The sequence below is a fragment of the Mus musculus genome, chromosome 10 (genome assembly GCF_000001635.26).
Source record: "Mus musculus strain C57BL/6J chromosome 10, GRCm38.p6 C57BL/6J".
In the NCBI taxonomy this organism is placed as follows: Eukaryota; Metazoa; Chordata; class Mammalia; order Rodentia; family Muridae; genus Mus; species Mus musculus.
In genome coordinates, this window is record NC_000076.6 from 61,601,904 (window position 1) to 61,711,347 (window position 109,444).

General features: G+C 46.6%; 4 protein-coding genes and 1 long non-coding RNA gene across 16 annotated transcripts in view; 4 read left to right on the plus strand and 1 right to left on the minus strand.

Annotated features, from left to right (window-relative positions):
* Npffr1 (neuropeptide FF receptor 1) overlaps positions 1–27,561 on the plus strand; it is a 34,170-nt gene extending 6,609 nt beyond the window's left edge. Inside the window, exons 1-4 of one of the 2 annotated variants that reach the window (XM_011243444.3) lie at positions 12,053–12,367; positions 15,025–15,274; positions 21,389–21,488; positions 23,606–27,561. In XM_011243444.3, the coding sequence (XP_011241746.1) occupies positions 21,418–21,488; positions 23,606–24,482 (948 nt within the window). In that variant the 5' untranslated portion in view covers positions 12,053–12,367; positions 15,025–15,274; positions 21,389–21,417 and the 3' untranslated portion in view covers positions 24,483–27,561. Of the gene's footprint in view, positions 1–12,052; positions 12,368–15,024; positions 15,275–21,388; positions 21,489–23,605 lie in introns of those variants that run through there. The other variant, NM_001177511.2, reaches the window with a different exon arrangement.
* Positions 27,562–46,717: 19,156 nt separating this feature from the next.
* On the plus strand, positions 46,718–72,262 carry Ppa1 (pyrophosphatase (inorganic) 1). The gene is made up of 11 exons (NM_026438.4): positions 46,718–46,888; positions 49,657–49,715; positions 57,546–57,599; positions 59,009–59,128; positions 61,787–61,873; positions 63,437–63,563; positions 65,008–65,135; positions 65,682–65,767; positions 68,515–68,584; positions 70,488–70,530; positions 71,916–72,262. The coding sequence occupies exons 1-11, from the start codon at positions 46,825–46,827 to the stop codon at positions 71,945–71,947; spliced, it is 870 nt and encodes a 289-aa protein (NP_080714.2). The 5' UTR covers positions 46,718–46,824; the 3' UTR covers positions 71,948–72,262.
* Positions 72,263–72,623: 361 nt separating this feature from the next.
* Positions 72,624–78,387, minus strand: 1700022H01Rik (RIKEN cDNA 1700022H01 gene). The gene is made up of 2 exons (NR_126477.1): positions 78,236–78,387; positions 72,624–73,155 (listed from the first exon to the last, which is right to left on the minus strand). It is a non-coding gene; the product is annotated as an RIKEN cDNA 1700022H01 gene (long non-coding RNA).
* On the plus strand, positions 78,382–91,394 carry Sar1a (secretion associated Ras related GTPase 1A). Of its 6 annotated transcripts, XM_030244964.1 has the most exons (9): positions 78,388–78,510; positions 80,196–80,245; positions 82,158–82,284; positions 82,977–83,050; positions 83,163–83,282; positions 83,651–83,716; positions 84,472–84,575; positions 87,871–88,002; positions 89,382–91,394. In XM_030244964.1, exons 4-9 carry the CDS (start codon positions 82,993–82,995, stop codon positions 89,496–89,498), a joined length of 597 nt encoding a protein of 198 aa, XP_030100824.1. In that variant the 5' UTR covers positions 78,388–78,510; positions 80,196–80,245; positions 82,158–82,284; positions 82,977–82,992; the 3' UTR covers positions 89,499–91,394. The 6 variants fall into 6 exon arrangements, with proteins under 6 accessions (NP_001345417.1, NP_001345416.1, NP_033146.1 ...); NM_001358488.1 differs by lacking the exon at positions 82,158–82,284 and having other exon boundaries at positions 78,382–78,510; NM_001358487.1 differs by lacking the exon at positions 80,196–80,245 and having other exon boundaries at positions 78,382–78,510.
* Positions 91,395–93,596: 2,202 nt separating this feature from the next.
* Positions 93,597–100,870, plus strand: Tysnd1 (trypsin domain containing 1). Of its 6 annotated transcripts, none has more exons than XR_003948807.1 (4): positions 93,597–94,839; positions 96,346–96,525; positions 97,540–97,725; positions 100,131–100,868. XR_003948807.1 is itself a non-coding variant. In NM_027912.1 (4 exons), the coding sequence occupies exons 1-4, from the start codon at positions 93,668–93,670 to the stop codon at positions 100,346–100,348; spliced, it is 1,707 nt and encodes a 568-aa protein (NP_082188.1). In that variant the 5' UTR covers positions 93,611–93,667; the 3' UTR covers positions 100,349–100,870. The 6 variants fall into 6 exon arrangements, 4 of the variants coding, with proteins under 4 accessions (NP_082188.1, NP_001259019.1, NP_001259021.1 ...); NM_027912.1 differs by having other exon boundaries at positions 93,611–94,839; positions 96,395–96,525; positions 100,131–100,870; NM_001272090.1 differs by having other exon boundaries at positions 93,611–94,839; positions 96,395–96,525; positions 97,581–97,725; positions 100,131–100,870.
* The last annotated feature ends 8,574 nt before the right edge of the window (positions 100,871–109,444 follow it).

A 109,444-nucleotide genomic window follows, 5' to 3' on the forward strand; every position in this document is an offset into this window, starting at 1 on the left:
GAGCCACCCACCTACTTCTCTAAAGTGTGGAGTCCCTTTCAATGGACTGAGGGAGTATGCTTAATATGGGAGATAAGAGAAATTCAGTTCCCAGAAGTAAGGACTGAAAGTCTTTCCAGATGATGGTGGCACCCACCTTTAATTCCAGCACTCAGGATCAGAGGCAGGCAGATCTCTGTGAGTTCAAGGCCAGCCTGGTCTACAGAACTAGCTTGGTCTACAGAGCCAAGGTACCAGGCAGTGGTGGCGCATGCCTTTAATCCCAGCACTTGGGAGGCAGAGGCAGGCAAATTTCAGAGTTCAAGGCCAGCCTGGCCTACAGAGTGAGTTCCAGGACAGCCAGGGTTATACAGAGAAACCCAGTCTTATAATAAATAGATAAATAAATAGATAGATAGATAGATAGATAGATAGATAGATAGATAGATAGATAGATAGATAAGCGGAGGGTGGGGTGGGGGAGCACACCTGGTGTTATTAGTCAGAAAGCAGCAGGCAAGAGAGAGCTACTAGATGAATTCTGCAAAGCCCATTTCAGATGGGGCAGGCTCCTTATTCATTTCAGCCACTAGATGGCGACTGGGCTCTGGGAAGTTGTGGGTCCAGGGAACTAAGGGGAAGCCTTTTCTATTATAACTTCTCTAGAGGGGGCAGATGCTCTAGGATGATCTACGGCTTTGCTATGGGGACATGCATGATTTAAGGCCATTGGGACTGGAAGGCATTGGGACTGGCCAGGGAATGCAGAGATAGGACCGGTCATTTACAATACCCGGTTACATCTGCCGTAGCTAGGGACGGGGCTTGGGACAGGTGTGGCTAAACCATCCCTACCTTGTTTCCCTGCACCAGGATGGCAGGGTTTGGTCAGTTGAAGGGGGGTGAGGCCTGATCACTCCAGGCACTGATCTAATTGTAACCGGCCTGCCTGGTCCAATAAGCATTTAGGAGGTTAAAAGGCTTGTTTGGGGTTAAAACGGAGATTCTGTGGTTAAGAGCACTGGCGGTTCGGCTTACTATCTTCTGTAACAACAGTTGGTGGCCTGGCGCCCTCTTCTGGCCTCTTTAGGCACCAGGCGCCGAAATGGTGCACAGATACACAGGCAGGCAAAATGGTTACAGGCTTAAAATTAAGGGGGGTGGGGAGGTCCATTTGGTACTCCAGTTAGCTGCTCAGGTTTTTCTGCTCCAAGGATTTTGGAAGGCTCACCTGCTCCCACTTACCAAATGGACAGGAATTAGAGAGGCCAGAAGTAAGGAACCCAGATTACAATGGAGAGAGCTGGAGAAGGTGGGCTTTGGCTCTGTCTGTAGCAGTGGTGGGATTCCTGTACCCCACCCCCACCCCCACTGCTCTCCTGAGTAGCCTTAGTCCAGGCTCACTTCCTCAGGAACAATTCCAAGCGAAGCATCCATCACTGTGGCCCTCTGTGCTTCCTGGTAGGCAGCAAATGCCATCAGGAAGCAAGCCACAATGTAGTATGACTTCCATGCCAGTGTTCAAGAGGCAGGCACATCTCTCTGTGAGCTTGAGGCCTGCCTGATCTACACAGGTAGTTCCAGGCCAGCCAGAGTTCCACAGGGAGACCCTGTCTTAAACAAAAACAAAACAAAAAGAAGCAAGCCTGGGGGTGTAATCCAATCAGAAGATAGCCTGCTTAGCATACTTAAAGCCCTGGGTCAGCCTCAGCCCCATAAACTGGGCAGGTGGAGGCAGCAGGATTAGAAATTCAAGGTCATTCTTGACCACATAGGGAGTTCAAGGCTAGCGTGGCTACTTCAAACTTCACAAAAGCAACCCTGAGCTGGTGACTTAGTTAGGGTCCCTATTGCTGTGACAAAACAGGAGCTGATGCAGAGGCCATGGAGGGTGCTGCTTACAGGCTTGCTTCCTGTGGCTTGCTCAGCCTGCTTTTTTCAATAGAACTCAGGACCACCGGCCCAGGGATGGAACCACTTACAATGGGCTGAGCCCTCTGCTATCAATCACTAATTAACAAATTACCTTAAAACTGGATCTAATTATCTGGAGGCATTTTCTTCAGATAACTTTAGCTTGGGTCAGGTTGATATAAGTCTATCCAGTATAGCCTGTGAGGTGGCTCAGTTGGTAAAAGTCTTTGCTCCGAGGCCTAATGACCTGAGTTTGATTTCCCCAAACCGACAGAGAGAACTGACACCTGCAAGCTATGGAACTTCTGACTTCTGGAAGCAAGCGTGCGCGTCTGCACACACACACACACACACACACAGACACAGACACGGTAAATGCATCTAGCATTGTTTAGTCAGCTGTAAGTTATAGCCCCAAGCCTCCTTTTCAAACCAGGTTGCTGTCCCCCATTCCTTTTACAATGGATGAATGACCATCAGGGGCTACCAGCTTCCAGGCCACATTCTCAGCTCCTTAATCAGTACCCCTGCCTTTTTGGAATAGCGCTGTCCCCATGGAAGAGTGGATGACCTGTTGAGAGGCAGTGGGGTTTGGAGAGAGAGACCACAAAACCTTACTATGCTCTCTCTGCCTGCCCCTATCGTTGGGGTACTGAACTTGGACTCTGAAAACACCCCCCCCCCAGAGGCTCAGGATGACCCACCTGAGTCCCCTTGTATTAGCCAAGATGCTGAGGATACAAGCAGCAGACGCTGGTGCCAACTAACGCTGGTGCCAATTGGAAACTTATAGGAGGGGGGTTGGGCAGTCATTGGGGTGGACGGCAAAGCTGGGTTACTAGGAGCCACAGTCAGATCCAAAGCAAGAGAACTCCCACTGGCTGGCATTTGGCTAGGGATGGGTGCACACTTCTGACTGACAGTCGCTCCAATGCTTCATGCAGGGGCAAGGGCTGGCTCCTCCTGGATACAGCGTGTTCCCCACCCGCTTGTGCTCACTGTGCCCCTGAAAGTGTGTGCTCTGTTGAGAGAGGAGCCAACACATTCAAGAGTCATAATTTCCTTCTGGACAGGAAGCATTTCACGCCAGATCAAGGGAAAGCCCCTAAAAGCCTCTGAAAAGAAAAAGCATCAAAATACATCAAAGGCTTTGGTGATCCCAAAAAGCTCACAAAAGCTTAGCATGCAAGAGGAAAGATAGCACAAGTCAGTGGCTCTGAAATCACAAGGAACTCATCAGAGGAGCTTTAAAAGAGAGCGTTCGCAAATGCCACCTCCAGATCCTGACCCACAGCGGGTAGAAGGAATATCTCCTTAAAATCGGGGCGATCGCGGTGTGTGCCCAAAAGCCACTGGCAACGTCGGGGTTTTATTCCATGTTGCCATTTCCCTGAGATCATAAAGTGAAAAATCAAAAGTTGGAATGAAAGAAACAACAGCAAAGTCACCTGAGGAAATACACACACACACACACACACACACACACCCCATGGACGAAGACTGTCGTTCAAATAAGAAATCATGGCCAATTTGCATAAGCACATTTTATATGGAATAGAGATAAAGAGTGCGTTTTTATGCTGTTTTATGATTATTACAGCCGAGGTAGTATTTTCCCCCACACCATCAGACCTCCTTTTAAACATCTTGATAAACCCCCTGAAGAAGAGTGGCTGGTCTGGGAACCAGGCACTCAGTAAGGCGCTGGCCAGTTTTGCCTCTGTCTAAAGACTCCCTGGCTGGTGCGCCGCCCCTGCTGTGCGCAGCCGCACTCCAGACTCCCTGGCATTCCAGACTCCCGGAGCACCACAATCTGCCAATCTGACGAAAAGGTTACACTGAGTTCTTTTGTTTGTTTGTTTTGGTTTTTCGAGACAGGGTTTCTCTGTATAGCCCTGGCTGTCCTGGAGCTCACTTTGTAGACCAGGTTGGCCTCGAACTCAGAAATCTGCCTGCCTCTGCCTCCCGAGTGCTGGGATTAAAGGCGTGTGCCATCACGCCTGGCTCCTGAGTTCTTTTTTTTTAAAGGGCATCTCTCACATTGCCAATGAGTTTGAACTTTTTGTTTCGTGTGGCTATTAGCATCTGTCCCGTATGGTGCTCTGTGCCACTGGCAGTCCCTAGTGTGGTGTTCTTCAGGGGTTCCAAGGTCGGGGTTCACCAATAAACTCTTAAAGGTTGTATTGAAGGGATCTGGGGCGGAACTTTTATGTGTTACCGGGACAAACCAGGAGGTGGCGCCAACGATCCTGTCGGTGGGAAGAAGGCTGTGAACTCCAGGGCACACCTAGAATTGATCTCCACTGGGCTCCTTCATTTGTATATATAATGACCCAGTATTCTCCAAATTGCTGCAGCTAGGCTACCATCAAAGTAGCCTTCATCCATGTGAACTTGACCTCTGTCCATTGTAGTAAGAGGAGTCTCTGGTTCCCAGAAGTGATATAATCAATCCTGGGTCACAGCCAGGAAATAATTTCATTGTTTGTTTGGTTTTGGTTTTTTTTGAGACAGGGTTTTTCTGTGTAGTTCTGGCTGTCCTGGAACTCACTCTGTAGACCAGGCTGGCCTCGAACTCAGAAATCCGCCTGCCTCTGCCTCCCAAGTGCTGGGATTAAAGTCGTGTGCCACCACTCTTGGCTCTTTTGTTTGTTTCTTATGGAGATTGAACCTTGAGCTTTGTGAATGATAGGCAAGTACTCTACCACCAAATCACACCTTATCTAATACTTTAAAATTTAAAACAGAGGCTGGAGAGATGGCTCAGCAGTTAAGAGCACTGACTGCTCTTCCAGGTCCTGAGTTCAAGTCCCAGCAACCACATGGTGGCTCACAGCCTTCTGTAATAGGATCCAATGCCCTCTTCTGGTGTGTCTGTAGAGAGTAACAGTGCACTCATATACATAAAATGAATAAATACATCTTTTTAAAAAAACATAAATAGATGGCTGGGAGCTGGGACCTGGAGAAGGAGTACTTGCCTAGCAAGTGTGAGATCCTAGGTTCAATCCCCAGCACTGCAGGGAAGCCAATAACAATTTGAGTTGGAGAGATGGGCTCAATGGGTAAAGTGCTTGCTGCAAGCATGAGGGGGACCAGAGTCTGACCCCGCCCCCAGAACCCGCATCAAAAAGCTGAGGGCTGTGGCATGTGTCTCTGCTGGGGAGCCAAAGACAAGGGGCTTGCTGGTTAGGCAGTCTAGCCAAACTGGTAAGGTTCGCTGTAAGCAGACAACAGCTAATGAAGACATTTGACATTGCCTCTGGACTCAAACTCATATGTGCATATGTGCACGCAAGCACACACACACACAACACACCAGATATAAAAACTGGACAGATGGCTCAGTAGTTGCAAGCACTTTATATTCTTGCAGAGGACCCTGGTTCCAGTTTCCAACACCCACACCATGGGTCACCGCCACCTGTAACTCCAGCTCCAGCAGGTCTGGCAACCTCTCCCAGCCTCCTCAGGTACCAGCCACAAACATGGCATCCATAAATACATCCAGGCTGAACACTCTTGCACATAAAACCAAATCTTTTCTTGAGATTAAATAAATAAATAAAATTTAAAAACTGAGTGTTGATTCCTTTTTCTCTCCCTACCCCCGAGGGTTCCTAGCTCTCTGGGTCAGGGATAAGACCTGAGATTCTCTGAGGAGTTCCATTTGATGCTGATGCTGGTAGCTAGGTAGCTAAAAGCCACACTCAAGAGAGACACTGTACTCTGACCACTCTAGCTTGACTCTTGCTGCTGCAGGTATGGCCTTAAGCTCATCAGGGTACCCTAGAGGCAGCCTTCATTATATCCTGAAGCTCCTGGGATCCCCATCCAATCGGGGAATGTAATTGGGCTCAGCGGATGCAAAGTTCACAGGATATAATCCTAAGGGCAGCTGGCAGATCCCAGAAAGGTCAAGCGAAGGGTGTTAATGAGGTTCTGGCTGCTGGCATGGGACTCAGGCTGCTGGGAGTGTGAAGGCTCCAGGTCAGGGGAAACTGACAGGAAGAGGGAAGTTTTCCTCAGGGAGTATGTAGGGCTGGGAGCTGGGTTAAGTCTCAGGATGGATGCCCAGGTGTTTAGACATCAGAGGATGAGCAAGGTCATCCACACACTTTTCATGGGCAGACTTTGGGTGATTGACAGCCGAGCAAAGGAAGTGGGGGCAGCAGGTTAGGATCCAGCCTGAAAGGCATCCGGCAACTTCCTCTACCTATGTTTCTGCTCCATTATTGTTGGTTGTCTATTGAGCTATTTACCACGATGAGGCCCTGTCGAGATACCAGGAACACTGCAACCAGTAAGACAGGGAAGAAAGAGCCCTCAAGTCCAGGAGAGAGCTTTTTGCTTGTTTTTTTTGAGACAGGGTTTCTCTGTGTAGCCCTGGTGTCCAAGACCTTACTCTGTAGACCAGACTGGCTTTGAACTCACATCCACCTGCCTCTGCCTCCTGAGCAGTGGGCTTATGCCACCACTGCCAGGCTCTGAAGCACTTTTTTTTTTTTTTGATGTGCATTGGTATTTTGCCTGTATCCATCTGTGTAAGACTGTCAGATCCCCTGGAACTGAAGTAACAGACAGTTGTGAGCTGCCATGTGACTGAGTCATCTCTCCAAGGCCCCTCTTAAGCACTCTTAAGGGGAAAGGACAGTAAACCTCTAAATAAATCATTGGCAGAGTGAAGAACACAGACAAGACCTAATGAGAGGCATGGTGGGGGAACCTACTTTAAAATACCATCATTAGCTTCAGCTTCCCTAGGAAGACATTAGAGTTTAGAGAAGAAGGAGGGGAAGGGCAAAGTCCCTGGGGCTGGAAAGTGCAGGAGAGGGTGTGCAAGTGGTCTGAGCTTAGTGTGCAAAGGGAAAATGGAGAGGCCAGCAGTGGTCAGAGTCTGCTGTGGGCTCAAGACCAAGTTAAGGAGAGCCTAGGCATGGAACGTCGGGTCAGGAAGATGGAGAGTTTGAGGCCAAGGACTACAGGGATGGATGACTCGGTGGTTAAGAGCACTTACTGCTCTTGCAAAGGGCTTGAATTAGATTCCCAGCACCCACATGGCAGCTCACAGCCACCTGTGACACCCCTGGGTGGGGGGAGGGGTGTATGCACATGGTACACAGACACAAATACAGTCTAAATACTCATACATGTAAAATAAAAATAACAAATCTTAGAGGGAGAAAGAGAGAGAGAGTTCAAGGCCAGTCTCAGACATATAGTGAGTGATGGTCATTGTGGATGCTATGAGACCCTTTAAAAGAGAGAGATCAAGCTGGGAAGCTGTGATACACTCCTTTAGTCCCAGCACTCGGGAGGCAGGGCCGGCAGATTTCTGAGTTTGAGGCCAGTCTGATCTACAGAGCGAATTCTAAGACAGCCAAGGAAGCTTTGAAAGAAAAGAGAGAGGGGGAGGGGGAGGGGGAGGAAGAGGAGGAGGAGGAGGAAGAAGAAGAAAAGAAGAAGAAGAAGAAGAAGAAGAAGAAGAAGAAGAAGAAGAAGAAGAAGAAGAAGAAGAAGAAGAAGAAGAAAGAAGAAAGAAGAAAAAGAAAGAAGAAAAAGAAAGAAGAAGAAGAGGAAGAAGGAGGAGGAGGAGGAGGAGGAGAAGAAGAAGAAGAAGAAGAAGAAGAAGAAGAAGAAGAAGAAGAAGAAGAAGAAGAAGAAGAAGAAGAAGAAGAAGAAGAAAGAAGAAGAAGAAAAAGAAAGAAGAAGAAGAGGAAGAAGAAGAAGGAGGAGGAGGAGAAGAAGAAGAACAAGAAGAACAAGAACAAGAACAAGAACAAGAAGAACAAGAACAAGAAGAACAAGAAGAACAAGAAGAAGAAGAGGAGGAGAAAAGAGTGAGAGACTCGATCAAGTGAGACCACCAGGCAAGCCAGACACACTCTCAGATTACACCTTTAGCTTTAAGGGCAGATTCCAAGAACTGCAGAGCACAGAGTGTGGAGCTTAGGAAATGGTACCACAAGACAGCAGCCTGCAACATCCAGCCTGCTGGAAACCCCACAGAGGAGCCCTGTCATCCTCAGGATAGACAAGTTGCCGGGCTTGGGAGGTGGGGAAGAGACAGGGGAGTGGCAGTGAGTGAGGTGGGAGGGAGTGGGTTTTCTTTATTTAAACGTGCACTTGTGTGTGTGTGTGTGTGTGTGTGTGTGTGTGTGTGATGTATATGTGTGTGGAGACGTGATTAGGATATGAGTGAAGATCAGAGGGCAGTCTGTGTGTGGGAGTGGGGTCTCTCCTCCTACCACGTAGGTCCCAGGGATCAAACTCGGGTCATCAGGCTTGGTAGAAGGCATCTTACCTGCTGAGCCATCTCGATGACCTGGTTTGGCTTGGCGGAAAGGTCTCATGTAGTTCAGGTTGGCCTCAAACTCAGTATGTCACCAAGAATGACCTTAAACCTCTCATCCTTCTGCCTCTGGAGTTCTAGGGGTATGGGTGTACCCTAGCCCTTGGCTTGCATGGTGCTGGGGTTGGAGCCTGTGGCTTTGTGGATGTTAAGTCAAGCTCCTATCAGCTGAGCCCCATCTCTAGCTCCTGGACTGTGAGTTAAAAAAAAAAAAAGTAGAAGACTATTTAAAAAAAAAAAGATGCAAAACTATTTTTCAGTGAAAAGGAATGTCGGCTGACACTCGCTTCAGAGCAACTGAGGAGGAAAGTCAATGGATGCTGCAGGTGGACAGACTTCCCGTGGGAGTCCTTTTTACCATTCCATTTCTCATGGTTCATTAAACTTTATACTTCTGCATGTGTTCGCCAAAATAATCTCTCTTGTACGTGCCCGGATATATATATATATTATTCTATTAAAGGTGTTTGAATGCTGTTGGAGCTCTTGAAAGGCCTGTGTGTGGGGGAGTACCATCATCTCTCAGCTCCTTCTCTATCAGTAGACCCCTCATCCCGCCACACCCTCCTACAGCCCCCACTGGCTCCTGCAGCCCCTAATGCCGCTAGTGCAGTAGCCTGCTGCCCCAGGTGTCTGTCTCCAGCCCTCCTGTGTGTGCACTGCGCCTCGCTCGCTCATAGCCAGTGGCTGAGCGCTGGGCTCCACAGAAAGACTCCCCAGGGCCACTTCATCCTCCAGAATGGGCCCCATCCAGCCCCAGAGGAAGACATGAGGGGAACTTTTAAGACAACACCATGACTCACCACCGCTAATGACTTCCCAGAAGAGTTATGATTGGACACTGGACTGCTCCCTCCGAAAGAAGACTAGGGAAACACACACTCAGCCTGCTGCTAATGAGAAACATGTGGACAGGGCACTTCCATAGATACTGCAGGGCAGGTAAACCCAGATTGGTATTCCTGCCAGCAGGGGGTGCAAAGAGAAAGAATAGGTTGCTATGGTTGCTTGGGAGTTCTAGAAGCATGGGCTAGAGTGTCTTGCTTTGTTTTTCTTTCCTTTCCTTTTCTTTTCTTTTCTTTCTTTCTTTCTCTCTTTCTGTCTTTAAAACTTATTTATTTAATGTATGTGAGTACACTGTAGCTGTACCCTTCATGTGGTTGTTGGGAATTGAATTTTAGGACCTCTGCTCACTCCAGTCAGCCCTGCTCGCTCAGGACCAAAGATTTATTTATTATTATACATAAGTACACTGTAGCTGACTTCAGACACACCAGGAGAGGGCGTCAGATCTCATTATGGGTGGTTGTGAGCCACCATGTGGTTGCTGGGACTTGAACTCAGGACCTCTGGGAGAGCAGTCAGTGCTCTTACCCGCTGAGCCATCTCGCCAGCCCCTTGCTTCATTTTTCTATTGCTATAACAAATATCCAAGATTGAGTAGTTTATAAGAAGTCCAAAAGCATGGCCCTTCTGTTCAGGGCCTGTTTCCTGCATTCTAACATGGTGAGGGCATCGTGTGGCCAACTAGAACAAGCACGTGGCCTGGAGAGAGGCCTCGGCCATCGAGTGCACTTGCTCTTTGTGGTGATGGAAGTGGTTCCATTAGGAGGCATGGCCTTGTTGGAGGAAGTGTGTCACTGTGTAGGAGGGCTTTGAGGGTTCCTAGTGCTCAAGTGCTACCCAGTGCAGAACACTCAGTCACTCCTGGTTGTCCTATGATCAAGATCTAGAACTCTCAGCTTCTTCTGCAGCACTGTGTCTGTCTGCATGCTGCCAGGCTTCTTGCTATGATGATAATGGACTGAACCTCTGAAACTGTAAGCCAGCCCCAATTAAATGTTTGCCTTTGTTAGAGTAGCCTTGGTCATGGTGCCTGTTCACAGCAATAGAAACCTTAACTAAGACACAGTTCTTGAAGAGGATGGAGTTCCTAGCACCCATGGCCAGCAACTCACCATAACTCTTGTTCCAGGGAATCTGGTGCCCTCTTCTGGCCTTTAAGTGTATACACACACACCACACACACACACACACCACACACACACACACACACACACACACATACACACCACACACACACACACACACCACAGAGAGAGAGAAGCACAATAGCTCAGGATTCTTCTTATGTAATCACCAATGATGTCACAGGAGCTCCACCATGTAACTTCCTATAAATCTAACTCTCTTCGATTTTAATAATTTACTATATGTGTGTGTGTGTCAGATCTTGGATTACAGACAGTCATGACCTGCCATGTGGATGCTGGGAATTGAACCCGGATTGCTGAGCCATCTCTCCTGCTCCCTAACTCACTCTCAGAAGCCGCAGTTCCAAATACCTTTGACACATGCTTTGAGGGAATTAAAGTGTCTAGACATGAGGGTACATTGAAGGCACAATAAGGACTCACTCTACAGGACAAGAGCTGTGTCTGCTAACAGTACTGGTCCAGGCAGGAAGGGAGCCAGGAAGCAAAAACTGACTCTTCTCTTGCTTCCCACCTCATTTAGGGCTTCCCATTGACTGAGTCTAACCAGAAGCTGGCAGGATGGGGTCCTTTAGAAGTTAGACTCTTGGGCCCGAGGACATAGCTCAGTTGGTATAGTACTTGCCTAACATGCACAAAGCTCCAGGTTCTATCACATACAGTGTACAGGTTGACACACTTCATCTCAGCACTCAGGTGGTAGAGGCAGGAGGGTAAGAGTTCAGGGCCATCCTTAGCTAAAGTGGTGAGTTCAAGGCCAGCCTGATATGGAAGACCTTGTCACCCAAGAAGTCTTCTGAGACCCAAAAGATGACATGAAGACAGGGAGAAGGTGTGGATGGAGACTAGCCAATGTGATTGGAGGATGAGGGCCCAGCACATTGGGTGTGAGGTTTGGGCAAACTCAAAAGTCCTTGATCAGAGGACGGAGGGTGGTTAAATGGTCAAGAATGCTTGTTCTTCCAGAGGACCCTGATCTGGCTCCTAGCACCCTCATTGTGACCCACAAACATCCATAACTCTAGTTCTAGGGCACTCAGCACACACACCATGCACATACACGTGTGCAGGCAAAACATTCAAAAATCTAAAAATTAAAAAATAAAATAAAATAAAATTCTTGACAGTGTGCCCAGTTGTCCTTGAGACAGTGGACAGTAATAAGTGGGCTTAGGGTATATGTGATGGTTTGTATATGCTTGCTCAGAGAGTAGCACTATTAGGAGGTGTGGTCTTGTTGGAGTAGGTGTGTCACTGTGGGTGTGAGCTTAAGAGCCTCATCCTAGCTCCCTGGAAGCCAGTCTTCTCCTAGCAGTCTTCAGATGAAGATGCAGAACTCTCAGCTCCTCCTACACCATGTCTGCCTGGATGCTGCTATGCTCCCACCTTGATGATAATGGATTGAACCTCTGAACCTGTCAGCCAGACCCAATTAAATGTTGTCCTTGATAAGATTTGCCTTGGTCATGGTATCTGTTCACAGTGGTAAAACCCTAACTAAGACAGTATGACACATGAGACACAAAAAAACTGGAACCCTTTCTTTCTTTTCTTTGCAAGCGTCAATTGGCTGAAGTTGGCCTAAAACTCTCTAAGTAGATGAGTGTCCTTGACTCCACCTTCGAAAGTGCTTGGGCTAAAGGCATGTACCATGATACTGCTTTATGTGGTACTGGGGATCAACCCATAGCCTTACTCATGTTAGGCAAGCACTCTGAGCTGCATCCCCATCCAAGGGTTGGCTTTTTAGTGGTGAAAAGCCCGTTAACTCTTCTTCGCTTTGGTCCTGACTCTTGTGCTCCCTTCACTCCAGCGGAACCCTCCCAGCCTCCCAACGGCAGCTGGCCCCCGAGTCTGAACGAGAGTGATGCTGAAACCGCCCCGGTGGCCAGCCTCACCTTCTCTTCCTACTACCAGCACTCCTCTCCGGTGGCCGCCATGTTCATCGCCGCCTACGCGCTCATCTTCCTCCTCTGCATGGTGGGCAACACCCTGGTCTGCTTCATCGTGCTTAAGAACCGGCACATGCGCACTGTCACCAACATGTTCATCCTCAACCTGGCCGTCAGCGACCTGCTGGTGGGCATCTTCTGCATGCCCACAACCCTCGTGGACAACCTTATCACCGGTGAGTATGACCAAGGGGCAGCAGGAAGGCCCTCTTCACCCTTCGCTTCGCTTCCACTTTCCAGCTAAAGACTGACGCGGAAGCCGGGAAGACAGAGATCACTGAGCCTCACAGACAAGGGGCCGTTGTCTCAAACTCTGACAGAGAGGTGAATAAGAATAACCAACCTAATGGGCTAATCAGTGCCAGGCATGATGTATGATTTGTAAGTTATCTTAATTAATCCCTAGAATAAGCCAACCAAGCATGCTTTGTTATTTAGCCTCATTTTACGGATGAGGAATCAAGCTCAGAGCAGTTAAGGGGCTGATCTGTAATTATTTACCTTGTCAGTGTCAGGGCCAGTGTGCTCATACCCCTGTGTCTATTCATATCTCCTTTGGCCACACCCTTGGAGAGAGTTCCCATGGACAGAATTAGACAGGGGAGGAGTAGGAGGTGGGCAACTTTCTTCTGCACGAAGACCTGGAAATCCACTCCTGCCATCCATCCTCCCATAGAAGATGCTCTTGTCCTGCAGGTCTTGAGCTCCCATTGGCTGGAAGACTCAGGAGTAGGGACTGGCTGACCGCTGAGCTGGGACTGGGTAAGAGGTCTTTAAATGGAAGTAGACCATCACCTGCAAAGTCCCACAGTTGTCAGAATGTCACACACTCATCTCTGATGATAAACCTGTCTTGTCTTAACATCAGAGTTTGGAGACTCAAGCTGTGGAGACCCTTCAGGTCTAAGGGGGAAGATCCCCTGGCTCTTGGGGTTCTCAGCTGTTCCTAGGGAGTCCTCCTTGGTCTGCGCTCCCTCTTTATAGTGGCTCTGATGACGCAGGCCCAGGGAGGGGAAGCCTGAGGGTGTGCAGGTTCCTGGATCCTAAAGGGAAATGATGGAGAGTCTTCTGGCTGTATGCCCGGTGGAGACTTGCCTCTCTGTTGAGTTCTGATCCCCGCAGAGATGCCAAACACAAACCGTACAACCTTCTTCCAGCACCCGCAGACAGTCTAGATCTAGATCTGGCCTACAAGTCTCCAAAGGGTATTTACAGTATAATCATTTATGTGACATTTTCAAAGGCCAAATCGTATTTTCTGTCCCCTGAGATAGCAAATTGACAGATTCAAGAGATGGAGGGTGGGTCCGGTAATGAAGGACCGAGTGGAAGCTTCCTGGAGTGATGCAATATTTCTGTATCTTGATGGACGCTGCCTGGCTGCATGTGTGCCTTAAACCTGTGCACCTGTATGCCAAAAACAGTGGGGCTCATTGTTTGTCGAAAATAGTTCCAGTGTGAAACATGCCCATATGTTAGTCCATTTCCATGGTTGGATATACATGATGGGTGTCAAGATGGCTGAGCAGGTGAGTGACTGGTTGGTCCCCAAGTCTCTTTCCCCGAGCCCCATAAAGTAGAAGGAGAAGGCCTACTCCTGCAAGTTGTCCTCTGACCTCTGTGCATGTATGCATGTGCACACGAGTGCACTCACACACACACACACACACACAAATACACATGTGTATGTGTGCATGCACACACATCAAATGTGATTTTTTTTTTAAAAAAAGAGAAGGGCTAGAGAGATGGCTCAGGGGTTAAAGAGATGGCCCAGTGGTTAGAGAGATGGCCCAGTGGTTAGAGAGATGGCTCAGTGGTTAGAGAGATGGCCCAGTGGTTAGAGAGATGGCCCAGTGGTTAGAGAGATGGCCCAGTGGTTAGAGAGACAGCCCAGTGGTTAGAGAGATGGCCAAGTGGTTACGAGTGTGTACGGCTCACTAGACGCACTCTCAGCTCCCACGCTGGTTAGCCTACAGATGACTAGCTCCAGTTCAGGAGATCCAACACCTCTTTCACGTGCACCTGTGTTCATGTGCACACACCTAAACACAGAGATGCAGATATACACATATAGAAATACACTAAAAATAAGGTTAATCTTTTTTTAAAAAGTCATGTGGCCTCCTAGAAGAACAACTCTGTGGCTGTAAGGGAGTCTTTGTTGGTAGGTACTTTTTAAATGGGAGTGTTTGCCTATTCTAGTATGCATGTATGTATGTGTGTATATATTTATTGTGTATGTATTTGTGTGTATATTTATTTATTTGGTTTTTTGAGACAGGTTTCTCTGTATAGACCTCAAGCTAGCTCTGCAGTCTTGAACTCAGAGATCTGGCTGCCTCTGCCTCCTGAGTGCTGGGATTAAAGGCGTGGACCACCACTGCTCTGCTATTTTTAAAACTTTTTATCTTATTTTATGTGCATGGACATTTTGCTTAATGTATACATGTGCACCCCATGCGTCTCTGGTGCCTGCAGAGACTTGAGGGGGGCATCAGATTCCCTCAAACTGGAGTTGTAGATGGTTCTGAGTCACTGATGCTAGGAACCAAACACAGGTCCTCTGCAAGATCAACAAGAGCTCTTGGCCACGGAGCCATCTCCCCAGCCCCTTGAAACAATGTTAGACTTAAAGTAAAATAGCGAAGCTAGCATAGAATCTTGGCATATGCTTTGCTCTCCTTCCCCAACAATCATAATAGAGTAAATACCTGGAGAAAGCTTCCGTGTGTTGATAACTCATCAGGGTTGGGTGGTCTTTTGGTTTTTGGTTTTGTTTGTTTTGGTCTATTTTAAATTTCACTAGTGTCCCCTAAATGTCATTTTCTAGGAGTTTGAACCATAATTCCAAGAAACACAACTGAAATGCTCAAATCTTGAATGGTGGAGCCAGGTGTGATAATCTGAATGAACTCAAGAGGCCAGCCTGGGGTTATGCAGTGAAACTGAATCTCAAACAGAAAACAAGCATCAATCACAAGGTCATGACAATAACAGCAATGGAACAGGCCACTTCAGAGGCTGCTTTAACTATAAAGTAGGCGACAATAGCTTGTATTGCTGCAAGCATAAACACTCAGGTACTCAAATGATATGTGTGTGAGACGATCACAGGTCTGAACGGTGCATTCTGTTCATAATGGGTCTAAAGTGAAGGTTGGGAATTGTATGCATTCCACTTTAGAACTGTGGATTCCTGGATTGCCATGGATGTCTTGGTCATTGTTTTCATGCTCTGAAGAGGCACTGTGACTAAGGCCACTCTTATGAAAGAAAGTATGTAATTGGGCTTTGCTTACAGTTTCAGAGGTTAGTCCATTGTCATGGTGACCGAAGGCAGGGCAGCACAGAAGTCAGTAAGATCTGCATCCTGACATAGGCAGAGAGAGGAGAATTGGGCCTGTCATAGGCTTTTTAAAACCTCAGAGCCCACTCCAGTGACTCACTTCCTCCAACAAAGCCATGCCTCCTAATCCTTCTAATCCTTTCAAAGGGTCCCATGCTCAGGTGACTAAGCATTCCAATAGATGAGCTTCTGGGGCCATTCTTTTCTTGGGGGGAGGGGGTTTTGAGACAGGGTTTCTCTGTGTAGCCCTGGTTGTCACTCTTTTTTTTTTAAATTAATTTATTTATTTCATGTATGTGAGTACATTGTTGCTGTCTTCAGACACATTAGAAGAGGGTATTGAATCCCCATTACAGATGGTTGTGAGCCACCATGTGGTTGCAGGGAATTGAACTCAGGACCTCAAGAAGAACAGTCAGTGCTCTTAATCGCTGAGCCATCTCTCCAGTCCCTGGAACTCACTTTGTAGACCAAGCTGACCTCAAACTCAGAAATCCGCCTGCTTCTGCCTCCCAAGTGCTGGGATTAAAGGCGTGCTCCACCACTGCCCAGCTCTGGGGGGGTCGTTCTTATTCAAACCACCACACTGGCAGAAAACTCAAATCTTGTGGGGGCTAGGGTGACTGTCAGATATTACCCTGTGGTTCAAGCAAGTCTGGAATTGGCTATGCAACCAGGCTAGCCTGGCATGTGTGATTCTTCTCGCAACTCTGTCTTCTGAGCCCTGTGGTGCCAGCTGTGTTCTAGCTCATCTGATTCTTAAGACGTTTGGTGGGCTCCACCAAAACCTTTGATAGGTCACTTCTATATAGAGTTATAGACAGTGGCCCTGGGGGAAGATTTTGAGAAATTTTGTTTCCCGTAAATGCAGACATCAAAAAGATATCACTAAATTTTATTTATTTATTTATTTATTTATTTATTTATTTATTTATTTATTTATTTTACAGACACAGATAAAGTCAGTGTGGCAACAGTGCACACACTCTTGGAGCCAGATTTACAAAAGAAGATACATAAATCAGAACTCTCTGAAAGTCCGTGTATAGTTTATATTGCCAGTATTCAAAATGGTGTGAAAGTCAAATATCCAGCATTAAGAAAATCTTACTTTGGGGGTGGGGCAAGAAAAAAAAAAGAGGAAGGAAATTGGGCTGGCTAGGTCTGGAGAGATGGAGATGGCTCAGCAGCTAAGAATTAAGATTCCCTTGCAGAGGAGCCATGTTCAATCCCCACATGGCGATGTGTTCAATTGCACCCATGGATCACAACCTGTTAACGGTTTCTAGCTCCTTCTTCTGTCCACTGCAGGTACTACATGCACATGGTACACATACATGCAGGCAAAACACTCATAACTAAATATAGATTTTTTAAAAAGAGGTTGATAATGTAAAAATAGTGAGAAGGTTTTAAAACTTAAAAAAAAGCAAAAAGTTTTAACATATGAAAATATGAAAAAGTGGTACTTCAGGGTTATATTGTAAGCAGCCACACAGAGGTCATGCCTAAGGGCTGGCAAGCCCCGCCATCATCAACCATCTGCTGACTGTCTTGGAGTGCAGTAAACAGTGAGAGGCAGATCTTCCTCGATTTTCCAGCAGCCACTCCATTTTGTTTCTCCTATTTTTAATGTTTAACGGTTTATTTATTTGTATTTACAAGCGCTGTATCTGCATGTACACCTGCATGCCAGAAGAGGGCATCAGATCCCATTACAGATGGTTGTGGGTGCTGGGAATTCCAGACCTCTGGGTGAGTAGCCAGTGCTCTTAACCACTGAGCCACCTCTCTAGCTCCCCTTATTTTCAGGTTTTAAAATGACATTTTATTCTTGCTCTCTTCTCTCTCTCTCTCTCTCTCTCTCTCTCTCTCTCTCTCTTTCTCTCTCTCTCCTCTCTCTCTCTCTCTGTGTCTGTATGTGTGTGTATCTGTTACTTTGTGGGGCATAGGAATGCATGTAGCTTAACATACATGTAGAAGTCAGAGGACAGCTTATGGCGCTATGCAGTATAGATTCTCTTCTGCTATGTGGGTCTTGGATTGAGCTTAGGCTTGTGACAAGAGCTGACCTTGACCGCCTTGGTGTAGCCTAGAGTGAACTTGAACTCCTCCACCTCTGGATTATGGTAATTACAGGCCCATGCCCTACGCTTCACTCTCACGCATGTTCTGTGTGATAGGTCTTCCTCGCCTTACCCACTCAGGCTCACAGTCTCTCCTGAAGATATCCTTACTGTCACAACCAAAACAATGTCTTTCCAGGTTCCCAGGTGCTCTGCCTTCCTGACGTGGATACAGGTCTCCTGGGACAGCCTGGGGCACACTGATACTCCTTCCCTGGAGCCTTCCATGGAATTTGAAGCTTTCGGCTTTGGTTTTTAGGGTTTTGATATTTAGGAGTTTGGTACTTGCGAAACGTTGCTTTGGGGAGCTTAGACTCAATCTTTCTGGTGTTCTGGATTCTGACTAGAACCACTTGTCTCACCCAATGTCAGACCTAGGGTATCTAGCTGATTTTAATTATTTCCTTCCTTCTTTCTGGACCCCAGTGCTAGGGATTAGAATTAGGCTTCAACCATACTTTATCATTAAACTACATTCTCAGCCATATGTATGTGTGTATACACACACACACACACATATATTTTTTTTTTTGAGGCTGGCGAGATAGCTCAGTGGTTAAGAGCATGTGCTGCTCTTGCAGAGGACCCATGTTTGGTTCCTAGATCCCACACGATGGCCCACACTATCAGTGAACTCAGTTGCAGAGGTTCTCAAGTCCTCTCCAGCGCCGAGGGCTCCAGGCATGCATAGAGTGCACACATGCAGGCAAACACTCATACACATAAAATAAAATATAAAAAACCTTATTAACTTACTCATGTGTGTGTGTGTGTGTGTGTGTGTGCGCGCGTGCGCACGCGTATGCGTGGTGTATTTGAGTGTTTATATGTTCACCATACATGTGTAGGTGCCTGTGAAGGTCAGAATCAAATCCCATAGTCCTGGACTTATTACAGGTGGTTGTGAGCTGCTGTTGTGGATGCTGAGAGTTGAATCCCACTCCTCTGCAGGAGCAACAAGTGCTCTTAACCACTGAGCCATCTCTCCAACCCCTTGGTCTCTTTTTGATTTTTTTTTTCTTTGATTTTTTGAGACAGGGTCTCTCTGTGTAGCCTGGCTGTCCTGGAACTCACTTTGTAGACCAGGCTGGCCTCAAACTCAGAAATCCACCTGCCTCTGCCTCCCAGGTGCTGGGATTAAAGGCGTGCACCACCATGCCCGGCTCTCTTTTTGATTTTATTTTGTGTGTGGATGCTTATGCACGCACACATTCATGCATGCATGTATACATTTTTTTCATGTATGTGTGAGTGTATGCATAGGTGCGGAGGCCTGAGGTTGACATCTCCTGCTTTAGCCACCTGAGTAGCTGGGATGACAAGTCTGTGCTTCCCAGGCCAGCTCACCGAAGTGTTTCCTTAGCTCTCTCCAATCAGCCCTAGGTGCCAGGTCATGACATCACATGTTTAGAAGCTGCTCTTCCATTATTTGCAATATGAGCATTTTTGTTGTTTTCTCTGATGCCAGGACCTGCACTTTGGCCCTGGGATCCTTGACTAAGGATGCCTCGTGACTAGGGCATCTGTAAAGCAACCTCTTCCCCCTTTCTTTAAAGGACAGATGTTCGTACAGTAAAGCTGGGATCAGGTTGGGTTCTCTAGCACTACGGATGCAGAGCAGAACCTCAGGGAGATGCTCTTTTGATCCAGCACTGGAGGGTGTGTGTGGAACTTGTCTCAGACGGAGGCCTCTACGGGTGAGCAGTCTCAGGCTGTAAACATCCTAAACATCCAGGAAGGAGTTGCTAGTCTTTTCATACATTGGTCAGTCCATCATAAACACTCTGGAACCAAGCCTAGTGGCACTCACGTTAAATCCTAGCACTTGGGAGGCAGAGGCAAGCAGATCTCTAAGTCTGAGGCCAGCCTGGTCTACAGAGTGAGTTCCAGGATAGCCAGGGCTACACAGAGAAACCCTGTCTCAAAAAAAAAAAAAACACAACAAGAAAAAAAAGGGGGGGATCATATTCTGATTCGTGAGGAATGTGCTGGCATTCCTCTTGAGCCTGGCCAATATGACATGGCTTTGCCAATGTCCTGTAGGTCCAAGCTTTGGAGCCTGCACATGGCTATGCCCATGTAGGCAATATTCATTTACTCAGAACTTCACTCCCTCCGTGCGTCCTCTGCTCCCTACACCTTGATTAGATTCAGTTGAGCCATTGAGGGAGAGCAGCATGGATCCGTGGGCAAGGCACAGATGAGAGCCGAGCCTTTTGCTCGATTGCTTAGGTAACTGCTGTCTCTAGGCTGTGAAGCCAGCACTTCCCCCTTTCTAATTATGAAGTACCCTACGGGGTGATCCTCTGAGACCATGCAAATGTCATGGCTCGTTATATTTTTGTACCGACTTCATAGTGTTGCCACCCACAACACTGCTTCTCATCCTGTTCCCTCTTAATGACATTCACATCCTCTGTATTTACTAATTGGCTCTCTGCTTCCTGGCGTTTAATCCAACATGATTGTTTATTTTGTTGCTTAAACTGCTCTAGGTCTGGCAATTGCAATTGGAAGCTCACAGCCGCTGGCTTCTGTGTCCTTCCCATATACAGCCATCATGTTTGGAGTATTTCCTTCCTTCTTCATTCCACAGAATGTTCTAGATCATCTCACAATTTTCTTACACCAGCCCTGGAATTAACTAGTTCTTTTAAAAGCCTTGTTTCCTTTGATTGGCCTGCACTATTTAGTTCTATTTTATGCGCATGCGAATTCTACTCGCATGCCTGGTGCCCACAGAGGTCAGAAGAGGGCATCAGAGCTCCTGGAGCTAGAGAGTTATGGATGTTGAAAGCCACCATACGGATGCTGGGGACTGAACCAGAGTCCTCTGCAAGAGCAACCAGTTGTCTTAGCTGCTGAGCCATCTCCACAGGCCAAGGAGTAGAGTATTTACAAGCAAAGGTCTGACTTCCTGAGGGTGCTTATCAGGGTTAGAGTGGCTTGATTCTAGACTCTGAAGGGACAGAGCTGGGACATGCATGCAAATTGCCATAGAGTTCTTTGACACATGTCTTTTGTTGTTGTTGTTGAGACAGGGTCTCACATGTAGCCTTGGTTTCCCTGGAACTCACTATGTAACCCAGGCTGACCTGAAACTCAACAGAGATCTGTCTTCCTCTGTTTCCCAAATGCTGAGATTAAAGACATGTATCACCACACCCAGCTCCGTCTTCGCTCCTGTGTCTGGCCATGTGCCTGTATTTCAGAAACTGTGCTCCATACTAATACTTCAGATTCCAATCCAGTCTCAGAAAATGTATTTTAGCTCCTCCCTTTTTTGTAGCTTTCTTCTCAGTGAGAACAAAAATCTTTGTTTATCCACAGCCTGTTTATTTATCTGTTTGGTCCACTTCAGTATACAGGTGTGATAATAATATATACGCTGTGGATATGTGATAATGATGATTGGGTAATAACAGAGCTACTTCGAGGAAGGAACGGCCTCCCTCCTGGGCTGGATAATAGGCTCCAGACATCAGGCAGGGCTAGATGACCTGAAGGTCATTGACACAATCAGCTGTCAACTAAAGGCCATCTTCCTAAAAGTAGTGTTCACACGCTGGTTGGCTCCTCGGTCACAGTCACAGAGACCTCACAAGCCCTCACAGCACGAGGATCAATGAGCGGTGTTTCCAGGAGACATTGGTTATATGGCAGGTGCTATGCATTTTGTTGATTAGGCATCTCTCACCCTGTGGGGGCCTCTGTCGTTACAGGTTGGCCTTTTGACAATGCCACATGCAAGATGAGCGGCTTGGTACAGGGCATGTCCGTGTCTGCGTCGGTTTTCACACTGGTGGCCATTGCCGTGGAGAGGTGAGAACCTTCCTTGGGTAATTCTGGGACTGGCACGCTGGGACTAGCTAGATGGTTGTAGGGAGAGATCGGTTGAGAATACCACCCCATCCCTTTCTGGGAGGCAGAGGCCACTCCTGACAAGATCTCATAGCAATTTCTGGGGTCTGCTCAAGGCAGTCTGCATCCTGGGTACCAGGAGTCCCACCTCTCCTTTGTTTGAGCCCGGGAAGCCAGAGCTAGAGGAGCCTGTCTGCAGATGGGCTTGGCATAGCTGGGAAGGACCGACCTTTTTTGTTTCTATATTCTATCTACTTGCTGGTGTCTGGAAGCCCTGGCTTTACTCCGTCTGCATGTCTGTCGCTTCTGGTCATCCAGCCTTTGCCTCCAGCAGAGGCTAGAGTAAGAATCACTCTGGATGACAAATGGTTCTGTACGTGTGGCCAAGGTGAGCTTAAGCTTTCCTTCCCAGAACACACAGATGTGACCCCACCCCTGCTCCTCATTAAGTAGCTCAGTATGGCAAGGATGGCTCAGTGGTTAAGAGCACAGGCTGTTCTTCCAGAGGTCCTGAGTTCAATTCCCAGCAACCACATGGTGGCTCACAGCCATCTTTAGTGAGAAGCTGGTGCCCTCTTCTGGTCTTCAGTCGTACATGCAGGAGACTGTTGTTTAGCTATGAGACACAGAGAGAGAGAGAGAGAGAGAGAGAGAGAGAGAGAGAGAGAGAGAGAGAGAGAGAGAGAACAGGGCACAGTTGTGTGACTGTGGTATCTCTGACCAGAGAGTAGAAATGCTTGTGGTTTACAAACCCAGAACAGTGCAGGTTGGCAAAAGTTTCTGCACGTATTGTAAATGCCTGGGACTTGGCTGACCTCAGTTTTAGCCGGAAGGCAGTCTGGATCTAGCAAATAGTTCTTCTCCAATCATTGGGGCGGGGGGGGGGGGGGAGCGGAGGGGGGGGCTGTCAATAGGCTCCACCACTGATCCACTCCCCAGTCCCAGCTCCTGAGGTTTTCAGGGAGTCTATAAACAGCTAAAAGTTACACCTGTTACATTTGTGATGCGCTGGTCAAGTGGCTCAGTGGATCAAGGTATGGTCACCAAGCCTCTTGACCTGAATTCCATTGCTAGGACCACATGGTAGAAAGAGATTGCTGACTGCTGCAGTTGTCTTTTGTGTGGAGAGGGAGAAAAGGCTAAGTGAAGGGAGAGGGAGAACGAAGCACTAAATACGTGTTTTTTAAAAAAAGCGTTTGTATATTTGCCTAGTCCGGCTTCCTAAGCACAGAGTGTTTATCACAGACTGGGCTGTGATGCCCGCTACTGAATAAAAGAAAAAGGAATAAAGGAAAGCCCATGACTGCTCCTGGATATGGTGGAGGAGAAAGCTTATTATAGATATGTGGGTGAGAACGGCCAGAGGCAGGGACATCTCAGAGAGTCCAGAGTGGTCCTGATCCTGAACCTCGTGGGGAGAGGGGGAGGGGGAGGGAGAGCGGGAAACCAAGTACAGCAGCCATGAGGCCAAAGGTGCAAAAGGAAGTGGGAGGTAGCCCAAAATGTCTAGGCTATATAGGGAGGAGCCTCTGTGGGAAGGGCAGCCCAGTGTCTGGGCTGGAGAGTTCAGGGTAGAGGGTGGGGTAGGTCAGCTATACCCAGTAACAGGTAGCAACCGAGGGATGCTGGGAGAACCTAAAGGCCAGGTCCGCTTTGATATGGTAAATAGGAACCTCAGTGGCCAGTCCTGGGTTGAACCCTTAGTACTGCCAGCTAATCTGTTTTAAAATAAAGATCTAAGCCTCTGGAGAGAGGTTGTTCCTTCCTCATCTATTCCACTAAATCCACCTAAAGCCATAACAATTTAGCCGGACTGTGCTGCCTCCTTCGCAAAAGACAAACCAATTTACTTGTAAATTAACCTGATTAGTGCCGAAGCAGTTCTCGGGTGCTGCCTAAGTGCAGTGATGAATGTTTGGTATCGTATTCCAGTAGCATCCGAAACTGCCTCAAGTAGGGTGATGAATGTCACGTGTCCTCTTCCAGTGGCCCCTAGTCAGGTCATCTCTGGCCCGCTGGGCCTCCAGGGATCCTCCCAGACACTTACTCTGTTTCTCTTCCCACCCCTTCGCCTGCAGGTTCCGCTGCATCGTACACCCTTTCCGTGAGAAGCTGACCCTCCGGAAGGCGCTGCTCACCATAGCGGTGATCTGGGCGCTGGCGCTGCTCATCATGTGTCCCTCGGCGGTCACTCTGACCGTCACGCGAGAGGAGCATCACTTCATGCTGGATGCTCGCAACCGCTCCTACCCTCTCTACTCGTGCTGGGAGGCCTGGCCCGAGAAGGGCATGCGCAAGGTCTACACCGCCGTGCTCTTCGCGCACATCTATCTGGCGCCGCTGGCGCTCATCGTGGTGATGTACGCGCGCATCGCGCGCAAGCTGTGCCAGGCCCCCGGTCCAGCGCGCGACGCGGAGGAGGCGGTGGCCGAGGGTGGCCGCGCGTCGCGCCGCAGGGCCCGCGTGGTGCATATGCTGGTCATGGTGGCGCTCTTCTTCACCTTGTCCTGGCTGCCACTCTGGGTGCTGCTGCTGCTCATCGACTACGGGGAGCTGAGCGAGCTGCAGCTGCACTTGCTGTCCGTCTACGCCTTCCCGTTGGCACACTGGCTGGCCTTCTTCCACAGCAGCGCCAACCCCATTATCTACGGCTACTTCAACGAGAACTTCCGCCGCGGCTTCCAGGCTGCCTTCCGGGCACAGCTCTGCTGGCTTCCCTGGGCCGCCCACAAGCAAGCCTACTCCGAGCGGCCTGGCCGCCTCCTGCGCAGGCGGGTGGTGGTGGACGTGCAACCCAGCGACTCAGGGCTGCCATCGGAGTCTGGCCCCAGCAGTGGGGTCCCAGGGCCTAACCGGCTGCCATTGCGCAATGGGCGTGTGGCCCACCAGGATGGCCCGAGGGAAGGGCCTGGCTGCAACCACATGCCCCTCACTATCCCAGCCTGGAACATTTGAGGTGGTCCAGAGAGGGAACGTCCTGTAGGCCTGTGGCCCTGACCCTTAACTATGATGCCTGGGCACAATAGCAGTATTAGAAGAGGGTGCCGAGATGCCTCCTTGATAAAAAAAAAAAAAAAAAAAAAAAAAAAAAAACGAGACAGTGAGGCATTGAGACCCAGGGAGAGGTGACAAGGTCTCACCGTTGGGAATCCTACTTGACCCAGACTCCAGTAAGTCTCCCCAGGAAAATGTGTCACTAGGTGGTTAGGAAGAGGTGACCACTTCTACACACTGAGCACCTGTGACCGAGTCCCCTGTGCTGTGTTGCTGAGAGAGCTCCCCTTGGCCCTTTCCTGGGAAACATCCAAGCTCTCCGCTTGCCAGGGCCAGTGTTTGAGTTGTTTTATTCCAGGAAGTGCCATACCCACTTCAGCATGTCACAACTGAGCAGCTCCAAGAAGAACCCTAGGGAGCCCATTTAAATGGCACTGGGTTGAGCCTAAGGGAGACTCCCCCCCCCCCCCCCAGAGCCAAGCAGAGCTTCCAACAGTACCAAGAGCTCATGGGTGGCAGGCAAGGGGAAAAGGAAGACAGCAATGCCAACTCTCCCCTCAGGAAATATCTTAGTGGGCCAGTGAGCATGAACCTTTGTCGGGGCATTTCTTCTTTGTTTACTGGGAAGGAGAAGGTGGTCAGTCGGGATGTGGTGAGGCCCCAGCACGACACAGACAAACTCTTCCACCGTGTGTGACTTATGAACCCTGAACGCAGAGGAGAGTAGGAGAGCCTGCATGCACGACAGCGCTCACCCACGATGCCTGCCATCATCTTGACAGATGCATGCACCCCAGCTCTCACCCGGTATATCTGCCGTCAGACGCACAGCTCTCATCGTACAGTCACCTTGGCAGAGCACAGCTTCTCCCCAGGAGGTGAGGAAATGGCTTGCCCCTGCCGGTTTCTCCTGCCACTTCAATCATGTGCACTTAACTGGACACATTCTCGCTTCCATTACCACAGTGGCCAGAAATTTTAGGAATTTAAAAAAAGGGGCGGGGGACATTTCAAGGGTCCAGGGCTCTGAGCTCCTGTTGATTTCTTAACACGCTCTGGCTGGCCCTTTGCTGTTCCCAGGTCTGTCCTAAGCAATGTCTATAGCAGCAGAAGAAATGGCCTCACGGTTGGTTGTACACGTCCAAGCAGGTCTCTGAACACTGTCATCTGACTCATAAAATGTTCTGGCTGTTTCACAGAGCAACCGAGGCCCAGTAGGACCAGGGTCACAGGGCCACAGACAGCAATGTTTGGATTAGGCTTGCCTTAGATAGCTTGAACCAACCATATCCTGCCTTTCAGAGAAGGTAGGCATGGCAGGGGGGAGCGCCGGATGAGAAGGAACTCCAAGGAATGACTCCAAGTTCTGGGGCTGGGGCAGGAAACCATCTGCATTATGTTGGCCTTGTGACCTCCAGCCAGAGCTGTTCTGAACTCGATTCCTATGCTGAGGAAGCTGTCAAGCTCCCTCCAGGTGCTGTGTAGTCTGCGAGGAGGCTGGGAGTGATTGGTGTAGTCAGGCCAGATGTGGCCTGAACTGGTCCTCTGCAAGGCCCTCTAAGTTGGTGCTGTCTTAGTATCACATGCACGATACAGTGGCCTGAGACTTGCTGGCTGTTTACCGAGAAGGCTTGTGACTCCCGGGCTCTAAAATTAGGCCACAGCAAGGACAGTGTCAACCCTGTCCCTGAGACTCCTGGGGACTGTGGGAGTTACAGTCTGCTCTCTGCTCTGGCCTTCAGCATGGCCTCTTAGAGACAAAATCACAGCTCTCCTCAGAAATCCTGTCCACCAAGGCCTCTGCTTCAGTTTCCCCAAACGCCTTGCTTTGAGAGGCCATGGTTGGCAAAAAGCAGGGCACCTGACACAGGTGGCCATCCCTGTGAATCATCCTTGTCCTTACTTGAGTAGGAGCAGAAGTGGCACCTGCCTGCCCATGGGCTTGGTCTGAGTACTGACAAGAACATCACAATGCTATAGAAAAGCCAGCAGTGGGGCTGGAGAGATGGCTCGGCGGTTAAGAACACTGACTGCTCTTCTGGAGGTTCTGAGCTCCAATTCCAGCAACTACATGGTAGCTCATAACCATCTGTATAGCTACAGTGTACTCATACACAAAAAAATAAGTAAATAAACCTTTTAAAAATGAAAGAAAGAAAGAAAAAAGAAGAGCCAGAAGCGTGTGAATGCTGGGGTCTTGTTTCTTCGTACATGTGTTAGAATACATCCAATGTTCAAACTTCCCATTAGCCCTTTTGAAGTGTACATACAGGGCTGGAGAAATGGCTCAATGGTTAAGAGTACTGACTGCTCTTCTGAAGGTCCTGAGTTCAAATCCCAGCAACCACATGGTGGCTCACAACCATCTGTAATGGGATCTTATGCCCTCTTCAGGTGTGTCTGAAGACAGCGACAGAGTACCCACATACATGAAATAAATAAACAAATCTTTTTTTTTTAAGTGTACATACAGTTCAGGGGCACTGAGTATTCATGTTGCAATGTAACCAGCACCCTTTCTAGCACTGTATTAGCCTAAATGGAAACTATGGACCCATTGACACCAGCTCCCCATCCCTGCTCCTCCCAGCCACTGTCCTTTCACTTTGATTTTGACACTCTTGTGAGTCCCTGCAAATGAAACCACTCAGCATCTTTCCTTTTGTGGCTCTTGCAACACACGAACACCTTTCAAGTTCCACTCATGCTGTTGCATGGATCAGAATTCCTTTCCTTCTGTGGCTAGACACACTATTCCATGTCTATCTGATATCTTCCTTCTCTGGCAGTGTGTTCTTGTTTCTGGTTCAGCTGTTACAAGTCACTATGTATGCATGGGGGGGGTGAGTGGGAGGGTGTTAGATAATAAACCCAAGTCTTGAAAATAATACCCGTGTGAGCCCCAAGGATGGAGACTCCCAACAAGTCTCTTAACTTGGCGTTTAGGGGTAACTGAGCCTGTGCTCAACCCAGCTGCTCTGTGTTCTTCTGTGTTCCTTCTTGGCTGGAGAATAAAAAATGATGTGTTCTGTTCACAGGATATTTGTATGATGCTCTTTTTATAACTGTACCTTTGTCAGTCCCGACATGTGGGTCCGAGTGCACCTCTTGTGCCTACATCACTCAAATACAATCAAGGACGATCTCTCTGAGCAGCCATGTTCCCTCTGTGACCCGTCAGGTCTCCTGAGGTGACTGATCCTCTCATGGGCGGAAAGTTTGGAGATGAATGGTCTGTGATGGGGAAGGGATCCAGAGACCTGTGTACCTTGAGAGCCCTACCCAAGGGGGCTCTTGGAGGGACGCCGTGTCCTGTGCCATGGGCCACAGGAGTCATCATTCTCCAAGTGGTCTCCACAGATGAATGGGCTCTTGACTTCCCCAAGATCATGCGAACACATCTGACCAATGCGAGGGGAGGCGGTGCCCACCAGGGCCCACAAACCACAGACTGGCCAGCCTTGGGCCGCCAGCTTTCTCTAGGGGCCTGGAGGATTCGTGGGCTGACTTGGGTTGGAATAGACGGTGGAACTGGCCAAGGAGGCCAGGAGCCCCCCTATCATTAAGCTACTGTGCATTCATCCCGAAACCTGGTGCGAGCCAAACCCCGGGCTGGAAGGACAAAGCATTGCTATTAGGCTCTGGACCTCTTTGTACCCTTTCCTCAGCTCACCTCTCAGAAGTGCCATTGAGAAAAGACAGATGAGAAAGAGGTGACCCGTGGCTTCATCGCGAGCAAACAATGTTGAGGCAAAACAGATTCCTTGGTGAATAACCCGATTGTCGCTGGCTGCTTGTTTCTTTACAAATGCTCCTCTGCGGAAGCATGGTGGAAATTTCACAAAATATCGATAAGCAAAGAAGTGAAAGTGAAGCATTTCAACTGTACAGGAGACACACACTTGGTTTGTGAGCATAGATGTGTATATATTTAAATTTTGGCGCACCCTTAAGGGGGAGGGATAGCACATGCTAAGATCCACCCATCTGCTCTGATCATTTAGAGCATCTTAGCAGTTGTATATTTGGTTCACCAAAGATAATTTCATCCTTCTGAGATGTGTATGCCCTTCTCCCCAACCCCAGAAAACCACCCATCTGTCCTTAGTTTCTTCCTTTTTGAGGCTGAGCAGTACTCTATTGCATTGTATGTCGTGACACAGTCTTATCTGCTCATTGGGTGACCATCATTTGAGTTAACAATGATTATCATGGGTGAAGCTGCTGTGGTCATCCCTGCACACGCCCTTCTACATATACACATGTTCAGTTCTCTTAGTGAATAGGGAGGGAGGTTCCTGGGATGTGCTCTGAGTATGTCTTCTAACAGTGACACATTCTAGCACATTCTCACAGGCACTGTGAGTTGCAGTTGTTCTGTGTTTTAGCCAACACTTAGGATTATTGTTTTTTTTTTTAAAGTTCCCCTGATGTTAGTAGTAATGTTAGGTATCTTCTCATGTGCCCACTGACCGCCCTTACAGCTTTTTTATTTTAAGCAACTATTGTTTAAGATACTTGCTGCTGTGACAACATAACGGATCAAAGCAACTAAAAGACGTGCAAGGTCATTCTGGCTTAGGGTTTACATGTGCCGTTCAGTGTGATTTGAGATGTTGCGGTAGTAAGAGTGGTCCAGCTATGGTGAAGGACCGTGAGGCTTCACCAACTGGTCACACTGCATCTGCAGCCAGGAAGCAGAGCAGGATGGATGCTGGAGCTCAGCTTGCTCTCTCCGGTTTCCCTTTTTATTCAGTCAGAGCCCCCAGCCCAGGCATGGAGCTGCCTACATATGGGCTGGGCCCTCCCTCCTCAGTTAAACCTCACTGGAAGCAGCATCACATACACACCCAGAGGTGTGTCTACCAAGTGAGTCCTGATCCAATCAAGCAGACAAAGGTTAGCCCTCACAATTATTGTTATCTTGGTTTCTAAGACTCCCATTCCACTAGGTAGCCCAGGCTGGCCTTGAACTCACTAAATTACACAGGCTGACATTACAGGCCTGTCATCAAGAATAGGTTTTGCTGGACGGTGGTGGCGCACGCTTTTAATCCCAGCACTTGGGAGGGATAGGCAGGTGAATTTCTGAGTTCAAGGCCAGCCTGGTCTACAAAGTGAGTTTCAGGACAGCCAGGGCTATACAGACAAACCCTGTCTCGGAAAAAAAACAAAAAAAAAAAGGAATGGGTTTATACAGCCTCAAATTCTAGCACTTGGGAGGCCAAGGCAGGTGGATCTCTGTGAGTTTGAAGCCAGTCTAGTCTACATATTGAGCTCGAGGCCAACCAAAGCTATATAGTGAGATCATGTCTAAAGTAAAATACATGAGTTTGTGCAAAGTAAAGGGCTAATTTTGGAGGGTTTGGAATGGTCTCTCCAAGGAGATAACATTTGAAAAAAAAATCATAATAGAGAGTAGAAGCTATACATCTAGCTGACCAGAGAGGAAAGACAGAGCCAGCCAGAGCAAGCAACACGTGCAAAGTCCATGAGAAAGGAGAGGGATAGATGAATAAGGGGTTAAAATGTAGCAAAGTGCTACTGACGTTTAGCAATTACATTTCTGGTCAACTCAAAGCATTTTATTCAGTGCTTGTGAAATTGCAGGCATGGGCTTGGTGGGTAAAAGTGCTTGTTTCACAAGTCCAATGACCCGAGTTCGATCCCTGAGACCTGCCGTGGAAGGAGATTAGTGATTCCACAAAGTTGACCTCTGACCTCCACAAGTACACTGTTGCATGCTTGCACCTGAACTCATATACACACACGCCAGTACACACGCACACATACACACACACTCATGTATGAGTGCTTGCATGCACAGACACAGGCAAGCATTCACACATGCACATACCCCAGGCATGGTACCATGTGCTTTCTGTCTGTTGCTTATCAATGGAACACAAGCTGAACACTCATGTCCTGGTCTTTTCCTCCCTGTGACTGCAGCGACCTGTCTCTCCTACATTTGAGAAACTGAGACTCAGAACTAAACCAGGAGGCTTGATGGAGGTTTCCTATAATCCTAAAAATAAACCCAGCCAGCCACAGGCTCCGGGCTGCTGCTTTGGTCTCTGGCCACGTTTCCGTCACATTCAAAGGTTTCCAAAGATTTGAGACGGAAGGAACACCAGCAGCCCAAGGTGCAAATACAACCTGGTCCAACACCACAGCGAGCCCTCCAGGGAACCCCCGGCTCCCTTGCCCTGTGGTCACCGGAGGAGCAAAGACTCCTGGCCTGATTGTCACATCCTGCCCCGTTGTTTGTGTTCTCTTGCTAACTGCCTCTCAGCCTGGTCTTCAAATCCAGCCACCAACAAATGTTGCTGTTGTCATGTAGACCAATAAACATGGATGGAAAAACCCAAGTTTAGCGATTTGGAGAAGTGAGTTTATCTGTGGCACGGCCAGTGGAAGTATAAATCACCCTGTTTGAGGGGTATTTGCTATCTGCCCCTCAATCCCCTGCTCTCTTCCCTTCTGTGCAGAGGTCAGAGTAACCAGACACTGAAAAGCCTTCATTGCCCTCCTGGCTCCCAGGGAAGGACCCTTGTTTGTCCGGTGGTCCTCCGCACCCACATGCCCTAGCTAGCCATAATCACCTTCTTTATTTCCCCCTTTCCAGGTCTTTGGAAAATGATCCTGATACCTTTGCCATAATTTGCAGAAAGCAAACTTGTGAAAGGGTTTGAGTGTATTTTCAGTTCCGTTCTCTCGTTCCCTCGGTAGTTTCTCTCTCCTTTGGCATCTCCCGTTGTGAAGAAAAGGGCATGGGCATGGGCGTGGCTTTCAAAACAGCCAGCTCCTTCAAGAATGGGTGATGCCCCTCTAAGCCACACGGGGAATGCTCATTTTGATGGAACCAAAGTAAGTGTTATTGAAGTGTGGACATTGCTTCCAAGTCTACACAGCACATAGAAGGAGAAAGCCAAACAACATGGCAGGCTTTGTTTAATTCTTTAAAGATTAAAAACAACAACAACCACCAGCTGGGTATACGTGTAAGAGCAACTGCTCACTAATGCCAGAAGATGCTGGGATTCCTGGAGCTCCTGGAGGGTTTGGGGGAAATGAACTGGAGTCTTACACGTACACACTTTTAAACTGCCTGTTCTGCCTCCCAAGTGCTGAGATTAAATGTTTACATCACCATGACCCAGCTGCTGGTGGTGGTGGTTGTTGTTTTTAATCTTTAAAGAATTAAAATAGACTAAACCCACTGGACAGCAGTCTACAAAGCCTGCCATGTTGTTTGGCCTTCCCCTTCTATGTGCTGTGTAGACTTGGAAGCAATGTCCACACCTCAACAACACTTATTTTGGTTCCCTCAAAAGGAGCATCCCCCATGTGGCTTAGAGGGGCATCACCCGTTCTTGAAGGAGCCTTAACTGGACGCTAGAGTTCTTGAGAGAGGCTCTAATGTACCCAGAGAGGAGGGAGACGGGTGGGAGATGGCAGAGTCAGAACAGACTCAGACTGAGAACATGTCCCCTCACTTATTTGATGGACCACGAATCCTGAGGTTAAGCAGAACAGCAGGATGCATCCCTTTTGGAGGAAGTGTGTCTCTAGGTGTGAGCTTTGAGGTCTTAAAAGCCCACGTCGAGTCCAGTCTCTCTCTCTCTGCCTGCTGCCTGGGATCAGGAGCTCCCAGCTACTGCTCTAGCTTAGTGCCTGCCTGCTTTCCACCATGATGGCCATGGACTAACCTCTAAAGCAGAAAACAAGTCCCCAATTAAATGCGTCACTCTATAAGAGTTGTCTCGGCCATGGTGTCTCTTCACAGAAATAGAACAGTGACTAATACAAGGGGGTAGCTTAGGTAAAACACAACTTTAGCAGGTTTGGCAATCCCCAAAATTAACCTGTAAGTTCCACCTGTCAGGAGCCTGGCAACTTCCCGGAATGCTGGGAATTGTAGATCTTGGGAAATAGCAATGCCCGATGGGAAAATAACGGTGACCTATACATTTGTCCTTATAAGCATCTCCAACACTTGGCACAAGGCCATTCTCAGATGAGAAATTCCAGGAAATGATCCTGACAAAAGTCCATCTCTTGATCAGTTATTTAGTATTTGCTTTAAATAATAATAATAAATGCTTGCTTTAAATTTGGCCCAAAATGGTGGAGTTGTTTTGATTTTTGTTTTTTTGCTGTTTGTTTGTTTGGTTGGTTTTTTATTCCTGGCAAATCACAGGAACAACAGGTTCATTAAAAAGCTTAGTATCCTGGCTGGAGACATGGCTCAGAGGTTAAGAGCACTGACTGCTCTTCCAGAAGTTCTGAGTTCAAATCCCAGCAACCACATGGTGGCTCACAACCATCTGTAATGGGATCTGATGACCTCTTCAGGTGTGTCTGAAGACAGTGACAGTGTACTCACCTAAAATAAATAAATCTTAAAAAATAAAAATCTTAGGATCTGTTGAGTACTGTTGGGAAAGGTCATGAACTTCCTCACTTTCCTGCAACGACCAAGGGGAGGGTTATCACACTATGGTGCAATCTTTCCTACAATGGGGATCCACACGGTTGGTCAAAAGGTTAGGGGACAGCTTGAAGGGTATCAGAAATGGATTCCCAGAGGCAGCCCAAGGTTAGGGTGAAGGGTGGGAGCTAGACCAGCACATGGAGAGGAAGGTGTGAGGCAGGAAGGCAGCTTACACATCTCTGCCACGTCCCTTGTTAGGGAGATTGCCTTAGGATCTGCTCTGAAGATGCTGCTCTGGCCCTCTCGGCTATCTCTCCCCATCTTCCCCACACCCTTATTCTCCTCTAAACGAAGTTATTCTCTGGGTTTTAAAGGTTAAACCTCGAAGTTCCTTGAAGGCTGTATTGCTGTTATTCATCCATCGTGCCATTTTCTGTTTAATGTTTTCTTCCTCCCACCTCACGGCCCAGTCACGGCCTTGCCTTGAGTACTTTCTTCTTATAAAACTTCATTTCTGAATGGAATTATTTGTCACCTTTCTTTCCCCAGAATGGCCTCTGGAGCTTTACTATTTGTTTATCATTATATTTAACATCAGTAATATCAGAGTACTTGTATTTGTGTGTGTGTGTGTGTGTGTGTGTGTGTGTGTGTGTGTGTGTGTGTGTGTGTGAGGGAGGGGGAGGGGGAGGAGGGGGAGGGGAGGGGGAGGGGAGGGGGAGAGGAGGGGGAGAGGAGGGAGGGGGAGGGGGAGAGTGTGCAAAGGAATGTAAATATGACTCTCTTGTTGTGGCTTTCCCTGAGAGCAGGAAGCATCTGCCCTCATTGGCCCAGCCAGCCTCTCACATGGGAATGCTCTGTTACATATTCCTTTCTAGAAGAGGCTCTCCCATTTTCACCTTTGGCTCATGGTCAAGACTGATTTAGCTAATCCAAGGCTCATCCTGGGGTCCCACACTGCATCCAGCCTCTAATCTGTTCATCTGGGGAAGGGGTGGAGGCTGTGGAGAAGAGGAGCCCATGTGGAACAGTAATTTCTATTCTCCTGATGCAATTGTCCTCTTGGAGACTTACTGCTTCCATCTAACTTAAGCCTAGTCTTGGAAGCTTCTAGCCTCCATATTATCTAATCTAGGCCTAGAATATTTTCGGCCTCTGAGACTTGCTGCAGAATAAGTTCACCCTTGCTAGTTGTTTCTGTACTCTGGTTGGCTGGTTCAACTCAGCTCTTCTGGCTCAAACTCCTCTCCAAGTTGACTGATTTAATCTGGCTTCTCCCTTGGCCTCAGAGTTTTTGCTCTGTTTGGTGTCAAACTAACATTAGCAATCTATTCTAATCTTCTGGCTCCCTCTTATTCTCTGGCTTGTTCTGTCTTTGCCTGTGTCTAGCTTGTGCTCTCTTTAACCTGTCTCTACAAAACTCTCCTAGCAAAGCTGTCTCTGTCTCTGTCTCTCTGTCTCTGTCTCTCTCCATTGCTCCCTCTTTTTTTTTTTAACCACCAGGTGGTTGCTGGGATTTGAACTCAGGACCTTCGGAAGAGCAGCCAGTGCTCTTAACCACTGAGCCATTGCTCCAGCCCCCATTGCTCCCTCTTACAGCTTTCCTTCCTCTCTTTTCTCTTGAGAGTTGGGTATATCCTATTCTGTCAAATCTTTCTCTGATTCATCACTTTGTCTGCCACTCAGTTAGACATTGCTTTCAAACATGGGTGCTCCCTTCTACAAACTAACTTAACCTTCACTGTTTGGGATTAAAGGTGTATGCTGGGCTGGAGAGATGGCTCAGTGGTTAAGAGCTCTTCCAGAGGCCCTGAGTTCAATTCCCAGCAACCACATGGTGGCTTACAACCATCAGTAATGGTATCTGATGCCCTCTTCTGTTGTGTTTGAAGATAGCGACAGTGTACTCACATACATAAAATAAGTAAATCTAAGAAAGAGAAAAAGGAAGAAAGAAAGAAGGAAGAAAGAAAGAAAGAAAGAAAGAAAGAAAGAAAGAAAGAAAGAAAGAAAGGAAGGAAAGAGAAAGAAAGAAAAGAAAAAGAAAGAGAAAGAGAGAAAGAAAGGAAGGAAGAGTGTACTAAGGGCATGTCTATATTCCAGCCAGAGGGATTAAAGGTGTGGCTGAGCCACACCTAGAGACACAATCTCAGGGGTCTCCGTATGATCAAATATCCTCAGCACCCTTGAGCATCATCAGGGGCAAGGTTCTTCACTTTGGGTCTTCACTGTAGACATTACTCCTGTTACCCACGGAATTCTCTTCTTCAGCATGAAAGGTCGTGGCTAGTGAATTCCACAGCCATGCCCAAGTGAAGAAGGGAGGGAGGACCTCTTCCCACATGGCTCCCACAGAAGCAAGAAAACCTTTCCCAGAAGGCTCTCTCACAACTTCCCTTACATCACTATGAGTCACACGACCACAACCAAACCAGACATTAGCAAGAGGAGCAGAGTCATTGCGATTAAAGTAGACTAATCAGGACCCTCCTCTGGGGTTGGCAGCGAGGCCCATGAAGCACAAGGATGCACAGGTGAACGGAGTTCTCAAGAATAACGTCCTTGTGGGGAAGGAGGAAGAAATAGGAAATGGGTGCTGGCCACTAGGTAGAACCCAGAGAAACCCCAGGTCAGCTGCGTGGGGGTACAGCATTGCGGAGGTAGAAGGAGAGATGGTAAGCCTAGTGTTAGACTTGCTAACAGTGAGATGTTCATGAGCCATCTAAGCAGGGAGGCCAGCTGTGTACAGGGGTGACCATTCCCTTCTAAAATCCCCTATGGCTTCTAAGATGTGAGCATTCCTCTCATCCCTCCATGGTCTTCTCATAGCCTTACAGGGGCTCCTCAGGGTTCTGTCCCCTGCCCATCTCAGTCTATGAAGTTTCTCTAGGTGAGTAGTTCTCACTCTGTTGGTTGTGACCCCCTTGGGGGGTGGTGTCCAAAAACCCTCGTAAAGGACTTCCCTGAGACCATCAGAAAACACAGATATTTACATTATGATTCATGACAGTAGCAAAATAACAGTTATGAAGTAGCAATGAAGGTAATTTCTATGGTTGGAGAGTCAGCACGCCATGAGGAGTGGTATTAAAGGGTAGACTTAGGAAGGTTGAGAACCACTGTAATAGGTGGCCTCCCCTTCTTCAGCTCCCACTGCCCACGGCAATGGCTCCAGCTTGCTTTGTCACATCTGACTTCCAGGCCCATTTCTAAGCAGCTGACTTGGCCTTCCGGCCTTCCACATGCCTTACTATCTATAAAATCCCGGTCATAGTCATTGGTACTTCTGGATAATTTTCTGTTTTATAATAACAGACTGTGAAAATAGAACTTCTGATTATCTTCTCTGACTCTACTGATGTCTTGAGCCTGTTGTGTCTATTCTAGTCTCCCCTGTATTTATGTGAGTGTGGTGTGTGTGTGTGTGTGTGTGTGTGAGAGAGAGAGAGAGAGAGAGAGAGAGAGAGAGAGAGAGAGAGAGAGAGAGAGGAGATGGGGAGAGATACCCCTGTAAAATAGCTTTTTGGGGATCCAATGTGGTGTTGTATGACTTTACATCTCAATTGGTAGGCAAAGGCAAGCAGATCACTTGAGAAGAGCTTGAGGGCAGCCTGATCCACGTAGAGAATTTCAGGGCAGACCTGTCTTGAACATCAACAATATTCTCAGTAACTTGTCAAGAGTATCCATGGGTGTGCTGTTTCTCAGCATTTGTACTTGCTCCTGTAACAGCAGTGTGTATCTGTCGTTGCCCTGCAGTCTCTCCTGCATGTGAGTAGACTTCCCTACCGCCTTGATATTGAACCTTAATATTTCATGATCTACTTTGGTCAATGGAAACTGGGCAGTTGTCAATATGACTGGAAGCATTACAAGCTGCTATATAGCTAAGTGTGGTGGCACATGCCTTTAATCCCAGCACTTGGAAGCCAGTGGGAGATGGATATATATATGGAATATATATATGGAATATATATATATGTGTGTGTATATATATATACCATCTATCCACCATTCACCTATCCATCCATCCATCCACCCACCCACCCATCCCTCCATCAATCCACCCTCTCATCTATCCATCCAACCATCTACCACCTACCCATCCATCCATCTTCCCATCCATCCACCCATCCATTTGTCCATCCACCCATTCATTCACCTGTCTACCCATCCAACTCTCTCTCTCTCTCTCTCTCTCTCTCTCTCTCTCTCTCTCTCTCTCTCTCACACACACACACACACACACACACACACACACACACACACACGCACATTTGTTTTTTCTCCTCTTCCTACCATTAGACCAAGAGAGACATGGTGATGGTGCCCTCTTCAGTCAGGACAGACAACTAAGAGAAATAGGAGCCAAACTAAATCATGTATTTGACACATACTCTGAGAGAGACATGAGTACTTTGTTTCTTGCAACAAAATCAAGAGTGTGGTGGGTTTGGTGGGAGGAAGGCTGTCTGTTACAAGAACAACATATCTCTAGTAACGTAAGAATGGACTAATATGGGCTATGGACGGAGTTTAGTTGGTGAAGAGTTTGTCTAGCATTCACAAAGCCCTCAGTGCTACAAAACAAAACTCGAGTGGGTGTGGTGGTTCTTGTCTCTGTGATCTCATGGCTGGAGAAGTGGACGGGGAGGAGCAGAAGTTTTGACACAGTGAGTTAGTTCTCAGCCAGCCTGGCTTTCAGGAGATCTTGGCTCAAAAAAAATTTTTTTTGGAAAAATTTTAAAAAGAAAAATGGAGTTATTGAGTAATAGTACCAGGAACAAAACACAGTGTCATTCGTTTTGGGACCTGCTAGTAAGCCCTTCAGCCACTTGGAAATCAGATTAATCACCAAGTAACATACAGTTTGAGCCAGCTGAGTGCCAGATTGGTAGCACACACTTACAGGCCAGCACCTCTCACCGCTTATGAAGTTGAAGCAGGAGAATCAGAAGTTCTGGGTTAGCCTCTGCTACTTACTGAGTTGAGGCTAGCCTTAACTACAGTAGATATTTTTACCACTCTGTCTTGGCTGCTTTTAGATGCATGTGACAGGATTGATTGATTGATTGATTGATTGATTGATTTTTGACAAACTGTCTATGTAGCCTTGTCTGTCCTGGGACTCACTTTGTAAACCAGGATGGACTCAGACTCACAGAGATCCACCTGCCTCTCCTCTCTGAGTACTAGGATTAGAGGTATGGGTCACCATGTGGGGCAGGATTCTTTCTATAAGCAAGAAATGAGCTTGGAAAAGAATTGTCTAAATAGCACTCTTAACCTCTCACCTTTCTTACTCTCTAGCCTTCCTTCTCTTTCCCTTCCCCCCTTTCTCCACGAGGCCATGGCTGGTCTCTCTCTCTCTCTCTTTTTACCTTCTCTCCTTTCTCCCTGACTTTCTACAATAAACCTCTAAAACCATTTAAAAAAAAAGAATTGGCTAAATAAGCAGGGGATGGGAGGAGAGAGAGTTGTTGTTTGCCTGTAACAGAGTCTGGAAATTGAGAAATGCATTGAGTCACAGGCATGACCAGGTAGAAGTTAATCTTGGGACAGACTCATGGAGGAAATAACTTAGGACATCTAGATTGATCCTTAGTAATTATGCCTGCAGAGAACAGGATTACAGATATGATGGCTGGCCTGTCGGGCTGCCTAGAATGACAGAGGCTGTCCGTGCTCTCAAGAGTGTTGTGTAACCAAGGAGCAACCAACCTGGGTGAAAGGGGACCATGGCTGTTGAAGAACAGTCTTTCTGTTCCTAAGTCTCTGTGGGCTGGGGAAAAAGCCTGACACGTATTTGCCACAGGTTGCCAGGGTGTGTGGTTGTAATAAAAGGATCGTTCTGGATGAGGAAGCCAAGACCCTTGGAAAACAATAACAGTGGGCAGCTTCTGGGAGACTGAAGGGAGTGATGCACCCTGCGCCTGGCAGAATTACAAGCCTAAGATTGGTGGTCCTCCTGCGCCACCCGCTCGTTCAGTATGAAGCCCGGTATTAATCCCAATGGTCATTCTGGTTTTCTGTTTGTTCATGAGACTAGGAATTATGTAGCTCAGGCTGGCCTCAACTCAGTAAGCGGCAGATTACCCGGAACTTCTGATCCTCCTGCTTCTCCTTCTTAAGGGCTGAAAGGTGCTGGTCTGTAAATGTGTGCTACCAAATCTGGCCCTCCGTTTTTGTTCAAAGCATGTCACATTAGGACTAGATAGAGAGCACATAACTCCGGCTTGTCTTTATGTTCCCGAGTCTCTGGAGTAGAGGAGTGTGTTTGGTTATTATGTTACAAGCAGCAGGAGCCACTATACTTTCACTCTGGTGGGTGCAGGGGAGAAGATATGTAGTAAAGACATCAATGATAGACAGTATCTCTGTTTCCCAGTGTCTGCCTCTTTCTTTATATACATGCTTGCCAGTTGGGAGCAGGTTTCCACCACATTGACATCAGACAATATTACAGGGCTTTGTTGATGACATGTAAGTCAAAATGATATAATATACATATATAAAAACATGTACATATAAATGGTATATGTTAGAAATTTTATATATATATACACACACACACACATATCCTAGGACCTTAAACTTATTGGGTTCCTCTTACCTCACCCTCAGTCTTCCTAGTGCTGGAATTATAAATTGGATACACACACACACACACACACACACATATATATACATATATATATATATTTTAATTTTTATTTTCTTCCCAAAAGCTTGAGGCCCTTGCCCTGCAGCAACAGGCTCACATTATTCAACATGATGTCTTCCAGGCTTATGCATGCTGTGCCATGGGTCAGGATTTCACTTTTGTCCAGGTCATCGTCCATTTTAATCAAGATGCTTTTGACTTTACGTAACAGAAACCTTCCATCACACCCAAGTTTTACCATTAAAACTGCAAGGAATTTATTATGTAATGGAACGAACCATTCAGAGGCCAAGCCGCCCCAGGGCTGGTTACATCTGCAGCTTTAAGACATCATCATTGGACTTGGGTTACTGTCCGGCATCCTTTGTTGTTGATCTCTTCCTGCTGGCTCAGCTCCAGGCTAATGTCTCGCAGGACTCAGCAGCCTTAGTCACTTGCATTCATCAGTTTTTGCTAGATTATGCTATCATAACCCCCAAAACTCTATGACTTGAAAAAATATATTTAGGAAGATATATAGGTAAGGAAACATTAAGGCATTTTAAGATAAGGAAACATTTCCACAAGCGTATTAGCAGCCTCTCTTTCATCCCAGTAAACAGAACTGTGTAACATTTACAAGTTACTGTGGTTGTTAGGGTCAGAGCCCAGGTTCTGATCTAAAGAGACAAAGTAACACTTACTAAAAGAAAAAGCAACCAGGCAGTGGTGGCAGCCCTAAGGCAGAGGCAGGTGGATCTTTGCATTCCAGACCATCCTGGTCTACAGAGTGAGTTCCAGGCCAGCATGGTCTACATAGCAAGTTCCAGGACAGCCAGGGCTGCATAGTGAGACACTGTCTTACCCGCTCCAAAAGATGTGAGAGAGAGACAGAGACAGAGAGAGACAGAGAGACACACAGAGATGGAGAGAGACAGACAGAAACAGAGACAGAGACAGAAAACAAAGGAGATCTATTCAGAGTGACCACACTGGGTTGTGGAACAGAGAAGACTCCTGCCCTACCTCCCTCCCAAGCTCCTCTTCTGGATCCTGACCTGAAGTTCAGATTTAAATAGAAGGCAAGAGGCACGTACAACTCCATAGCCCTGGTTAAGGTGTGGTCCTGTCCAGCATCAGCATCTCTGCCCCGGTTGCTCCTCTAAGGCTGTCTGACAAGCTGTCAGAACTGGGTGATGCCTCTTTCCCAGAGACAAGTTCTCCTGGCTGTACCAGGTTTCAGACTTCTTCTCTCAGCATGATGATATCATGAGAAAATTTCAATTTTGTGGGGTGAGGGTGGTTTTATTTCAAGTATCCGATAACCAACAGGTGGGACACAAATGTCTCCTTAGAATATCTTCATTCCTGCTGACACAGTTACATGACTGTGGGCAACTGTGACCCCCTTAGCTCATTTTCAACTCCTTCCTTGAAGGTGGATTGGGAGTTGGGTGCTCTGGAACAAGACCTGTACAGAGACCGTTCCTCAGTACAGTTTGTAGATAAGGCTTCTGGCATCCTCCATTTCCACCAATCATCCAAGCTCCAAGCTACTTAGAGTCTCTTCTTTTCTTGGTTGAGTTAGGGTCTCTCACTATAACTCAGTCTGGCCTCAAACTCACTCTGTAGCCCAGGTTTGCCTTGAACTCCAGGAGATTATCCTGCCTCAGCCTCCTGAGTACTGGGAGAGAATTTCTTTTTAAAGTCATTCAGAGTCAGACCTGATAGAACAGGCCAGCTAGTCTAGAGCCCAAGGCCAGATGATGGAAAGTTCAAGGCCTGCTTTGGCTACAGAATGAGTGGAAGGTCAGCTTGGGTAACTTAGTAAGACCCTGTCTCAAAATAAAAAGTATGAAGAGGCCAGGCGGTGGTGGCGCACGCCTTTAATCCCAGCACTTGGGAGGCAGAGGCAGGCAGATTTCTGAGTTCGAGGCCAGCCTGCTCTACAGAGTGAGTTTCAGGACAGCCAGGGCTACACAGAGAAACCCTGTCTCGATAAACCAAGGGGAATAAAAGGGAAGAAGAGGTCTGGACATAAATAAAACTTAGTGCTTTAACTCGTGCCCAGCATGAATGAAGTTCTGGATTCAGTTACCAGAACTATTTAAAACAAATTAAATAAATAACTCCAATTTGGGTCAGGTAATTTTCTCACTGAAAATCTTTTATAGATAATTACTCCCCCTTTCTTGCCTGTGTGTGTGTGTGTGTACATGCGTGTGTGTGTGTGTGTGTGTGTGTGTGTGTGTATGTGTATGTGTGTGTGTGTGTGTGTATACGTGTGTATGAGCTCACACTGTGTGTTTGGAGGTCAAAGTTTGATGTCAAGTGTCTTCCTCAATTTCTTTTCCACCATACTTTTTGAGACAGGGTCTCTTGCTATCTCTGGACATCACTGATTGGTCTAGATGACTGGCTATCAAGCCTCAGGGTTCCTCATGTCTCTCCCTCCCAGCCCTTGGATTATTGGCACATGCCACTACACCTGACATACAGAACATAGGTTCTGGAGATCCAAACTGAGGTCCTCTTGCTTGGATGGTAAGAATTACACTGACAGAGACATCTCACTCCTCCCTCCTGCTTCTTCTTCTCCCCTTCCTCCTTCTCCTTCTTTTGTCAGGATCTAGTATAAGGATCAGATTCAGCACAGGACATATGAAGACCAAGTTCTCAGCACAAGGGACATTTATTTGTCCCCAGCGGGACAAAGGGCAGGAACTGAGAGCCAAAGACAGGAGACACAGGATGAGGGCGAGGGGGAAGGGATATTTGCCCCATGGAACAAAGGACTGCCTCTGGATAGAGAGGAAACAGACACATAAGCAAAAGGCAGAAAGGGATAAAGGAAAAGGGGAAACCCCATGTTAGGATGAGATGTTTAATTTTGATTGGACAGGTTAATCAGGTGAGTCAAAAGGGGGCCTTTGATGGCTGCACTTCAATATTTTGATAGCTGGACCTTGGTGGTCAGCATCAGGAGGTGAAGTTGGCCAAATAAGAGAAAGGACTCTGATGGCTAGCTTTAGGAATGTAATCTGGGATTTGAAAGGAAGAAGGAAGAGCAAAGCCTGCCAGATTCTTTTTTGTTTGTTTGTTTTGGTTTTTTTGTTTTGTTTTTCGAGACAGGGTTTTTCTGTGTAGCCCTGGCTGTCCTGGAACTCACTTTGTAGACCAGGCTGGCCTCAAACTCAGAAATCCGCCTGCCTCTGCCTCCCGAGTGCTGGGATTAAAGGCGTGCGCCACCACACCCATCTTGCCTGACAGATTCTTGTTTGCCATGCTTGGGCCCACTAGAGCCCTTCACGGTGTATCTCAGGCTAGCCTCCTGCTTCAAACCAGCTATAGCCAAGAATGAACTTGAATTCTGTGTCCGTCTGTCTCCGTCTCCCACATAGTAGAATTATAGATGTGTGCTGCCGAGCCTGGCTTTATGTGGTACTGGGTACTGAAGCCCAGGCTTTGCTGTACTCTAGGCAAACACTCTACCGACTGAGTTGTCTCCAGCATACATTTCTAATAGTTTTGTTTTGTTTTGTTTTGTTTTGTTTTGTTTTGAGACAGGGTTTCTCTGTGTAGATCAAGCTGGTCTTGAACTCAGAGATCTGCCTGCCTCTGCCTCCTGAACTAAACATATGTGTGTCATCACAACCAACTCTAAATAAAAAAAAAATCATTATTTTTAATTTCATGTGTCTGGATGTTTTGTCTGCATGTATGACTGTGCACTGCATATGTGTCTGGTGCCCACAGAGGCCTTAAGAGGCATCAAATTCTTTGGAATGAGAGTGATAGGTGGTTGTAAGCCAACATGGGGGTGCTGGTAATTGAACCTGTATCTCCTGGAAGAACCTATGCTCTCAACTACTAAGCCATCTCTTCAGCCCCTAGCCCAGCTTCATAAAAATAGTATACTTATTTTTACTCAGGAGGCAGAGGTAGGGAGATCTCTGAGTTCCAGGCTAGCTTTATCCACAGTGTAAAAGTCATGGCTATTCTATGTCTGCCCTTGCTTTGAATGACAGGAAGACTTTATTATTGATTAATAGGCTTTAGGCACTATAGTTGGGCAGCTTCTGAGCTATTCTAACTTCACAATGCTGGTCTTAGACTACTTCCCACCTACTTTCCAGCACCGTGACCCATTACCTGTCATCTTAGTCTTGCTCATTCTCAGGGCAGAGAAGTCCCACCTTTTCCTCTCCTGCCTAGCTATAGGCTGTTCAGCTCTTTATTTGACTAATCAGGTGATGGAGAACAACATTTTACAAAATAGTGACTTGGGATGCTTCATAAAAATGACAGTATCAAAGTCTGGACTACAACCAGATTTCTGGACACAGAAATGAGCAATTGAATGAATACACAATGGATGAAAACATTCCCCCAGCACTTCAGACCAAGTTTTAGGATAGCCAGAGATTCACAGAGAAACTCTGTTTGGAAAACAAACAAGAAAAACAAACAAACAAATAAACAACAACCTCCCCCAAAACCAAAAAAAAAGTGATGTGTATGAATGATTTGTCTGCATATATGTATGTAGGTCGCATGAATTCTGGTTGACTAAGAAGACAAATACAAAGGAAAGGACATACCTGCTCCTAGGTGTGTTGGAGAATAAGGTTTATTGTAGACAAAGGGAGTGTTTAGCCAGAGGCAGGGACATCTGAGAGAGTCCAGAGTGGTCATAACCCCGAGCCAAGTGTGAGAGGTGCGGGGGAAGGAGAGGGGGACAGAGGGAAACCAGACATAGCAGCCTGGAGGCCCAAAGAAGAAGGGTAACAAAATGTTATTATAGAAGGAGGGGCAGCTGGGGAAAGTCTGGGTTGGAGAAGTTTTGGGTAGGAAGCCAGATCGGGGGTGGAGTGTATACCAGCCAGGAGGACTTTGTTAAAGGTAGGGCCTAAGGGATACAGGGAGAACCTGGCCATTGTCAGCTTTGATATGTTAAATAGGCACCTCAGCCTATTTGTTTGAGACTTAACACTGGTGACCCCAGAAACCATAACCAAGCACTAGATTGATTCCCCGGAAGGGTTGTAAGCTGCCTTGTGACATGTCTCAGGCCCCTCCAGCACAGGGTCTTACTAGAGAGCCAAGGCTGGCCTGGAACTTGTCATCCTCCTGTTTCAGTTTCCCAAGTGCTGGAAGTGTCTGAGCAGAGCAAAGCCTGTGGGGCTCACTACCCTTGCCAGCCAGGGAAAAATCTGAACCGCACGGGGCTGGGCTGGGCGTTTTATTATAGAGGGGACTGATTGGCTCTCTGAATATGTTCAATGGATCAGAGATAGAGTGTGAGTCCAGAGGTCAGAGAGACGTTATCACCTCTCCCGGCTCTGAGGGAAAGTGCGTGTGGCTACTTTTTATTACCAGTGTGGCGCTTCTGTCCACTCAGTCAAAGATGAGAATCAGGGTTTTCCCAAGAAAACTGTTTCTGTCTATTCAAAGACCAAAAAGATGACAAAGGGACTCAGTCAGAGCTGCAACCTCTCACATATTCCCAGATCTACTTATTATTATTCACTGTACAGAGATTCCTGCTGCTTTCATGTCTACACTGTACTGCCAACCAGGCTATTACTCTATCTTTCTTTCTGTCTTTTTTTTTTTTTATTGCCTTCATGTTCTGAAACACTGTGGTGTTGTGTTCAAAAGTTAGTGAGTTGCCTTCTGAAAAATTAATGGGTGTCAGCAGAGTGAGCAGCTGGAAGGAGGGACAAGGAGGAACACGGACTAATGTTAGATTTATCGTTACCATTTATTTATTTATTTATTTATTTATTTATTTATTTATTTATTTATTTATTTTTGAGGCGGGAGTCTCATGTAGTCCAGACTGGCCAAGGATGACCTTGAATTCATGATCTTCCTACTTTTGCTTCTCAAGTGCTGCAGCTACAGGTATACACCACCGTGCCAATTTAGAAATTAACTTTCTTAGGCTTCCACTTAATACGTGGTTTATGCATTCCATTTATATATTAGAGATTGTTTTGAAAATAGTTGAAAGGAAACTGTCTTTGAGATAAATAGTTAAGAAATATTTTAGAAAGATATTCTGTCTATCATAATTTAAAATTTGCTTTTTAAAAAAATGTGGATAATTTCCTGGGTTAGATTTGTCTTATTTTTAAGATAGTCTCATACTGTAGCATGGGGTGGCTCAGAACTCACTACGTAGCTCAGGTTGGTCTCAGAAAGTCAGCGTCCTGAGGTCTGGGGCTACAGGTGTGAGACGCTATATGTGGCTTATAATTAGAGTTGTGATACACAAAGACAGACAGACACACACACACAACCTTATAGGACTGTGAAAGTTCCCAACGTCCACAGCACACTCTGAGGGATACAGCCTGGACTTCAATGGGTGGTGCAATAGAACTAGGAAAACAAGCTCCGAGAAGCTACTCCTGAGAAACGTCCTCAAGGGGTTCTGTGCACACTCCTGGGTCTTCCCAGAGCTTCAATTTCAAGTCCCAGTGGATCTGGAGTGGGGAGAGAAATCTGCGGTATCTGGGGAGTTCAGGAGTAATCAGCTTGAGTCTGGTCCAAGCAGAACCCACCCAACAATTCAGATGAGAAACTGAATCAGGGAGATTAGTAAAAGCAAATTTGTCCATTGCCTACCACTTGGGAAAACATTAGTCACAGCCTATAGTTTTCAGAGCCCAGTCAGCCAAACTCTCAACTTTAATGAAGATGGCCCTGGGCCGGGGGTGGGGGGCTGGTAGCACACTCCCAGCTTCTGGGAGGCAGATGAAGATCTATGAGAAACCCAAACAAGAAAAGACAAGACTGCCTGGGGAACAGGTGGCTTATCAAGGCCTTCCGAGATAAGGAACTGCTCTGCAGGACCTGAGAGAGAGAAATCAAAGGTGAGCGACCCGCAAGCCTCAGGAGAGTAACCAGCGTTCTGTCCCAGCGGAGCCGCCAACCCGCAGTCCGCTTCCAGAGGGCAGCCGGCGCCTGCCACGTGGCCCAGGTTGCGAACCGGGGGCGGGGCGTGAGGAGGCGCGTCGCGCAGAGTGCGCCTGCGCGGGTGGGCGGGGCGGGGCAGGGTACAAGGCGAGCCCCACGCATTAAAGGCACGGCGCCGGCGACCGGCGGGCCAGCTCGTGGTACGCAGGCGCGGGCTTTCTCCTCCGTACAGCGGCTCCGGGTCTGGGCTGTGTGGTTGTGTGGCTGTGCAGCGGCGGCGGCGGTGCATCTCCGACACCATGAGCGGCTTCAGCAGCGAGGAGCGCGCCGCGCCCTTCACCCTCGAGTACCGCGTCTTCCTCAGTGAGTGGCGTGAGGCCGAGGGCCGGGTCGCCCATTCATTCCAGAACGAGCGGGCGGGCGGGCGGACGCGTCCCCTTCCCTCTGGCGGGCGGCGGGACCAGCGAGGGCCGCCATCCCAGTGCCCACCGCGAGCGCTCCCTCCACACATTCGAACTTGGGCCACATGGGGAAAGGAAACCACTGAGTCACCCTTAGAAGGTGCCCGGAGGTGATACCGACCGCCTAAGAGGATTGTCCTCAGGATCGCCGGCTGGAGGACAGAGATTTCCTCAAGACCTTAATTCGGTGCCGAACAGGATCGAGTCCTCCCCGGTGTTGTAAGAGATGGGAAACTGAGGCCCAGGTCTTCCCGGCACTAGCCTTATTGTGGTGAGGCTTCTCTGAAGCCCTGATGGCCGGGAGTGCTTCTAGGAAACCGAAAGCTTTGCCTCCCTAGACAGACAGGTGACGTCTAGCTAAGGACCTGGTGGGAGAACAGCCAGGTTCTTAACCCTGGTGCCGGAACCCACTAGTTACCCCCGCATCCAACCCCTGCCCTGCACTCAGAAAGGCGGAGTCGATCGGCCTTCCACGTGTGTCACCTTTTCCTGATAGGTGCTTGCAAGCTACCTGGGTTTCTCCTGGAAGCCCTTAGCTTGTAGGTATATACATACATTCATGGTGCTAACAGAGGTTTGCGATGCTGTTAGCAAAGGCCCTTCCAGTTTGTAACCTCTTTGTGTTTATTTAGAAGGGATGGGCAGCAATCTCAGGACAGGGCAAACAGACATTCCTGAAAGAATGAACAGAGAGTGCCTAGCAGAAACTTCGCCATGGAAATAGTGTTGGCTTCAGGTTTTTCAGTGTCCTTTAAAGTGACCCTTTGGGTCACTGGGAATTGTCTTCAAGCTATATGTGCAGAATAAACACACTGCTTTTAATGTATTTAATGTATTGGTGGTAAGTATTTGATGGTTGTGGGTAGAGAGCAAAGCCACTCCTTGACTTTGGATTAGGCTGAAGTCTATCAAATGGGCTCTCTGGAACTTAAGAAACACTAAATTTAGTACCACTATGTAATTTAACTAGTTCTCGCTCTTTGCACTTTTTAAAAAGGATAAATTTCTGAGTATTTTTTCCACTTTTTTTTTTTTTTTTTTTTTTTGAGGGTGGTGGTGGGTGAGGCCATAGTGTTTTCCCGTTTAGCTCAGCTTGGTTTTAAACTTGAGATCTCCTGCTTCAACCTCCCAAGTACTAGGATATAGATAGGTTCAGGCATCACACCTGACAGCATCCATTCTTAATAGAAATAATTATTTAAAATAATGTTACATTTTCCAATCTCTTTAAGACAGATAAAAAAAGTCCAGTTTGAGCAGAGGACAACTATGCATACAGCCCTAGACAAAATAAACTTAAAATCCCAGCATTCCCGAGGCAGATACGAGCAGACCTGTGAGTTTGAGTCCAGCTTGGTCTACAGAGTGAGTTCTAGAAGAGCCAGGGCTACACAGAGAAACCCTTTATTAAAGGCCTGCAGTGGGCTATGCCTGGCTTATATTACTTATTTTTTGAGGCAGGGTCTTATATATGTAGCCCAAGGTGGCCTCAGACTCACTATATAGCCAAAGAATGACCTTGAATACTTTTTTTTTTAAAGATTTATTTATTTATTATTATATGTAAGTACACTGTAGCTGTCTTCAGACACACCAGAAGAGGGCGTCAGATCTTGTTACGGATGGTTGTGAGCCACCATGTGGTTGCTGGGACTTGAACACTGGACCTTTGGAAGAGCAGTCGGGTACTCTTACCCACTGAGCCATCTCACCAGCCCGACCTTGAATTCTTGATTCTCCTGCCTCCACCTCTCCAAAGCTTAGATAACAGGCATGTGCCACCAAATTGGGCTAAAATTACTTTTCAGGTATGACAGAACATAGAAGATATATCATCGTGACTAGATCATTCTTTAGGAAAGTCATAGAATTGAAGTAGGTCTGAATGGTCCCATAAAATAGCATGGATTCTTAAGCTAGTAAGTTGGTTGGCCTCTTTCCTTCCCTGCAGGTAGTTCGCTCAAGTTTTGTAAGCAGTTAACTGAAACAGGATCAGTCAAAAGCAATTTGATCGTCTTTTATATAGCAAGCCCTACAGAGCTAGAGGTGGGAGGAATTCAGCTAAGTCCTGAATTCCCCACAATAGGAAGTAACATCCAGTGTAAAGCAGAAGGTGCACACAGGATGAAAACCTGGTCCTGGGGAGGGTCGGGAGTGCAAACTACACTCCTGCTGTTTTCTAGCTGTTTACGGCTCTCTGTCTCCCTGGCTGGGGTAGAACTGCCTCCTATGTAGACCAAGCTGGCTTCAAAGTCACAGAGCACTTTTGTCTTGGCCTCCTGGCTGCTGCCTTTGGTTTTTGAGTATTTTTGAGACAGGGTCTGCTGTAGCACCTCCTAGGTTGGCTCCAGCCTGACTGTGTGCACAGGTATGACCTTGAACTCCCGATCTTCTCAGTTGCTGGGTTTGCAGGCATGCAGTTCCCGGGCTCAGGTGGAAAGTGGTTTCCTGTGTTTTGTTCTTTTCCCCCTCCAGTGTGAGGAGGAGTGAACTTAGGGCTTTGCACATGCCAGGAGAAATTGTTTACCACTGACCTATATCACCAACACCTTGTTTTTTGATTTGTTCTTGTTTTATGGTATAGGAGTAATATCTTGCTGTTAAGAAGTGTTTATTTTGTGCATTTGGAAATGTAACCAGTCACAACAGCGTTTCTTACTTATTTTACAGAAAATGAGAAAGGGCAGTACATTTCTCCATTTCATGATGTTCCAATTTATGCAGACAAGGTAAGAATCTCTGACATTCCAAAATGATCTCCCCCTCCCTAATTAATTAATTAATTAATTAATTAATTTTGAGGCATGGTCTCTTTACATATTCTTGGCTGTCCTGGAACACACTCTGTCTGGTCTTGAACTCAGAGATCTGCCTGCCTCTGCCTCTGGAGTTAAAGTCACGACACCGTGTCCAGCAAACACAGTCTATTTAATTGGATCCCTAGTTGGACATAGTGAATTTTCTTAATCTCCATCAACTTGAAATCCCTCCTGTGCTTTCATCTCATGGTTCATTGAGTAGCTAAGAAGCCAGTAGTCAATCAGATCATTGGATTAAAGAAGCAGCTATAAATTAGGGGAGGAAGAGAGACAGAAGATTTTAAGCCGCCTCTTTGTGTGTGTGTGTGTCACATTGGTATGAGTGTTTGGAACTGAAGCCTTCTGATTTCATTAATAGCTTAAAATAAACCATGTAGTCTGTGTGTTTTGAATGTGGGAATGTTTATTAAACATTTAAAGTAAACTCTGTAAGTACAAGAAAACTCAGTATTTTTAGTAGGTTGGTGAGTTTGCAAACAGCGTTAAGAAAGTTAAATACACAGCTCTGCAAAGAACTGACTAATCTTGTACGCACCAGGGAAATGTAGAAATCTAACTTAGCAGATTGATGTGGGTTTACCACAGATTAGTAAGAATCTGTACTTTCTTAGAAAAAAGCTTTATATAAAAATATGTGGTTAGTAGGAATTGAACTCAAGACTTCTGGAAGAGCAGTCAGTGCGCTAAACCACTGAGCTATCTCTCCAGCCCTTCTTTTAGGAACTTTGAGTTACATTAAAGGCAGAGCTTTTGAGTTAGAAAAGTTTCATATACTGTCAAACTTCATTTTATTTGTTTGTTTATTGGAGGCAGTGGTGGGTGGGTAGATCAGAAGACAGCATGCTGGAGCCAGTTCTTCTACTGTGTAGGTACCGGGAATCAAATCCAGGTTGGCAGACTTGGATACAAGTACCCTTGCCTGCTGGGTCTTCTCCGGGGCCCTCATTGACCTATAGCTCAGAGTTACTAACTAGTCCATGTGGATTCCGTAGCACACTTGGAATAATATTGTCAGGTTGAAGTCTTCACTTCATGCTCATAGCATTACTATTGCCTTGGCTAGAAATAGACTCATAGGGCTGGTGCAATGGGTCAAAAAACCAAACAAAACCAAAAAAAAAAAAAAAAACTTGCCCTGGAAGAAGACTGCTACTCGTGTCTATGCATGTGTATGTGTGCACACACATACATCATATGAGTGAGTTCCAGGATAGCCAGGACTCCACAGAGAAATTCTATCTTGATAAACAAGCAAACAAACACAATTCCATCACATACCCAACAGGTCCATAAGACTCCGCCGTCTCAGAGAACCCTGAGAAATGATGTTTTGTAGGACAGCCAAGGGTCATCTCCATCCCCCCTTCTGGAGTGTCCCGAGGCAGCTGTGGTAACCCTTGGCTGACCAACCACTTGGGAACATGGAAACCCAGCTCTGTATCATATCAGTCATATACACACAATAACTTTTTTTTAGTTAAAAATGAGAGAAATAGATAAATACATTGAATTGTATTAATATTAGACAGTGTGCTATAGTTCTCCTGACAGCTGAACTCTAGCAAGAAATCCAGTCTGAGCCGGGCATGGTGGTGCACGCCTTTAATCCCAGCACTCGAGAGGCAGAGGCAGGCGGATTTCTGAGTTCGAGGCCAGCCTGGTCCAGGGCTATACAGAGAAACCCTGTCTCAAAAAACCAAAAACCAAAACAAACAAACAAACAAACAAAACCCCAAAACAAACAATCCCCCCCCCCAAAAAAAATCCAGTCTGTAGGTAGCTTCAGGGGATCCCATCTGACTCAGGTCCCGCTTTTGGAGACAGTGAAGCGAACAAAGCCAGTTATGTACTGCAGCTGCAGGAAGGACCTGCCTTCCTGTGGGAGCCTCGCAGTTGTATTTACCCAGGCTCTCCAATTTGTTACTTCTGATGTCCTGACTGTTGCTATGACTTGCTGAGTCCTTCCCCATTGAACTGTCTTGTTGGGTTGGCTTGAGTTACCTCATATGGCTTAATAAGATGTACATCATGCTTCAGTGTGCTTCGCAATAATACCTCAGGATATTCTGAGCTATGGAGATGTAGGAACCAGGGAGTCTGGGTTACTGATGGTATATCTGTGGATGTCCATGTCTGTTGCACACTGGTGTGCTGAGGAGGGAAGTATCTCATACAGAGCTGGGTTTCCATGTTCCCAAGTGGTTGGTCAGCCAAAGGTTACCACAGCTGTCTCGGGATACTCCAGAAGGGGGATGGCGATGAACCTTGGCTGTCCTACAAAACATTTCTCAGGGTTCTCTGAGACGGCGGAGTCTTATGGACCTGTTGGGTACGTGATGGAATTGTGTTTGTTTGCTTGTTTATCAAGATAGAATTTCTCTGTGGAGTCCTGGCTGTCCTGGAACTCACTCTGTAGACCAGGCTGGTCTTGAACTCATAGAAATCTACCTGCCTGTGCCTCCTTAGTGCTGGGATTAAAGGTGTGCACCACCATCCTCCAGTGTATTTCATAAGATTATTTTTCATAAGAGCACAGACTTTTTTTTTTGAGCACACTCTTGCAACAACTAGATTTCACCAGAGTTCAGACTGTAAGAGCCAGTTTTTTTTAATTGCCATCTGAGAAGCCAGGAAAAGTGCTTTGGTTTGTAAGGGAGTTATCTTATTGGGATACAAACAAGGTCGTGGGTGACATCTCATTTTGGATTACAACAAAAAAAGCAACCTGACCTGTGACCGAGGAGTGTAGTTTATTTTTTAGCTTAATAAATGTAGTATGTACGTGTGTATGCGCACACATGCCATCGTATGAGGTAGCAGTCTGAGGACAACTTTGTGGTGTTAGTTCTCTTAGTACAGGTTCCAGGGGTCCAACTCACATTCCCCGTTTGTACAGCGAGTACCCTTAGCCGATGTGGCATCTCATTCATTGTCCCTCCCTGACCCCAGATTCCAGTGTAAGTGTACTTTTGTACGTTTTTGTCTGTGGTTATAGGTGTGTCATTAACAAGAGGATACTTTGAAGGACTCAGTGACTCGATTCCTCAACAGAAAAATATCCAAGGACTTGGGGATTTTATTCCATGTCAGAGCCTTTCAGTCCAGCCAATATTGAGTTTGCTATTTGCATTACCTAATCAAGCCAGCTAGATCAGGAAGTTCTTGTGAGTCAGGTATCCTGCTCGGATGCTGTCCAAGTATATTGGGTAGTAAAGGGCAAAGCAGGGGCTTACTCTTGTTACTTGCAGAAATGTGTTTTGGGTCGACTCTACTTCATTCAGGCTTGAATATGAAAACAGTTGTCCGTGAGAATGTCTTCCAAGTCAATACACGGAGATAACAGAACACAAACTTCGAACGGTGTCAGACAGCCTAGCATAAGCAACAGCGACACGGGTAGATAGTGATCAGCTTGGCTCTGGTTCTGGTTTTGGTTTTGAGTTTTATTTCCTATTGTTACTGAGAACTGAACCTGGGGTGATGGGCGCAACCCCCAGCCCTCTCTGTGTTTTGAGACAGGGTCTTACTGAATAGCATAGACTCTTTCTGCACATGTAACCAGGCAGGCTTTGACCTCACCATCTTTCTGCTGCAGCCTCCTGAGTTGCGAGGATTAGAGGCAATTTGAGGGGCCCATTCTACATAGTGAAAGTTGACCTCAAACTGCTGATACACCCGCTCAGATCCTTGGGTTTCAACTTACTCCCACCTGGAGTATAGGCATACACCACACCCAGATCTTAAAATGCTCACCTCTCATAACTCAGCACTGTAATTTACAAGCTTGGCAGTTCTCTGGGCCATGTCTTCAGTGCTTATGTGAAATCCTAGTACTGACTTTCCCAGGCTCCTGGTAGGACACATTAACCCAAAGCTGTATCTTTTCTTCTGTTGAAAATAAAAAAGTCAGCCTGGCGTGGTGGCACACATCTTTAATCCCAGCACTTGGGAGGCAGAGGCAGGCAGATTTCTGAGTTCGAGGCCAGCCTGGTCTACAAAGTGAGTTCCAGGACAGCCAGGGCTACACAGAGAAACCCTGTCTCGAAAGCCAAAATAAATAAATAAATAAAATAAAATAAAATAAAATAAAATAAAATAAAATAAAATAAAAAAGTCAAGCTTTTAATCAGATGGACTAACGCATAAATGCTTAGGCATTACAGATCATAGGCAAGTTTGACAACTGAAAACCCAAAATCGTGCTAGGTTGGTAGAGCAGAGACAGTAAAAGGTATGGCTAGAGTATCTCACCAGATCTCCGTCATTCTGTAGCATTTCTGAGGAGGAAACAGGAGCTTGTTCTCAGGTGACGTGGCACATTAAGTCGATTCTTTTCCTGCGTGTCCATGCCTGTGTCCGACTACAGGAATGAGTTTGACTGGCCTAAGTGAAAGCTTTAATCGTAGGACAAAGGCTCTCCATTCCCAGCACCCTGAAACCGAACACTCAGAGTCTCAGATTTCAGAGCATTTTGGATTACTGGGTAAATGTGCTCACCCAGTGAAACCTATGGGATTACATCAGCCTGAGGATCTCTGAAATCTCAAGCCTTTACGGCTCTGGCCAGTTTTGTGACTGTCCACACTATGGTGCGTTTGTTTGTTTGTTTGTTTGTTTGTTTGTTTGTTTGATGTATAGCACTATAGCTGTACTGATGCTTGTGAGCTATCATGTGGTTGCTGGGAATTTGAATTCAGGACTTCTCCTTGCTCTGGTCAACCCTGCTCGCTCTGGCCTGAAGATTTATTATTATATCTAAGTACACTGTAGCTGTCTTCAGACACACCAGAAGAGGGCATCAGATCTTATAACAGATGGTTGTGAGCCACCATGTGGTTGCTGGGATTTGAATTCAGGACCTTTGGAAGAGCAGTCTATCCAGTCTTCTGTGTACTTGCGACGTCTTAGCGCATCTCGTTCTAGAACAGCCTCAGAGGCTGAAGAGGAAGCTTAAAGCCCCTGGTCACTTGGGGAGCAGTGTTGAAGCCCGGTACTCTTTTTGAGAGCACCATTAGCAGGCTGAGTGGGGGTGGCGCCTTCCCTAGTCCCAGCACTTGGGAGGCTGAGATTGAGTTTATAGCTGGGACTACAGAGGTCTCAAAACAAGACAAGACCGATATCGGGCAGGAGCATGTCCTCATAAATAGATACACCTCGAGCTCTTCTGATAGAGCTTTCTCACTCTGAAGTTAGGTGGGGCGGCGTTGACTTTTGAGGCAGGGTCTCATGCAGACCATGCCGCCCTGATTGCTATGTAGCTGAGGCTGCCCTCAGTTGCTTCTGCTTCCCGAGTGCTGGAGTTGAGGTGCTGCTGCCACACCCGGTCCATGAACCACCAAGAGTTCAACCCAGGCCTTCACGCATGCTGGACTAACACACTACTAACTTCCACACCTCAGTTATCTTTATTTTCCTTGCTGGCTACCGAGTGGATGACTGTAAATTCCTGATCCTCCTGCCTCTACATCCAAAGTTCAAGGTTTATAGGCCTGTGTGTCATGGAATTTGTCCAGGGCTGGGAATGGATTTTATGCACGTTAACCCTTCCAGCAGCCGAGCTGCAGCCCAGCTTTTAAAACTCATTTCGCTTTTGAGTATTTGCAGATTTTTAAAAAAAATTTATTTTATGTATGAGTACGCTGTCGCCGTCTCCAGACTCACCAGAAGAGGGCGTCGGATCCCAGTACAGATGGTTGTGAGCCACCATGTGGATGCTGGGATTTGAACTCAGGACCTCTGGAAGAACAGTCGGTGCTCTTAACCACTGAGCCATCTCTCCAGCTCTATAGAATTCTTTTCTTACTATTTTTCTGAGGATTTTTACTTCCTTCTGATTTTTCACTTTTCTGTGTTTACACGTTTGCATTAGTAAGCAGTTTTAGAGTCCGGGTGTCTTTGTTGGTTAATTTCTAAAGTGTTCAGTGTTGTTCCCAGCCTCTGGTTAGTGATTCGGCTCTAGGTGATCCTTCTTGCCTCACTCTGTGGCTCGTGAGCCCCCATGGCCTGTCCCACACTCACACCATTCTACCTGCTGTCATCCTGTGGCTTCACTTTTTATGTTTTTTTTTTTTTAAGATTTTTTTTTTTTTTTTTTTTTTTTTATTATATGTAAGTACACTGTAGCTGTCAGACACCCTAGAAGAGGGCATCAGATCTCATTACAGATGGTTGTGAGCCACCATGTGGTTGCCGGGATTTGAACTCAGGACCTTTGGAAGAGCAGTCAGTGAGTGCACTTAACCACTGAGCCATCTCTCCAGGCCGCGGCGCCCCCTCCCCTCCTCGCTTTTTATGTTTTGAGATATGGTCTCAAGTAGCCTAGACTAACCTCAAGCTTAAGAGGCTGGTCTTCTGAGCCTTCTACTTTCACCTTTTGAGTGCTGAGATCACAGGTATTTGTAATGTCTGGGCATTAGATGTCATTTCTTGGGCAGGGGGCAGAGTGAGGAAAAAGAAAAGAAAAATTACCAACCGAGTTCCTTATTTCCTCCCCCTCCGATCGTTTATGTTGCAACAGCACCACCTTGTGGATCTTTGGAATATTGCTGCTGGAAATTAAAACCCCTGATTTTATTTTTATTTGCTTCTTTTCTTTCTTTTTTGAAACTTTTTGTGTGTGTGTGCTTCAAGAAGGCTTCAAACTCATGATTCTCTTGTTCCTGCCTCCTATGCTGAGGTTCTAGATGGGTACCATACCTGACTGAAAGATAAGGATTTTATTAAAGAGCAATTGCAGATTGATTTGTGTCCTTGTAAAGGCTGTGAACTGAAACCCTTCGTGTAAAGGCTTGTTTCTTGGTAAAAATTACAGTTTGGACAAAATGATGTTCCGTTTCCACCCAGGAGTCTTTGTTAAATCTATCTTTGACTTGACGTGTGCATTTTAAAACTGCTGGCTTCTGGGGACTTTTGCCTGTGAATGCAGGAGTCTATGTTTAAGATGTGCTTACACTAGAATCCCATCAGTTAGAATATCAGAGAGCAGGGGGGCTGGAGAGATGGCTCTGTGGTTAAGAGCACCAACTGCTCTTCTAGAGGTCCTGAGTTCAATTCCCAGCAACCACATGGTGGCTCACAACTATCTGTAATGATATATGATGCCCTCATCTGGTGTGTCTGAAGACAGACACAGTGTACTCACATATATACATGTAATAAATAAATAAATAAATAAATCTTTAAAAAAAATATCAGAGGGCAGGCCTACCATTAGTGTCAACCCCTAGTTCTCTTCGGAAGGACTTCGAGAAACAGCCAAATTTGGAGAATCCTGTGGGTAATCTGGCTGATTAATATTGGGGTTGAAGCAGGGGCTCGTCTAGCTCAGGTGTGTCCCACGGTGCACCGGAAACCTCCTCTGAGTAATTTACAGGACACTGCAAGGAATGGCAGCAGCCTTTGGAGGTGGCTTTTCTGAAGACAGCCATTTCCAGAGAGAAGATGTCTTGTGTTTGTTGAAAACCTATCCTCCTTTTTATGAGAAACTCCCAAATACTGGAGTATTTAAAACAAGAAAAATTTAAAACAGGAAAGTTTAGAGTATTACACGCTGTGAGTAACCATGCATCCATGGCCTTGAGTCTTCCATATTCTGTCTGCTCACCCCACCCACTTCGATGAAATTTCCTTAACTTCGGTTGTCTGGTAGAGTTGGTAGTTTAGCTTCAGAGGAAGAGAGGTGAGCCATGCCGCAATAAGGCCGGGTGACTTGTGCTTGTCTCACTGTCTCTCTTGTTCCAGGATGTGTTCCACATGGTGGTTGAGGTTCCACGCTGGTCCAACGCCAAAATGGAGGTAAGAGAGCTCGTCAGACTTGGCATGTCAGTTATCTTTATCAGATTCTTTTTAGTTAATGTATGGGTCTGAGTGTGCCACTTATATTGAGGTACCTGCGGAGCCCTGCAGTGTGTAGGAGCGGCTGCAACCCAAGTTACAAATAGTTGTGAACTGCCCAGTGTGGCACTGAACTGGCTTCCTCTCCATGAGCAGCAGGCTTTCTTCCTGCTGAGCCCTCTACTACCCAGCCCCATGTGTGTTCATTAGTTTTTTATCCAGCCAAACTGATTTGTTTAAAGATGAGAAGTATCCAGGCGTCTGGTCTCCTGTGTCTGGTCTCACTGTTCCCCGTCTCTGCCTCCTCAGCTCCAGGTACCCTTACTCCTGTGTTGGCAGCATACCTGTCCCAGGATGTTCTCCCAGGCCTCTGCTTGTCCCACCCACTGCCTCTGATGGCCCCAAAGTGGCTTGTCAATGTTTGCTTCTGCTTTCTTTTCTCTTTTTGTCTTATTGAGGTAAGGTGTGGCTGTACAGCCCAGGCTGCCCTTCAGCTCCTTCCCCTCCTCTTGTCTTAGCCTCCCAAATGCTGGGGCCACATCCAGAACATCTCAGCAGGAAGAGCTCGGTGGCCTTGGCTGAGTTTCTTTTCTTTCCGATGGCAGACAGTGACGTGGCTGCCTTTCCTTATCGATCCTCACTTTATATCACTTGGATTTTTGTTTTTGTTTTTTGAGACTGGGTCTCCCTATGTAGTCCTAGATGTCTTAGAATTCCCTATATAGACCAGACTGGCCTCTACCTTACAGCATCTGCCTGCCTCTGCCTCCTGATGGATGGCTGGGATTAATTATGGTCGTTCACCACCATGCCTAGCTTCCTTAGGTGTTTTGTTTGTTTGTTTGTTTGTTTGTTTGTTTGTTTTAACAGTGACCACACTTGCATTTGCTACACTCTCAGATGTTTGAATAACTTTAACTAGAAAGGAAAACTGACGTTGGATAATAATTATTTTGTACGTTTCCTAAGGCTCTTATTGTTGTTTTTAATTGCAGTTATTTGTTTAATAATTTATATGCGTGTGGCTGTTGGTGGCGGGCAGAGGTCAGCTTGCAGGCCATCTGGGGATGAAGCCCAGCAGTGCTGCTCTGTGGCCATCTTGCCAGCACAGTGCCCTTCCTCGGGGATGCTGGTGTTTGGTCCAGCTCGTCTTACTTCTTGGTTCCTGGAATTAGTGAATGTTCTTTTTCTCTTCTCTATGTTGTTGTGCATAACAGCTGTCGGAGGAGCTTTTAGTTCAGTTTTCACCATGTCAGGGATGAAACAAATCCTGAAGTTGGAATAACGGAGGGGGGATCATGCCTACATAATTTGTTTTCTTGGATCCTGACTCCAGCAGTGTTGCACACCCATCTGGCATTTCATTTCAGATTGCTACAAAGGACCCTTTAAACCCAATCAAGCAAGATGTGAAAAAGGGGAAGCTCCGCTATGTGGCGAATCTGTTCCCTTATAAAGGGTATATTTGGAACTACGGCGCCATCCCTCAGGTACGTGTCCAAGAGCCTCCTTACTCGCTAAAAATGTACTTTTTTTTTCTTTTAGCTTAGTAAAAATTAACTCACTTTTGATCAAACGTTTAAATGCAGAAAATACTGGCTATCACAGAGCAGAAAAGCACTGGATGGGATAATTTTATTTTAAACATTTTAATGACTTATTTCCAAGGTTAACTAGAAGGAATATGTCTATGTTTAAGCTCAGATTTTCTAAAATGTTCCGTTTTCTATGGACTCATTTTAGACTCCCGACTGTACATTCTTCACAGACTTAGTATTGTGTAGTGAGAAGAGGGAGCCTTGGTACTTAAAGCCTTGGTTCTTAGCCAAGCTTAGGGGCACACTCCTGTTAGCCCAGCCTGCAGGGCACTCTCCTGTTAGCCCAGCCTGCAGGAGGACTGACATAAATTGGAGGAAACCCTGGTCTACATGGCCAGTTGTAGGACAGCCACAGCTACATAGTGAGAGCTTGTCTCTGAAAAACACAGCCAGAATTAAAGGTGCCTGCCAGACACTTGGTGACCTGAGTCCTAAAGTCCCATGGCAGAAGGTGAGAGCTCACACCTACAGGTTGTCCTCTGACCTTAATGGGACATATGCCCACACACACTAACACATGCAAAAAAAAAGACAATTTTAAAATGGAAGTTAACACCAAAAGGCTTGATTTCTACCCAGATATCACATACACCTCCGAACTCAGCATTCCAGAGGCTGGAGCAATACTGAGAGCCGAAAGTTTACCTTTAGCAAGACTCTTGTCACCAAAGACTCTCACACCAAATGGTGGTGCAGACACAGTGGTCTCCCTCTGTTCCTCGGAGACACAAATCACACTCAACCTGGACAGTTGTTTGGAAGAAAAGAGCCCTTACTGTCTTTCTGCCCGTGTGCATTCTTACTGCCTTGTACATGGAGGCTTGGTTCTCCTGAGGTCAGAAGCTTTGGGTCAGGATCACGGCGAGCTTTCTTCTTACACAGCTGGAACCTTGTTTTCCTGTCTATCGCAAGCACATAGTAAGGCGTTGCTTAGTTTTTGGATGGTGAGTCATCAGGCTTTGGTGGGGGTGCCGGGGTTAACCCTAGCACTCAGAGGCGGAGGACAGCAGATGTCTGAGTTCAAAGATTGCCTGGGGCTGGCTGCACAGAAAAACCCTATCTTAAAAAATCAGGAACAAAAGAGACTTGTAACTGTTATTAGTAAAGGACATACATTTGATCATGCGACACTTAACACATATCCAATTTAGTTTTTCCTGTGGGTAATGGTTTGTTCCCTATTCATCATTAGGTGATATTAAGTGGCATCATTGTGAATCATAAGTTACTAGCATATAGGTCAGACTCATCTAGTTTGTTGGGTAATCACAGAGTCATTTGTCTGTCCCAATTACCGCACTTGAGTTGATTTGGTATTTGGCTTTGATGTGTGGTCCCTGTGGGGACACAGTGCTGAGCTCTTCTTCTCGGGGCGGACTCCTGCCTTCCTGGTATTGGAAGCAGTCTTGCTTTATCCCGTTCACTTTGATCTTTTTCCTCTAGCTGAAGAGGGAAGTAAATCCAAGTCATAAGTGTGTTCTGCTGAGGAATAAAGGAACCTAACAGCAGCTGCAATTTAAGCCCAACAGCCGGCCGCACACTTGATCAGTTCTTTGTGAGATGCTCTGCCGAGTCTCTGGCCTGCAATTTAGCAAAGAGAGAAAGGCAGTAATTTAAGCTTTTCAGCCTTGGCTCCCAGCCAGCAAGGCTGCGTTCACCATCAGAGGTTATCATTTCCATTCCGGGCTCTCTGGGTGGCAGAAATCTGTGATGAAGAGACTCCAGCTGATAGGACATAGATGGCGTAAGTACCCAGAGCAGCTCAGCAGACTCAGAGCCTTGCACATGCTAGACAAGTGCTCTCCTACTGAGTCACACACCACATCACACCCCCACCCTGCCCACCCTTAGCCCTTAGTGTTTGAGACACCAGGGTCTTTGTGTGTGGCTTAGTAAGACCTCTGTAGCCTGGAACTTGAGCTCCTGCCTCGGTTTCCACGTGCTGGGATTACAGGCACGCACCATCATATGACTTAAGTGTTCGAAGCAGGATCATTTTCTTGTTTTGGGTTTTGGGCTTTTGAGTCAGGACGGCACTGTGTAGCCATGGCTAGCCTAGAACTCATAGGGATCTGCCAGCGTCTGTCTCCTGGGATCAAAGGCACATATTGACACACCTAGTTTCATTCTCTGTTCTGAAGCTTACATTTAGCTTAGCATTATATGCATAATCGAAGCTCCAACATTTCATTATAATTCTTCTCTATAGTTAAAAGTTCTTAAATGGAAATTGTAAAGTTTGTTTGTTCGTTTGTTTTTTTCCTTGACAGTTTCTCTATGTAGTCCTGGCTATCATGGAACTCATTCTGTAGATCAGTTTGGCCTTGAACTCAGAAATCCGCCTGCCTCTGCCTCAGCTGTGCAGGATTCTAAGGCGTGCACCCCCACATCCAGCCTGTAAAAGTTTTAGAAGCAGCTGGTAGCTGGTTTGTATTTTTTCAGCAGATCTCGTGGGGGTTGCACTTGTTCAGCAGCGTGTGTGTGTGTGTATGTGTGTGTGTGTGTGTGTGTGTGTCAGAGTGCTGCACTCTAACCCTCGCTTTGTTTTAGACATGGGAAGACCCAGGACACAGTGACAAGCACACTGGCTGCTGTGGTGACAACGACCCAATCGATGTTTGTGAAATCGGAAGCAAGGTAATGAAGTTGAATTTTCCCTGTGACATTAAAATTAACGACTCATACCAGTTTCTGTTTTGAAAATTAATGTGAATGAACTGTGAGCACTGGTGAATAGTCAGGCCTCCTGAAGGCTTTGGGACGATCTGTGAAGGACTCAGCCAGGTTCTCCAGATGTGAGAAGTGGGCTCTTGTTCTAAAATTCAAGAGCTCAAGCTCGGCAGAATAAGGAGCAACTCAAACCAATGTTGTTAGATTCCATTTTTTTTTTTTTTTTGAAAAAATGTCATTTATTTTTATTTATATGAGTACACCGTAGCTGTCTTCAGACACACCAGAAGAGGCATTAGATCCCATTACTGATGGTTGTGAGTCACCATGTGGTTGCTGGGATTTGAACTCAGGACCTCTGGAAGAGCAGCCAGTGAGTGCTCTTAACCACTGAGCCACCTCTCCAGCTCTTTTGTTAGATTCTTTAGTCAGAATTTCTGTCTGTTTTGTTGTGGTTCTGGGGGTTAACCTCAGAATCTCAGAATGCTAGGCAGGTGAAAAATGTAAGGACATATGACTAGCTTAGTTCAATGGCTTCAACAAACGATAAAGCTTAGTACAATTGTGTCTAAAATGAATTATAGAGGCCTTATTTAGGACAGCCAAAGACACCTTAGAAAAGTTTAAATCCCCTGAACTATGCTGCTGTTTTCTTATGGCTCACAGGAGATGAAGTTCTGGAGCTAGACAAATGGCTCTACGATTAAGAACACTGGCCACCCATACAAAGGACCTGAGTTCAGTTCCCACAACCCACTTGACAGTTTACAACTGTCTGTAACTTCAGTTCTAGTGGATCTGACTCCCTCTTCTGGCCTCTGCAGGCATGAGGCACACACATAGTACATGTTCATACATGCAGGCAAAACATACATATAAAAATTAAATCTTTTAAGTTTTTTAAAGAATGCAGAGCAGAGGGTAGTGGCACAAGCTTTTAATCCCAGCACTTGAGAGACAGAGGCAGCAGATCTCTGTGAGTTCAAAGCCAGCCTGGTCTACAGAGTGAGGCCCAGGACAGCCAGGAATACACAGAGAAACCCTGTTTTTAAAAAAAAAATCAAAAGGGGCAGGGGTGTGTGTGTGTGTGTACTCGCGAGGGGAACTGACTGGACAGTTTCCAATGACCTCCACATGCATGCAGTGTGCAATTTCATGTGTACAACTCCCCCACCTCCATCACACTTCGTGTGTGTGTGTGTGTGTGTGTGTGTGTGTGTGTGTGTGTGTGTGTTTAAGACAGGGTCTCACTGCATAGTCTGTGCTCTCTGGCCTTGAACTCACAGAAATCCACATACCTCTGCTTCCTGAGTACAAGGATTAAAACTGTGTGCTATCATGCTTGACAATAAAAGTATTTAAAAAAAGCTTGACTCAAGTCTATTAAATACACACACACACACACACACACATACACACACACACACACACACACACCTTTCTTATTTCTTACTTGTCACCATCCCCAAGATAGAACCCCCCTGCTTTCGTTGTGTAATACCGTTTGTGCCGACTCTGGCTGTTCCTCAGGTGTGTGCCAGAGGTGAGATAATCAGGGTGAAGGTCCTGGGCATACTGGCCATGATCGATGAGGGCGAGACCGACTGGAAGGTCATTGCCATTAATGTGGACGATCCGGACGCAGCCAATTATAAAGGTAAGGAAATGGGAAGCCTGGAAACAGAACGTCTTCTAACCCTTTTGTCTCTACTCCCAGTTGCTGGGTAAAGGTAGCACTGGTTATGATGCTTTCAAAAAGCCACGAATGAAGAAAAAAAAAAAAACAAACAAGCAAACAAAAGCCACGAATGCTAGGCGGTGGTGGTACTCTCTTATTCCCAGCACCAGGAGGCAGGCGCAGGCAGGTCTCTGAGTTGCAGGCCAGCCTGGTCTCTAGCATGAGTTCTAGGACACCCAGGGCTACATAGGAAAACACTGTTTCAAAAACCAACCAAACAAAAAAAGGCAGTGAATGATGAGAGTCCATGCAAGAGGCACACAGGCATTCTGTAATCCGGAGCAGATAATACCCATGAGACCACATAAAGTACAAATGCAAAGCTGAGGAAGATAAGAAGTCTCTCACGCAGACAGACTGCCAAGAAATTTATGTGCCTGTGCTAGTCTCAAGGGTGGAGCCTAAGTCCCTCTTTTGTTGTAGCTTTGTAGCCTGGGTTAGCCTTGAATGCTACATCCAACTGCTTTAGCATCCCTGAATGGTGGAATTACAGCTATACACCACCATGCCCACCTTGACTTCTTGGTACTTGTCTTGCTTGTGTGGAGCAGGAATTTTGTGACTTAGAATGCCTAAGGTGGTATCAAGTAGTCCATTTGAATTCAAAATGTAACTCACTAGTTAGGCAATTAGCTCAGTGAAGAGTGCTTGCCTAGCTTATGCAAGGCCCTAGGTTTGATCCCTAAATTGGCTTATTGCAAAATAAGCCAATCAACTATTATTGTTATTTCTGAGGCATGATTTCTCTTTGTAGCCCTGGCTGTCCTGGAACTCTGCAATCCAGGCTGGCGTTGAACTCCACAGAGATCCCCCTGCCTCTGCCTCCTGTGTGCTGGGATTAAAGATGTGTGCCATCGTTCCTGGCCTGTTTGTTTGTTTGTCTGTCTGTCTATTTATTTTGCTTTTTTAGACAGGGTTTCTCTGTGTAACCCTGACTGTAATTAGAATGTATTACCCATAAGGAGATAATAATTGAGTCTACTTTTCTTGGGGTTTTTTTGGTGTGTAATTGGAGTGTGAACCTTTGACATACAGCCTCAACCTGCCTGTTTTAGTATCTCATACCCTTCTTACAGAAAGATGCTAGCAGCCAAACCGGTTTGATTACACAGCCCCACTCACTTCTCTTCTTGGATCCGATAGCAGTTAGTCAGGCTTGGTCGCTCTCTTCAGTTCTTAATGTCAAAGCTACTCAAAGATGCAGGATGAATTTTTTTTTTTTAATTTTTAAAGTGTTCTTTTCTCAGCTTTAATATTATCTTGGACTTCTTTACAATTTTCCCTGTATATCTCAATGTAAACTTGATATTTTTGACGAATGCCTAAATACTCATTGTGCGATGTGTCGGGTTTCTTTCCTTAGATATTTCTGATGTCGAACGGCTAAAACCCGGCTATTTAGAAGCTACTGTTGATTGGTTTAGAAGGTATAAGGTTCCTGATGGAAAACCAGAAAATGAGTTTGCATTCAATGCAGAATTTAAAAACAAGGTATTGTGTCTTTTTAAACCTGTGGCTTTAGAGCATTTGTATCGGGACTTAGTATTTTACTATGTTGTTCCCATGTAAAGGTTCATGAGAGAAAGGGCCAGGGGTATGTTTCCATGGTATGTATAAGTTCTTGTGTAGTGTATGTAAGACCCTGGGCTCCGTCCCTAGCACTAACCCTCCCAGAATTACCCATGAAACCTGCAGTACGGGGCTCCTTTCCACCAGTTGAACCTAACAGTTTACGTGAAGTCCCACTGTTCGATAGACTCACTGATTTACTGGAAGACATTTTTATAAAACGCAGCAATTTTTAAAAACCACGAAAGCTGAAAAGACAGTTTTGTAAGGGGTGGGGGATTCTAAAGATGCAAGGCAGTCTTGGCCTTTTATTTATATAAAGGAAATATATCTTCCCTTCTTAACAAAATTTCCTTTGGTTAAATTACTTCCTGACTTAAAAAAAAAATAGTATCGAGTTTTGGGTTATGTAAGTGGTAAGAAGAGACCTCCTTATATACTGTCCTAACGCCTGTCTTCAACTTACAGGACTTTGCAGTTGACATTATTAAAAGCACCCACGATTATTGGAAAGCATTAGTGACTAAGAAAACAGATGGGAAAGGAATCAGTTGGTAAGTGTTAACTCTCCTTTTCTGTGCCTTTAACACAGCTTGCAGCAGACATTCTACTGATTGTAATGTTACCAGTGGTAAGAGTAAAACAGGTGTTTCCAGACTCCTTGCCTCTTACTCACAGATCTAAATAAAACAAGAACACACACAGATTTGCAAAAATAGCAAAGAATGTCTGTTTAGAGTGGAGCTGTGGTACAGATTAGAAAGGGATTGCACGGTCTTGTTAGATTAGGGCATATCTTCTATTGGGCACGGTCCTTCCCACAATCCTGTGCGTGACGAATTATGCATAGTCATAAGATGCTAAGTGGGGGATTCTCTCTAAAACTGGGGTTATTAGAGGACACAGTTTCCCCGTTTCCCCTCAGCCCCACCCCCACCCCCTCACCGAGCCAAACCAGTTCAAGACAAATTGCTTTTCCATCCTTAACATAGGATACATTGAAATATACTTGAATATAGACTGTCTCTATTTAATGCTTGTTAGGGGCAGAGAAGGTTAGACAATAGTTAGGTGTCATTTTCACAGAGGGGATACAGTGCTCAAACATATAAGTAGCTAGGTTGCCAATACAGTATTAGCAAGGCAGGTGGTGCATACAAACCGCCTAGACTCTCAGGCATACTGTTGTTCCCATACCTGCTTGCTTCTCTATACTCTTGGATTTATATAGAAAAAAAATCTAAAAAAGAGTTAGTGTTTGTAAGATGATTCAGTTGGTTGCTGCACAAACCTGATGATCAGAGTCCCAGCCCTGAGAACTCCACAGTTTTCCTCTGACCTGCATGTGAGCCATAGCATGGTCATTTCCAGATATGCACAGATTGTGCACATGCTTGCACACACACACAATAATAAATATAAATAAATAAATGAATAAATAAATCAATCAAGCTGGGTATGGTAGTACATACCTTTATTCCACACAATAGAGAGGCAGAGGCAGGCAGGTTTATGTGAGTTTAAAGTAGTTGGCCAACCAAGGCTACATAGTGAGACCCTTTCTCAACAAATAAATAAAATAAAAATGGATTATGCTAGTGTTTCTATTCAGGTTTATTCATCAGCAACTTAAACTGCCCGTAAGATCCTCTCTACGAGGGCTGGAGGGTTAATAGCACTTGGCGCTCTTCAACTTTGGTTACCGGACCTCGGGAGGCTCATAACTGTCTAACTCCAGTTTCCTAGGATCCTGTACTTCTGGCCTCCTCGGGCTCCTGCCCTCACATAGCTACATACACATAATCAAAAGTAATGAAAATAAATGTTTATAAAATCCTCTTTAAACAAATAGAAACGACATTCATCTGGGTACTGAGGTCAAAGCTTGTGAGCTAGCATCAGGGCGCATCAGCTAAAGGTGTGCATGCCTTGCCATCTCAGATATGAATAGGTAATGTGGGAGCTGGGCAGGGGTGGAGAGTGTATCTTCTCTTCAGACTGCCTGGAGGACCATCAACACTGCTTCATGCACACTTTTTGAAAACAACGTTCCAGAGAAACAAACTGCTGTCTCAGAACAGTGGACCCCGTGTGTCTGAAGGGTGGGAGGCTAGTGTCCTTTCCGCCATGATTCTTAGAGTTGGTGGGACAGCATATACCATACCTCAGTGGCTGTGGCTTCATTTCCCAGAAAGCACGGTTGGCTGCATTCCAGTCAGGTTTGCCCGTCTCCCTGTGGACCAGCAATCTGAAGAGTCCCTGCCGAGCTGTCTGGGCTCAGGGTTTATTAACTGTTCTAACTGCCGTGTGTAGAGCAGTCTTTGCCAGGATCTTATGCTCACTGAACTTACTCCCACTCATAATAATAGTTATGTTAATTGAGCAATTAATACTTGCCAAACATGAAAAAGATATTGGCCGTGAGCCTAGCCAGAGTCACTCCAGAATAACTGTCGGCTCGTTGTCTTGAAAACACCAGGGTTCAGGTCCTAGTGCTGGGGAAACTAACAAAAAAAAGCAAAAGCAAAATGTGGGCTTCAAGATAGCTCATCAGGTAAAGGCTCTTGCTGCCAAGAGTAGCTCCCATAAATTGTTCTCTAACCTCTATAAACACTGTGGTATGTGTGTGTAGCTACACACACACACACACACACAAAACAGATAAATTTTTTAAAGGGATTTAAAAGGCCTTAATCAGTCATAATTTATAAAAAGCTTATTTGTCTTAAGTCCCTGTTTTATTGTTCTGAAGAGACACCATGACCAAGACAACTCTTATCATTATAAAAGGAAATACTTAACTAGGGGCTTGCTTATAGTTTCAGAGGTCCACTATGGTAGCACACATGGCATTGGAACAAGAGCTGAGAGCTACATCCTGATCCACAGGCCAAGTGAGAACTGGGCCCAGTATAGGCTTTGAAGCCTCAGATCCCAATCCCAGTGACACACTTCCTCCAACAAGGCCACACACACCCCAATAAGCCACACCTAATTTTGCCACTCCCTGATGACTAAGCACTCAAATACATCTAAGAGAGCCAAAGTGGGGGGGGGGGAGAGACAGATTAACTCAATGTAGGAAAGCTAGAAGTTTAGTTGCTAAAAAATACACAGTCTTAGTCATAAATTTCAAATTCAGCTCTGAGGCTGAGTAGCTGAGTTGGTGCAGTGCTTGCCTGGAATACACAAAGCCCTAGACTCCACCCCCAGTGTTGCATAAGCCAGGTCTGGTTTTTTAAAATTTTGAGAAGGCTTTATTGTTCGTTTGTGTTCTGATTATGTTCATTTCATTCAATAGCATGAACACCACGGTGTCGGAGAGCCCCTTCAAGTGCGATCCTGATGCTGCCAAAGCCATTGTGGATGCTGTACGTAATGCTTGCTTGCTTTGAAACAGTGCGGTGGCTGAGCGATAGGGTCCTCCAAGGGAAGAAATACTTGCTGCAACAAGTATTTGGGTGTCTTTCATGTGCACATTACTGTGTGACATCTGAAGGTCAGAACTCTGAGCACAGACAAATAGATGCTTGAGGGGAAAACTGAAGACTGGTGCTGGCCCACCCGAAGCAGAGTAGATAACTTGTAAAAACCAGAGTGATGGGTCGCACAGTGTACTTAGCCCAGGAGCCCATCACTGTCAAACCATCTTCTACAAGACACCACGTAGGAAGCTAGTTGAGTTGTGTGGAGCTAAGACAGGGAGTAAGCACACTTGAGGATCCCTGAGGGGACGGATAGGACACCAGCACCTCCAGCAGCACCTTGCTGTTAGGGGAATAATTACTATTATTATCATTGAATTTAATGTATGAGTGCTCTGCTGTGTATACACTTCCAGGCCAGAAGAGGGCATCAGATCCCCTTACAGATGGTTATGAGCCACCATGTGGTTGCTGAGAATTGAACTCAGGACCTCCGGAAGAGGTTAACAGATAGCAGCCAAAATACCCATACATATAAAATTAAGTAATTCTTTTTTTAATTGAAATATTGTATTGAAAAAATTGTATATATTGATTGACCTCTTAGCAGATCACACCCTGTATTGTTCCTGTAAATTAATTTTAGAGCCAAGTGCTGTTAACTGATGAGCCATCTCTCCAGTTTTTTGAGTAGTAAGGCTGGCTTTGAAATGACAGCTCTGCCCACCCACCTCTGTGTACCAAGTGCTGGTATTAGTGGTGTGTATGTGGGCCACACTTGGCCCCTGTGCTTTTTTTTTTTTTTGTTGACTTAGAAAAGACTGAACTACATCATTTAAAAATTTGGGCTGGATGGATGGCTCAGTGGTTAAGATCACTTGCTGCTTCTGCAAAGGACCCACGTTCTGTTCCCAGCACCCAAGTAGAGCCTTACAACTAACCACCTGTCACTCTGGCTGCAAGGGGATCCCACCTAGGCACTTGTATGCACATGTCATACAGATATACATGTAGTAAAACACAGACATAAAATAAAAACAAGTCTTTTTCTTTCTTTTTTTTTTTTCATTTTTTTTTTCATTTATGCCATCAAAACTGGCAAATGGAAGAAAATGACCTCTGAGTTCCCACAGCCTCGCCAATGAGGATGACAAAGGAAAAGGACTTGTTGAGCCAGGGCATTTAGGTTCATCTTTGTTTCCACATGAATCCTGACAGTGAGATGAACAGGAAAAACAAAACTGGGCATAGTGGCTCCGGAGGCAGAGTCAGAAGGATAGCGCAAAAGAGTTCTCTGCTAGCTTGGGCCACACCTCAAAACCCTGTTTCAAAAAAAAAGGAGGGGGGTGGCTAGGGAAAATGGAATCATGATACATGCATGCTGGGTTTCTTTTATTTCAAAAACATTCTTACATGTGTGTCCCTAAGAGGCTCGAATCCAGGGACTGGAGAAATGGCTAAATGGGTAAGAGGACTTCCCTCCACAGGACGAGGGTTCAGTTCCCAGCATCCTTATGGTGGTCTAAAACCTTCCATAGCTCTAGTTCCAGGGGATCTGACTCCAGCTCCATAGCCACTAAGAATGTACGTGGTGCACATACACGATCAGGCTAAATATCCATGCACATAAGATTAAAGAGTTCTTTTTAAAAAAATAGAAATATTACATTGAACAAATTGTATATATTGACCTCTTATCAGCTCACACCCTCCATTGTTCCTATAAGTTATTTTTAGAGCCAAACAGGGACAATCTCCTGTTTGCATTGTTTCCCAATTCTGTCAGTATGCATTTAGCTTTCCCTCTTCAGGTAGGACTCTATTTTAATATTTTAATGTTCCATTTTAGTTGCCACCACCATGTGAATCTGCCTGCTCACTGCCGACAGATGGTAAGACTTGAATATACTAGAGTGATGTGTCTGTATGTAAATTATATGTGTGTGTATGTGTGTGTGTATATATATATATATATATACACATATACACACTACTTGACTAATATATTTTACTTGACATAAAATAAAAAATATATATTTTACTTGACAATAGTTATTTATACTTATAAGTTTGTTTTGATGTGTGTTTATAATTTGGAAATATTAAATCAAGTTAGGAAATGTATCCCCTCACATACTTATTTGTGGGCAAACATTTAAACCTTTAAAATATACAGTTGTAGCCACTTTCAAATACATAACGGGACCAGGAGGGTAGATTGATGTAGATGTGTGTGTAACATGCTGGAGGACCCGTGTTTATTTCCAGCAGCAGGAAGGAGAAATTCATAGGCAATGTGTTATTACTACAGTCACCATTCCATATTAAATAAATTCATAAAGCTCATTGCTCTGACCTGACATCCATGGTGTGCCCGCTGGTCAGCACCTTTCCCCTTCCTATCTAGCTGCCCTGGCTGCCCTCAGCCCCTGGCAACCCCTCTGTACAGTTCCACACATAGTAGGATTAGTCGCATTGTCTGCCTTTTGTGTCTGTCTTTATTTCCCTTGGCAGGCTATGTCAGCTATGCTAACGTTCCACAGTGCTTATGTGAGGGACACTGTACCCCACCTTTCCTTTTTCCTTCTTTCTTATTTTAGGGCACATTCTATCACCCTGGCCCCTCAGATTCCATGTGGACACTGTGGAAAGGACGCCTTATGGGCTGTGTTCTACATTCTCATCCAAACACTGCCTGCTTCATTCAGAAAAATGGCCCCGACCCGAGCCCTCTTTAGAAGGATTGCATACCTGCAATCCCAGCACTCTGGAACCTGAGGCTGGAGGGTCACAGGCTGAAGGCCAGTCCGTCTGGGTTACATAGCAAAACCCTGTCTGAAAAAAACAAAACAAACAAACAAAGAAGAGAAAAAGGAATCCATAAGTTTCTTCTGTTGAGAAAAGGGCCCTGCTGGCATGGTAGTGCGTGCCTTTAATCCCTGGTGTCCAAGAGTTTGGGGATGACCTGGGCTCCATAATGAGTTTCAAATCAGCTGAGACCATATGAAACCTCATCTCCACACAGGAAGGGAGAGGGTAGAGTGAGAAAGCCTTTGGCTAAACGCTGCTGAGTTCCAGCCCTGCAACTGTAACTTTGCATACGTGTTCTGGAAGTCTAGAGGAGGAGCCTTGCAGAGCAGTATATCTAGTATTCCTTGTTTGGCAAGCATTCTGAGTTACATCGCCAGCTTTTTCTTTGTTAGATGTTGATAATTTGGGTTTTTAACAGATTCCAATTTGTCTTTTTTTTTTTTTTTTTTTCCCCTTCTGGATACAGTGGATAAATGGTTCCATCAGCAGAAAAACTGAAGAGCTTCCTCTGGAACACGAGCTGTTACGGCCGCATCCTGTTCACCTGGAAGCATTAGATGCAAAAGATTTTCCAAGCTCTAAATTTCTGTAGCTCACCGAATGAAGTAGACTCTGCTGTGACTGGTCCACTAGTTCAGAACTGGTTCAGAAGGTTAGCCATCTAGACACCTCACATCTCAACCAAGACAGCTTTTATTAAACCTTAGCTCTCAAAGCCGTGGGGACATGGAAGTCATTTGTGCATGGATGTGCAGTGTGGACACCTATTGGATGTACATGTTTACTGTGTTAGGAAATAAAATTATTTTACTGAAACTTGGCTTAGGATAGTTTCTTATTCTGGAGCCAACATTCCCACACTGGCGTCGGTACTGTGTTTCTTTCCTACCAGTAGTCTTAGAATTCAGTTATATACTATTAAATAAAGACTGCACAGTGGTGCACACCTTTAATCCTTGTACTCATGAGGCACATGTAGGCAGAACTCTTGAGTTCAAGGCCAGCCTGGTCTACATTGCAAGTTAATATAACATTTCGAGTACCTGTTGAAAAAAAGCAAGCTGTTTGTAGGAATCTGAGAATGGAACCTCTTGCACATACAGAAGGCTTGTTCCATGTCTAGTTCCCAGCATCCCATTCGAAAGCAAAAACTTTTAAATTACTATTATGTTAGCAGACAGTGAAATCTTTACTGAAGGTGGAAGTCAACAATTACAATCTGCAATCAGTGAACTGAACCCTTAAGTCATTTGCCTTGCACCAAAGGTACCAGCCAGAACTGTTTTAGGTGAGTGAGTTCATGGCCTTTGGAGCTAGGAAATCCTCAGCTTGGATCCAGGCCTGTCTCATCAGCTCTGTACTCAGGCAAGCTACAGGCACTAACCCTGTTTCCTCGTCTCTAAAAGTGTCAGGTAGTGACCTATGGTACACACTCTCATTTATTTCACCTGAACTTTATTTTTATGTCTGTGGGTGTGCAGAGCTCTTGAAGACCACAGGCACAATGGAACCTGGAGCTTACTGACTGGGCTAGACTGGCTGGCCAGCAAGCCCTACGGGTCCTCATGTCTCCATCAGATGCACAGTAATGTCCCCTCGACTTTTTAATTTCACTTTTTGCCATGGCGAAGGATGGTAAGCATCTTTCATGTGCTTGTCTCTCATCTGTGTCTCTTCTTGTCTCTGATGTCGCTGTGGCCAAATACCTGAGAGAGGAAAGGAGGAGGGTTATTTTGGCCCACAGGTTTCAGGCCAAGCTTAGCGGGACCCATTGCTTTGGGCCTTAGGTGAGAAATGCTAAGACATAGTACCATTTATCAGTGGCAGTAAGGAGATAGAGGCAAGACGGGGCTGGGTACAAGGTATATTTTCCAAGGTACATACCTAGTGATCTACCTCCCAGCTCCTATACCACAATCTCCCAATTGTGCCCTCATGGGGATCCATCAGAAATCAGTCCATTGCTATATTAGAATCCTTAAGTTCTCTAGGTGTAGTGGTGGAGGCCTGTGGTCCTAGCCACTTAAAAAGCCCTGAGACCAAGGCCTACATGGATTAAGGGTAACTTCAAGGACAACCTGAGTAAGATAGTCAAACCCTGTCTCAGAAATGATTCTAGAGGCAGAAGAAATGGCTCAGTGGATAAGAGTGCTTTTGTTTTTATGAGTACACCATAGCTGTCTTCAGACACACAGATGGTTGTGAGCCACCATATGGTTGCTGGGAATTGAACTCTGGACCTCTGCAAGAGCAGTCGGTGCTCTTAACCGCTAAGCCATCTCTCAGTCCCAAAGATAAAATCTTTAAAAAAAAAATTATTTTTTTAAGCTGGGCATGGTGGCATGCAACTTTAATCTTAGCCCCTGGGAGGCAGAGGCAGATAGATTTCTGAGTTCAAAGCCATCCTTGTCTCTATATTAAAGTTCCAGGCCATTCTTCATAATGAGACCTTGTCTTTGTGTGTGTGTGTGTGTGTGTGTGTGTGTGTGTGTGTGTGTGTGTGCGCGCACGCGTGCGTGTGTGTGTGTGTGTATATATATATATATGTATATATATATATATACATATATATATATATTCTCTGATGTCTACTATTAAGATTATCAATTTTTTTTCTCCTATTGTGCTTTTTAACTCTATGGTTGGAAGGACTGAATTAGACAGAGTCAGGCTGACCCCATGACAGGCTGCAAACTAGCAATTTGGTAGACTAGGCCTGTTTCTGTTTCTCAGAGCTAGAATAGTCCAAAGCTAGTCAATTCCAGGAAAAGCCACCCCTCACGAGGAGCCAATCAGGAAGCTGCCCCACCACAACCTTTCAGGCAGCCAATCAGGAGCTGTAGAAGCTGCCCCACTACCTAGCTTGAGCCAAGTATAACTAAAGTATATCAGCAAAAGTCCCCCAAGTCCCACAGAGCCTTAACCAATCACAAAAGCATCCATACCCCGGAGATAGAGCCCACGAAAGGAAAGAAGGTAAAAGTGTCTCACTCCTACCCTAACAGGCTTTAAAATCGACCCTGTAAAGTCTACACCACTGTCTTCCATCCCGGAGTATGGTGGACCCCTGCATGCAGGTTCTCTGCAGAATAAATGCTCTTTGCTGTTGCATACTGTTTGAGTCTGGGGTATCATTCTTCGTGAATCACAGACCCTTACGTGGTTTCTAGTCCTTCTAATAACTTCCATATCTTTCCTTAGATAATATTTTCTTTCAACTGAAAACGTTTTTTGAGACAGTGTTTCATGCATTTCACTCTGCCCTCAACTTTTTATGTAACCTTTAACAATATTTTTTAAAAGGTTTGAGGCTTGTTTTAAAATTTTTATGTATGGGTTGCTGGAAAGATAGCAGTTAAGAGCATGACTGCTCTTCCAGAGGTCCTGAGTTCAATTCCCAGCAGCCATATGGTGGCTCACTACCATCTGTAATGGGATCCAATGCCCTCTTCTGGTGTGTCTGAAGACAGCTACAGTGTACTCATATACATTAAATAAATAAAATCTTTAAAAAAATTTTTAAAATGTGTGTGCGTTTTTGCCTATGTGTACTATCTGTGCACCACGTTCATGGCTGGTGCTGCCAGAGACCAGAAGAGGGTGTTGCGTCCCCTGGAACTGAAGTTACAGATGGTTGTGAGCTGCCTTATGGGTACTGGGAATTGAACCTCTTGAAAGAGTAGCAGCACTCAAAACTACTGAGCCATCTCTCAAGCTCCCAAAGATTGATTTGTTTGTTTGATTTTTGAGACAGGGTTTTCTCTGTGTAGCCTTAGCTGTCCTGGAACTCACTCTGTAGACCAGGCACCACCACTGCACAGCTCCAGAAATTGATTTTTAACTATGTGTATTTGTATATGTGTGTGGGTGTGTGCACTTGAGTACAGGTGCAGGTAGAGAGGCCAGGAGAGGGCCTTGGATCTCCTGGGGCAGTTGTGAACCACCCAACAGGGAACCGGAGTGGGATCTTCTAAAAGTACAAGACCATCTCTCCAGCCCCAATAAAAGCTTTAATTGCGTGTATCGGAGTGTGGCTATGTGACATGAATACAGTCCTGGGGTTGGAGTGATAGGATGATGTACCCGATGCTTGGGATGGATCTTAGGTCTTCTGTTATACAATCTTAACCATTAGGCATTGCTCCAGCCCCTGCTGTGCTTAATCTTTAAGCCAGGGGCTTTGAACAATGTAACTTTAAAAACCACAAAAATCACACACTCACCCACACTCGTGATACCTGAATACCACCCTCCCTCTTGAGAAGCCCATACTCATGTGCTAGACTCTGTACTCTCCTTTTCCAAAAAGTAACAAATCCCCACTACCTATCTTCCCAAACCTAAGTCTAAAGCAGTGTTTCTCAAACCTGTGGTCAGGACCCCTCTGGGAGCCAAACAACCCTTTCACAGGGACCACCTAAGATCATCAGAATATCAGATATTTACATTACCCGGAACAGTGAAATTACAGCTAGGAATTGGCAATGAAAATAATTGTATGCCGGGCAGTAGTGGCACATGCCTTTAATCCCAGCACTTGGGAGGCAGAGGCAGGCAGATTTCTGAGTTCGAGGCCAGCCTGGGCTACAGAGTGAGTTCCAGGACAGCCAGGGCTACACAGAGAAACTCTGTCTCAAAAAACAAAAACAAAACAAAAACAAAACTGAAAATAATTTTATGGTTGAGGGGGAGTCCCAGGTTGCCACAGCCTGAGGAACTGTATTAAAGAGTCGAAGCCTTAGGCCGGTTGAGAACCTTTCGGAAGCTTGTACCTCTTCTTAGGTCTGTTTAATAAACTGGCTAACTTCACGTCACTCTGATTCTTCTGAGCTGCAGGCAAATGCCTGTCTTTACTTGAATGGGATGGGGAAAGGAGCCCCTTGGGCTGCTCGTGCAGGGCTGGACTGCATCTCTTCTTGGCACTCACAAGCCAAGCTGCCCTCAGAGTTCAGAGGTTCTCCTGCCTCTGCCCCCCGAGGGCTGGAATGTAGCTGTATTCTGATACACCTTGCTGCATTGTTTTTTTGATTTTTAAAATGACCTTAGTCAGTTTGTGTCTATGAACATTTTACTTACATATATGTGTGTTGTGTGTTCTAAGAAGCCTTGAAGGTCAGAAAAGGGTGCTGGATCCCGTGGGACTGGAGTTACAGATGCTTGTGAGCAGCCATGTGGGTGCTGGGATTGAACTCATTCTTAGGGGAGATGTCACATGTACTTTTTAGCTTGGTGACCTCATGACTGAGACCTCACCAGACCCTCCTGTAGCTTTAGACCCATTTTTATGAAATGCCTGGTATCAAACTCTGGAAGTTGGAACCAACACTGGCTAACTAAGTCGCACTCACTTGCTTTCCTTCTTAGTTCACAGGAACCATTCCTTTGCCAGCCCTGGCATTTGCAGAGACTGCCCTCCCCACCCCACTTTCTGTGGTTCTGGAACTTGAACTCAGGTTGTCAGTCTTGATCTTTGAGCAGTGTGACTGCTAATCTTGGTTGTCAAGTTGATCACATCTGGAATTAACTAAGATGAAAGCAGCTGGTCACACCTGTGAGGGATTTTTCTTGATCGGATCATATGAAGTGGGAAGACCCACCCTAAATCTGGGCCACACTCTCGAGTGGCAGCCCACATAAAAGGACATGGAAGGAGGAGGCGTTTGCTTTTTTGCCTGCTTGCCCTCACTCTCCCTGGCAAGTTCATCTGTTCTGTTGTTGAGGCATCCCTCCATTGATATTAGGACCTACTTCTTTGGGATTCCAACTTCGACTGAAGACTACTGGCTATGTAGTAGTTCCCTAGATTCTCAGCATCAGATTGGGACTGCTGAGCCTATCAGTCTGGTATGGTCTGAACCATTACCCAACTCTTGGCCTTCCCATTGGGAAACAACCAATTGTTGGACTACTCAGACCACAGCCTGTAAGCCACTCTAATAAATCCTCTTAACGATATATTGGGGTTAGAGAGATGGCTGAGCAGTGAAGAGCACTGGATGGTCTTCCAGAGGACTTGGGTTCAATTCCCAGCAGAGATATGCTCACTAGAATCTCACCATGGTCTATAACTCCCGTTCCAGGAGATCTGACACCCTTTTGGTCTCTGCAGGCAACAAACATGTACATAGTACAGACATTCATGCAAACAAAACACTTGTAAATATTTTTTAAGTTGCACATGTATAATTATTCTATCTCTGTTCCTTATTTATTCGTTTGTTTAAGACAGGGTATCGCCGTGTAACTCTGGCTGGCCTGGAACTCAGAGATCCATAGACATTAGCTTCCCAAGGGCTGGCATTAAAGGCGTGCATCACAATGCGGGGCCAGTTGTGGTTCCTCTGAGAGCCCTGGCTAAAACAGTAGGCAAACCTACCTTGACCTGATGGATGAGCTATTTTGCAAGCCCCAGTTAACTGATTTGTTCAGTGGAGCTATTAATACGTACTGAGGGTTAAACCAGATGAAGGATCCCAAGCAGTCAGGGTACTGCCCAAAACTGCTCATTAAACTCTTGTTGCTTTTATTTAGAAAGCTGAAAAATAGAAACGCTATCCCAAGGCGGGGAAAACAACTTAAAACGATGACTAGGTGACATCCACCTAGGTTGAGGTCTCCAAAGTCAATTCTACTGTCCTAGACTCTACTGATATCTGGCAGCCTCCGCTTCTGATGTCCGGCGCGCGTCTGAAAACATACTGGGATCGGAAGCCCCAGGCTGCTTAAGTAGCTGCTTAAGTTGGGGACAGAAGCCCAGGCCGCCTGACAGACGCTGCCACGTCTTACCCCGCTTGAGAGCCTCCACAGAGCGGGCGGAGCCTCACCCCGAGCGTACGTCACTCCTTAGGCCCGCCTCTCCGCGGCCAGAGTGGCTGTTAGGGCGGTACCCACAGCCCGGACGGCGTGACGCGTCGAGGGGGCGGGGCACGTGCGTGCCCGGAAGTCTCAGGGAGGGGCGTGACGTACATCCGGCGCGTAGCTGGCGGACCCGGGGACTGCTGGTCTGTGTGCTCTGAGGGAGGGTCGCGCCGCCAGCCACCGCCGGAGGAGCCCCTCGGGCCGTGAGTCGGGGCCCCAGCGGAGGAGGTGGCGGTGGGGCAGCGGGCCCGGGACGGGCCACAGCGAAGGCCGGGGCGCGGGGCCGCCGCGGAGGGGCTGGGTGGGGGTGCAGTGACACGCAGGCGGTTCCGCGGGCCGGCTCTGGGCGGGGACGGGCTGCGGGGTGGCGTGGCGGCGGTCGGGGTTTTTTTTGGGGGAGGAGACGGCTTCGTGGCCTCCATAGCGGAGGAGTCTGGTTCCTCGGTGAGGATAGCTGGAGCCCTGGCACTCATCCTTGCGTTCTGCAGATCGTGGCCCTCGAGTAGCGAGTGGGCGCTCGAGCCCCACGTTCAGCCTCTGGGTATCCGATGCCCTGTCTGGAACCCATGGTCTCTCCCTCCACCAACACCCCACTCCCATCCACCCTTTTTATTTTTCCTGTGCATGGAAAAATTCCCTCTTGGGCGATTATCGTAGATGAATGTTTTCTTCGTCATTTTTACCCAGGTGAGAATGGTACCGACCAATGGTACCATTGGTAGTCGTACCCTTTCTCAGTATCCTCCCTCACTGGGTGTTTCTTCAGTACCTGGGCACTGTCCGCTCAGGTTGAGAAGGGAGGGTTAGGGGGGAATTGTCAGGAAGCTGATCTTTGACATTCACCTTGCAGCTACGTAGACTTTCTTAGTTAATAGCCAGCTGCCTTCTATCCCAGATTCACCCGGAGTGAATATGTTTGAGAGTACGTTTTTTATTGCTTGATGGTCTTTCTGGCACTTGTTTGTTCCCATCTTGATATTTGCACGGTTTTTACTTAAGGTTCATGAATTGTGTTGTTGGTTTTAATATTCTTAACATTCCATAGATGATAGAGTAGACGAAGAATAGAAAATAGTGTGTTCTTAAGATTATCGTCTGTGTAGGTGGTAGGTTAAGGAAGAAAGTTACCTTTTACCCTTTTGGAAGTCTTATGATTGGAATTTAATATTAGCAGGAAAAGGGCTTTGGTTTTAGGTGAGAGGCTTTTCTTCTTAAATACCTTATTTTTATTTGATGTGAATTGTTGTTTTACCTCCATGTGTGCCTGTGTGAGATCCCCTAGAGATGAAGTTACAGTTCTGAGCCGCATGTGGGTGCTGGGGCTTGAACCCAGGGCCTCTGGGAGAGCAGTTGGTACTCTGAACCTCTGATCCGTCTCTCCTGGCTTTTGGAACTGATGCTTTTGACCGCACAGTCTTGAACAGGACAGGGAGCCTAAAGAGTGTCCTCGTCTTCATCTTGGCTTGCTAGAGTTGGTGGGAGGATGAGATGAAGGTATTTGTGCTGGTGCTGTATAAATTCTAAGGTTGCTGGTGGATGAATTGGTTCAGATCCCGAGATCTCAAGGACAGTGTCAGCAAGGCCATTTCTTCAGCTTTGGGCAGCAGTACAGCCCAACTCTGGGCTCTGAGAGGAGTACTACTTTTTTTTTTTTTTAAGATTTATGTATTTATTTTATGTATATGAGTACACTGTAACTGTTAGACACACCAGGAGAGGGCATCGGATCCCATTACAGATGGTTGTGAGCCATCATGTGGTTGCTGGGAATTGAACTCTGGAAGAGCAGTCAGTGCTCTTACCCACTGAGCCATCTCTCCAGTCCCAGTACTACTTTTTAACATCACTGAAGAATTCATTCTAATACTTTTCCTTATCATTTTGGTAGGAAGGCTTTTAAAACAAGAACTGGGAAGGAAAATAAATTGGAAAATGAAAGTAAGTCAGTTACGTTACCACTTAAAAAAATCCTCTAAAGTATCACATTTGTAGAATTAACCAGGCTGAGAATATTTGCTTTCCTTTTCTTTGTTTTTGTTTTTGTTTTTGTTTTTTGTTTGTTTGTTTGTTTTGTTTTGTTTTCCTTTGAAACAGAGTGTCACTATGTAGCCTACTTTGGCTTGGTGAAGCTGCAACACACTAAAGCTCCTCTTCCTGCCTCAGCCTCTCAGGTGCTGTGGTCAAAGCTTTCACACCCATGTCCATCTTGGGAATTCTTCTAAAGAGATGTGGCTAAAAACAAAGTGCTGGACTATTGGCAGCAAACCAGTGCACATGAATTAGACTTGTTGGGTGTAAGAGGCCACAGTAGGCCACAGCCTGTTAAAGATGAACTGGGTCTCTCCTGGAATAAAGTGAGAGATAAGGGAGGATGTCTGGCTAGGGGGACTGTAGAAGAAAGATGTATTGTTTTATTTACTCAATAAACTTGAATTTAAACATGTATTTGTTACTGGCTTCTTAAAGTGCTAAGTTGTGCAGGTTTGTCAGTGCCAAGAATCGAACCCAGGGCCATGCATTTTAGCTAAGAATCCCTTGCTTGCACTGAGCTATGCTCCCAGCCTCCCCTCCATACGTTTTTTTTTTTATTTTTTTCTTGGTGATGGGACCTCATGATTCAGGCTGGCTTCAATTCATTGTATGGGTGAGACACCAGCATTTTTGTTTTGGGTTTTTTGTTTGTTTGTTTGTTTGTTTGTTTTTGAGACAGGGGTTTTGATGTGTAGCTTAAGCTGGCCTTCAATTCCCTATGTAGCCCAGGCTGGCCTTTGAACTTGTGATCTTTCTTCTTGAGCCTCTTGAATGGTAAGATTGCAAGTGTGTACTTCCCCTCCTGGCTATTACTTAACATGCAAAATGTGTTCTGTGTGCCACAGTTTCTGTCTGTACCTTCACCCAAATGTTGCTCTTTCATAAAAGCTGAGTGGAGCAAGCATGAGGTAGTTTCTAAGGTTTACAGGTCAGGCCATAGGCTTGATAAAACCACAGTAATTTGATAGTTTGCTTTCATCTAGCATCTTTGAAGAATTCAGGTGAGACTGCGTAGTAGCATTCAGGATGCTGAAGCATAAGGATAGCTTAAAGCCCTGGAGTTTGAAGCCAGTCTAGGCAACACAGCAGGATCCTGTCTCTTAAAAGATAAAAATACACACATATGTATGAATGTGCATACATAGGTAATTTCCTCCAGTTATTGTTCATGGAAGTTTTGTGTAATTGCAGTTACTGCATTTTCTGTCAAGTTTTGTCTTGTTGAGAAAGTAGTGGTTTTTCTTTTCTGCGATAAACGGAGCTGCTGATACAGAAATTCAGTGTGACCAGGAAATGGGTCTCTGTGAATCTTACCATTCCTCGGTATTTCTAGATCCTTCCTTCTTAACTGTGCTTAGAGCTCTCAGTGGCTTTACTCATACATTTTCCCCTTAAAGCCTATAGGCACTAGGAAAAGTGGTTTTGGTGTCTGTGCTAGTTAAGACAGACTGGCAGCAGTCCTTGGTGCTTCATGGTTGAGACCCTGTCTCAAAAGAAACAAATAAGATGTTTGCTTGCTTTAGAACCTCTTACTATATTATGAATTAGTATACTTAAGAAATTAAGAATTCGTAATATGTAACACTAGATTATATTATAGAAGTTTTTATTCCTGTATGTTTCTGTAAAACAGGATATCCTTTCACAAGTTGAAACATCTGTAAATGGTTAAGGATATTGGTAAGTGGAGTCAACCAAACTGGGCCAGTTGATAGATTTGCTGTGTCCTTTTTGGAGCTGTATAGAACAGCTTAATAACTTCTTATTCAGGTCAATGAACTCTTCATTCATAGCTTTGTTTTGATTCTTTTGTTCTAAGAATCCCAGTGGCCTAGGACTCATTGTGTGGACCAAGGCTGGGCACAGATTTTCCTGTCTCTGTCTCCCAAGTTCTGGGATTTCGTGGACATGTCACCACACACAGCTCCCATCATGGTTCATACCAGGTGCATGTTTGGCTTCTTGATTCAGCTTTTTACTTTTTCAAGACAGATGTTCTCTATGTAGCCCTGGCTGTCCTGGAACACTCTTCTGTAGATCAGGCTGGTCTCAAACGAAGAGATTCTGTCTCCCAAGTGCTGGGATTAAAGGCATGTACCACCCCCACCCAGCTTGATTCTGATCATTAAAGATACTGCATTGCTAGGGATGTTGCCAACTAGTAGGCAGCAGTGAATGGGTAGCTTCCTGGAGGAGTACATCTCCCAGTAAAGGGGGATGGTGTGTCTGAAATGCCTAGTTCTTTGGTTATCTGAATTTGCAGATGTGAGAGTCCTAGAGTCTTCCCTTCAGACTACAAAATCCTTGTCTCAAAAACTAAGGAGATTAGTTAGTCTTTGCAACATTGATTTTTATTTTGTGTGTGAGTGTTTTGCTTGCGTGCATGTATGTTTAACACAGAGGCTAGAAGAGAGCATTGGATTCCCTTGGAACTAGAGTTAACAGATAGTTGTGAACTATCATGTGCGTGCTGAGAATCAAAGTTGGGTCCTCTATAAGAGCAACAACTGTTTTTAACTGCTGAAACATGTCTCCAGCCCTGGACTTTGCTTTCCTACTTTAGGGAACTTAGGTTTATGGACATGTGTCAGAGAATAAGACATGCAGAAAGCTAATGTTACGTTCATGTTTTACACAGGTTGTAAGCATCAATAATGTCTTTCATCTTTGAGTGGATCTACAATGGCTTCAGCAGTGTGCTCCAGTTCCTAGGTAAAGCCATTTTCATAAAACACAGTACAGGTTGCAACTATATTTCCTCAAACAATAGTATCTAAGCTGCCTTTGGTAGGAAGAACATTTAAGACATTCTTTTCTCTTACAGGACTCTACAAGAAATCTGGAAAACTTGTATTCTTAGGATTGGACAATGCGGGCAAAACCACTCTTCTTCACATGCTGAAAGATGACAGACTAGGCCAGCACGTACCAACACTCCATCCCAGTAAGTTTCAGAGGTGACCTGATGGTCAGTGCCATGAATGGAGGATGGATCCATCCCTAGTTGATGGAGTTCTCTTAGTAACTGAGGTCCTGGAAGCAAGTTACTGTAGTTCACTCAGGTCACCTACTCTGCATCCCTGGGACTTTCTGATCAGTTCTGTGATGAGACTTAGCTCCCATATTTGATCTTAAGCAGGAAACTTGGAGAAAGGGGAAATTGAGGCTTCTTAAGGTTAAGAATATTTTCATACTGTATCCTCGTCTTTACACAATGAAAACTTGATTGTTTGCGTTAGTGTTGGTTCTCAGTACTAGCACGTGGACCTTTGGTTGGAAGTTTATTTCTTTCCTCCTTTTTGACACTTTCAGCTTCAGAAGAACTGACAATTGCTGGAATGACTTTCACCACTTTTGATCTCGGTGGGCATGAGCAAGGTAAGAGACGAGTGATAGTGATTTGTGAGACATCGCTGGGAAGCAGTGTGCCAAGAACCTTTTTTTTTTTTTTTAAGATTATTTTATGTATATGAGTGCTCCAACTGCATGTACACCTGCATCCTGCATGCCAGAAGAGGCATCAGATCCCATTATAGATGGTTGGGAGCCACCGTCCATGTTGGTACAGATCTGTAATTTCAGCACCTAGGGGCTGAAGCAGAAAGATGGACAGTTCCAGGCCAGCCCAGGCCACACACATTGTGAGACCTTGTCTTAGAACAATGACACACAATGACAGTGGTTAAACATTGGAACTTGAGTGCCTGGCCTGAGTGTCTATCTAGTGCCCGCCAGGCCTTAGCACACTTACTCACTGTTAGGAACGACCATGGGAGTAGAACTCATGCACAGCTACACCTTGGAGGCTACAAAGTTACCAGCTTTAGGGCCCAGACTGGGCAGTTCTTATTTTCTACATTTACAGCAGTGGAACTGGTGGGCATTTCTGCAGTGTTAGCAAAGGGGAAGGTCGTTGTGCTACACACGGGTGTGGGGTTCCTAGTTCTACACTTTGTCAGGGAAGGCGAAACTCGTAGTTTTCAATCTCAAGCTTGGCTCGCAGGCCATCAGCTTGCATCCTCTGCTCTAACTGCTGTAGCCAAGCCTGGTAAGCTCAGCGAGGCCCTTTATAGACCAGTAGGTCATTCACTTGTCACCCGTAGTCTTGTTGATCCTCAAATTTTGTCTTTTAGCACGTCGCGTTTGGAAAAATTATCTCCCAGCGATTAATGGCATAGTTTTTCTGGTGGACTGTGCGGATCATTCTCGTCTCATGGAATCCAAAGTTGAGCTTAATGTAGGTTTATATTTATATTTTTTTTTTCTGTCTTGCCCTTAAGAAATACAAACTCAGTAGTACCAGTACTTAATGTGATCAGAGTCTTTGAAGAAAATACCTGATAAGAAATACGTTTTTTTTTTTTTTGTTTTGTTTTTGTCTTTTTTAAGATTTATTTATTTGTTTGGACACACCAGAAGAAGGCATAGGATTCCATTACAGATGGTTGTGAGCCACCATGTGGTTACTGGGAATTGAAGTAAGGACCTCTAGAAGAGCAGTCAGTGCTCTTAACCACTGAGCCATCTCTCCAGTCCTGTTTTTTTTTTGTTTGTTTGTTTGTATTTTTAAAGATTTATTTATTTATTCTATGTAAGTACACTGTAGCTGTCTTCAAACACACCAGAAGAGGGCGTCAGATCTCATTACGGATGGTTGTGAGCCACCATGTGGTTGTTGGGATTTGAACTCAGGACCTTCGGAAGAGCAGTCGGGTGTTCTTACCTGCTGAGCCGTCTCACCAGCCCCTGGTTTGGTTTTTTAAAGATGTTCTTATTTTATTTTATTTTATTTTATTTTATTTTATGTGTAGAAGTGTTTTGACTGACTCTATGGGGTGCTGTGTGCTTGCCTAGTGCCTGAAGAGGCCAGAGGACAGCGTATTTCCTGGAAATGGGGCTAACAGATAATAAACTGTTGTGAACCATCATGTGGGTACTGGAATAGATCTGGAGTAAGAGCGGCCAGTGCTCTTAACCAACCACTGGGCTATCTCCAGCCCAGTGAGATTTAGCTTCTCAGTGCCTGAGGACGTTCAGCTTGCAGTTGAGTAACTGAGTTTTATACTTCTTGTGGTGCACCAGTACCTGCATGGCCCAGATGCTCAGCGCTCCTCAGCTGCCCAGTGCCCCAGCCTTGTTGGTAGGACTGCTGTTCCCTCATTGTGGTTGCTCTTTCTGTAGCCTTGGCATAGGGAAACTCTGCAAGAGTTGAGAGGTTTTATACTTTTTTAAAGCAGATTTATTTATTCATGTATTTTATGAATGTGGGAGTTTTGTCTGCCTGTACCAGAAGAGGGCATCAGATCCTATGGGACTTCAGTTATAGATGGTTGTGAGCCTCCATGTGGTTGCTGGGAATTGAACTCAGAACCTGAAAGAACAGCCAGTTCTCTCTCTCTCTTTTTAAAAAAGATTTTATTTATTTTATGTATATGAGTACATTGTAGCTTCATCAGACACAGCAGAAGAGGGCATCGGATCCCATTAAAGATAGTTGTGTACCACCATGAGATAGCTGGGGAATTGAACTCAGGACCTCTGGAAGCAGTCATTGCTCTTAACCACTGAGCCATCTCTCCAGACAGTACTCTTGACTACCAAGCAGTCTCTCCAATCCTGATTTTTTATGTTTTTGAATCAGTCTCCTATGGAGTCATGTGACAGACTGCATAGTCTGCTAGCACTCTTCCGGTTTTTATTCACTTTGGGTTTCCTCCTTTGTATAGTGTTGCCTTATAATGCCTATTCCTTCGCCCTTCAATGTTTATGCGTATGAGTAGTTGCATGCATGTCTGTGTGTGCCCCACATGCATGCCAGTGCTCGTGGAGGCCAGAAGGTGTAGTATCCCACGGAAGTGGAGTTACTGAACTGCCATGTGGGTGCTGAGTGAGAACTGAGCCTCAGTCCTTTACAAGAGCAAGTGCTCTTAATCACTTAGCCATCTCTCCAGCGCTGTTCTCTCTCATGTGTGAGTTTCTTTTATTCTTGCAGTTTGAAACCCTCTCAAGTTTTTGTTTTTTAATGTGTGTTTTAAATGTTTAGGTCTCATTTTGTGTGGGGCTAACTTCTTTCTTTTTAAATAATTTATTTAATTTTATTTTATGAGCATTGCTGTGAGGGTGTCAGGTCCCTTGGAACTGAAGTTACAGACAGTTGTGAGCTGCCGTGTATGTGCTTGGAATTGAATCCAGCCCTTCGGAAGAGCAGCCAGTGCTCCTAACCACTGAGCCATCTCTCCAGCTCTGCTCTCCTTTCTTTTTTTATGCATTGGTGTTTTGTCTGCAAGTATGTCTCTGTGAGGGTGTCAGGTCCCACGCAATTACAGATAGATAGGAGCTGCCATGTGGGTGCTAGGAATTGAACCAGGGTCCTCTGGAGGAGCAGCCGGTGCTCTTCTCCCCAATGCTGTCTCCCTGTCCCCTATTTTATACTCTAGATTAATTTTTTTTCCTTTTTTTTTTTCTTTTTTTTGAGACAGGGTCTTGGTATGTAGCCCAGCCTGGTCTTCTTAGTCTCCTAAATGCTGGGGTTACAAGAGCGTACCACATGCCCAGCCAGTGTTAGCTCTGATACTTGGTCTTCTGCTTAGTTCTAAATGGAGGTATTCCTGAGGGTCTCTGCTTCCTCCATGGTAATGGCTCCAGGTGGATCTCTCATCTACACCTGCTGAGCTCCAGCCTCAAAAGAGGGGACAGTGCTGCCTACCAGATGGTCCTTCCCAGAAGGAAGCTGTCTGGATTGTTCCTTTCCACCATCCTGGACATGCTCTGGAAACCTGTAAACACTTACAGGGTAAAAATGCTCGCTCCCCCTTGCTCTCCTGTCTGTGAGACTCAGACGCCCAGTCCTGAAATCTGCAGCAGCTCTGTCTCCTCGTGTCTGCTTTACTGTCTGACTTCAGCTCTGCACAGAACCTATCTTGCACAGTCCCTTCAGTTGAGTTTAGCAGCTCATGTCTTAGGTGAGCACTGCACAGAGCACTGGTTTTCAAATCACTGTTCTGAAAGTGAAGATAGCTGACCTTGGGTTCACAGTCTTTAGGAGCTAGTGGAGCTTACAGTTTTCAGACTGGCACCATGACGTGGGTGTCAGTTGCTGTCACATTTGCTCTGTTGCTACACATCTGTATAAATGTCTTAATCCAGTCAGGCGGCGCTGTATGTGGCTTTCGTCTCACTTGGTTGCACTGCCACTGTGGTGGTCTTTCCTTCCACTCACCGAGTTTTGCCCTTCCTGTGGAGTGCAGTTTCAGGTCCACCTAAGGTTTTGTTCAAGTGTGGGTTGTCCTGCTTCCCCGAACAGGCTGTTGTGTACTTTCTGTCCAGTTCCTTGTGACATAAGTCATCTGCTGTGTTCTATTTATACCCAGGTTTGTTAACGCGCCCAGGGCCTTTCAGTCTGTGCTCTCTCAGACCTAATGTGAAGATGAAGCAGCCCGTTGTCAGGTGCAGTGCCGAGGGTGCCTTAGGAAGTGATGGGCTTTCACTTAGTAAGTGCTCACTTGGCTCTGTTATTTTAATCCTGTCTCTAGGCTTTAATGACTGATGAAACAATATCCAACGTGCCAATTCTTATCTTGGGAAACAAAATTGACAGGACAGATGCAATCAGTGAAGAAAAACTCCGTGAAATATTTGGGCTGTACGGGCAGACCACAGGAAAGGTAAGCAGAGAGCCCTCGGGGGCAGGAGGCGGGCAGGAGGCGGGGACCACGTGACTGAACCATGCCTACATTTTCTCTTTCTTTTTTTTGTGTTTTAAGACAGGGTCCCTTGAGTGGAAATGTTTTATCAGGGGCATTTTCCTTAGTTCTTTCCTTCCTCTTTCCTCTCTTCCCTTCTTCCCTCCTTCCCAGTGATACAAAAGGCCTTGAGCTTAGGCCTTTGTATGTTCTAAGTAAGTGCTCTCTCAGCCATACTCCTACCCTCTTTATCTCTTTTCCAGTACCTAATAAATGAAGAAATGATAGGATGCTAGAAAAGGCAGTCTTTTAATATTTTATTTTTTATTTTATGTATGGGTGTTTTGCTTGCGTATGACTGTACCATGAATAATGTGGTGTCCATGGATGTCAGAGGGTGGTACTGCATACCCTGGAACTGGTGTTTGACAGATGCTTGTTAGCCACCATTTGATGTTAATATTTACTTACTTTTGGATCAAGAAAAAAAATACTACTATTTTGAGACAAGGCCTATGTAGAGCAGGCTGGCTTCGAACCAGAGATCTGCTGGTCTCTTCCTCCCTGGTGCTGGGATTGAAGGCGTTTGCCAGCATATCTAGCTTCAATCTTTTTAAAGAATATATTGGGACTGAGGAGATGGCTCAGCAGTTAAGAGTATGTCTTGCACTTGCAGAGAACCCATCCATATTGGGCAGCTCACAGCCACTTGTAATGCAGCTCCAGGGATCTGATGCCCATGGCCTCCATTGCTGCAGACATCCACACACACACAATTAAATGGATCTTTATAAAGCATTATATATACTTTTTATTAAGATCAAAGGCTCAGTCATCTAGTGCTTCTTGCTGATAGAAGTGAAGCTCTTACCCTGTTTTACAAGTGAGGAAACAGTACTCTGTTCAGGTCTGCGTGGCAAAGGGATAGATAGACACTAAAAGCAGAAGTAGAACCGGGATATCATCTACATCAGTGTGCCCTGAACCTAAAGGGAGGCTCTGTCTGGAAAGGTAGGCTGATGAGAGAGAAAATACAGAACTATAAGCCAGGTTCTTAGTGTGCATGTACATACTTGGAGATGCATGGAGAGACCTGAGGTCAACTTTGGCTGTGATTCTCAGTAATAGAATTTGGCACTCATTTATTGGGCTAAGTTGGCTGGAAAGAGCTTCAGGAATCCACCTGTCTGTACTCTCTCTCAGCACTGGAGTCACAGGTGTGTGCCACCACGCCTAGCACACCTATATGTGGGTGCTAGAAAGCTGAACTCAGGACTTTACACTTGCAGTTACTATCCGTGTGTATTTGTGCTTTTGCATGTGCGGTCCTAACCAGCCTTTCTGGGTTTTGCCTCCCTTAGGGGAATGTGACTCTGAAGGAGCTGAACGCCCGCCCCATGGAAGTATTCATGTGCAGTGTGCTCAAGAGGCAAGGCTACGGCGAGGGTTTCCGCTGGCTTTCCCAGTATATTGACTGATGTTTGGACAGTGAAAATAAAGAGTTTTACTTCTGGACTGATCCTATTCACAGCTTCCTCATGGACTTTTCTAATAGAACAAGGAAAGCTCTCCAACCATGTATGGCATTGAGAAGCCACACGTCTGTCTACGCTCATTGCCCAGTGGTGACATGTGCTCTTCTCCACACTGCCTGCTGTTGCTGCCGGGCAGTGTGTGGGGACTGGGGCTGGCAGCATTTGCCAGGGAAAGCTGGGTGCCATCATGGGACACCCGAGAAGAAAAACATGTCTCACCACTGGTTGATTTCAAAAGAAAGTGATTCTATTTTTTAAAGAAAGTGTTGTTAATGTAATTGGTATCCCTTCTCTAACTTTTTCAGTTCACAATTTACTTGGTCCAGATTTTCTATTCTTTTTTTTTAACTAGTAAATGAAATTTACATACTTCATAAAATTATGAACAGATAGCGCATTGGGCTCTGCTGTGTGACTGCCTGTTGAGGGTGGTACCCGAGACAAGAGCCTGGAGAGGACAGAGCCTCGGCCTTCCCCAGGGTGGTCTCCACCATGGTAAGGGGAGTCCTCATCTGGAGTGGGTGAAGTATCATGGTCACGTTGTCAACTTTATTTGCAGTTACCAGTTTCAGCAGGCTTTGCTTTTATACTGTTGTGAAATTTCATCTCTCTGTGTAGCACCTTCCTTTTTTCCATTGTAGATATAAAAAGTGACTTTTGCCTCATGAAAGAGTTACAGACATCTGTCATGTAGACCCCATGCTGTGGGTGTGACTGATGCTTTTGAACATAGTCTAGAGGGACGGTTCTGAACCGGAGGGTGCAGCTCAAAATCATCAGCTTAAGGCTCTGAATTCTGTGCGATTCTCATCTGGCAGCAACAAGAGAACCCAGGAAAAACCCTCAGGGGACTCTGTGTTTTCTCCTTCAGAAATAACAGAAAACCCAGATGGCCTTCTGGCAGCAGCGAGTGCTAACATGAAAGCAGCAGCGGCCCTGTGAGGATCATGAACAGGCTTTTTATATATATACAGATAGCATTTGGTTTTCTTGCTGCCGTGTGTGATGTTAACTTTATATTTTACCCTTGAGTGCATGAGAGGAGATGGTCTGCAGATGGGAGGGTATCTTGATTCTGATTTCCTTTAATGCAAGGTGAGAGTAGGTTCTTAAGTGGAGATTCTGCTGTTGCTGCTGCTGTATTCTGACAGGCTCGTGTCCAGCAAGAGGGTAGGGAAGCTAGAAGCACACTCCTGGAGAGTGACTTACCACATTTTAGTTTTGAGCACTGAGCCTATGGGACAGTGTTTTGTTACACTGCCGGGTTTCCAATGCAGAGGCTTGGTGAGGTGTCTGTCTGCAAACTGCATGCACTGCGTTCACCCACGTACAGCTGGGATGAGAACTGTCAGTGTGGAAGGGCCTACTGTTAAAGCCCTGAGTGAGCTAGGTAGGTGACTGTTGTGCCCTTCATTGCCTTTGGCTAAAGACTGTCCACATGTCTGTCCAGGCACATGACAGGTGTGAGGGCCTCAGCGTTGGGTTCTTCATCTGTCTTTCTCGTTTGTCCCTAATTGCTCGGTAGCAACCTAGAAGACTGGACTCTGCCCAGGGTGGCTCTTTGTGAAAGTGGTTTATTCTGGCCACCGGAGAAAGATGGCTGAACAGTGGCACCAGTCTGCTTCATGCTGCACAGAACACCGTCTTAAGTAAGGTGGCCAAAAGAGGTTGCTGCAGCAAGTGCAACTCTGCCAGGGCCATGGCCAGGGGCTCCAATGAACTGAGACTCTTCATTCTGTTTATCAGAGTGCACATGTGTCCTGTTTCAGCAAAAGTAAAACTGTCATTTACAAAAGGTCAGTCTGTATCCTAAGCATTTTAATAAAAAGCTAAAATGAACTTGCCTCTCTCCTTTTTTAAAATTGATTTATTCTGAGTAAGCATGCGTTGTTGGGAAGGAAAACAAGAATTCTTACTTATAGGGAAGGACATTTAAAGAGAATGTGAGTCTTGAATTGCTACCAGGATAAAAGACCAAGTAAAAAAGGCTGAGCACTAGTAGCAAATGCAGTACTGTTTGATCATGAAGTGGCCCAAGGTTGTTGGTCATCTTTGCAACAGTGCTAAGGACTGTGCTTGCACGTACTAGCTACACGTTCAGAGCCACACTTGGCGAAACAGAAGTCTGATTCCACATTTACATTACAGTTGCTTATAGAAAGCACCAGAAGACAGAACAAAATCCGAAACAAAACATGCTGGATGTGTCCTGAGATCACCTTTACAGGGGAAGGAGACTGGTTCTGTGGGCAAAGGGTATATTTGCCAGGGACAGAGAGAGACCTGAGAGTCAGAGTTCTGAGGGCCTTAACACAAGGTGCTGCTGGCTGACTTGGGCCGTCTGTACTGTGATCAGCCCTAAACCACCTTAATCAGGAACAGAGGGCGCTGGAGACTTGAAGGGCATCAAGGGGGAATTAATGGATTCTAGAGAGTCTTAATTGCTAGGAAGTTGGGGAAAGTAGATCTTGTCATCTGTGTCTGCAAACCCAGGACTGCCTGCTCTGAGAATGCGCTTCATTCCAGTTCTGTCTGCCTCAACCGCTGTTTGCCCTTATTAGGTAGGTTTGTGACACAGGAGCACTGGAAGCATTAGGTGTGAGGCTGGGAAAGCAGCAGCAGTGTTAACTCCATTCCCAGAAGTCTCACTGAACATTAATACATCCTCTAATCCCAGCACTCTAGAGGCAGAGGCAGGCCGATTTCTGAGCCAGCCTGGTCTAGAGTGATTTCCAGGACTGCCAGGGCTACACAGAGAAACCCTGTCTCGAAAAACCAAGCCAAACCAAACCAAAAACCATTAATATACTTTAGAGAGATTCATGAAGTCTCTCCAAACATACCTGTTCATGCCCACCTGTCCTTGGAAAGTGAGGAACTTTTTAATACTATATTTTATGTGTACGTGTTTGCCTGCCTGAGTCATGAGTTCAGGGGACAGCAGATGCCAGACGAGAGTATTGAATATCCTGGAATTATAATTACAAGCAACTGTAAGGTACCATGTGGGTGCTGGGAACCAAACTAAGGTCCATGCTTAGAGCTGTAAGTGCTTAGAGCTCTTAAGTGCTGAGCCCTCCTCTCCAGTCTTGATTTTTACACTTGTAAATGGTGGAGGAGATGAGCTGTTATGAAATTCGAATTACGAGACTGGGTTATATGCTGAATATTTGGAAGTGATGATTTTATAGCCCACAAAACCTGAACTAGTTCAGTCTGTACTTTCAAAGTATTTGCCCTGACCTAACATAAATCCGGAGTGGTGGTTAGACATGTCGTGTGAAAGGTTGTATAATACATGGTTAAATAACCCATGGGTAAAGTAAAACTGTAATCCCTGGACTCTAGGGAGGATGTAGGCAGAAGAACTGCCGAAGTTCGATGCCAGTGTGGGCCAAAAAGTGGCACCCTGTGCCACTTTCAAAACAATTTATGTATTTAGGAATTTTAGTAACTGTCCTAGGAGCAATTTTGTGAGTCGCATGCCCCCTAGTGGATTGTTGTAGGATTTACAAAATTTTTTAAGTAGATCGGGGTTTGGTGGCTTGGGAGGTAGAAACTGGTAGATCCCGAGTTCGAGGCCATCCTAGTCTGCAGCTCGAGTTCCTGCACCAAGCAGAGAAACCCTATCTCGAAAATCCAGAATAAACACATGTATGTATGAATGTACGTACTGAATCAACCAAGGGTTCCCTTGGCCCATATTGTTCCACTGTCAAGAGACGGAGGTTGCTTACATCCGTGCAGTGGCTGTAGGGTACAGTTAGATGCCGGTCAAGTACGAGATTCGACTGGGGAGTGTCGCCCTTGTCGGTTTCCCTGTGACGCTTCACGTCTGTGTCTCAGGAGGTTTCTTTTCACCTCTTCCCCCGCCCCTCCACCCCGCCACCCCAAACCCAAGGATTCCTAGGCTGGCTAAATTAAGAGGGCGGGGAAAGGAGGATTAGCAAACGAGGAGTAGCATCAATAGCCAATCAGGACTCGGCGCTGTGCCCAACCAATAAGAGCGGTCGCTTGAGGTTTAGCCAATCGGGCTCGGCAAGGAGGCCTGAGTCAGAGTTTGCGCCAGTCGCCCTGTGGTGACAGCCGTTGTGCGACGTCTTGGGGAAGCCATGGGGCGGCAATGGGGACCCTCTATGAGAGTGGCGGAGCAGGCGGGCTGCGTGGTGAGCGCCTCGCGGGCCGGACAGCCTGACGCGGGCTCGTGGAGCTGCAGCGGGGTGATTCTGAGCCGTAACCCAGGCCTAGTGCTGTGCCACGGAGGCATCTTTACCCCCTTCCTGCGGACGGGCAGCGCGGCGCTGACCCAGACGGGCACCGCCTTCCTGCCGGGCGACAGTTGCAGCGATGACCTACGTCTCCACGTGCAGTGGGGACCCACGGCTGCCAGCCCTGCCGGTCGCGCGGATCAGGAACTCCCGGGGCTGTGCACGCCTCAGTGCGCAAGCCTGGGCCTCGAACCCGGCGCCCCGAGCCGGGCCCGCGCGCGGCCTCTGCAGCCCCCGCGACCAGCGCAGCTGCTGTTGCTGCTCAGCTGCCCGGCCTTCCGCTCGCATTTCGCTCGGCTCTTCGGGGCCGATGCGGTCGATCAATGGCACTTCGTAAGCTCGGCGCCCGACGATGCGGTTTCGGAGGAGGAAGAGGAGGACCAGCTGCGCGCGCTCGGCTGGTTCGCCCTGCTGCGGGTGCAGCGGGGCGCGGCGGCGGAGGAGAGGCGCGGACCGGTGGTGACCGTGGCACCGCTCGGGGCCGTGGTCAAGGGCGCACCGCTGTTGGCTTGTGGCTCTCCGTTCGGTGCCTTCTGCCCGGACATCTTCCTCAACACGCTGAGCCGCGGCGTGCTCAGCAACGCGGCCGGGCCGCTGCTGCTCACCGACGCGCGCTGCCTGCCGGGCACGGAAGGCGGCGGAGTGTTCGCCGCTCGACCTGCGGGTGCGCTGGTGGCTCTGGTGGCCGCGCCGCTCTGCTGGAAGGCCCGCGAGTGGGTGGGCCTCACGCTGCTGTGCGCCGCCGCCCCGCTGCTTCAGGTTGCCCGCTGGGCGCTCGCCCGTCTGCACCCCGGCTCCGCTTCCCTGTCTGTGCTGCTGCCGCCACCCGATGTGAGCACGCCACGGGGCCTGCCTCTGCGCGATCTCGGACCCCCGTGGGCGGCCGCGGCGGTGCTGGTGGAGTGTGGTACCGTGTGGGGCTCCGGAGTGGTCGTGGCGCCTCGCCTGGTGGTCACCTGTCGCCATGTGGCACCCCGGGAAGCAGCCAGGGTGTTGGTACACTCCGCTACACCCAAGTAAGACTCAGGACTGCCCGCCCTCACCAGGCCCCCAGTGTTAGAGACCTCAGTTCATATTTGACAACCAGGACTCCAGTGAGGGGATCTGGGCCTCTTGATAGGGCCCAGCGAAGCTTGAGCAAACTGCCAGGCACAAGCGACTCTTAGCGCGGGGACCCGTGGGACTATGGGCAGCAGCAGGTAGGACTGGGTGACTTTGAGCCCTTTAGCTAGCATGAAACTCTTTGGGCAGCTTTTCTGTCTCTTGGCTTTGCAGTTTAGGCCCTGTGAAAGCCCTTTGACCATAGAAGGCTGACCCTAAGAACTTCAACCCTGTAAGTGATAAACGAAAGCCCTGAGGTAATGATTGATGTGGCATACCTAGTGAGGGCTCCCTTAGAGCCTCACCAGGACTGCCTTGCCACCTGAAGATGAAGCAAGGTTGTCCTAATGAGAGCATAGGGCTTGGACCCATGCGGATGGATGTGAGTGACCCCAGAGTGTAGGTAGGAAAGGAACTTTAGACAGTCAACTTACTTCCTCTGTGGAGAGACACCTTTGCTCTCCTTTTTTTGCCCTGGCAGTAGGCCAGTGGCCCTGGCTTTCTGGCATGGTTGTCTATGGTTCTGTGTCCTCTGTAGCCCCAGATACTTAACTTAGGACCTTGGCTTTATTTAAGCTTGTCCCTTGCCTGTCAGCCCAGGCCTTTCTGAACTTCTGAGGTTAGCCCTGTATGCCAGTGAAGCTCAGCTCTGCCAGGGCCCCCATGGGCAGGCAACTGAACATCTATAGTTTCCTAGAGACAAGGAGGATTGCCTATGGTGTGCCCCCAACTTCTCCCTCTCCCTTCGATGGCTGATCTTAAGGACATCACTAGGTTTTTCTGGAGGCAGCTCCCCTGCAGAGTAGGTAGTCGGGTGCCCCCGTGTCTGGTCCACATAGTGAGTTCCTGGACAGCTAGGGCTATGGAGAGGGACCCTGTCTCCAAAAAGAAGCCTCTTCCCCTCGTGCCTGCCCAGGAGTCCAGAGTTGTGTTAGGCTTGGCCTGGCTCCTCACTGTTTGCTCTGTGACCTTTAGGAAGGTTGCTTGGCCTCTCTGAGCCTCAGCTGCACCATCTAAAGGGGATACTCCCAGGGCCTTGGTTGTAGTTTAAGGGGAAGAATTGAGACTGTCCAAGCATCAGCAAGGCCTGGTCACAGCACTCACCTGGTTATGGTCAGGCATACACAGCTTTGTATAGATGTGTGATGTGTTGGGAAAGCACATCTGGTTAAGTGTAGATTTCAAGGTTGATACCTGTACCTGTATTCTGACTTCAGTCCATAGCACACTCATTCATTCTCTCTCCCTCTCTCTCCCTTTCTCCCTCCCTCCCTCCCTCCCTCTCAAAATAAGACACTCTCAATATGCCCAGAGCTCACAGAGGTCTGCCTGCCTCTGCCTCCCAAGTGTTAGGATCAAAGATATGAGCCACCATAGCCAGCCCATTCCAAGACTTGTCTCTCGTATTGCTCTCTTCCCAGTGCTAAGACAACAGAAGGCTAGCTTGTCAATTGTTTCCTGTGTCCCCAGGAATGTGGCAATCTGGGGACAAGTGGTGTTTGCCACTCAGGAGACCTCTCCATATGACATAGCAGTGGTGAGCCTGGAAGAGGAGCTGAATGGTGTTCCCACGCCTGTCCCTGCTGGGCACTTCCATGAAGGTAGAGGACAAAGGGACTGAAGTGATGGTGGTGTGTGTGTGTGTGTGTGTGAGAGAGAGACCTGATAGCCAGCAGGCAGAAATGGGCAAAGCCTGCCAAGCAAGAGAGTTGGGAGCTTAGGTAGGGTTTGGGGCTTCTTAGACTTCCCTGTATATCAGACGTTGACACCTCAAGTGCTGAGCCAAGTGGATACCTTATTGAGGGCCTGAAGCAGGGTGATATGGGGTCCTGGGCCTTGGGAACTCCAGTGCCATAATTTGGGTGGCATGTCTTAGATTTTTTTATGTTTTGAGACAGCATCATCATAAATAGCCCAAGTGGGCGGTAAACACCCCAGACGGCCAAGGCTAACCATAAACTTCTGATTCTCCTGCCTCTTCTTCTGGGGTCACACATGTGCTATCACACTCATTTCATGGGATACCCAGGGTTTGTGCACGCTAGGCAAGCACACCACTGACTGCCCCAGCAGTCTCCAGCCCCAAAGATTCTATTTCATATGGTGACAAAAGAGAGAGAGGTCCTCTAGATTAGCATCTGTCCTCTGCCGTACATTCTTAACACACACATACACACACCATCTCAGTTTGCCCTTTTGTCAAATGGGGCTGGTGCGCCTTCGGGTGCAGTGAGGACTGGGTGAGATGTGCCGTGTTCCTTCTCAGCACTTGGAGAATGGAGCCAGCGCTGGGTGTGGCCACATCACCATGTCTTCACCAAGAGATTTGGTCCCAGAGAGATGGATAGTGACTACAGGCATGAGCTAGGTGACCACAGCCTGAAAAGTGACTACCCCACTCAGTAAAGGAGTGAGGGCTGAGGGCCTGCCCGATGCTGATGCCCCAGAGCACTGGTTGGATACATGCAACTGGGAACAGGATGAATTCTTAATCTCCCTGCAGGGATCCGAGGGAGGATGCCTAGGGTCTTGGAAGGGGATGAGCAGGATCCAGAGGAGAGGACGTGAGTGGGCATAGAGGATGCACGCAGCTTCTTTTCTCCCCTCTCTGGCAGGCGAGCCTGTCAGCGTGGTGGGCTTTGGTGTCTTTGGCCAGGCCTGCGGGCCCTCGGTGACCTCAGGCATCCTGTCGGCCGTGGTGCGTGTGGATGGCAGCCCGGTGATGCTACAGACCACGTGCGCTGTGCATGGCGGCTCCAGCGGAGGACCTCTCTTCTCCTCGGGCTCCGGGGACCTCCTGGGTAACTAGCTCCTTTCACCCCCAATTGCCTTGATCCTGCCAGTGATAGCCAGCCTGCCATCCATCTTGGGGCGGGGGGGGGGGGTGCTTCTGGGATAATGGTGGACCTTGTGCCTTCCTTTAGTTAGCCGAAGTTTTCAGCTAATCTGCCTCTGGAGCGAGAGAAGGATGCTGAGCTGGGAGGGGGAAAGAGCTAGGCCGGTGGCCCTCTCCTGGTTCTGGCCACTACTATGACCTTCACTGAATCTCATTTAGATAACGAAATTTAGGCCTGGGTTAGTCTGAGGGTCACAAACTCAAAAATCTACGGAGCTGGCCTTGTGAAGCAGTGAGTGAGAGCATAAAACTGGGCAGTGTGGGGCAGAGCAGGGGTCAGTGCCACGCTGCAGCCGTCATTACGAAGAAGAGAGGAGCCTTTTTACCGTGTGGGTGGTTGTCCAGTCTTTGTTTTACTTTGAGACAGGGTCTCGTGTAGCCTGGGCTGGCTTTGAACTCCTAATTCTCTTGCTTCTGCCTCCCAAGTACTGGGATTACGGCATACACCACCAATTTGTAAGCTTTGGTGATGAATGCAGGGTTCTTCTTTTTTTTTTTAAGATTTATTTATTTTATGTATATGAGTACACTGTAGCTGTCTTCAGACACACCAGAAGAGAGAAACAAACAAATGTCCAGTGGAGGCCAGATGTGGTGGTGCGCACCTTTAAACTCAGCACTGGAGAGGCAGAGGTGGGAGGAGCTCAGTGAGTTCAAGGCCAGCCTGATTGTAACATTTTCCTTTATTTGATGACAGAAGATAGATATTCATGTAGAGAGGAGCTGCATGGTAGCTTCAGTTATTAGATATTAATACACAGGAGCACCAGCATTTAGGTGAGACTTCTGTAAGTACAAAGTGATGATTTTAGATTTATCTTCTTACATTATTTTATGTATTTTTTTAATTTATTTATTTTGCCAGGTAGTAGTAATGCATATATATGTGTGTGTGTGTGTGTGTATGTATGTATGTATGTGTGTGTGTGTATATATATATATATATATATATATATATATATATATATATGTATATGTATATGTATATATATAAAATGTATATGAGTACACTGTCTTCAAACACACCAGAAGATCCCATTATAGATGGTTGTGAGTCACCATGTGATTGCTGGGATTTGAACTCAGGACCTCTGGAAGAGCAAGCAGTCAGTGCTCTTAACCACTGAGCCATCCCTCTAGCCCTATGTTTCTATGAATTATTTTATGAGGTTTTTTTTTTCCTGCATGCATGTATGTGTAACATGAACACCCCTGGTGCTCATGAAGGTCGGAAGAGGCTTTCGGACCCCTTAGAACTAGAGCTGCTGTGGTTGGGAACCGCCATGTGGATACTGGGAATCAAAACCGGGTCCTCTGCAACAGTGAACGGGTGCTTTAAACCACGGAGCCAACTCTTTTTTTTCTTTTCTTCCAATTTTTTATTAGATATTTTCTTCATTTACATTTCAAATGCTATCATGAAAGTCCCCTATACCCTCCCCGTGCCCTGCTTCCCTACCCACCCACTCCCTCTTCTTGGCCCTGGCGTTCCCCTGTACTGGAGCATATAAAGTTTGCGAGACCAAGGGGCCTCTCTTCCCAATGATGGCTGACTAGGCCATTTTCCTGAGCCAACTCTTTAACTCTTAAAATGCTATTAAAAAAAAAAAAAAGACCCATGCCACCTTCTTGCGCAGAGTTTCTACTGTCGTGATCAACACCATGATCTGAAGCAGCTTGGGGAGGGAGTTTATTCTGGTTATACCTTCCACATCACAGTTCCATTGTCAGAGGAAGTCAGGACAAAGACTTGAGGCAGGAGCTGATTCAGGGGCCGTGGAGGGGTGCTGCTTACTGGCTTGCTCTCTGTGGCTTGCTCAGCCTGCTTTCTTGCATACCCAGGACTACCAGCCCAGGGCTGGACCCTCCCTCATCAATCAAGAAAACCCACCACAGGCCAATGTGATGGGGACATTTTCTCAGTTGAGGCTCACTTTTCCAGAATGTGTGTGCCAAGGTGACATAAAGCTAGCCAGCAAAGCGGGGCGAAGCCAAGCGAGTCTGGCTCCTTTTTCTCCTGTTTGATTCATTTGGTGGTTCCACAGGCTGTGGGACTACCCTGAATCCTGCCCTTTGTGGTGAGAAAGAAAGATGATCAAGTGAGCTAGGCCATTATGTTGTGAAGGAGACAGTATGGACAGAGTTGGGGAGATATGAGGAGAAGAAGCTGTAGCAAAAGCTTAGCACCCAGCACTGGGGGTTCCCAATCCCCAAAAGGGGCCCCCTGAGTCTCCCTCAAGGCGAAGGTCCTCCCTGCACCATAGGTACCCCATCTACTGCTTCCTCTCCTCATTGCTCTCTCCCCAATAGGCATTGTCGCCAGCAACACTCGAGACAACAACACGGGAGCCACCTACCCACACCTGAACTTCAGCATCCCCATCACGGTGCTCCAGCCAGCCCTGAAGCAGTACAGTCAGACTGGTGACCTGGGTGGCCTCCGAGAGCTGGACCACACCACTGAGCCGGTCAGGGTCGTGTGGCGGCTGCAGCGGCCCCTGTCCGAAGTCCCACGGAGCAAGCTCTGAAGCTACTGTGCCTCCCTGGGAGAAAGCGGACCACTTTAAGGCCACGGGAAGTGTATTGGCATGGCAACTTTGACATCTAAGTCATCTGCTGGGATAGAGCCCAAGCCACCCCCTCATCGTCTTCACCCACTGGCTAACCACGTGCAACTTCTGTAGGTCTCTGATCTACTTTGGGGTGCTTTCTTGAGCCTGTCTCATCTGTTTCCCAGGATTAGACTCAGCAACGCCATTGTTCCTTCTGGGGGTTCTAGTCCTTTGGCGGGTACCGGTTTGGCATCTCTCAGCCTGATAGCCCCTGGTCCACCCGAAGTGGCTCTTGCCTGATACACTCTACTCAGAGAACTCTTCCTGGAAGCCCAGAGTCCTAGTGGTCAGTAACAAGAGTGTCTTCCCATTGCCACAGTGATACACAGGCAAATCCCCGAGAGCCACCTGGGCCTTAACTCAGACACGGTGCCTTCATTTTTGTAGCCCAGAGCAGTTGGAGCTGGGGAATAAACAATCTGAATGGCTTGACCTCTTTCTGTCTGTTGGCTGCTTTTGCTTAAAGCACAGTGGGGAACAGGCCAGCACCTAGCAGGAAAAACACACTCTTTTGCCTGGTGTCCCAGCAGGTTTCATTTCCTTGTGCTTTGTCTGCCAGCCTGGCCCAAAGCTCTACTCATCCATGCTGCCCAGGACGTATAGGTCCTGGAAAGCGCTGGCCTGGCCTGGCCTGGCCTGGCAGGGGTATGTGCAGAATGTCCTTGGTATGCAGAGGTCCATAATGGGCCCTAGGTGTGGAGAGAGGTCAGCCAAAGTGAGTGAGGAGGACTGAAGGTGTAGCCTGTACCCCCACAGATCACTTGCCCTGGTATGTGGGTTCGATCCTCAGCACTGAGTGTAGAAGCCCATGCCTGCAAGCCCAACGCTAGATAGATGAAGGGAGTAGGATCAGGATTTAGTAGGTAGAGGCAGGAGTTCTCTTGAGTTGAGAGGCAAGCCTGGTTTGTATAGCTTGTCCCAGTCCAGTTAGGACTACATGGTGAGGCCCTGTCGAAAGCAAACACAAGCACATAATGATAGGGAATGGGATGGAGTGTGTCTGGATTCTTACCACTGATTGGCAGTCTTCCTACAGCTTCAGTGGTTTTGTTTTTCTCAAGACAGGGTTTCTCTGTATAACCCTGGTTGTCCTGGAACTCACTCTGTAGACCAGGCTGGCCTTGAACTCAGAAATCCTCCTTTCTCTGCCTCTCAAGTGCTGGGATTAAAGGCATGCGCTATCACTGCCGAGCCTGGTTTCTGATTTTAAAGGAGATGAGGTGTGACACGGAAGAGCCTGGGGCCAGACACTGGGGGGACTACAGAAACCCTGTTCTGGATTAAATATTCTGTTTGGGAATAAGATGTTGGTAAGTCCCAGAGGGGCTGACAAGACAGTAAAAGGCTCTAAAGCCTGATGACTCCAGTCCAGTCTCTAGAAGCAATGTGAAGGTGGGAGGAGAGAACCGACCCCTCCGAGTTGTCCCCAGACCCCCCCACGTGTGCCTCTGCATCATGCACACATGTACACAAGAATAATCTCTTGCCATAAAGGTGGGGGAAGCCGGCTCTGACATGCTATGTTAATTGCCTCATCATGGCAGAATGCCTATCGCAAAGTGAGAAAGGATTTGTTCTGGCTCGGTTTTAGGTGTATCTAGCTATCATGGAGAGGAACGCAATGTGTACAGAGCAGTCCACACCACTGCATGCAGGAAAGAGAGCCAGGGCATGCTCCTGCCTCTACACTGCTGGATTGTAGGCAAGCTACCATCCTTGCCGTGTGTGTGTGTGTGTGTGTGTGTGTGTGTGTGTGTGTGTGTGTGTGTGTGTGCATTTTGAGACAGGTTCTCTGTAACAGAACCCTGGCTGTCCTGGAACTTGCTTTGTAGACCAGGCTGGCCTTGAACTCACAGAGATCCACTTGCCTCTGTCTCCCAAGAGCTGGGATTAAAGGCATGCACCACCACTGCCCAACTTAGTACTTGTCTTTATGTGGGTGCTGGGGAAACTCAGTTCAGTTCTGTTTGTGAGGCAAGGGCTTTAATCACTGAGCTACCTCCTGGTTTACTGGGGGTGGGGGGTAACCTGATTCCACCATCTTGCTCTTGAAATTCAAAGATGTTAATGGTATTGCAGTGCCAGAAGTTTGGACCTGCCTGTATGTCTTTAGGGATGATCTCTTGAGTCACATCCACAAAACTGCTCATCTCCTGAGCATCTATTAATCCAATCAAGTGGGCCTTCAAGATTAATCATCACAACCTGACACCCAGACTATACTACCTACCATGCCTCTTTCAACTCCCACTTCCAGATTTTTGGAACCCTCCCCTCACAGCCTGCCAGTTGGAATCTTCCATCCATGCAGATGCCTGGCTCTTCCTGGAAGCCTTCCTCAACTTTCCCAAGTTCCAGGTCCTCAGCTGATTGAAGTGTCTCCATCTGTCCCCGTCCCATGTTACATGGCACATGCCCAGTAAGTTTCTCATACTTAGCAGACACCACAGCATAGACTCTGCCTGCTCAGGGGTTCCTTAGGGACGGTTCCTTTCCTGCCAAGAGACTTTCTGGCTTCAAGGCCGTGGTCCTGGCCTCTATTCAAGGCTCAGTTCCTCTGATCTATTAGTTGAGTGTCATTACCCAAGTTCTCTGGAGGGAGCCCCAGGGTCTCCACGAGCAAGGAACAGATTATTGAAACTGATCTTGCAAAACTGGAGAGTGCATTGTTGATGCTCAATGACAGGAGCTGTTACTGTTTTAGAGTAGGATTGTTTCAACTGTCCTGGTTGGTACAGCCTCGGAGCAGGAAAGGATGGAGGGAGTAAGTGGTAAGTAAGAGTTTTCTTGTCGGGTAATGGGAATGTTCTGGAATTAGGCAGTGGTACTATCTGAAATCTTAACACCACTAGTATTGTGGCATATGGATTCTATTTTGATTTAAAACATTTAAGAATTATTTCTGTTTATGTTATGGGTATTTTGCCTGCACATATGTTGGTTCACAAGGACATGCTTGGTGCCAAAGGATGCCTGAAGAGGGATCTAAAGATGGTGTCAGATCCCCTGGGACTGGAGTTAAAGAGGATTGCAAGCCACCATGTGGGTGCTGGGAATTAATCCCAGGTACTCTAGAAAGACCTTAACCACTGAGCCATTGTTAGAACCTAGTGGGGAAACCCCCACTCCATTCCCGATTCAGCGTGCACCCAAAAAATCACGAAGGACCATCTTGATGTAATTACATGAGGTCATTTAATTACGGAGCTCCGGACCGACATGCATCCCACACAGGAGGTAATGGATGTCGGCCACGAGGCTCGGAAGCTAGGGGTTTTTATGGGGTAAGGGGCTTAGGGGTGTGGAATTCAGCATAGCGACACACTATTGGCTTATTCAAACATCAGCAGAAAAATTACATGTACGTGCAGGGTGTCAGAGTTCTGTGAGTTGTTGACTCAGTTCAGATAGCCCTGTTATGTCCTCACATTCCTCTTTATCTTTAAGGTTAAGCTGTTCCCAGGAATGTTTTAACTAAGGGGCATACCCAGGTTTGTTTTTCTTTTTTTCTCAGCCCCAGGCAGCCTCTAGCTCACAAACAACCAGCAATTTCTGAGTACTTTATATGACTTACAGATCTTGAAATTTCATCTTTCTTTCATCTCTCTAGCACCCTATATCCTATTTTGTTTTGTTTTGTTTTTTGAGACATGGTTTCTCTGTTTATCATCCCTGGTTGTCCTAGAACTTGCTCTGTAAACCAGTCTGGCCTCAAATTCAGAAATCCTCCTGCCTCTGTTTGAGGGCTAAGATTAAAGGCATGTGCCATCAACAATGGGCAGTATCTTAATTCCAATAACAACAAGAGAAAGAAATTTGTCTCTAGCCAGGCATGGTGGTGGGCAGACAGACACCTTTAGTCCAAGCACTCCGGAGACAGGAGCAGGTGGATCTCTGTGAGTTCAAGGTCAGTCTGGCCTACATAGTGAGCTCATAACACAGAGACCTTGACAAAAAATAAATTGTCTCATGTAGCCCAGGCTGGCCTTAAACACACTATGCAGCTGTCTTAGTCAGGGTTTCTATTCCTGCACAAACATCATGACCAAGAAGCAAGTTGGGGAGGAAAGGGTTTATTCAGCTTACACTTTCCACATTGCTGTTAATCAACAAAGGAAGTCAGGACTGGAACTCAACAGGTCAGAAAGCAGGAGCTGATACAGAGGCCATGGAGGGATGTTCCTTACTGGCTTGCTTCCCCTGGCTTGATCAGCCTGCTCTCTTATAGAACCCAAGAAGACTACCAGCCCAGAGATAGTCCCACCCATAAGGGGCCCTTCCCCTTGATCACTAATTGAGGAAATGCCCCACATGAATGTACTTCCCCAACTGAAGCTCCTTTCTCTGTGATAACTCCTGTCTGTGTCAAGTTGACACAAAACCAGCCAGTACAGCAGCCAATAATAATCTTAAATTTCTGATGGCCCTGTTCTCCCTCCTGAGTGCTGGGATTACAAGCATGCACCACCATGCCTGATTTATGTGGTGCTAGGGGTTAAACTCAGGGCTTTATGTGTGTTATGCAAGCAGTCCACCAACTGAGCAATGTCCACAGCATATGTATCTTAATCTTGAATAACTTGAGTCAAACATTAGTGCATTCCTAGGGAGCCAGTGCCAATTCCTGGACCAGTGCCAGAAATTGAGACCCAACACTGCGGTAAAGTGACTTCTCTGCTTGGGATGGTTAACCTTCAGAGGAGACAATCGGGGGCGTGTCTGTGAGGATGTGGAGGCTGGTCTTTAATACTGGTTGCCCCCAGAGACTACTCATAGACCCAGGTGATGCTGTGTGACCTTCCTCCCTCCCCCTTTCCCCGCCCACTCCGCAAGTTATCCTTGATTGGTGAAAAAGATGCCGACAGCCAATAGCTGGGCAGAAGAGATATGGGAAGTCTAAGGTCTGAGGAGAACCACAAGGTGGAAAAAAAGGAAGGTGGAGAGAGAAGAGGTTGCCTTGGGGTAAGAATCTTAAAATAATGGCCATGTGGGCTGGTTAGTTGGAGTTAAGAGCAGCCCAGATGAAACATAGCAAATTATATAATAGTATTACTGGCTTGGAAATAGACATAATAACATAGAGGATAGACATCTGCCCAGCTCTGTGTTGATTAAAGCTTATTATAAATATAAAAGTTGTGTGTCTTTATCTAGGAACTAACTGGTCAAGGGTGGGATAGAAACCCTGGATTGAGATTAACTATTTCTACAATGGAGGATGTCCCCAGAGACCTTTGACTGAGGCAAGAAGAACGCCTACTCTAATGAGCAGTACCATTGCAAGGCTTGAGGTCCCAGACTTAATTGAAAGGATCAACCAAGCTGAGCAGTAACTTTTATCTCTCTGCTTCCTGATTGGTTGAAATATAAGGGGGTGGGGGCGGACTCTCAGTAGCTCACTCCAGCGGCCACAGACTCTAGCCACACCTACCACCGTGGACTGTACTCTCAAACTGAAAGCCAAAGTAAAATCATCATTTTTTTTTTCTTTTTGAGACAGGGTTGCTCTACATATCTCTGGCTGTCCTGGAACTCACAGAGATCTGCCTGTGGTGATGGACAGTCCTCACTTCTCTGTGGATTTGGGAAGAGGTTGGGATGGGCAGATAACAGACAATCTAGCACAATTGTTCTCAACCTGTGGGTTTCAACCACCAGGATCCACTGACCCTTTCACAGAAGTCATACCCCAGATGTTTTGTACATCAGATATTTATGCTACAGTTCATAACAGTAGCCATATTACAGCTATGAAGTAGCAATGAAATAATTTTATGGTTGGGTGTCTTAGTTAGGGTTTCTATTCCTGCACAAACATCATGACCAAGAAGCAAGTTGGGGAGGAAAGGGTTTATTCGGCTTACACTTCCATACTGCTGTCCATCACCAAAGGAAGTCAGGACTGGAACTCAAACAGGTCAGAAAGCAGGAGCTGATGCAGAAGCCATGGAGGGAGGGATGTTTCTTACTGGCTTGCTTCCCCTGCCTTGCTCAGCCTGCTCTCTTATAGAACCAAGACTACCAGCCCAGAGATGGTCCCACCCGCAGGGGCCTTTCCCCCTTGATCACTAATTGAGAAAATGCCTTACAGTTGGATCTCATGGAGGCATTTCCTCAACTGAAGCTCCTTTCTCTGTGATAACTCCAGCTGTGTCAAGTTGACACAAAACTAGCCAGTACAATTGACCCCTTGTCAACTTGACACACAAACACATCACTAGTAAGCCTCAACCCTTACATTCTTATTCACCCCCAAGGTCTAAATAACTTTAAACATCCCACAGTCTTTACATATTCATAAAATTTCAATCTTTTTAAAATATCCATCTCTTTTAAAATCCAAAGTCTTTTTATAATTAAAAGTCTCTTAACTGTGGGCTCCACTAAATAGTTTCTTCCTTCAAGAGGGAAAATATCAGGGCACAGTCACAATCAAAAGCAAAAATCTGTCTCCAACTGTCCAATGTCTGGGATCTAACTCACGATTTTCTGGGCTCCTCCAAGGGCTTGGGTCATGTCTCCAGCCATGCCCTTTGTAGCACACACGTTGTCCTCTAGGCTCCAGATGCCTGTACTCCACTGCTGCTGCTGTTCTTGGTGGTCATCTAATGGTACTGGCATCTCCAAAACACTGCATGACCCCTTCAGTCCTGGGCCGTCAATTGCAACTGAGGCTGCACCTTCACCAATGGCCTTCCATGACCTCTCACAGTGCTGAGCCTCAGCTGCTTTGCGTGACCCCCATCATGACTTCAAAACCAGTACCACCTGGGTGACTCTTACACATTACCAAGTCCAGCCACAGCACAAGGTACAACCTTGGCTATCTCTGGAACACAGCCTCTGTGCTTTCAGAAAACACTTCCCAGAAGATGTCACCTCAATGATGCTGGTCTCTTCTTAATCACCGCTAATTTCTTAGCTCCAGCTAACAGGCATCAATAGTCGTTCCAGTAATGCAAAGTTTTTGCTTTAGTAGTTCTGGTATCTTGTTAATCACAGTTGACTCTTCAGCCCCAGCTAACCAGAACCACAGAATCTTCACAACCAAAGTAACAATGGCCCTGAAAAGAGTCTTTAATTTTCCCTCTGAAATTTCACAAGCCAGGCCTCCATCTTCTGCATAAGGCATAAGAGCAGAAGGAAACTGCTCTCAACATTATCTTCCAAGCTCCTACACAACATCTGACAGAGCTCTTAACACCGAATGGATCTTCTAGCCCAAAGTTCCAAAGTCCTTCCACAGTCCTCCCCAAAACATGGCCAGGTTGTCACAGGAATACCCCACTCTGCTGGTACCAATTTGTCTTAGTTAGGGTTTCTATTCCTGCACAAACATCACGACCAAGAAGCAGTTGGGGAGGAAAGAGTTTATTCAGCTTACACTTCCACATTGCTGTTCATCACCAAAGGAAATCAGGACTGGAACTCAAACAGGTCAGAAAGCAGGAGCTGATGCAGAAGCCATGGAGGGATGTTTCTTACTGGCTTGCTTCCCCAGTCTTGCTCAGCCTGCTCTCTTATAGAACCAAGACTACCAGCCCAGAGACGGTCCCACCCACAAGGGGCCTTTCCCCCTTGATCATTAATTGAGGAAATGCCTTATAGTTGGATCTCATGGAGGCAATTCCCCAACTGAAGCTCCTTTCTCTGTGATAACTCCAGCTGTGTCAAGTTGACACAAAACTAGCCAGTACATTGGGGGTCACCACAACATGAGGAACTGTATTAAAGGGTCAGCATTAGGAAGGTTGAGAGACACTGCTCTAGTGCCTCCTGCAGCTAAGCCCCACATCTTGTCTTTGAATTCCCAGTAACCCCATCACATTAAGAACCCATTGAGGAATAAACAAACCAACCAACCTACCGAGGATTGAACCCATGGATTAGGCCAGAGTCCACAGGAAATGTCTCTTCGCAATTTAATTTGCAATCCCTCTTCCCTTAGGATGTCCATTGGGTGTTTTGGTCATGGTGACACAGGGTGACCAACATACCCTGTATTCATCCTGGGCTTTGCAAACTGCTGCATAGTCTTTATCAAAGACCCACCCAGAGATGTGGCACACAAATCACCTGTCAGTCACAACCAGCCTTTTGATAACATGACGTGATACTATCATTTACAAAGTTCACACTCAAGAACTAGGCTATCAAGTTGCAAAAGAAAAATCTTATATTAAGTAGGTTTCTGGCTGACTTTGTGATGGGCTACATTTGTAGCTATCCTGGATCACATGTGCCCTGCAGGGCTTCTTGTGCCTGCTGATTCCATATTCAGCCAGTACTTTCCCCAGACTTTCCTGTGAGGCAGGATTAATGCGGGCATGACACAAAGGCTTTCACACCCATACTTGGGCAGTGACTTCTCTTTGGTGGCCCTAGAGGCTTGGAGAAGAAGGCATAGGCTCCCATGTCTCTAACTACAATCTATGCTCCATGGATAGAGAACCGGAATGTGCAGCTAGGCTTGTGGGCAAAGAGAATCAGGTGTATAATGGATGACACCGGTCGGGCTGCATTTCTGCCTCGCTGTGATGCTGGGGCACTGCTGGTATCCTGCTCAGGGAAGGCACAGCACAGTCCAAGACAGCTGGTGAGAAACAGTGTGGGGCTGGGACAGATGCTGTGGTTCTCAATCTCCTGTGTACCCAGACGCTGCTGGAGCTGAGAACGGGGATCCATGAACCCGAGGTTCCTCTATGTGCCAGGCAGGAAGGGATGGCTGAGCCTGGGACAGGGGTGCAATCCAGTTTGGTTCCAAGACAGCGCTGAAAGTATGGAGGGGCTGGAAGAGAGGCCCCCGGGAGATTTAGGTGAGGCTCTTTAGACGAAGGCCTTGATGAAGGAGACAGTCCTTGCTTGTCCAGTCTGCTTTATTTATGGCGGATGTGAATGAATATGTCTTACTCAAGGTAAACCAGGGATTGAAAGCCTTTTGCAGGAAGGGATGCCCAGGAAGGGAAGCTAAACACTCAGAGCCTATCTGGATACCTCATTAGCACGGAGAAC

Excerpts from the sequence above, each read along its gene's own strand:
- Ppa1 (NM_026438.4), top strand. The coding sequence starts at position 46,825 with ATGAGCGGCTTCAGCAGCGAGGAGCGCGCCGCGCCCTTCACCCTCGAG. Across the intron at positions 49,716-57,545 it reads TTCCAATTTATGCAGACAAG|GATGTGTTCCACATGGTGGT; the intron begins GTAAGAATCTCT and ends CTCTTGTTCCAG. Across the intron at positions 65,136-65,681 it reads ATGCAGAATTTAAAAACAAG|GACTTTGCAGTTGACATTAT; the intron begins GTATTGTGTCTT and ends TTCAACTTACAG.
- Sar1a (NM_001358488.1), top strand. The coding sequence starts at position 82,993 with ATGTCTTTCATCTTTGAGTGGATCTACAATGGCTTCAGCAGTGTGCTC. Across the intron at positions 83,051-83,162 it reads CAGTGTGCTCCAGTTCCTAG|GACTCTACAAGAAATCTGGA; the intron begins GTAAAGCCATTT and ends TTTCTCTTACAG. Across the intron at positions 84,576-87,870 it reads AATCCAAAGTTGAGCTTAAT|GCTTTAATGACTGATGAAAC; the intron begins GTAGGTTTATAT and ends TCCTGTCTCTAG.
- Tysnd1 (NM_027912.1), top strand. The coding sequence starts at position 93,668 with ATGGGGCGGCAATGGGGACCCTCTATGAGAGTGGCGGAGCAGGCGGGC. Across the intron at positions 96,526-97,539 it reads TGCTGGGCACTTCCATGAAG|GCGAGCCTGTCAGCGTGGTG; the intron begins GTAGAGGACAAA and ends CCTCTCTGGCAG. Across the intron at positions 97,726-100,130 it reads GGGCTCCGGGGACCTCCTGG|GCATTGTCGCCAGCAACACT; the intron begins GTAACTAGCTCC and ends TCTCCCCAATAG.